The sequence below is a fragment of the Eucyclogobius newberryi genome, unplaced genomic scaffold, assembly GCF_026437365.1.
Source record: "Eucyclogobius newberryi isolate DKJ021-1_F unplaced genomic scaffold, fEucNew1.0.hap1 SCAF_2, whole genome shotgun sequence".
NCBI lineage: Eukaryota > Metazoa > Chordata > Actinopteri > Gobiiformes > Gobiidae > Eucyclogobius > Eucyclogobius newberryi.
In genome coordinates, this window is record NW_027315834.1 from 11,725,266 (window position 1) to 11,869,444 (window position 144,179).

Sequence of the window (144,179 nt, forward strand, 5' to 3'; positions counted from 1 at the left end):
GTTCAAATCCATTCAGATAAGCATCAATATAGGAGAATATGGTAGGTCTACAAATGGTAATAAAAATTATACTTTGCACTTGTGTTATTGTCATGAACGTATAGTAGTAACAGTACTTACTACTTATTAACAGGCAATACGTAACTAAAATTGTGTTCAGTAAAATGATTGGATCGTTTGTGCCGCCAGAGTCTCAGTATAAACCTGTGGGAAACACTGTTAGAAAGCAACTTTTGAAGTACTTTTAACCATTCAAAAGTGGAACATAGTGTGATATCATTATAGAAATGAAAAGCGCTCAGATACATGTGAGTAATATCAGACCTGGGTTTAAAGACACACATTTATTTTATAACACTTTGAGATAGTGATAGACACTTTATTTATTTGTTTCATTTTATCTACAGATATATTACATACTTTGTCGCAAATTATACTTTTGGTGAAGCTCAAATACAGTTTTGAGGCTAGAAAAAAATATTATACCATCCTTTGCATTAGAAAAGCTACTACTGTCATCTCCACCCAAAATTGTTGCTCCTTTTCTGTTATTAGGACTTAAAACCACATGCATTTAAATCTGATCCCAGTAAATGATTTATGGTCTACAACAAATTGCCTTCATTCTTAAGTTTGGGACACTCTGATGACACAGGGGGACTGTCCAAGCATCAGGGACACGATCACAGTCTGGTGCATACATGCATTATACGCAGCTGAGGTGACACACTGCTGGTGCTGAAGGACAGCGCCCCGGAGCCTCACCCACTCCCTCACCCACTCCAAACCTCTTAAACTTCAGCTTAAACACCCGGACTAACAGCCCTCGTCCCGCTACATGACCTCATCTCTCATTAGATTACTCTCTGTGTGCCAAAACTCCGCGCTGTGCCATCTGACGGGCTACAAACCGGTCTCCAGTCCAGTTTCGACACGGTTTCCGGCCAAAATCCTGGAACTGCGCGCTACAGGTAGGTTCAAAACGTTATTCTTTCAACTGCATCCCAAAGAATTATCCTCAAATCCCGGCGCATTACTCAGCTAAAGCGCGCGTAAAGCCATGACGCGGCACTGCATCTGTGGCAAAAACGCGTTCAGATCATTCCAAATCCATGCTCATGTTCTGTTTTTTTTTTTTTCCTTTTTTTTTTAGCACTCGTTTCCCTGTCACGCTAAACAAAGGCGGTGTCTGTCCACTGTCCACGGAAAGACGCGCACGGGACGCACGCCAAGACACCGCATCCGTCCACCACCAGCGGCACCTTCTCCTCCATCCGATCCATCCTCCTCCTCCTCCCCGCAAAACGACGAAGACATGTCTCGCTCCGGGGAAGTGGCGTCCCTCAGCCCGCCCGTGACCAGGCAGGGGCAGTTCTGCGGCGTTTTCTGCCCCGTGGACGGAGCCGGGGGAGCGGGTCTGGTCCTGGACGCGTGCCAGGGACGTGGGCGCGGCGCGGGGCGTGGGAGCGACCGGCAAACGGAGACCACGCAGCCCAGGAAGGTGGAGATCCGGGAGAGCACGGGCAAAGAAGCGCTGCAGAACCTGGACAAGAGGGTAAGCCGGGCTGTTTTCCCTGTTATGTTTGAGTTTTACTGGGCGCGCGCGCGTGGACTGACGGTGATTTATGAGTTGGACAGAAAGTTGCATCGGCCTACATTTCCCATGATGCAGCGGGATGTGATGGAGTGGATGTGCGAGGGAGGCAGAGGGAGTGGCTGCTGCTCGGCTCCATCTTTTTTTCTTTTTTTTTTGGTTGTAAAATCTGGTCCTTCTGTGTTCGGTTTCCATGGTTACGGTCCGGGTTTTTATGTGAGGAAACACCAGGCTGGTTGGTTCTGGCTGGGTTTATAAAGCTACAAACATGGGGATGGTCAGAAACTTTGGCTTTTTTAGAACTAAATAATAATTAAGATTTAAGAATATGATAAAAAAAAAAAAAATGCATGGGTTTCTGTCACATGATGCCACACATGCTATTGCTTCTCCGCTGGTAGAGTCATGACAAGGGATGATACTTTTGTTCTGAGCTTTGATCCTTATTTACAGTCTACACGTCACTGACACTTAAAAGCATCCACAACAAACTTTTGTGGACATTTGCATCTGCTCTTCCTCGTCCACAAGCCCTCGGACAAGGCCTCAAAGCTTTCAAGAGCACGGACTTTGTAATAGGCCCGTTAAAACTGTTTACAAGTATGCTAACGTTTATTAGCATAGCCACACAATAATATGTACACTAGCATTAGCCAGCTGCCAACGACCTGGAACAAACTGCTCAGCCTCAGTCTTGAGTGATCTCTGTAAGTCCCTCCTGACCACAGTAATACATAACTCATGTCACAGAAGAGGAATCCTTTGTTTTGAGACTTTTTGTTGACAGCCCACAGTGAACATGCGGCTTTTGTCCTCAAGATGGCAGTAGCAACGAGTGTGTGACGTCGTTTCGGACCGATGAATAGGTTTGAATTTATTGTCTATGTGAGAATTGTGTATTTTCAGTTTAAATAAAGTTCAAATCAGAACTATTGTCCCGGGAAGAAGGTTTTTCTCTCATAGTCAGATCTAAACCCGGACTAAGTGTTCTTGGAACCTGTTCTAGACCTTGAGCCAGGATGCTGGACCTGGTCTATAGTAGAAACAGTAGTGACCTATTGATGAAGGAATAGTCCACCGTGTACGTTTTAGGTTGACAAGTGACACACCCACTGGGACCAACAAGGTGCTGAATGGTTCAGGAATCGAACCCAGAACATTATCGGATCTCATGATGAGACTGAAAATAAACTACACTACAACTACAACTACAACTAAGATTTCTATTTGAATTCCATAACAACATTTTCTTTCTCTGCTCTAAAATATTTGCTCTAACACTAGAATCATTCAATTTGCAGGTCACTAGGCCACACTTTTCATGCAATATTCAACACTCATAAACAATTCAACATTTTCATTTTGTGGAATATTTTACCATAGGACAGAGGACTGGAAAAGCATAGTCTTTGCATAGTCTTTTATGAGAAAAGTAGGTGAAGTGAAGTCAAAATGGCAAACAAACAATATCCCGTTACATCCAATAACACCACTGTATCTATGGATTAATCATTTTGGAATAAAGAAACACAAGAAATTGAATAAATGTGTAATAGATGAGTTTATTGCCATGCTATGAAACAACAATCATAGCCTCTTCGTGGAGACAAGCTAACCTGGCTCTGAATTGAGTTCTACACAATATCAGTCTGGACAGAGTCTCGCTGATAGCAGTTAGGAAAAAGTATAACGTCATGACAAATATTTGAATATTTGATTCGGAAATTCCGGACTCTGCCAGATACTTAAAAATCTCAATATTTTGCCATATATCAAGAATTGTATCTTAAAATTGTATTATCTTAATACATATACACTGTGTTATCCATTTTAATTATGTTGACTCGAAGTCCCAAAACAAGACAAAGAAGAAAAACTTTATCTTCACCTTTTTACCTTGTGTTTTTCTTCTTTGTTACTGAAACTAAATGTCTGTACTATGTGTATATGTATGTGTATAGTACAAATGCAAATATGCACAGTACAGACTCGCGTAATAATATATATGAAAAGAAAATAACAAAAAGTCAGCTCTACTTGAAAGTATAAGTTGAAAACCACAGGTAATTTTCAACTTTTACTTCTTCATAAACTGCAAATTGACAGATGTTAAACTATGATAAACACTTTCTTTACCACTATCACACCAACCAAAGTCATAATTATAAAAACATGAGAACTTGTCATGTGCACTTTAAGGAAATCTAGACCCATTTTTCAACCTGACAATCGTGCACTTTCTTTTGCCTTTTTGAGTACTTTCCTTTCCTGACCTCATCGCCCCGTCTGCGATTGTCGTGTAAACACATTAACTATGGACCCCATCGAGGCAACGACAATTAAAGATCAATACATCCATCAGTCCTCACCGTGCTGGACACGTCTGGGCCAGATGGAGCGTCCTCGGGCTGAACACATGTCAGTCAGGGCCACAAAAGCCTTCCTTTCTACTGTTCTACCATAAGTCTACTGCACAACCGGCCTTAATCTCACTGCGGCGGCGCGTTCACTGCCCCTCGAGGGTCGTAAATCTCCGGGCGGAGGTGGAGCCGGTCCAGGGGAGTGACTTGCATTATGAGATTGTGGGAAACTAAAGTGTGGAATTTTTGGGATTGAGAAATGTACCAAACCATCATTTTTGGGGTTTACAGAAGACATATTATGTTTTTTTTTCTTACTTATTGCACTACTGCAACATGCCTAAGCAGATCATGATTTTATGTTTTGGTCATCGTAAACGGCAATAAACTTGCATAATTTCACCATACAAGAGGCAGATTGTCATCGACGTCTTTTAATTGAGTAAAAGAAACGTTACAATGTCACTAATTTTTTTTTTATTTTTTTTTTTGAACAGAACATAGAACAGAAACCAGACAGAGAGGACACATACAAACATTTTACATCCCGAAAATGTAGTCCGGCGTAATTGTCCTCCATCCATCCATTTTCTACCGCTTGTTCCCTTTTGGGGTCGTGGGTGACTGGAGCCTATCCCAGTGACTTCGGGCCTTAGGCGGGGTACACCCTGGACAGTGTGTACCCTCGCAGGGCCAACACAGAGACATAACAGACAGTTCACTCTCACATTCATTCACTAGGGCCAATTTAGAGTTACCAATTTTTACCGTCTTTGGACGGTGGGAGGAAGCCGGAGAGAACCCACGGGGAGAACATGCAAACTCCACCCAGAGAGATCATGTGATGTTGGTCTGGTCCGGGAATCGAACCCATGATCTCCTTCTTGGGAGGCAAGAGCGCTAACCGCCTTTGCCACCGTGCACCCCGGCGTAATTGTCCTATTTAGTCCAAATTCCATTTTCAAATTAAATCAGAATTTAATCTGTTCTATTTTGCAAATGTCCATAACAATTAAAAAAATAAATTAAATCGTTTTTATTAGACAGGACAGCTGAGTGTGAAATGGGGATGAGAGAGAAGGGAGGGACATGCAACAAATTGTCAGAGCTGGGATTTGAGCCTCACTCAACCACCGAGCAGCCCAGAGTCTCCATTAAAAAAAAAAAAGTACAAGAATGTGGCCCGGGATAGGGGGTAGTTGAAAACAACGATTATCTGAGTGTTTAAGCCTCAAATAGAATGAGTCGGCATCCGAGGAAACGCCCACTAATGGACCTCCTTGGGGGAAGAATGTAAAGCAGCAGCTTTGTCACCCAAATGCCAACATTAGTGCAGATACTGTGCCAAATACAGACACAAAGACGTGGAGGAGAATAAAACGGTCCAATGATGGGCCACATTTGAATAACTATCTAAGAATGCTAACGGCAGCTGTGGGCTAAAAGCTACCACGATAATGTGCTTTTATATCCACAGAAAAGTGCTTTTACTTTTCTGAAGTAAAACTGTGTCAACAACTTCCATTAAGACTCAGTTGGGACTCGACATGATTAAGTTGTTCTTAAAATACAGATAATTTATCAGGGAACGTCATAAAAGAGGGCAAACGCCAGACCACGCCTCCTGATACGATGTATGAACCAATCAAAATATAACTTTCAGTAAGCCGATATTGATGAGGGAGCACTATTATAACGCGGTTAAAAGCTCATTAAATGTAATTTTCCGTCTCCTTTAATAATGTTTGCTGTTGGCAGAACATTAAAATAGCATGTCTTTTGTCCTCATGGTCTTTACCAATGTTTTGCTAATGTGTGTCAAGGTGAAGGTGTGTCAAAAATCAGACACTAATCGATACTAAAACATCAAAACTAGAAACTAATTTGAACTAGAATCAATACAACAACAAAAACTCACATAAATAGCCCATAATTCGATCTGTCCTGAACAGTTTTAGACCTTGAGCTTCTTTAGAAGACACAATAGCATAACGAACGCACCATTATTTGTGTTGAAAATGACAGAGAAAGAGCATTTTATTTGTTTTTATTGTGGTATCAAACTCCGTACTGAGCCTGCTCCTCCGTATTGATATAAGTTTTGACAAAAGCGCAGCCTGCTTTACTCGTTCAACAAACAGTATAACACAGTATAACACCAGGCTAACATGCTAAACAATCAATACTATTTCTCAAGCTAATTTAAAATAGCACGTCTCTCTTAGTGTCAAGCTGCGGATATCATTTAAACTGACGTCCAGGTATCACGTCACGTCATCCAGTGTACCACGTCGTTTGTAGTAGAGCCTATAATCGAATAACCTGGAGTGATGGAGGAATATACTCTGTACTCTCGGTTTGCTCCTGAAGCTGCGATGGCGGTGTGAGCTCCAGTCTCATGTTTCATATCGATCCACAGCATCAGCAACACGACCCACTCTGCACCTCCGACCACACCTCTCTCCTCTGCTGCCTTTCATACAAACCAGATTAAAACACGTTACGCCGAGTCGACTGTTTAGAGCCAATGCGTCGTGTACAAATAGCAATGTTAGCTTAGATTAGCCTTTGTGGTCTCCTTATGGACATGGAGACGCACCAGAACAGACATCAGACAATCCAATCGCGGCACATTCACAAAACCAGGTACGTTCATCAACCCAGCGACTGCAGTTACGTCGCAAACGTAACCAAATCTAATACAATATCATTTTGTACGACACGAATCATATGTAGTTCGCAGTGCGAGGCGTTTACGAATTGCGCTCAATCCTTTTGTTTTTTTGAAACTTTGAAGATTTGTCACTTTCCACGGGATGCCAGCAGGGGGCGTCGAGAAGCACAGTCCAAGTGTTCAACAGGAAAGGGAAGACAAAAGGCAAGAAAAGTGCAATATTATGTTGGCATGTATTTTGTACTAGCCAGTCCAAAAGATGTGTTATACTTTACAATGATGATTAGAGGAATGTTAAGTACAGTCTATTGGCCGCAGTGTCGCGAGTTCGATTCCTTACTCCTACTATTTACTGCATATCCTCCCTGCTCTCTCACCCCCCATTTCACACTACAAAATATAAAAAAATATATATATAAAAAATTAAAAATCCAGTTTACATTACAACCACGAGTACAATAATCAGCGTGAGATTTTTGCGTTAATAACGAAGAGAGCCCTGACACTGCAGTTTGGGAATGATCACTGCTATATTTATTAATAATTCATAATTGTGTAATGTTTTATGAATACTATTTTGACTTGTCAGATCTGATCCTGCACTGTGATGACTAAATACAGGCTGTTCTGGGTTTAATTCATGACATTGATCTCTCCTTTCCTTCTCCGTAAGCAGCAGCCTAAAGAGTGAGTTATTTAATAGACCAATGTTGTGATTAAATGTAATATATTTATTCAAGTGTGTTTCAAATTTGGGTATTATTTGACCTTTTGTCCTGGACTGTTATCAGATGGTGAAGAGACAGCGGGGTGGACCACCCAAACGCAGCCAATCAGAGCACTGCTTTCGGCTGTTCCTTTCGAGGAGAAATACAATACTTCATTATTGCATGTAGACAGCAAGTCCTGCTTTTACTATATACTGTTTGGGAGAAATCACAAAATGTACAAACCCCTCATGCTTAGGGGCCTATTTTTCCCAAAACAGCTGAAAAAATTACCCTTATTTAAAACAAAGTTCCTGAACCCTCTGGAGTACAAACAATTGGCTGGAGCCTTTGTGAAGCTGAGACTCTGTAGTTTTTGGATGATGTCTGATTTACTCTAAAGTAGAAACAAGTTCTGCACAGAGGAAATCAGATTTAAAATCTGCCTAGATTTTCTTTGTTTAATATATAAATGATGTAAAGCTGGTTTCTGGAGGGATCGGCTGACAGACAGTGAAATTATCATTTGTTGGGTTTAGAGTCATTTTAGAGTATTTTTTTTATTTGTGGGTTTGAAGAACAAACTGACCCTGATGCATTAGGTTACATGATAATCGTGATTATTCAGGTCACAATATAATCCTGAGAACCAAAAACTAATGAATGTTACATTTTTAGAATCTAAATTAAGTCTTTTTAGTTCAATCTATTATCCCAAAAAAATTACGGAAATGTAAATAACTTTTACATCTGGCTATTTTTGTCATATTTAAGATTATTTTATCTTTCAGAAAGCTGGTCACAAACAAGAATGAAAGAAAATTTATGATTTCCTGGTCACGATCTCAATAATCGGAAATAATCGTGAAATCATGACGTTTTTTTCTCACAATAATCATCACATTTGATACCGTGACATCCCTAGTTCCAGCTTTATTTTCATGTGCAGCAGGGGTGTCCAAACTTTTTTCACTAAGGGCCGCATTTTGAAACTTAAACGGGGCAGAGGGCCACAAACAACTTGACAATGTCGAATTTGTTGAATGACAAAGTGAATCATTCGAAATTTCGCATTTGACGTAGTTGCGATGAGCCTCCACATCTTTAATTAGACCTAGAATATTAATATTAGGTTGGTCTAACATCAATATGCCTGAATTTGCCCAATTTCACAGTAAAAAGTACTACTTTTTGTTGTTCGGGGCCAACATAGCAGGAAGCTGGAGGACCAACAAAAATTGGTTTGAGGGCCGCATTTGGCCCCCGGGCCCTAGTTTGGACATGCCTGATGTACAGCACATCACGCGGAACTCCCTTTTAAAAGATGGGTTACAAACTGGAATAAATTAAGAAAAACTCCAACGTCCCACGCGTATTAATTCATTCACATATAAAGCACCGCAGCTTTAAGACAGCGTCATCTCCACTAATCCAAACTACTCCAGATGATCACAATAGTCCCAGAGCCGTGAATGAACCGGAGCGGCGGTAGTAACGGTAGTAACGGTAGTAACGGTAGTAACGGCGGTAGTAACGGCGGTAGCGGCGGTTGTAGCGGCGGCAGCAGGGCGAGGCTCTGCGCATGCTCCGTTGGCCTCCCTCTCCCTGCTTCTCCTCTTGTGTCTGACTCCTCTCGGCTTCTGCTGCATCGGACACCGGGGAGGCCACTGCCGCCGCTCGCCGCCACTACACAGCCCCGTACCTCGCTCCGACGTCCGGCTTTCACCCGCACATCCACGCGCCTTCACCCGGGATCTGCTTTTTCCGTCAAACCCCGCGCTGCTTTGACCTCAACAGGCTGCAGTAATCCTCTCCATCCGCCGACATGTCTGGATACCAGGGCAAGAAGAACATACCCCGCATTACCGTGAGTTTTCGCCCATTTAACCGTCATTTAGCGCTGCAAATGTTGATTCCCCGCTGCGAAAGCGTTGTTCTTTCAAAAAATGACACACGTTTTCTTTCATTTGTTGCCAATTGCCCGGCTCCAAATCACGCCACGACCCCCGTTATCTCAGCATTTATTGTAACGCAACCGGAACATTCTGGTCGTAAATTGCTGCACGCGCCGAACTTTTGGACATCGTTTTCGCACAATAACCGCTCCGCCGACGTTATTCGTACAATTCCGGTGCCGTGTCCGTTATTTGTGCGTCCTGTTTGCCGTGAGACCGGTGTCGCGGGGCAGCTTTTTGAGGGGTGTGGGCTGCTCCTGTCACTTGTCCGCGGCTCAAACCTCAAATGCGAAAAGAACGGAACATGCTAATCTCAAGGCTAGCTTTAATGCTACACTTTACGCTTTTCCGAACCAATTTATCGTGATTTCTTTGTTCGTTTCTGCCTTTGTTACCCAATTAACGTCGCTATCACATGCCTGCTAATGAGGGCTGCAAGAGTAATCGACTAATTGTGACTATTCGACGATATTAAAATAAATAAATAATCGTAATTGTTATCAAGACTCTACAGACTCTCAAACACATATATGACAAGGCGTTTTGATAACAAAGAGTGGCAATATTAAATCAAAATATGAAAAGGGAATAATTAATAATACACGTTAGTTGTGAAGATTCTCTGTCTAGAAACCTAAATTTCAACCTTTTATTTGGTTGATAATGTATTTACAAAGGATTTAATCGATTTTAAATGATTATTATTAGGTGCAGCCCCAGTACTAATCAATACAAAGTGTTGGAATCAATTTAGCGTACGGTGAAACTGGGAATTTTACATGAATATTTGCTGCAGGTGTACTGCACTGCCATTGTAATTATCATGCATTTACTAATTGTTTGTATAAAGCTGGTTCTTTGTGAATTCTTTGCTCGTTCCGACTGGTTTAAGCTGCACTTTGGTCAATGACGAGGATGTTTTTCTTTCTTCTTTATAGTTGCGTGATGGTTGGTTCTTAGTAATGGAACGACACAGCGGTTTTATTCCACTCAGCTCATCCAGGGAGAGGCAAGGGCGGACGGAACAGGGAGGAGAGCGTGGAAAGGGAGGGGGACCTAGCTGCACGTTTCTCTGCCTGAGCTGAGGGGCGGGACAGAGGATGGATGTGTGGATGTGTGCACGCCGCAGAAGAAATAAAGAGGTCACTGCCTAGAAGAGAGCGGATAATTGGGTTTGCGTGGATTAAATTGGACCAAATCGGGCTGATGGCGAAACTGGTGAACTAGCTGTGCCTAATGCTGGTCGCGCTCAGGGTTGCAGTCAGCAGAGATTTGAAAGATGCTAAAATGCTAAATTTAGCGCTCATTCACAAGTACTAGTGGTGGGAGATGTACTTTTAAAACAGGGTTAATATCGCAATTTTTGTTTTGGAGATATGCGAAAACCTGAAAAAGAGGCAGAAGCATCTAGAGTAATCTTCCAAACAAGGATATAAAGTGATGTGTCTTCCCTTTTTGCATTGCAATATTTAAACACACTCCACCAATTCATTTGGAGAAACATTTCAGAGCGTTCCTGGTGCATTGTTAAAATACCGTTGTCGAGATACTCCAAAGAAATATTATCGAGATATTCATTTTTGTCAAGACCGGGCAGTTTATCGGGTCGTTCCACTGCGCTTTCTTCTACATTTTAGCGTTGTTTTGGTTAATGAATCTCTACGAATGGTTGGCACGGCGCCCAAAAACAACAGATTCTTATCAATAACGATCACTTTTTGGCTTTTGATCCCAAGCTCAATAGGATTTTTGTTGTCGGATGAAGAAGTTGTACGGCAAGACAAAATGTTGCTAGGTTTTAGATGATGTGACAATATTTGTAGCGCTTTTCTGTTTAATTCAGATGGTTAGGCGCAAAGGAAAGTTGTTATTGTTATTACAGATTTAGCGTTAGCCACCGAACAGTGCAATCTATGGAAAACTAGGGCATTTTCAGCGACTGACAACGACTCAACGACACGTGAGTGACACCAGAGCGTCGTTAGCAGCCAGAGCTAAGCGTCGTTTATCTTTACGTTGTGATTGGCGTTGACTGCGTAATAAACATTTCTTAAATCTTTAACGTTCTGCTGGACAAACGGCGCCGTCTCTTTGTTTGTTCGCGTCAAAGAGCAGCAGGATGAGAGGATAAGATGGAGAATCGGGTGTTGCAGTGAGGTGCCATCATACAAATACATGTGTCCTCATTTAATCTGACATCCAGAGCCTTCCAGCATTTGACTCCAGACGAACGGTCAGTCAGGTCCTGTTTATCTAATGGCAGTAAATGTCACTTCATATTTATGATTGTGTAAGATATAGGTCCTGTGACTGTCTGGGGACGACAAGTGTTTTTTTTTTTTTGTGGCTTTTTCCGTCAATGACACTCTTTGATTAAAAGGAACAAATGATTCTTTGTTGTGTCCCTAAATGAGACATATGATGGGGAATAATCAAAGTGCTTGGGCGTCTGCTTCAAATGGGGTCGTGAAGGTCTTGAAAACACAGCAATATAAAGATCCTAATACTGTAAATCTTAGAGCGCCACAATTTAGACCATAACACACATTTTTGCCAGAGAAAGAAAGAGGGAAGAAGCATTAGGCACATGTTTGAGGCTGAGAATTGAACCCACAACGTCACAGTGAAGCAAAACGTATGCAATGCCCTTAACCACTGCAAGTAATCATTTTCTATCAAGCCTGAGCAAACTTCTGAACCTCAATAGATGCTAAAACACTGCAAAATCCTTAGTGCAAGGCTCAGTGAAAGAGACATTATATGCAGCTCTTTTTTCTGTAATTGGTGTGTTACAACCTAAGTCCAAGTCCTCATAGAGCATTATGTGATATACCGTATTTTCCTGACTATAATTCGCACCTTTTTTCATAGTCCAGAGCGACTTGTATGTTTTTTTCTTCTCTATTGTGCATTTTTTGGCTGGTGCGACTTACACTCCGGTGCAACTTATTGTCCGGAAAATACGGTAAATGGTTTTTAGGGTTTATAATTTATAGTTTGTAACATAGTGACTGGATAAATCGCAATGAAATCTAAATTAAGACTAGACTGCTATCACTATGTGCTTTGTAAACAACAAGAAAACCTTTCTTATTCTTGCTATCGCTGTAGTTTATACCTCCACAAACATCAAACATTGTTGTTGTGCATCAGCAGTTTAGCACATTTCAGTCTATTGTCAAACGTTGACGCTCTTGGACCAAATCTAACTATTAAAACGAAATAAATTGCAACTGTAGTCGCACTGTTTGTCAGAAAAATTGCAATTAGATCTTTTGCAGAAATTGCTCCGTGGCCCCTCCCACCCGCGCCTGCGACCTTTGGCCCGGAAATGAGAGGATTAAAGCAGTTGTAGTCCAAACACTGATTATGTCACACCTAAAAGGATTGACTCCCTATTCTTGACCTGTGCAGGAAGTGAGTGTGCTCTCAGGCCCCCGGCTGCACTCTACGCTTATTAATGTGAAAAGGCCGTCATTAAAAAAGAATTAGACTCTGGGGCTCAGGCTTTTGTTTAAATAAGACGACTATCATGTGTTCTTGTCTGTCAAATCTCAAAGCAATGACGCCATACTTAAAGTGCCTCTGACAGGTTGGACCACTCATTGAACAAAAATGCAGTCAAGATAAATATATTTTAAATTTTGCTAAAAATGATAACAAACATTTCCAAGAATTGCAAATTTGAATAGGTTCATTATTTTACTTAACCTGTTTGTACTTGATGACATCACAATAGGACATTACCAAGCAACCACAGGGCCAAAACTCATCACAATTTTTTTACTTTGACAGATAATTTTTTTTTAAAGTGACTTTATTTTGTTGAATTAATGTTTAGATCGTCAAATAAGTTGTGTAATTTATGCATACACTTGCTGGCTGGAATGAGTGTCCCTATTGTGATGTCACTTCCTGTCATTTTCTACAGTTTTCCTCCACAAATAGCTGCTCGATTGGTGTAAAACTATCATTTATATTTACAACAGGTATAACACCAAATAAAGTCAAAATTAGAAAATCATGAAAACCTGTCATAGGCACTTTAAACTTCAAAGACAGTAAGTAGATTCAAGTGTAGCGCTGTCAGACCTGCAGATGTACTGAGTTAAATAGTAGATTTATTGTAGATTCATTTTGTTCCCAAAGCAGTTGAACAAACACAAACACCTTCTTAATCAACTGATGCATGATTTTTATTACCTCACATCTGGAATCCTGTAGTATAATGAGTCATGTCAGAATAACTTTGCATGAAACTAATGATAAATACATACATAACGGCTCTTTTCACGAGAGCACGTCTGTAACTCTCTGCTGTGAGATATTCTTTATTTTGATTTATTTGAGCAAGATTTGGCTAATTCCCACATCGAACGAAGTGAAGAGCCGCACTTTTACGGCAGCCGGAACCAGCCAGGCCTTTCATGAAAAGTCTGTCATCCCAATATTACCAATGTTAATGCAAAATGTTATAAATATATAATACGTTATTCATTTTCTTTGTAAAGCCAATCCATTTATCATTTGTCAATATTGATTAATTTTGAATTACGATTAGTTTAACATCATTAAAAACTAAATTATAATAACTTTCAACTTTGACTTTAAGAACACAAGGCTCCATATCATAACAGAAACATGCAGATGACAGTGAGATGATTAGAGTCTAAATGAGACGTGGATGTGCGCAGCTGTCTTCCTGTTCCTGAATCACATCTTTCCCATAATTACCCATTTATTTGCCCATTAAGGGACGTGGTTATACATTCTCATTTGTTGTGCCAGCGTTTCAGGGCGTGGCACTGACGTCCAGTTCACAGCAGATGGACTTGAGATGCGGCTCACATTAAATATGAATGCACTATGTTAAGTCCAAGGCTGGGACTGGAGCTGTGATTCTAAGGCTGTGTTCACACTGTGTGCACACATAGCACACCGGAAACGGGACTAAACTTTTAACTAAACCTGGAACTGAACCTGGACAAATAAAAACAATGAGCCAATGTGCCTCACCGGCCAGCTCTGCGTTATGTCCACATATACTGGGAGATATAGCCATTTTAAACAACTAAACTTACCACAAACCACAGGAAATCACCCCAATATGGCAAATAACTGAATATATAAACTAATACAGTATTTAAAAACATGTTTTTGCACATTTATGTTGGACTGCCAAAATATCTTCTCTTTTGCTTTTGAGATTCAAGCAAAAGTGTTGTGCGATGCAAGTACAGTATTCATCCAAAATATAGTTGCTGTATTACTGTGTTATTGTGCAGCTGTTGAGTATAGGGGTGTGCCGAAATATCAAATTATCGCTAAATTGTGATACTGAATTTGGTAATTTTGAGACAATTTTGTTGCTTGTTTAGAGAAAAGAAACTTTTTGTTGTTGTTTTTGTGTTACTTTTAATGGCGGTTGGCAGCCAACTGAAAAGATGCGTTTACCACCACCTTCTGTAGTTGTACGTCTTCAAAGTATGTGTTTTACGCTATACCGAGCAAGAGAGAATATGACTTGTTTGTGAAGACCGTTTGACATTTTGACTGTTTTGATAATTAAAATGGTTATATTTAATTTGGAGTTTGTGCTGGTCGTCGTTTAACAAAGAAAAACGTTGTTAAAAATAGTGATATCATAGAATATCATGAGAAATATATCGATTATCGCATGTATCATGTTACAATATTGTGACATCGTATCGAGGTCTGGGTATTGCCTAGTACCTCACAATACAATACGTATCCCGATACAGGGTCCATGATACGATACGAACCCTAATACAGGGAACTTGATACGATATGTGTCCTGGTACATGGATATCCTTTAAAATCTGTGTTATAAGTTTACTAAAATTATGTTTTGATTTAGTAGCATAACAAAATGCATTGGAATTGTATGTTCACACTGTCTTCTATATCAGAATACAACTGTTTTAGGATTAAGTGACATTTTCAGCCTTGATGCACCAGCCTGTTGGTTCAGAAGTGCAGAACTCTGCAATTTCTAATGACTTCATGTTGTTTAAAAGTATCGCGATGCACATCTCATCTCTGTATCGATACACGTTGTGCCAAGAAGTATTACGATATCGATATATTGAGCACAGCCCTACCGCGTATCGTGAATCGCATCGACTCACGAGTGACCCTGTGATTCCCAGCACTACTGTTGAGTATTAACCAATAAGTGTGTATCTGATTTATTGTCTGATGATTAGTTCCACGAGCTCAAGCGTATCAGCACCAGAACAATAAAAATAGCACAAAGACAAACTATCTGACACTGAAGAGGGTTAAAAATAGTCCATTTAGTCTATTATTATTACTCTGTCCTGGAAACTGTGCTCCATCATCTGCTGAAGGAGAGAGTCTTAGTGGCTCAGGTGGTAGAGCAATCATTGAAACAACTCGAAGATTTATGGTCAAATTCCAGCTCTGATGTTACTCATTCTTTATTATTATCAAACCAAATGTTTTATTATTTCTATGGCATGGAATCATGTCTATTCACACTATTAACAAAGATATTAAGATATTCTTCATTAATACACATTTTTTATTAGATTTGTATTGTTTTGTCTGCCATGTAGTTATAATATGAGACTTGTGGATCATTATTTTATATTTTGGATATTTCAAATTGCAATTACTGATCTAAAATTACTTGATAAAAGACAAATGTGAGTTGTAGATATATATATTTGTTTTTCAAAATGGCTATGCTGAACTGAAACTGAATAAAGATCACTCAAACTTGCATGAATCACTCCAAATGCAAGTTCGAGAGGGTAAATGAGAAGGTACAGATGTCAAGATTATTAACTTATTCAATAATTGTGGTTTTTCATAATAGTAAGAAACAAAAATATAATAAATATAAATAATCCTGAAATCCCTACATGAACAAGGCAAACTTAATCACTGCTCAAAATGCAAAAATTATAGTCCAAAAGTCTGAACTCACAAAACCGCCTCCTTTTACTGACAGAAGATTGGCGTTAAACCTCTTTATTAAAGTGTTTTCTCCATCCATATAATTTTCTCCTTATTTTTCTTTATTCCTAAAAGTACAAATGCTGTGATTCTTGCTAAAAAACAGGGATACATTTGATCTAGTTGAAGACGTGCCAGTTAAAATGTTACCTGGAAACGCTGTTATTTTGTCCAAACGGGAGCAATACCCTGGAAACATGAAGTCAAACAAAACTGCTCGCCAGGTCATCGAATGTAGATTTATGCTTACGACATCGTTCTTCTTCGACCACGAGTCTGCAGTGGAGCGTCTCCGAGCCAACGCAGCCCAGGTTTCCAAATACAACCTTGAGCCGTTTCTGTGGCTGTTCTATCGTCGCTCCGCATCGTTTGTCTTTCTAAATGCGAAGAAGCTAAAGAAGAGCCATTGCTGCTTCTTTGTCGTGCTTCTCAAGTTCAACAGTTCACGCGGACGCTACTTCTGTCTTCGGGGAAGTGTAAGAATCTAGAGTCAAAAATGTATATCCTTTTGTAGGCGTTCTCGGATGTAAAATGAGTTAATTCTAGATATAATTATAGTTAAGGATGCCATGATATCGAATGTTAGTGTTACGATTATTGTGAGAAAAAACATCACGATTTAACAATTATTCACAATTATTGGGACTCTGATCAAACAACAGTAAAACCTTTCATTTTCTTTCATTTTCATAGTCTTAATATACTGTTCCTCAATTTTGACCAGCTTTACAAAATGTAACGCTCTGAAAAACAAGATGGTTAAATGTGACAAAAACAGCCAGATTTTAAAAAAAGTTCTTAACATTTATGTCTATTTTTTGGTGATATATTGAACAAAAATATATAATTTGCTTCTAAAATGATCACCATTATTATTTCTTTGTTCTTACGATTATATTGTGACCTGAATAATCATGATTATTGATAAACCGAATAATCTTGACATCCCTGTAATTCCATTACGATGGTATAAGAAATCCCACTGCGAAACACTTCAACCTTTTGCAATAAACACATCTATAATCGATAATACCTCTTTATTTTAGGATACGCTTATTCAAATCTAACTAGTTGCTAATTTGCATACATGTAAGCCGTTAATGTGATGTTAATTTATATTTATTCGTCCCTTATTACTGACTGATTCTGAGTAATCTTATTCTGCAGCAAATGAGCCATTTATTAACACTTTCTTTATTAATAAACTCATATTTACAGCCTATTAGTATGATGTTAGGAGATTCTTGTACATGAATTATGATCCCAATAAGCTTTTGGAAGGTTAAGGCTGTCGTTAAGGGCTAGCACTATATGAAATTTAGTTTTTAGGGTTCTTATGGAAATAGAAGAGCAATGTTGTTATTATAAAGAAGTGGTACATGTTAATCTTAAAAAGTATTAGTAAAAAATTTAACAAAAGACACGAGGCAATTTTTGAACTCACTACAACTTTACTTCAATCTGTGGGACTTTCCAAATATTTATCAACAGCAAGTCAAAGATCGGATATCGGGATCGACTGAAGAAACGTATCGGACTCAGATTGAATCCTCTTAAATGCGATTCAATAATAAAAAAAAAGACCAAAATAATTAGATAAATCATTTAAATCCTGTCTTGTAATCTTATATTGCGTAAACATGTTTGATCAAATGACTTCTCACGACTTCACTTTCTTACATAACATGTCTGACTCCCTTGAACATCGGAGGTATGTTATCGCTCTCCACATCTCCAGCAGAAAATCGGTCGATTCCGCTTTTCCTCTTGTTAAAACGCCGTAGTTTTGCCCGTGTTTTATTTGCCTGCAGTGGTTTTCCTGCGCGCCTGTGAGTGTGTGTGTGTGTGTGTGTGTGTGTGTGTGCGCATGCGTGCGCGTGTGCACGTTTTTGGTGCGGGCTTTCCACTTCCTATTTGTGAGCGTTCCCATGGAGCTGAGGTTGGGTTCATGTCTGGGGTCTGGCTTTGCTCCAGTACAATCAGACCACAGTGTCCAGCCTCTGCACACACACAAGCTCCACAAGCACAACACACACAAGTACACGCGTTACACAAGACCACATCCATGTCCTATATTCACTATATTACAGTAACAGTGCGGTCACCCAGGACACAACATGGACCAAATACTTAATTAGATCCAAACACTGACAATGCGCAAGAACAATAAAAAGAAAACCTTACTTGGCTACTCCTAAAAGAGCAAAGAATCAAGTTTTGTTCGTTAGCTGCTCATACTATTCCCCTGAACAAAACTGTAACCTCAAAACATTTGCTCGTTTTTAATATGACCCTTATTCAATCACATGATACTTTGGCAGTCCTGCGCTTGTAGCAACTCTTTTCTGCAAGTGTGTAGTGTTGCACTACTACTATACTACGAGTGTGAGACAAATGATCGTTGCAAATTGTTCTTATGTCTGTGGTCGGCACAGTTAAGTATTTAAGCAGAGAAGTCCTCACTTCTCACTCACACTTCGCCTCCTCTGAGTGACACTTACACTTCTCAAAGGCGTCCAGAAGGCAGTCAAGACAAGCCCAAACCTCAGCTGGCGCTTCTAGATTTTGAGGAGCAGCGGCTCTACTCAAGGCTCTTCTCGGGTGACATTAGTTCCTCACATATATCTAAGGACACGCCCAGCCCTCAGCGGACAAATGTTTGACTTTTTGTTACTCGCTTTAATACAGCTTCATATTCTCAGTAGGACTTTGTCAGATGAAACCCGCTTCTGGATCCAAACATGCTGCTCTTTGAGGTTCATGGCCTAATAAAGGACACTTGTGCAGAGATGTTGGCGTCTGCTGTGGTAATGTGCTAATGACAGCGCGGACACTCTTCTGTAGTGAAGGGCACACTTCAGGGCAGTTGTTGGAAGAGTTTGGGACTGCAGCGAGGTCAGACCCCTCCGTAACCTCAGGCTTTCCGACGACAACTGCGAAGCCTTTCCCAGGCCGCCGTGTCAGCTCCGTGGCTAATGTAACGTGTGTGTGAGCCTATCATAACTTTAAAAATAGGTCATTACAAAGGGCTGCACAGGAAATGGCTGGCTGCAGTATGTCAGGATTCTGTTCTTGCCTGGAGCTGCTGCTGTCAGCAGACTCACACTAAAACTACTTTTCATGACACAACCGTGGAACTGATCCATAAAAGGCTGGGATCACGGCCACCTTTTTATCCTGGAAAGCCCCAAAATGGTAGTGAATAGTAACAGATAAACAAAGTCTGTGAACTTTTAAAAGTACATAAAATGGATGTGGTTGGTTAACTTGGACTGTCCGTGTTAGTAATGCAACATGGACCACGTGGGGTCTTTGTGTGTGGACATAGGCCTGTCCTGATGATTACGATATCGACTCATCGTTAAATAAAGAGATAGATGAGGGCTGTAATTATGAATCAACTATAGTAAAAATAATCGTGGTCATATTTAGTTTGATAATTGTAATCATTAACAAATAAACATCAGAACTAACTAACTCGTAGTGTTGTCACAATGCTGACGTTTCAAACTCGATACCAAGGAATACACTAGATTTTAGACAATAGACTGACATTTTTTACACAAAATTATAGTCCCTTCTTTATTCAACATTGGGGTTTAGGTGTTTTTTTTTTGTATTGATACTTGCTCAGATGAGTTCGAGCTAGTGTTAGTATCTAATTTTCTATTATTTTTGACGACCCTAATGACTTGTCAGAATTTACTCTCTGCAGCTCAAACCCAATTGTACCACAGAAAATTGACAAAAAATTCCTTGTTAGTGCCAAGAAAATGCGATAACTACTGGGCCCATGAAAATACTGTTCTAGCTTTCCTTTACTCAACGATTGTAGTGCGCTCTGATGTCATGCGTGAGGCTCTGTCAGGTTACTCGAACGCACTCCCAAATCCGGTCCCGTGCAGTAGCGAGCGAGGCTGCGGAGGCCGGGGGGGGCTCGCGGTGACAGCCTGAGTTTGGATCCTCGGCAGCCATCGTCCGCCTGAACAGAGCCCCCTTTGTTTGCGGGAACGCCGAGACTTGTGACCAAACCTGCCACTCCCTCTGTGGACCCGGACCTGTCCCGACTGAGGGCAGAAACGTGGGCGTGAACTGGGGAGAAGGCAGGGGTGCAGTGGGAGACAGAACCCACCCCCTCCTTCCCTTCACTCTCTCTCTTTCCGCCTCTCTGTGAATGATTGATTACACGGCGTCAGTTCTGATAGGCGCGCGTTCCCGTCCGACTGAGGGGATTCGGGGTGAAGGAGGAGGGCGCTCTCATTGTTCCCTTAATTGAATTCAGGAAGGCCGGGTAATGTTTCAGCCGCCTGTGAAACGGACTGAGCGAAGCTGCTTATCTGTCCCAAACATGGCGGAGAAATTGGGGGCATTTCCCACGCCGGCGCTTCTCTTGTCCTGAACAAACCTCTTCTCGGGCTGAAAGTAAAATCACAATCAAGGCTGAGACTTAATCGATTAACAACAACAACAACAACAACAATTATTGAAATTATCTTCAACTAGGGATGTCACGATTTCAACAATTATAGCGAGAATAAACATTGCGACTTAACGATTATTCTTGTGTATTGACATCATGACCAAAATAAAATACTGAATTTTACTTCTTGTTTTCCTGTTTCCTTAACACATCCACGCTCCACAGTATGTTGCCTGCTTTATGAAATCAAACTTTCTGAATGATTGATTTGACATAAATGGCAAGATGGAAAAAAAAGGACTTTACATATAGGTTTACTTTTTTGAGGAAAGCCTGAGCAGAATGATTTTGCTTCTAAAATCGTCACATTTCTTTTAAGTGAACTAAATTTTTTTAAAAAAAATACCTAATTCAATTTGGAAATAGTCACTTTTCTATAAACTGATTAAAAAACAAAAACTCTTTATTCCTTTTTAAAATGTCTTGTTGAGACAATCGCTCACATTTCTACCATAGATGTTAAAAACAATGGTTAACATGATACAAATCCACTTTAGGCTTTGTCTGTCTGTTATAGTGTCTAGATGTTGTCTCTAACATTATGAAATCACCTATTTTAATCTCTAATATCCTTTTACTGTCCAAACAGAGCCATCATTGGAACAAGTCGGATCTAAACATTCCATGTAACAGAACTCATCTGTTTGTGGAAGAACGCCAGAGCAGCCATGTGCTTCTTATTATCTAAGCACACCTGCCTCTTGTATTAAAGACAATAAATATAATCAGATCAAATAAGATTACTCCATTGGTAAAAGTGCACTTTATAAAGCCTCCAGGTGTGCCTTTGAAAAATGTCCGATTCGAGTTAACAGATGGATGTAATTTAATAACTTACCAGTTAAGTGTCCTCAGCAAACTTCTGTAACAAAAAATAAGAAATAAAATAAATACCATTACTAGAGATGTCACGATATAAAATGATGTGTTACAATCATTGTGAGAAAAAAACATCAGTATTTAACGATTATTCACGATTATTGAGATTGTGACCAAACAACGAATAAAATCTTACATTTTCTTTCATTTTTGTGGTCTGACATGTGTTCCTCAGGTTTTTGACCGGTTTTATGAAATGTAACTTTCTGAAAGACAAAATAAAGTTAAATGTGACAGAAATAGCCCGATAAACAAGAGTTATTTACATTTAGGTCTATTTTCAGACGATAGATTGAACTAAAAAGACAAAATGTTGCTTTTAAAATGGTCATGATTATTATTTTTTGATTCTTACAATTATATTGTGACCTAATAATCATGCTTATTGATTAACCTAATAATCATGATGTCCCTAATCATTACCAATTTTTATAGAACACTGAATAAACAAGAAATAAACGGTAAAACAAAACAAGTCTGGAGAGAAAACAACAGACACAAATAAAACAAAAATGTTAACAATTGTCCCACTTTGCCCACAGACAGACATTATTTATTTTTAAAAACTTAAACTTGGTAATGTTCTAGTCGATGGTGTGTCGTGGGTATCTTTTCAACCAAAAAGCGTGTGCTGCAACTCACAAACGGTTGAAATACACTGTTTTTAGACGCTTCCAGGAGTGATGTGTTTCGAGCAGCTGCACACGTTACTTATGCAAACATTCTATCACATTCATTTTGATGAAGCAGCACAATAAAAACACTGTTGTAGACAGCGCAGACAAATATTAGTTGTTTATATGTTCACTACATTTGCTAAAAAGTAATAAACATCAATATCTTAAGTAGAAAAAGATTCAGTTGTCATCTGGACTTTTTTATCCAAAGAGTCATTCTCAATCTGCGCGAGGATGAGAGAAGAAACGCTTTGTTTTTTCAAATTCAGATGACTACAACTGAATCTTTTTCTCCAATGGAACTCTCCTGGACGAATGAGGGATTACACCGACATCACTATCTTATCACTTCCAGCTCTATTTTTTATGTTCACTCATTAATGTAGGCTTTGTGGCTTTTCCTTGTCAAATTGTTGTAGCCCGCGGTGTTTTTGGTGCATGTAGACTGGTCGAGTGCTTGCCCTGGTTTGTCATAGTTTTGATGTTTGGAGGCTAACAACGCTAACAGGCATTTCAATCCTGTACGTGTCTCGAGCATTGAATTTGGTTCTAAACTTGTTCACGTTTTGTTCGTTGCCTTCCAGAGCGACCGTCTTCTGATCAAAGGGGCCAAAATCGTGAACGATGACCAGTCGTTCTGCGCCGACGTTTACATGGAGGATGGAGTCATCAAGTGAGTTTCAAAACTATCAAACCAAATGATCAGAAAATCAGGCCTTTTTCCACTAATTAGAATCAAACAAATAAAATACCAATATTAAATTAACCATTTGATTTAAAACACTCTTTTTTTTAAATGAATTGATACCTGGTCTTAAAATATTTTTTGTAAAATACAATTAAATCAAAGTTGGGCACTTTTGTCGTTTTGAAAAGCTCAAAAATGAATAAATCCAGAGAGTGTGATCAAAATACAATTAACAGTATTCACATAATTTAGGACACACAAAGGACAAAAAATGGGAATTACCAAACAAAGGGCGACCACTGAAATAATACAAACAAACCTTACAAAATAAATACTTAATCCATAAATCATGATTAACATTAGCAATAATTAATTCAAATTATTCATTAAACAAATAAAGATCAAATAATCATGTTCATGTCTTAAAAATCACCCCCCAAAAAATCACCACAAATCACAAACAAAACAAATCATGTAACTAACTATTGCAATGTTAAAGATAAAATTAAAAAAAAAAGTTAATCTGTGAACTGCACAATCATTTTAAATTTGCTTTCCATGGATTTATATATCTTAATTTTGTTATCGGCAAATATAATTTGCAAGTCAAATATAGAAAATATAGGCGTAAAAAAAAAATCCATATTGGTCCATCCCTAAAATCGAATTCTTATAAACATATTTTACAACAGTCTCCTTCTCTCTCCTCAGACAAATCGGAGAAAACCTGATCGTACCCGGCGGCGTGAAGACCATCGACGCTCACGGCCGGATGCTGATGCCCGGTGGTATCGACGTGCACACGCGCTTCCAGATGCCCGACCGCGGCATGACCTCAGCCGACGACTTCTACCAGGGAACCAAGGCCTCGCTGGCAGGAGGCACCACCATGATCAGTGAGTCCACTCCCAGAGTTTGGACTAATCCTGGACTTGACCAAGACTTAACCAGCCGGGACTAAAAGCAAATGGCTGATATAACTGGTGTTGTTATTTGGTGCTAAATTGAGCCCATTTTAGTCCTGATGTGGATTTGGTTTGGTCATGTTCTAGTCTCTGTTTAGTCCTGATTTTAAGGACTCATATTATGCATTATTTGTATTGTTATTGGCCTTTAAACATGCTTTTGAAAATCTTCAGAACTTCAAAATACTATATCTACCAAAAGTATACTTTACTTAACACTCTATCTACAGGCAGCAGTGGGAATTACATTAAACAAAAGCTAGCTTGCCCAGGCATGCTACTCTAAGAATGCACTTGTAATTGAATCAAATATGATGTCAGAAATGCTCAGAACGAGTCTGGCGATGATTTATTGACTTAAAAACTGCATAGGAGACCTTTGATGTCACAAAACTGTAATATTTGAAACTGAGTGTTTTCTGAGGCTCAGAGGAGTTATTAAACAGGATTTATCAAAAGAGTTAAATCTACAAGTCAAATACAACTTCAGGTATGTTTTTGACGAGGGAAAAGGTTTGTAACTTTGTGAAAAGCTCAAGTAAATTTCGCATAATATGTATCCTTTAGAAAAAAAGTAAAGTTCATAATTATGGAAGGTCAGCGTTTTTCCAGGTATATTGGTTGAGCTCTAATCTCATGTTGATGGACTTCAGCGTTGATAAACTGTGTGTGCATCTCCAGAGAAATCCAACTACTTCACACAGTGTTGAAGGACTCTTAAGAGCTGAGTGGGTTCAAACGAGAGGATGTGAGCCAGGAGAATCTGCGATAATCACTGAGTCAGGATCCAGAGCTCGAGCCAAGAGGTGAAAGTTTTAGATCCAAACGCACCAGAGCAGAACATGCCAACGGAAACACGTGTTCTGCTGCCATTTTCTGCTCCTCAGGCTACAACACAATCACAGGCGTCACAGTTACACACTACTAAAGCGATTACCGTAACTGCAAACAGTGATCCACACAATGGACAGTGCTCTACACACACCTGTCTCTCATAGGAAGGCAGCAGAAGGTTTGGCTCTGCTGTTGTGTATTATGTGTATTTTAATAACATTTTACTAAGGGTGCACCTATACATCAGTCCAGTATTGGTACCAGCCGATATTCACGTCATTGAGTAATTTCGGTTTTAGTCCAAAAGCTCCGATATCAGTCCATGATGTTTCACCTTGATAATGTCCCTTCAGAAACAGGAAGAAAACAGCAGCTCTGTGGACAGAGGCTTCTGCTGCTTTATTCTAACAGAACAGACTGTAAACTTTCATCTTTAATCTGGGCCAAAAGACATCAGTATCGTGATAAAATGACCATATCGGTGCATCACTACATTTTAGCTTGTATTTTTTTACTTCCATGAAGTACATCATTCTCATGTACTCAACACGTACTATTCCTCAAGTTTGCAACCGGCTTTTCAAAATGTAACACTCTGAAGAACAAAATAAAGTTAAATGTGACAAAAACAGCCAGATATAAACAAATAAGTTCTAAACATTTATGTCTATTTTTTGGTTATAAATTGAACCAAAAAATTGCTTCTAAGATTGTTACGATTATATTGTGACCTGAATAATCACAATTATCGATTAACCTGATAATCTTGACATCCCTACTATTAATTATCTTGATTTAAACTCTAAAACTGCATTATTAAATTAAAATGTATAATTGAGAACTATCTAGAAGCCTTATTTCAACCTTTATTTTGTCGATAATGTATTTAAAAATCTCTTTGCACAATGGAACTAATCGCTGACGAGTCCATTTCTAAAATAGTCATTAGAAGCAGCTGTCATGACCTGGCCACGGCAACGAATTAACAAACAAACAAACTCAAAGCAACACAAACAGACTCACCGGCTCCGCGGACGTCTCGGCGATACGGGAACGTCGGCAGAAGTCGTGGGTGTGGTTGTCGAACGCTTACATCAGCACTACAAATACCGAAGCTTCCACATAAAGTTTAGATCTGGGATACTTCCTGAGAGCCGTGTGCGGGCGGCGGCATCACCACAGGGAGACCAGAAGTGCGAGTGTGAGGTCAGAGGGTGAGAGAGGGGAGAGGAAGCGCTTCTATGGACTGATTGATGCTTTCCCCTCACAGTAAAAGCATCGATCACACCATGACTCTAATGTAACCGTAGACCCAACTGTCTCTCAACACTGCATTCCTAAAAGCTTCCATGTCATTCGTCAGAGGGTTAAATGAGCTCCGCGACACAAAGGTCAGGTCATGTTTGAGTCTGGGTGTGTGTGGCCCGAGTCAGCAGCTCCTCCCTCACACTCCGGTGCACACGCTTCGTCAGGACATTGCACTGGCCGCGTCCCAGATCTCTTTCCTCTCCGCGTCGCCTTAATTCCTCGCATTTTTCTGCTGTCAGGCAAATGCCTCGTATTAAGTAGTGTCCCGAAGCTCAGGGAAGGAAACTACGGAGTTCAAGACGCACATGTAGGATAACATGAAACTTTATTTGTCTCACTTACAAGTCCAGGAACAACAGCAAACAACCAGGGACACTAAACATAGCTTCATCTTTGTTTAATGTGGCATTAAAACTATAAAAATAATTCGATTTTTTTTCGATTTTTTTCTCAGGACTACTAAAACAATTGTCAAACAAGAATGGTTTAAATTAATATCTCAAATTGTCTTACTTTATTTTTTGTGTTTCAAATTATTCTTCTCATTCTCTTGTGTGTTATGTAGTGTCCTTGAGCAAGACACTTGGCCCACTTTGCCTCCAGTGTCCAAGTATATGGCTACAATTCGGTTGTCTTCATTCAACAAACACTGTTCCATCCAAAAAACAAAAAAACAACCTCTATTATTGTTGTTTCTCAGTCTTTTGCTGAGGTTTGGTTATGTTTTATTCAAATATTTCTAATAAAACCCCATGTGATCTACTGTTCCACATTTAAATATACTTAGTAGAACTCTTGAGCTCAGAGCAGAGACGAGGGCGCCCTCTGTTGGCTGATGATGCCCATTACACAGGTTTTTTAGTGTCAAATTAAACAATAAAGTATTACATTTCAATTATAATGGTCTTACATTTGATGTGTTGAATTTGCAATTGAAACATTATATAAACTAATAATATTACAATGAAACAATATTGTATTTTTGTCTACAGCAAAAAAAAAGATAGAAAAAAGACTACTGTTCCGTTACCTGGCAACATTGGATGAATTCTGAGTCTCTCGACATATTCTACTTTTTTTCAGCTTCTTGATTTGTGTAAATCTCATTTATATTTACAACCGGTATTATTCTTCCAAATAAAGTTTAAATTATTAAAAAAAAATTGTTGGGAGAATTTGAAGTGTTTTTTGTTGCCCCCTGCTGTCCGAAGCCGGAAAAAAAGACAACTCTCCTGAGAAACCCTGCCTCTTTTTTTTATATTTGGCAATGTGACATTTTTTTGTATGTGATTATACTGTTATATTATAAGAAAAAAGCTTTGTTCTGCTTTAAATGTTACATAAACAGTATTTAAAAAGTTTTTAAAGGGTCTTAAATATCACTTGACTGAACTGGGAACCACCCCGTCACATGTGCGCTGTGCTCGTTTGCCTGTTTGCAGTGGACCACGTGGTTCCGGAGCCCGGGGCCTCGCTGCTGACGGCCTTCGAGCAGTGGAGAGAGTGGGCGGACAGTAAGTCGTGCTGTGACTACTCTCTGCACTTGGACATCACCGAGTGGCACCGGGGCCTGCAGGACGAGATGGAGACTCTGGTCAAGGATCACGGTACGACATCCGCCAAAATAAAATCTCAATATTTTGACGACATGCAGCCAATATTTTAGCACCAGGAAAATTGGTCTTAGTTAAAGTTAAAATGAGTCGCAAAAACGCTGGAATATCACTTTTATACTGATGTTTGGGGATTACACTAAACATTTCTAATCCTTTTATTTTTAATCGGCTCTTTTAGATTCAGTCATTATTATTTATTTTGATTTAATTTTATTCTATTTTTTTTATTAAGTTAATATTTTCTGTTTTATTTATTTTCTTCATAACAAATTAAAGATATGATCTGAGACATACTGTTAAGCTTACTAAAAATGAATGAAAATAAGCGGCAATTGCAATATTATCCATTTTATTTGACTACGATCATCATATTTTGATTGTTCTTAAATCAAAATGTCAGAAAATCTTTATTAATAATAAACTGTATTCTTAATATTCGAAGCCTTCAGTCGCCACATTTCAACCTTTATTTTGACAAAAGCGTTTTCAAACTCAATGTACAATAGAAATAATCATTAGACAAGTCGACAGTAAAACGAATGGATGTTTGCAGCTCTAATGTGGTTAAAAAGCATTACACTTAACAGGACGAACCATAAAACAGCTTTGTGTATGTTCTGTGACAGGCGTGAACTCCTTCCTGGTGTATCTGGTTTACAAAGATCTCTTCCAGCTCTCGGACTCTCAGGTGAACCACTTCCAACCCGTAAAAATAACCACGAGGAAAAGCCTTGACAAATGTTAACCATCGACGTTCTGTCCCAGGTGTACGAGGTGTTCAGCGTGATCCGCGACCTCGGGGCCATCGCTCAGGTCCACGCAGAGAACGGGGACATTGTTGCAGAGGTAGGACTTTCCTCAAAGCGTCTGCACATCTGTCCCACACGCCACATGGAACGTAAACGAGACCTGTTTTCAGTCAGACATGTTGACTCCAGCGTCAACTCTGTCTAAAGTTTATGTGTGAAGAACATTTATACATTTTAGTGCCGGGTCAAAGGGTCGGCGTGTGTGTCGTTTGAAAGAGGACAGACATAAACACGCACAGATTACCGTAGTGATGAAAGTCAGTATTATTATTGTTTATTAATAGATTTTTCTGCTATTCTTGTTTAATTGTTGCTTCGTGTTGTACCTTTTCAATGACAATCAGTGACAATAGCAATACACCTTTTTTAAATTCTGATTCTGATTGAGACTTGATTGGTTGAGAGGCAAAGATAGTAGGCTGTGATTGGCCGACAGCGAGGACAGTTAGGTGCAGGGCTCGGTACCAAAAAGTACCAAAAAAAGTTAAAGAACTCATTATGCAAAAGTTTGTATTGTTGTCGGCGTTTAAACAGTACTTTTGAACTTAAAATAATGTCTCTTTTTTTCTGAATTGATTCATTTTTTTAAACAAAAACACATGAAATGGAACGAGACCAGAGAACCACAGGAGATAATTTATAGATTACGCAAAATGAAAGTAAGAAAGAAGACATCTTAAGAAAATCAAACATTACTTTTTTCAGTTATAATGTCGGTCTTTGTTTGTGTCATCCATTTATTTTGTGGTCTTTTTTCATGTTGCCAGACATATACACCAAAGATATAATTTTATTGTGTCCATGGCCGGAGTTTTGAGGCCCAAATACACAGTTTTCAAATTAAGTGGGATGATGATGTTAAAAATGGTTTGCAGCGCCTTGTTTGTTTGTAATTGTTTTTTGAGGCTCACAGGGAGAGGATCTCACTAAATGGCTAACAGCTTTAAAAAAAAGAAAAAGGCAATTTAGGCCTAATAAGTGTTCTTTAAACTATTCTAAAAGTGTAAAGGTGCTTGAATCCTAGTTAGTTCCTAGTCCTAGTGTTTTGTTTTAAAATATTGTTCCTCTTTGTGTTTTGTAGGAGCAGCGCAGGATCCTGTCTCAGGGCATCACTGGACCAGAGGGACACGTGCTGAGCCGACCTGAGGAGGTGAGGCCTTTCAGGGACTCAAAAGAGCAGAATTTATGTCTTTTAGGGATGTCACAATGTCAAATGTTAGTGTTACAATTATTGTGAGAAAAAACATCACGATTTAACGATTATTCTTGATTATTGAGACTGTGACTAAACAACAGTGAAATTGTGTCATTTTCTTGAATTCTAGTGGTCTGACATGTTACTTTGTGACCGGCTTCACCAAACTGAACTTTCTGAAAGACAAAATAAAGTTAAATTTGACTAAAAGTTATTTTTTATATTGTCACAATTATTATTTATTGGTTCTTACGATTATATTGTGACCTGAATTATCACGATTATCGATTAACTGTGACATCCCTAATGTCGTTTTAAAGCATAAGAAATTGCCCAATTGTTGTTATTTTTTTGATTGTGTAGTCATTTAAATGTTACAAAATCAGTTTCATCTGTCAAAATAAAACAATAATATAAAAATACAGTATACGTTGCTATGAATTCAAACCAGAAACTAAAATCTGGAGCTGTTCTGAAGAGTTACTGCATGATTTGAAGCTTCTTCCTGTTGGACGTCCTAAGAAAACTTAACTTTGGGCCGTGTTTGAACTGAGGTTGTTGTTGTTCAGGTGGAGGCGGAGGCTGTGAACCGCTCCGTGACTGTGGCCAATCAGACCAACTGCCCTCTGTACGTGACCAAAGTGATGAGCAAGAGCGCCGCCGATGTCATCGCTCAGGCTCGCAAGAAAGGTGACGCTCCAACAGCCAACACGGGCTCGTCTATGAAGCAGAAACACTATGGATTAACTCAAAATATATATATTTAGAGCTTTTTTTTACCCCCAACAAGAAAAGACACATTATTATGCTTGAGTTGGATTGTTACCAGGCTTTAAACCGTCTCTTGAGTACTTTTATGTCGACATCTCATGCTATAGACCTTAAATAATGTATCCACTGAGAGCACTCATTACTTTATCATCAGGATTTGAGTTCCATCTACTGGCAGCAGAGCAAATTACCACAGGGGAAATAAACAAAAGCTAGCTTGCCCCCGGACATGCTAATACACGCAATCAGTTGTAACGAACGTGATTTGACAGCAGAAATACTCAGAACTAGTTTGCTGATGATTTACGGACTTGAAACAGTGTAGAGGATGTCGGAGCTGTACCGATGATGTCACACAAGAGGGACATTTGGAGAGTTTTCTGAGGTTCAGAGGGAGAGGACGTTTGAAACAGGATTCATCAAATAAGTGTGAATGAAGCAAAATACAACTCCATGTATTTTTTTGATGAGGGGAACAAAGTTATGACCCTGTTTTGCATAATATGTGTAATTTAAATATTGGTTCATTTGTAGAGAAGGGAGATGTGTCAAGAAATGTATAATATCGCAATTGTTGTTTCGAGATCGAGTAGATTCTCTATTATAAATATACATTGTCAAAAGTGCAAAATGAGCTGATAAGAAAAAAAGTACACAAAATCATGTTATACCCTCATTGGAAAGATTGTTTTTTAATCGCCTTTTTTCCCCGGCGACTTTTTAAAGCGTTTTCATTACGCGCGGCGCTCCTGCTCCAATCCCAGCACGAGTCATTTGAAAACGGCAATTGCGATATCGTCCGTTTACAGAGTTTATAGACATGAACGAGTCTGGTTTCTCACCGTAGGTACCGTGGTGTACGGAGAGCCCATCGCCGCCAGCCTGGGCACAGACGGCTCGCATTACTGGAGCAAGAACTGGGCCAAAGCTGCGTCCTTCGTCACGTCTCCGCCCCTGAGCCCGGACCCGACCACGCCCGACTATCTCAACTCACTGCTCTCCTGGTACCACACCCTTTTAATTTACAGCGATATTTAAAAAATAGGAAGTAGAACTGCGAGATTCATTGCTATCGAATCGAAAAGGCGAAGACTGTAGCTTTTGAAGTGTCAGTTCATATTTCAGTCTTTGTCAATTGTCATTGGATACTTTTGAGAATCCAATTAATAACAAGTAACAAAACATAATCAAAATCACGGCACTTACAGATCCACAGAAATGTCCCCGTCAAATAAGTCAATTTTCAAATTACAAATCCCAAATCTTATTGCAGATGTAATTTTTCTACCAAAATCACAATTTTTCACACGCTTTTGGCTTCACGAGTCATTAGATAGACGCACTTGGAATTTATTTATTATTTAATTTTTCGGACGTTATCTCAAGCTTGACAATACAGAAAATAATACAAATAAATCATGAAATGCACAGAATAGAAAGGTCTGATAGTATATTTCTCCCAGCAGCCCATAATAAACATATACTGTATAAATGTAGAGCTATAAAATAATTAAACATTCAAAACTCATGACGCACACACTTACAGCCACATTTTTCAAGTGTATATCGTAGTTTTTCTTTTTTTTTGTAAATTGGCAGAAAAAATGACACAGAAAACTCCTTTTGTTGATTTTCCGAGACCCAAATCAAAATCGACTTGATATCATGACACGGCTGTTTGGCTGCGGCCCCTAATGGCACGAGTACTCGGAGTAGCGCTGATGTGTGTTGTTGTTGTTGTTATTGTTGTGCTGCAGTGGAGACCTGCAGGTGACCGGGAGCGCACACTGTCCCTTTGACACAGCCCAGCGCGCCGTGGGCAAAGACGACTTCACCCTGATCCCACAAGGAGTCAACGGCACCGAAGAGAGGATGTCCGTCATCTGGGACAAGTGTGTGGTACGTGTGCTCCTCCCACGTGCTCCCCACGTGCTCCCCCCGTGTGCTAACAGTAAACCTAGGAAATTACCCAGCAAACACTGGGCAAAATTATATTATCACAATTTAATTAATGTTTAGTTGTTGTTTATTTTGAAACTAAACTAGTTTCTGTCCTTGAAAATGTCTCTGCCCTTTGCTTTGTTGGATAATTTAATATAAACTTCACCACTGCTCCTGCCGCCATCACATTAAAAGGAGCAGTTGGTTTTCTGGGTAGATGTAAAACCACCAAAATGCACGAAATGACATCTTTCTTTGTGGAGGACCCCCAAACCCCCCCTAATTTGAGCTGAAATATTTTTGGTGATTTTTGCATCTAAATGTAGTGTTTTTGTTTGTTGTTTGAACTTTGGGTAAAGCGTTGGACCACATCACTACTATAAAAATTGTATGTCCTGGAAATGTCCTGGGAACCTTGTTTAATGTACAGTGAACCCTCGTTTATCGCGGGGGTTACGTTCCAAAACAAACCCGCGATAGGCGAAATCCGCGAAGTAGAAACCTTAAATTTTTTTGTTATTATACAATGAAATACTCCATAAAACATTGAAGCTCACACACGCGCTCTCACCGGCCTCGCAAACTTCAATTTGGCAAGCGGTTTTACGTACGTGTACATATTAATCCATAACGTTATTGACACACAGGTAGAGAAGACGCGGAGAGACTGTTTAGCCGTTCAGAGCTTCAGAATGCAGAACACAATGCATGATGAAAATCCGCGAAGCAGCGAGACCGCGAAAAGTGAACCGCGATATAGCGAGGGATCACTTTACAGCATTTAGAGTACATTTTATTAGGGCTGACGGCAATTTAACGATTCTTTGTGATTATTAACAACCAAACCAACAACAAAATCCTAAATGTTCTTTAATACTTCTTTTCTTAACACATTTCTACTCCTCGATATGTGATCTGCTTTATGAAATCAAGCTTCCTGAATAATTCATTTGACACAAACGGCAAGATAAAAAAGCATTAGTTTGAAGAAAGGCTGAGCAGAAAGGGCTTGAATTAGATTTTTAAATTGTCACATTTCTTTTAATTGAACTAAAAAAGACTTAATTTACTTCGAAAATTGTCAATTTTCTATCAATTTAATAATTAATTTTTTTAAATCCAAAAATGTCACGATTATATATTTTTCTGTCTTTAGAATTTGATTGTGACCTAAACCTTGAATCCCTGGCTGTAGCATCTCTTTCTTGCAGCTCGTTTTTTACTTTCCCGTTAAACTGTTGTCTTGTTGTTGTTGTTGTTTGTCTTCAGGTGACGGGGAAGATGGACGAGAACCAGTTTGTTGCCGTGACGAGCACAAACGCCGCCAAGATCTTTAACCTGTATCCGAGAAAAGGCCGCATCGCCGTGGGCTCCGACGCCGACCTGGTGCTGTGGGACCCCGACGTCACCAAGATCATCTCCGCCAAGACCCACAACTCGGTAACGGCGCATTTAAACGCTCCAGCGGCTTTTGTGCTCATGTGGAACTGCACGAGATGTGAAACCACTCTAGATTCACTCCCAAGGGTTAGGTTTAGCCTATCGTTTATTATGTTAAAAGTGTTGCTCATCTGCTAAACGTCGGCCTGTTTTGTACCGTCTATCGTTCTCCATCGAGGCAGAAGTCTGTTTTCCGCTGACATGATTGATCTACATTTATCAAGTAATCTCAATAAATTGGTCGCCACTTGTATTTCTGGCACGTTTTTATGGTAATCCGTAACTTTTTTCCGACACTTTTTTGAGGCAAAAACGACTATCAGCGGCTATCAGCCAATAGCACGCCAGGAAATATTCTGGTGTCGGCTCAATCCCCGCCCACTTCAATGTTTTGAACCGTAACCAAAGATCATGTGATAATCATTTCCTCATAATTATTACCTTTAAATACAAGTCATACAAATATACAAACATAAATAATTAATGTTTGCGTTGTGAGTGAACGGCCTGTAATGTGATGAGATGAAAGTGTGATTCTAAACCCAGCAGTTCTGCGTTGTCACGGGGATCTCATCTGTAAAATCTTCCAGAGAGCCACAAATCAAATGTCTTCATTGCGAGTGCTTAAGGCGCTACGAGCTCATCTTGTACTTGGCATTCCGTCTCCACATCACGTTTCTGCTCATTTCTGCGGCGCAGCAGCCGCGTTCTTGTTTTCTGGTGATTGATGGGGAGAGTGAGTGTCCAGTTGTTTAAAGAGCTCAAACTGTCTGACCACATCCTCAGAGTGTTTGGATGTGGATTCAAACGCCTTGTATTATGCATTATTCAGCCTTTTTTACTACTTTCAGAATCAGAAAAGGTTTATTGCCATCGTCAGTGAACTAAATTCTCAGGCTCGGTCCTTACTTTGGTGATTCGGTGCAACATACAACGATGAACAATAATAAAAGCAAGATATATGAAATAAGGCATGCATTAAAGAAAAACTATTTTAATTCACTTTATTTGTGCACCCTAGCTTTTTTGTTTCCTGTATTATTATCTGCTATATCTTTATAATCTATGACACCTGGGGATAATGTTGACATTTTAATCCTGTTTGTCGCGCTCAGTGTCCTGTTCATTGTCTCGCTCAGTGTCTCGCTCAGTGTCCTGCTCAGTGTCGCGCTCAGTGTCCTGCTCAGTGTCTCATTCACTGCCCCGCCCAGTGTCCCGCTCAGTGTGTATTGCTCAGTGTCTGGTTCAGTGTCCCGCCCAGTGTCTCACTCACTGCCCCGCCCAGTGTCCCGCTCAGTGTGTATTGCTCAGTGTCTCGTTCAGTGTCCCGCCCAGTGTCCTGCTCATTGTCCCGCCCAGTGTCTCACTCACTGCCCCGCCCAGTGTCTCACTCACTGCCCCGCTCAGTGTCTCGCACGGTGGAGGGAGGGAGCAAACGTGAGTCATAAATGTGTCCAGGTCCAGACTGCACATGTGGTCTGGATGCTGACGTTGTGTTGTCTCGTCGTCACGGCAACCGCAGCAGCTGGAAACAGACCGGGACATGAGGAATTTCTTTTATCGCGAGCTTATTCACGTCTCTTCAAAGCAGCAAATGTTCTTCTTCCCACATGGAAATTTGACATCATTTTTGGTCGCGCCACAAAAACAGGACAAGATTCAATCAATGTCAACTTTATTTCTATAGCACGTTTACAACACCAGCTGCCCAAATTCATGGTGAAAACAGCACAGATAAGTACAAATATAATTACAAACACAACGGATCAAAAATGCAGTTAACCAATGCAAAGAAATGAGCGTTAAGAGCAAATTTGTTATTAAAATTAGTAATTAGCAAGTTATTAGTTGGGCACAATTCGTACAAAATGCTTTACTGACATTACAAAATACATTAAAATCACAATTCAATTTAAAAACCCCAATAAAATCTGTAAAAAATGTATTGTTTCACTTCACTAATTAATTCATTACACAAATTAGTGCTCTATGTTGTTAAATCTAGTCTAATCATTACAAACATGAACAGCGCCTCAGCTACAAACAAAGACTTGTCTCTAAAAGATCGTTTTTTAGTCTGTTTGTTGAAACTTGGCGCTGCTGTTGCTTCACTTCTCTGCACATGCTCAGTTAGAGCAAAACCTGCAACCATCCAAGATTCTCACACAGGTTTATTCAGCGTGGTTTGAGCTTTGATCCATGTGTTTGAGGCTGTGTGGTCCTCAGAGCACGTGCAGACCTCTAAAAGAAGCTGCTGTCCGCTCTGGTTCTAAAAGCTCATGTTAAGAGAGCGGAGCATGAACGGGCCTCTGAACACGGTCACAGACTGAGCAGTTGCGGGAGAAGAAGAACCAAGCTTCCCCCACAGTACTGCTCAGTGACTTGTAAAAGCCGCTAAAAGACATTGTGACTTCAGCAGCAGAAGTGAGGGCTTATTTGGATATATTTTGGATCAATTTAGTTGTGACACGCGGCAATTTTAGATTTTATTGGTCAATCACTGCTTGCCTTGATTGCCCTGACCGCACGACACTGCCAGAACGAAACACTAGTGGTTAGTTAGTTTAATTTAAGCGTCTTAACTGTTAAACAACCTTTAATAAAGTACAACATATTGATGCGTTGATTGAGGATGGGGAGAGGTGGCCCTGGCGTAGCAGTAGACGTAGATGGGTGGAGTTAGGTCTTCCAGGCTGAATTTACGCAGGCTTCATTTGTTTGATAATGATGTTAATTTGAATCCGTTTCGTGTTCCATGTTAGCAGTAGAAATAGACACACACAGACAGAGAGAGACAGAGAGACAGAGACACAGAGACAGAGAGACACAGAGACAGAGAGACAGACACAGAGAGACAGACACAGAGAGACAGACAGAGAGACAGACACAGACAGAGAGACAGAGAGAGACAGAGAGACAGACAGAGAGACAGAGAGAGACAGACAGAGACAGACACAGACAGACAGACAGACAGACAGACAGAGAGACAGAGACAGACAGACAGAGACAGACAGACAGACAGACAGAGACAGACAGACAGAGACAGACAGACAGAGACAGACAGACAGACAGAGACAGACAGAGACAGACAGAGACAGACAGACAGAGACAGACAGAGACAGACAGACAGAGACAGACAGAGACAGACAGACAGAGACAGACAGAGACAGACAGACAGAGACAGACAGAGACAGACAGAGACAGACAGAGACAGACAGAGACAGACACAGACAGACAGAGACAGACAGAGACAGACAGAGACAGACAGAGACAGACACAGACAGACAGAGACAGACACAGACAGACACAGACAGACACAGACAGACACAGACAGACACAGACAGACACAGACAGACAGACAGAGAGACAGACAGACAAAGTACTGACTGTGATTCTTGTTCCTCAGTCTGTGGAGTACAACATCTTTGAGGGCACAGAGGTGCGTGGGGGCCCCCTGGTGGTCATCAGTCAGGGCAAGATCGTCCTGGAGGAGGGAACTCTGCACGTGTCCGAGGGCTGCGGACGCTTCATCCCCCGCAAACCCTTCCCCGACTACGTGTACAAGAGGATAAAGGCTCGCAGCAGGGTACGCACCGTCTCACACTGTTGTGAGCTTTGTAAGCTCACAACATTTGAGTCTATAGTGTTTGAACCTGGAGGATCATGAGCTGAAAATCATGAAGTCTATGGTCTTCTTGTCTTACATTTATAAGTTGTTTCAGACTCAAACATTCTGTAGTGTTCTGGCATATAGTCTCTAACAATATTATTTCTATATTTGTAACAATATAAAGACCCAAAATTCCTTGTGTTAGTTTAGGAGTTCATATTTGACTCTTGTCTCAAGTGTTAAGGTTTCTAAAAACAATATCTACATTTATACAGTGTGTCAGATGAATCCAAGTTAGATACTAATATTAAATAGCAAATAGAGGAACAAAAAGTGTGCTCTATAGTAAAGACGTGACAATGCAGCAGAAACATCTCCATTGCAGCTGAAATATGAATATTGCCAGTGTGACAGTCAGACGTCATGACATGCTAACGCTGCTCCTGCCGCTGCAGTTGGCTGAGCTGAGGGGCGTGCCCAGGGGCCTGTACGACGGCCCGGTGTGTGATGTCACTGTGACTCCAAAGGTCATGACCCCCGTGTCCTCCACCAAGACGTCGCCCGCCAAACAGCCCAACCAGCCGGTGCGCAACCTCCACCAGTCCGGCTTCAGCCTGTCCGGTGAGTGTCCTCTTCCGACAGCGTCCCTTTGCAGTGGTGGAAAGTAACTAAGTACACAGGTTTAAGTATCTGTAGGTATTTAGTCAATAGAAACCTGTCCATGGGTTTTTATGGAAATGGAAACGGACTCTTGAGATTTTACATTACATAATGTTTTCAACAGGTTTAAGACTAACTAATGTGGCACAGGAAGTCCTTATTGAATCTTTGTGTTGACTACAAATAAAAAAGTAAAGTTACATATACACATTACAATACAAACATTTATTATAATTTTTTTTTAAGACCCTATTTCTCAGCTAGTTTAAGCCACAATCGTCTCCTCTTTTTAAGGGAAAACACTGCATTTAAAACCACACTCACATAATTCCTAGTAAACTGCCACGTTAAGATTTCCAGAACATTAATATCTGACATTCGTTCTCATAGAATTCAGTCCCAGAACATTGCTGGGTTTTTTCTGTTCACACTTAAGGTTTCGTCCCAGTCTTCGCCCTCGTGCTCTTAATGTGCATTTATGACGAGCCGCAGAAGTGTGCAGTGTGTCCTAGTTCTAGAATGTTTTGATCCACACGTCACCTCGGCCTTCTCTCTCTTCCACTAAGTGTGGAGCGATGTAGACTGCAGGAAAGTACATTCCCCACAATGCATTTCATTGAAATGTTTTCAAACGGTGCAGCGACTTAGCAACTTAGGCAAGAGAACAATTCGTACACAAGGCAACTCAAAGTGCTTCACACAACAGGAAAAATGCGTTAAAATCACAAAGACATGACAGAAATCACAGAACAGTTTAAAGGTCCTTTATCATGCAAAATAGACTTTTCAGAGCTTTTCACCTTCTTACAGTGCTATTGGCACCTCGTATATGTGCCCAAAGTGTTTTGATTGATTCCTGCAGTCTTTAGCTAGAGAACAGTCTCTATCATCCTGGTGAGTTTGCCGTTTCAGCCCATTCTCCAGGAAGCACTCTGTACCTGCAACAACTTTGATGTTTTATAGATGGTAAAAAGCTGCTGATAGTGGACTTATTACCCCCAGATTTCTAACTTTATTTGTAGGTTTTAGAGCGAGACTCTGGAGGTGACCACTAACACTTTCTCTTTGTTTCTGTGGGCCAAAAACGATTATTTCAGTCTTGTCTGAGTTCAGCTGGAGAAAGTTGTTTTGCATCCACAAACTGATCTGTTGGATGCAGTGACAGGGAATCCACTGGTCCATATTCACCTGCCGACAGTGAAACATCTGAGTGTCTGCATCTTTGTGATAGGTCAGCTGATATGCAGCAAAAATGTGTCCTAATGGCAGCATGTAGAGGTTGAACAGAAGGTGCACGTGGTCTTGAGACAGTTTCACAATTTCAACAAAGTACTTCCCGTCTTCCAGATAGGACCTTAACCAATTTAGGGCAGTGCCAGTGAGTCCACGATCGACAGTGTCAAAAGCAGCACTCAGATCTAACAGAATTAAGACTGAGGCTTTGCCCGTGTCAGTGTTCAGGCGGATGTCATTTGTCACCTTGACAAGAGCAGTCTCAGTGCTGTGATGAGGTCTAAAACCTGACTGAAAAACATCAAATGAGTTGTTTATTAAGAGGAAATCTGTGAGCTGTTGGTAAACAACCTTCTCAAGGACTTTGCCCCAAAATGGCAGATTAGAGATGGGCCGGTAATGACTCAGTACTGCAGCATCAAGACTGCTCTTCTTTAGGAGAGACTTTATGACCGCAGTTTTCAAAGACATTGGGAATGTTCCAGATTGAAGCGACATGTTAACTATGTGAGTGAATGGTGCTAACAAACTGTTCAGCACAGACTTTAGAAATCTGGTGGGTAACACATCAAGGCAGCATGTAGATGAACTCAGACTGGTGATGATCTCATGGACAGTTTTGGCAGTTACAGGTGCAAAGTGAGTTCGCTCTAGGTGGTTTTAGGTTTAAGGTGGTTTTATATAAATGCCTCCAGTAATGAGCTGCTTCCTTTAAATTAAATTGGAGCTTAATCATACAGTGTAACCATGGAAACCAAAGAAACTAGCAGTTGTACGGGCAATTTTCTGGCTTCCTGTTTTAATCCTGGTCATTTACCAGGGAAATGGCCTCATACAAAATACAGTGTCGCTGTTCTGGAAAAATGCAGGTAAGTTCCCAGGTCAGGCAGCGTGTGTGGACGGGGCTTAAAGAATATACTTCTACATTTATTCTGCTCAACAGAGGTCAGTAACTAGGTAAGTTTGTAAGCTTGTCTTTAGAAGTAGCTTATTCCATTTGTTATAGTTGTCCTTCACAACACTTCCTTCAAAAAAATCTGTATTTCTACAGAAAAGTAGTAATTTGCCTGAACTACTTTTACATTGGAGTAATATTTGACCAGGTGTAGCAATACTTTTTCCAGTAAAAATAACATTAGAGGACATTCTTTGAAAAGTGTTTTTCTTTATTATAAAATGAGTACATGTATATGTTCACATCTGAAACAGAATACTTTAAATGTAAAAAAAAAAAAAAAAAAAAAAAAAAGTTTTATTGCTAAATTAGACAATTTAAGGCAAATAAATAAATACATTCATGAATTGTCAGTGTTATTTAGTTGAGAAAAGGCAACACGATTGTGACAGTGAAAATCACAGTTTGTGATTCAGTCAGTTCTTGCTCGATTCTTTCCCACTTGCTCACTCCCAATATCGTACCTGAACTTGCCTCCGACCTCTCGTCTTGTCCCAGGGGCCCAGGTCGACGACAACATCCCGCGCCGCAACACGTCTCGCGTGGTGGCACCTCCAGGGGGCAGAGCTAACATCACCACCCTGGGTTAGACTGGTCCGGCGCCGAGGGGGGAACAGACGAGAGCCTAGAAGCCCAACACTAACCTCTGGACGGGACCAGAACCCAACCGCTGTGCAGACCCGTCCATCCCACGGTCTCGACCTCGAGTGCCATCTCTACGTGTTCCCGCTCTCCGCAGCCCAAGCTCCGTCTGAAAGGACACTGTTCAAAACAAAAGAAAACAAAGCGTCGGCCTCGTGATGACAAGACAAAACACCTCTTATTTGAGCACTTTTGACTGGTTTGTTTGGAGTTTTTATACACTTTTCCATGTTTGAGTTCAATGTGTTGTTCTGACAGCAGGATCAGAATGTTAACTAAAGGCATCAACTTTTTATTTTGGGAGTAGCATTTGTACATAAAGAGCAACTTTCATTTATCTCAAGGTAAAGCTTTTTTTTTATTTAACAGAAACCTCCTTTGTACTTATTTGAGCTACAGATGTTTTCACTTCCTGGATATAGTCTATGTGACAAATGCAGCAAACTACCTTCTCAGTGGTACAGAAGTAAACAAAATCTGATATTTATGGACGCAACAACTGGAGAAATTGTAGAAAAGGGAAGTTAGAAAAAGCTGTTCCAATGGAGAAAAATAACATTGGTCCTTATCTGGTCTACAAGAGAATGCTACTGCTTTGCTTCGAAGTATGGCTTTAAATGTACCTTGAATGCATGTTTTTCAAGATATTTTTGAGCAATAAAAACATCTGGAATTGAGTAAATGCCATGATGTTACAGAACGTTCTCGGCAGAGGAAAATCATCTCTTCCAAGAAAAGCCCGCGGTTTTTCCTGCGACAGAAAAGTTATAGTGCACCTAATTTCAAATGTTTGGAAATATTGACAAATTCACCAAAACTTTTCCGATCTTTTTTTTCTTCAAGTGCAGATTTGAGTCAGCTTGTGCCTCGTCCAGCTGGTTCATCAGTTTATACAGGTTTAAACACGTCCGGTACACTTGCCTTACTCACTCGCCTCTGTTCAGTTTGGTAAGAGCCAAACTTATTTATTCGTGTACATTTTTTAATTCACGTTCAGAATGTTTCCAGTCATAGCATTCCTTTTTCTCCTTTCTGCTCTTCACGTGCCTGAACCTGTAGAAGTTACTTAGCTAGTCTGTTGTTTCTAATTATTGCATTAAAGTGAAGGATTTATTATTTAAGAAAAAAAAAAAAAAAACCACAAAAAAAGGTTGAAAATAGCCAGGATTAACCGATTCAAAGGTGCCAGATTTTGCGTTCGGAACAGGCTCTGTGGGTAGAGCCTTGGTATATTGAAGTGTGTAACTTTTTAACCTGTTGACCTGCTTTAGTGTGTAACTAGGTGCATAGAAGGGCTGAGCACTATTCATTCTTTCGCTTTAAAGTACCGTAGACCGGAGCTGATGTCGCTGTTAGTGAAGTATGGGAAGTGGATACGGGACCGACATGAAAGCTTAAAAGAAACGGTCTGCTAAATTTAGCATGAAAAGATCTAATTAATGTAGATTGAATTTGCAAACTCCACAGTAGGGCTGCAGCGATTAGTAGACTATAAAACATATAAAAATTATTAACTGAACTTAATTCCACTTTTAATGTCTGTTAAAGAAAAATGTCCAAACAATACATAGTACATCAATAATACATAACATATTCTCCATCTAGAAGCCGTCCATTACCACATTTCACCCTTTAGTCGATCATTTAAAACTCTCAATCATTTTTTTCAATTAGTTAAAAAATAATTTGGATTGTACATTGCCAACTTGTCGACTACTAAATCGGTTGCAGCCCTACTCAAAAGCTGCCAATATCACTGGCCAAAAGCAGCACTAATTCACAGTCTTCTGGAATATTTCATCTGTGTAGCAACAGCAGGTCGACATGTACAGCATCTTCGAGGGGTTTGACAGACCACATTCCCTTTCCCTCAGAACTTGCCATGGTAACAATAACCTTCCATAAACCAGTCCAGAAAATGTGTTTGGAAGTGAACTTGTTTCATCAGATTTTGAATGTTCAATGCTCGCAAAATTCACTTAGAACGTTTTAAATGTGAGAAAACAGGTTTGAATTATTTTCTATTTTTGTCGCAGAATTTTTGCAGCGTACAATAAATTTTCACTGCAATTTTGTCAATTTCTAAATGAAAAAAAAATAAATCACCTTTTAAATAACCAATGCAGATGTTTTTTGTCAAATGTTTAAACTGAGAAAAATACTGCTGAAATTTAGGATGAAATCAATCATTTTTTCACGGTTAGAAATTCTGTTAGTAATTCATCAGCATTTAATATTCAAAATCTTATTACCGGTAAACAAAATGTACAGATGCAATATCCAGACTCCCATAGCTACCAAAACATGTCCCTCCGTGGTCTACGCTCCTCAATGGCTCTGAATGCTTTTCTATGCTGTTATGCTCATGATATACAAGTGAAGCGTGCGTATGGCAGGAGCTGTGTCTGTCCTTTGAACCCTGTGATGGTTTTGTCCCGACGGCTTTGGGGTTTTCTGGGGGGTATGTTTGCTCACTATGGTATAAATGTCAGATACTTTGAATGACAATGTAAAGACAAAACAAGGACTGCAACGTCATTAAAAAAAAAAAAAAAAAAGGAACAATTATTTGTGTCTTCATTACTTCCTGCTTGTATTTTTTTTTCTAAAAACGTTTTCAATTATGTTTTTCCCTGCCTTTCTATATTGGGGAATCTGAAAATTAACTTCAGTCTGACTTTACCTGAAAACTCCAAATTGACATGTGAATCCTGTGAACTAAAAACACCCCTTTGTCATGGTGCATTTGTTTGTAAAGGGCTACAAGGTGTTTAAAGGGGTTGTCTACCAACACACTTAAGAATTATATATTACACACAAATAGATGAAACCACCTAAACCAGGGGGTTGTTTGGAAGCTTCAATACATCGTTGTGGCAGTCATTGTTTTGAAATGCTAAAAAACTGCAACGAGTACTAGGCCAACATTAGGCGGCGGGGGCGTACGAGGAGCGGGGCGGGGGCGTGCGCGGGTGCTACGGAGGAGCACGGCGCCCCGTGGCCCGCACAAGGGGCGGGGCGGGCAGAGAGACGAAAAAAATCTTCAGCTTCAACCCATTTTGAGATGATCCCTTACCTTATATCCACACATTACCAGCGCTCTCCCGAAAAAGGCTATTAACAGCTAATTCATTAATGACACACCACAAAGTCTTATTTAAACAAATTTATTTACTCACAACCACTGAAACTAGAGAAAATGTAAAGTAAATTAGAATCAAATCCGTACTCTAAACAGAACGAATCACATTTTTAAAAGTTAATATTATGTCAATATGATTTGTCAAAAAGTAAATTAGCAAAATACGACAAAATAGTTTTAATTGTATAAGCCCATCATTGTCTATCTTAGCTAAAGTATCAAGAATTGAGTAATGCCAGAACGGATTGACTGGAGGATCACTGTCTGCGGTTGGTGTTATACGTAGATATTTTTAACACTTTTACACATGCACGATAAAACCTTACCAACAACAACTCTAACTAGCTATGACCATAGACCTGTTCTTACAGACAGGTTCCACTCGCAGTGCTAAAATGACTAGCCCTTCATGCTGACTGAGTTTAAGCAGATCAGAGCATCTCCAGCTGTTCCATTTTAGCATCCTCTAATGAACCTACTGGTTCTTGATGACCTCCTGGTCCCATTTCTCCAGGAGGTCCTGCAAGTTGAGGTTGAACACGTCGATACCTTTGGGACTGAGGTGCACCCCGTCTGCGCGGTAAAGCCCGGTGTTTGCCCCGCACCGGATGTTATCATGCGCCAACGACACGCCGCCTAGCTCTGTTAGCACACTGTGAATGCGCCGGTTCACGGTGGTGCGCACAAGATCCACCTCATGACTGTCATTTGAATGTCTCCAAGCGCGCCGCGGCAAGATGTGGGACCAAACCAGGAGACAGCGCGGGAAAATGCTCCTGATAGAAGCTAAATCTCTGCGCACCGCCGTCAGCAGGTCGGTGGGGCTATCGTTCAAGTCATTGCCCCCCAAGTGAACGATGAGTACGTCAGGGTTGGGCCACAGCACCTTGAGCTGGTGCAGTTGGGGAAGCAGCTGTGACCAGGTCATGCCCTGGGTGCCCCTCCACCAGAGGGTAACACGGCTGGGGTCCATGCCCAGTTGCATGCCCACCTCAGGAGACTTGGCCCGGGACTCAGCCCAGTAAATCAAGGAATGTCCACAGATCCACACATTTTTCTGCTCCACAATGACAGGCTTAGCTGAAACACAAACCAAACACAGCAAGTCAAACCACTGTAACACTGTACACTTATATTTACATTTTCAACATTTCAGACATTCCAGAATCAAGTCACATATATGAAGATGTAATTTACAGCATTATACAGTGGTATATACCATATAAACAACCCATTCTGATGATTCAGATACATAGAAACAAAAGGGGATATTAGCGTTACATATCAAAACTATCTTGAAACGATGTAGATACGAAAAAACAAAAACATTCTAAATACATTAGATGCCCTTTTCAGTCTGAATCAAAACATTAGGCTTTTCAACAGTTGTTGGATTCATCGCGGCACAAATAGAACCGACGCAAAGCAAGTTTTGTTGTGAAGATCAACTTACATCCTATTTTAATCATGTTCAACATAAACAGCTATTTTTAACAAACAAATTACTTATGTCTGGAAGTATCTTTTTTACAAACGTAAAAATGTTTAAGCAGCTTAGCTCGGTAGATACGCATAAAACATTTCCAAAACTGCTGGCCTTTAACAGGCGCTTTAAGGATCGGTGGAACAGACCTAAAAACGCAGCTAACACACTAATTGTCTTGAGTAGATTTAACAGTGACGAGAACAGAGACTACAGGTAACAGAATCCCCTTCAAGACGCACGGTCTAAACTCGGCTCACGCTCCTCATAAGTGGGAGAAAAGTCCAGCTCTTGGGGGATTTTGCGTGGACATCAAAGGCCATGACATGAAGACAAACATTTCTTGAAATATTTTTAACATTACCTACCTTTCCAGCAACGTGCCAAATTTAAACATTTGAGAATGAAAACGCGTCAATAAAAAGAACATTTTTTCTGGTTACAATGATTAAAAATGTAAAATGCTTCTTAAAGAAGCTTGCATCTTCTAAAAGGATATTTAGATATAAGGAAAAGCTCTGAACAAACCTGTGAAAAGTCTGCTGGACATTTCCACGCAGTAAGCAATTTGAATCAGAAAGCATGTTTTAAACGCAGCCTACAAGTCCTAACTGTGGCTCCTAAAGCAGTTACTGGCAAACCTTAAACTTTTTGGTTAGAAGCAAACGTCACAAACAAGCTTATGCAGTATAAATACTAACACTGTTAAATTTAGCTTTCTATACTATTCTTTACAAGGCCAAGTTTAGCACTTGACTGACGATGCCTAAGCCAAGGATACTCAAGAAGTATCTATCGATCTAATAATAGCCAAATCAAAGCTATCACTTGTGATGCTTTCCACGCATGGGTTTTGCAAATGCAATAAAGCATTTAACTACACTGTGGTTTAATATTTAGCCTGGCCAGTCAGACCATTCTCCAAAGTTTGCTCTTGGTGCTGCCATTACGAGGAATTTGATGGGCAAAAGGAGCAACCAGAGATAATTCCATTTTCTCCCAAACAAAAATACTAAAAAGTAAAGTATCTGCCAGTCTCGTAGTATCTTATTAGACACTATCAGAGACTGAACAGTGGCTCATGTTGCCATGTGCAACAGGACAAACAAGTCCCACATGAATGAGAGCCCAGACTTCAGCAATATCTACAGGAGACGAAGGAACACATTAGACTTTGTTTAATAAAACTGAGGAGTAATAAAGTCTGCTCTGAACGATACAAGTAACCAAGGCTGGCTGGCCAGGCTAATAAAAACCTTAAGCACTTTATGCATCATTAATGACCAACAGGCACAACAAGTAAAGAAAAGCAGCCAAATGCAGCACCTCCTTTACCTGCTGTGCTTCAGGTTTCTATTGGAAGCACTTCGACTCGGCGCATGGAGAAAATGAAACGTTACAGATGAGATGTAGCACTTTCCTGCGGTGACGAGAGTGATGGATCTCCTCATAGTTCTTAATGACTGGGTTTGCGAAGGCGCAGATGGACGCACAATTTAGAAGAAAGGCTTCTGGTGACGTTTACAAATCAAGCAAAGCCACGTGAAGTGTCCAAAGTAGAAAATATAAATGATTACATATACATTAATGCTAGCTACAATAACGGGCGGTCTAGCTGCAGGGCTTTTTCATTTAGCTTTGCACTTGCATTACAATATCAATACAGACAAACCAATGCGTTTAACACTGAAACTTGCTTCCCTCTGTTACTTCAAAAATAGTATATGCTGATTTATCATGAGTCTACGATTGCAGAAGCTAAAGTAGCTTGTGCATAGCGTTTGTAGCATTGCACCTTCAGCTAAGTCTGCTCACGATACAGCGAATATAAAAACATATGAAACGTAGGACTGGGTACTGATGTTTCTTTAAAGCAACAGGAAAGATTGGCTTTATCATCATTCATTATCTTTTTTGACTGCTCAGTGTTTCTCACACTTAAAGGCAAAGCAAAAGCCTTAAAACAACCTCATTAGTAACGGCTGGACTAAAAATCGATTATTTACTGACAGAGGTTTTTGGCTGTGACCTCTTAATTCAAACGCTGATAAGTGATGACTAAAGTCTATGACGGTTGTACTAGCTGCACAGCGCTGCCTGCACCCAAAGCGCACGACCCCAAACCTAAACTGAACCACTCAAAAACATGTTTACGCCATGGATTTATTCATCGTTTACGGCGTTACGTGCTTCGCAAGATGCAATAAATAAATAAACCGCTGATACGAAGCAGACCTACACCAGGAGTGGTTTGAGCGTAGCTGGAGTATAAATCAAACACAAATATATCTCGCCTTTCTTGTGAGAAACACTGCAGGAAACGGCCCTTTATTGAAAAGATGTTTTAAAATGATAAGTGTTCTCAATACCCAGCCCTAACCACAGACTTGTCAAGAATAAATGAAAAGGTTTTACTGTGATGGAGAGCTGTACCCGGCTTCTTTGTGATCTTTCCTCAAGTAAATGTACATCGATGAGGCCAACATTAGGCTCAAGACAGTTAACTAGAAAGACAATAAACGCAGACTATACTTTTTCTACAGTGCAATGAAAACAATCTGTCCCCTTACAATTTAAAGAAATCATGTATTTTAACTTTGCCAAACTTTTAAACCATCTGAAATGTGAAGATTCCACTTTTGGATAAAGGCTGTAATCAGTGTTTGCAATGTTTCTGTGCCAAATAAATGACTGACTGATCGGGATGCGCTCGTGTAAAAAGACAAATACGTTTTCACTGCACAATAGTCACTGGTAAGTAGCCATGCACCACAGCTACTGCGTCAATTGCCCGACCAACACCAAGATTAGTCAATAATTGTCACAGCCTGTTTTATTAGCGCTATATTAATCCTGACTAAACCCAGCTTGGATTTCATGAGCTTAAAGAGGCAGAAGGGAGAGGACTCCTGACAGACGTGACAATCCTCGTGCTACAGAAGCCTGTGAAACAGAGCAGTTAGTACAATTAGAGCTCCATGTAAAGTGCTTTATACCTGGGACCACAGCTGTGCCGCCCCTGTTCTTGTCCTGCGCTCTTCTCGACTCATAATACTTCTTCTTGTCCAGTTCCCTCTTGTCCAGTAACCGCTGGTTATACATCTCCAACTACAGAAACATCAACGACGGGTAAGTCTTCGTACAGGATTTTAGAGTTAAAAATGAACATTCTCACACACACGAGCTGTTAGCCAGTGGAGCCACAGCAGAAAATGTGCACAAGTAAAAGTATGTTACTAAGATGTACAATTTTGGCAACAGTACTAAGTAACTAAGTATAAATAAATCATGTGTACAAATATCCCTCAAAATGAAGTTGTTTAAACCACAGTTCACTTGAGTGTAATCAGTGTATTTGTGGATCTAAATGGAGCAGATACAGCGGCGAAACCACTCGGCTCACTCATTTCTAATGTTTAAAATTCTACACAAAAACTTCCCTCAACAAGAACGGATCTGTGTCAAACAGTGGTGGAAAGTAACCAGTGACTAAAACTCTTACATTGAAGGCGCTGTACGTGATATATACAGTTTTGAAAAATGAACAGAACTAGTTCATGCACCAGATTTGTTTTTGCATGTAATAATGTATAATCAGTGTTGCCTCCGCACAGTTATCGTGAAAGCATTTGTTTGGGTGAAAATGAGACCACAGTGCTTTGTCTGCATCCAGTTAGAGCATTATTGTATGCTAATGTATGCTAGCTTTACCTTTTTACAGCAAAAAGGTACTTTTAAACTCATCGCGGTGAATATTTAGGATGCTGGGAATGCATACAGAGCGATACATGAGGAGCGGTAAAGAGTTTAAAATTAACTTCTTCCGTTTTCACGTTTCAAACAGTAAATAACAGGTACAGCACCTTTAACTTGAGTATTTGTAATTAGCTACTTTCCACCAGAAAAAAAACGTGCATCTGGGAAGTTTTTACATTGCTCAACTTTTTCCACATTTTGTTATGTTACAGCCTTATTCCAAAATGGATTCAGTTCATTATTTGCCTCAAAATTCTACAAACTATACCTCATAATGACAACGGTAAAGAAGGTTGATGGGACTGGGAGACTGGTCAGGATCAACAGATTTTTAGCAAATTCATTAAAAACTAAAATAGCACTTGCACATAAGCTCCATCAGGTTAGATGGTGAGCGTTGGTTCAGTGCCAGTTTCAGATTTCTCCAGAGATGTTCATTTGGGTTCAAGTCTGGCCTCTGGGCCACTCAAGGACAGTCACAGAGTCGTCCTGAGTCACTCCTCTGTTAGATGAACCGTCACGCCAGTCTGAGGTCCAGAGCGCTCTAGAGGTACTTTTCATCAAGGATGTCTCTGTACTCCGCTGCATTCATCTGTCTGTTGATCCTGACCTGTTCCATCAACCTTCTTTCACATTGTCATTATGAGGTATCGTTTGTAGAATTTTGAGGCAAATAATGAACTGAATCCATTTTGGAATAAGGCTGTAATGTAACAAAATGTGAGGAAAAAGGCCACACTTACCTCAAAAACAGAGATATACATTTTAAAAATCTAAAATATTTCTAATACTTTTTGTCTCATGACAGATTACTTGAGTTGGACCGTTTAGTATGTATTTTATTCTAGTTTTATAGCACGACAATATACCATGTAATACACACATAAATACATCTGAAATTACACACCAATTTTACACAATTAAATCATGATTAGAGCAGAACAAAGTTAATCAATGAATCGCAAAAATAACAGTATTTGTCTGTACTTGTACGATATAAGTAAAATGTAATAAAAATGTGATTGAACAAATAGACTGTAGATTCATCAATTTGCAAAAATAACTTATTGACAGCCCAAATCATAATGTCCAACTCTCCTCTGCAGAGAACTACAGCGTTTCTGCAGTTTAAATACCAATATAATAAATAAAAGTAAATTAAAACATGAGATCATTGATGTCAAAAGTTTTAGAAACTTAGTTTGTAATAAATGATCATACTGACCTTAACCTTGGCCCTGAGCAATATATATGTTACAGTTTTGTACTGGAGACCTACCTTTTCCTTCTGAACATTCTTGATGTCCTCCTCACTCTCCATCGTGGCCTGGGACTCCGAAGGTAAATTGAACTGTACAGATTTGGCCGGTTTGGCCGGCGGCTGAGCCAACGTCCTGACCGTCTCGATGACCTGGAGGCAGCGAGCTACAGTGGTGGAGATTGCCGGGTCGTTGGGACTTTGGCCAGGAGCCTGAGGTGGGCAGTAGTAACTATTAGGGCCATTGATGTTCCATTTACATGTGTATTTGTATTTTAATCATGAAATATCTAATGCCAAAACTGACTGAAGCGGGAAATAAACCTTTTATGTAAAAACTCTTCCTCCCCAGCCTAATTACTGAGGACAAATTGTCTCCTCACACTTGACTAATTAGTTTGGACTGGAAATCATGTTCTTGAGTGAAAGAGCCTTACAACAATTCCTCTTTGACATTTCCGAAACATACCGGCAACACAACTAAATATTTTAAATTAAAAGGAAAACAGGATTGGGTACAATCTAAATGAAGTAGGTCAGAAGGGTTTTAGATGTGATGTCCGGACTCTAGCGACATGGTTCTTTCACATACCTGTGCAGCAGCAGGGGCTCTCTGGGTCGCTTGTCCCATAAACGACAGGGCAGAGACGAAAGTCGGAGGTCCAGGGGTCCGTTTTGGAGGGGGCCCGGGTGGGGGTCCTGGTGGGGCTTGGGCTGCAGCGCGTTTGGGTGGAGGTCCTGGAGGTGGTCCTGGAGGAGTTTTGGAGGCACAGTCCAGATGAAATGCCTGGTTGTTGGGGTTGGGAAGTGTTTTGGCAATCTGGACGTCCCAGCTGTCTGGGACCGGGGGACGTTGGTACTGGATGGGAGGGGGCCCCGGGGGTGGTCTGGGTGGCGGAGTTCCCTCACTGATGGAGCGGGTAAGACTTTGCATTTGCTGAGCTTTCTGCAAAGCTTCTAACTCCTGCTGGTCCAGGAAGCTCTCATATTCATTGACTGGCTTTTGAGAAGGTTCCGAACTTGCAGATCTGGCTGGAGACGGAGAGTGAAAACGGTCCATAGAACTGGTTCGGCTGGAGCCCGCTCGCTGAGGTTCTCGCTCCAAAGAGGCCGACTTTGGACTGGAGGCTACTATTCCAGCTTGTGATCGGAGTTTGGTCATGTCATCGGAGGTGAATTTCAGCCCAATTGTTCGCAGAAGAGTCTGGATCTTGTCATAGGGTTCGGCCTTCTCCAGCTCTTCGGTTGGTTTGGGACTTGGTGGTTTGACAGGTTTTGGTGGCGAAATGCTTCTGATGGGTTCAAAAGGTTTTGTTTGGGGCAAGCAAACGATCTTGGAGAAGCCGGTGGTGCCTTCTTTTAGTGCTCGCTCATGAGGAAGCAGGTCATCATTGGGTGGGCTGATGCGTTTGTCTGGAGTAACCTTCTTCTTGTTAAGCATGTCAAGGAACCGATCTAATGGGGGTTTTTCAACTGGGGGAGACAGCCGTTTAGGAGGTGGGCTCATTGGAGGGGGGCTCTTTTGAGTAGGCTCTTCTGGAGAAGGGGGTCTGAAGGGAGGGCCAGAGGGAGCAAGACTCTGCTGTGGTGGAGGACTGTGATCTAGAGGCGGATTGCGGTAGGAATCGTCTGGATATGGTCGGCCTGGTGGGTATTTTGAATCGTGGTAGCTACTCTCTGGCAGAGGCTCGTAAACATCGTAGCGGTCAGTGTAACGTCTGGAAGGCTCCCCATAAGGAGGCTCAAGGTAAGGCCTGTTCTTGTAGGATGGTGGTCCATAGGGGCGGCGCTCATAGTATGGATCACTGTATCGGTCTCCATAAGGATCTGCATAGCGTCGCTCTCTGTACACACTGTAGTCGCGGTCATAGTACGGGTCTCCATAAGGTTTCGAAGGAGGGTAATCTGGATGCATTGGGTTGAACTCTTTCACAGGCATAGCTAATCTGCCGTGGTCATAGTCTATGCAGGTCTTCCCTCCTTGCTCAGTTACTCGGGGCTCCACGATTCGGGGCTCCACCAGCGCCTTCTTGTATGCAATCATCTCATTAAGCTCTTCAAGTTCCCTCTTTTTCCGTGCCAACTCGTCATCCATGTGGCGCGGTGTTCTGGGACTTGGCTCCCCTCGTCGCCTGTACTCTTCCCTCTCGCGATTCTCCCTGTCGCGATTCTCCCTGTCGCGATTCTCCCTGTCGCGATTCTCCCTGTCGCGATTCTCCCTGTCGCGATTCTCCCTGTTGCGATTCTCCCTGTCGAGATTCTCCCTCTCGTGGCTGTAGGAGCTCCTTCTAGAATTGTCTTTGCTATTCTCTCGATTTCTCTCTCCGCTTCGGCTGCGACTCCTACTGGAGCTGGAGCTCCTGGAGCGTTTCTTTGAGCGGTCTCTGCTGCGGGAGCGCTTTTTGGATCTGTCCCTACTCCTGCTTCTCGAGCGTTTTTTCGGGTGTTCTCGGCTGGAGCGGTCTTTGCTGGAGCGGTCTTTGCTGGAGCTGCGCCTTTTTATTCTCCCAAACTTATCCCTCTCTGGAGTCTTGGACCGAGAGCGGCGGCGGCTGCCGCTACTGCGATTCTTGCTGTCCTGTTTTCTCAGGTTCTTTACTACAGCTTTCAGTTTGTCAACCTCTGCCTTCTTCCTCCTAAAAAGATGTACAAACATATCATGAAAAAGTTCAAGGTGCAATGAAACGTAAATTTGATAAACTCACTCTTCCTCTGAAGGCATGGACAGCTTGATGGTCATGGACTATGAAAAATAAAAATATATTATAGTGCTGTAATATTCTAGTGTTTAGCTACCATTGTCTTGTCTAAAGGTAGGTTTATGCTTGACGCGTGTGGTGTCAGGGAAAACATTTATGCGGGCGGTTCAGCGCGGAAATTAATGGGATTTCATAGCAGCTAGCGCAGATTTTTATTGTCGACACGGCATGAAACGCACGCAGACTACAAATACTGCAAACATCTTCTCCGCTATCCTTCGCATGTCCCATTTCCGCGCGGATTTTACAAACAGGAAGTATAATCAGAGCTCAAGCCTCACCTTGGCCTTGTTGGCAGTGACTCCAGACAGTTTCTTCACAGGCAGAAACATGCTTTCAGTGTAACGTTTAATCCGGATGGCTTGGTGCTGGGCTTCTAATGTGTCATGCTTTAAAAATGAATAGACGTGCACAGCGTTTAAAATTAGAACCAACCAATTGCTTCATAATGCAGCAGAATTTGACAGAACCAGTTGTGGAATCTTACCGGGACGATGCTAAATTCCACCTTCTCATTGAGCTCCAGTTTCTTCCTCTCATTGACCTCAAAATTGTGGAAGTACAGCTGCGGGCTCTGGCTGCATTTTATCATCCCATAGTCTTCAGAAAACCCAATCACAATGCCCTGTGTCAGACATATCAGACTCAGACACTAGCAACAATAGAAACAGACATTTGTCGGTTTAGAGAGACTTACATTATGTCGCTCTTCTGCAGACTCCACAAATGAATCATTGAGGAGCTCTACGTAGGCCGCTCTTTCGCATTGGTTTCTTTGCAGAGTTGCAATGTTAAAGCGAACCTTTGCACAAATACACACGTTCTAAAACACTGATCACTGCTTCACAAAATATTTGTTATTTTAGTAGAACTAGTGCAGAAAAAAAATCCCTTGTTTATTTTTTATTTACACGTATCAAATTGTGTTTGATTGTGATTTAAAAGCAAACGTCTTATTTTCTAAGGCACTTAACTTTGTCTGCCCCTTCACCTGTAAATAAAAATTCACCTCCTAAGTTCTCAATTACTCGGTCGGTTTGCAAAACCAATATATTTCCTTTATTTTTGAAGTTCATAGATGCTTTTTAAATCTCATCATCTAACATGAAAACAAAGCCATTTCACGATGGATGCATGTCAAAACTACCTCGTCTTAATCGGCAAAATAAAAAAGATAATTTCTAAACTTCGCATCACATCATTAGAACACTGGGTATACAATGAAAGAACATCTTACCTTGTCTCCGACCATCATGGTGGCCCGTGTGAGAAGGTCGCTGCGTTCAAAAGAGAGTTTCTTCTGCTTTCCGTTCAGAGTCATCACCAGCAGCCCAGCATCTGGTTTCAACTTCACATCCTCCGTTTTCTCCTCTTTTACCTCTGCTGCCTTCTTTTCATCTTTCCGATCCTTGTCTTCATTTTTCGGCACTTCGATGGGCAACTCCATTGACTCTTCCTTCTCCACCTTTATTTTTACCTGTAGATTGCAGAGTCTTTTCAGTGTTCAGCAATTTGATTTGATTCTCGGTTAAGAATTTTTATTTAAAATAGGGTTGCAACAGGTTAATAGATTAACTGTCAACTAATTTAGTAATCCTCCCCCCTATCATATCCCCCATTTCACCTTGTCCTCTCCTGTCTGATAAAGCAAATGGGCAACAAAATCTTCAAAAAACAAAATGATGCGGAAAATGGGTAAATTGTGTGTATTTGATGAAAACATTTTATCCATAAATTTGCTACATCAGGATGTTCAAACGCCTTCACTCCAGCTTCATCTGGTCAAAACTATATTTTCATCACGTGACTTACGCATGCTTAACAAATCAACTTACCAAAATATCACAAGACAAACCAATTAGCAAAATTATCGACAGTTGCAGTCCCATTTTCAAAGGCACAATTATAGATAAATTGTTTTGGTGCCAAGACTACCGTATTTTGCACACAAAAAGGCGCACCGGATTATTAAGCGCACCATCAGCTCTCTGTGTACCATGTGTACTGGTCCATACATAAAGCGCACCGGACTATAAAGCACATAAGAAACAAAACAGACGGATAAGTCAGAGTCAGTTGAGCTTTATGAAACGCGTTCAAATCCAATTCTCAGTCAAGATCACTTGTAAACACGTAAAATACAAACACAGAACACACTCTGCTACCGCTAAAAGACAAGTTAGCGTATTCACAACAACTCCCAGCCTCGTTCAGTTGCAACGCGTAAAATAGATCACAATACACTCACTTTTTCAGTTCATTCCTCGTCATCAAATCCTTCAAAAGCGCCGAAGTACATCCCGCACAGCTATGACCAGACGTCCCGATTTACCTGGGACAGCCCCGATTGTTTACGTCCGGTGTCCCGGTTTAATGTCTGCTGGGGCTCATAATGGTAAAAGCAGCCAAAGCGCCGATAGTGCTCCGTGCTAAAATCTCTTTGGTCATGTGATCCCGCATCTCGGACCCACGCGGCAGTTCAGTGATGATTCCGGCCTTTTGATTCCCACAGTTGACTAATAATTTAGCCCGTAATAATATAAGAGTTCCAATGGTCTCTTGGCAGCAGCCATCTTGGGCCAAGTTTCTTGGGGTCCTTCATTTACCGGTAGGTGTCTGCGTTGTGCCTGACTGAAAATGTTGTGTGCCGCGTGCAGGTAGACTACTGTTCCCAGAATGCTTTGCACATATGTTGTTGGGACTTCCGGTTCCGGAGTACTGTAAATATAGTCGCGCATCGGCGTCTCGTGTCCCAAATCTTCTTTATACACCGTGTACCACACAAAATATCTTCGCGGTCAGTAACACAACCAGAAATAAACCATATATTAAGCGCACCGGACTATTAAGCGCACGAATGGCTTTTGAGGACGTTAGACTTTTACGTGCGCTTTATAGAGCGGAAAATACGGTACTTGATCTTATCCTATGTGTTGTAAGAGAAAACAGGAGTGAAAACTAGAGATGCACCGATCAATCGGCCGCCGATTTAAAAAGCCGGTTTTATGCCGAATCGGCCAGAATCGGTGACCGGCCGGTCCATGTCATAATTGCCGGTTTTCGGCCGATCCAAACTGACCCGCATGCGCGGTGCGTAGCAGCTCAGCGCGCCCAGAGCAAATCAGCTAAAAACTAGCAAGACTCTTTCAGAGCGCGGCGTCCAAAGTGGCCAATTTACATTCAAAGTCTATGTAAATGCGCGTCGAACACCTCCTGCGTTTTCCGCGGTGCGATTCCTGCTTTTTCGGTGTGGAGCGCGGAGGGTGCGTTTGTGTTTTCCGCTCTAGACGCTTTGACAGGCGTAAGCTTCAAAGCGTTAAAATTGTTTGTCGCAGAAAAGTTCAGATTTGTTCAACTTTGGTGGAACACAAGAAGGACCGAGCTTGGAGGAGGATCAGAGGAGACTGGACTGTGGGGTAAGTTATTACAACTTTGAGACGATTCAAATCTACGTGTTGATAGTTGATGCGGTCAAAATAATTTGCGCTGGTTTGTGTGAATCTGCAGAAGAGTAGGGACACATGAAGGGGCCAGAAGACAGAGGACATCTGCAGAAGAGTAGGGACACGTGAAGGGGCCTGAAAAAACAGCAGCAGGGCTGTCAGAAGAGTTGTTGTTCTGCTCAACTAGTCCTCCAGCTTTGAGAGGGAGGTGCTGGCAGCGGTCTGGGACTGACCCTCCTCATGTTCCACCTGTTCCTCTCCTGCAGAGGGTCCCAGCTCATTCAAAAGGATATGTAAAATTACAAATGTATAAATTACTATGAAAATAGTTCATTTGATTTCAATCTGGAACCATTGGAGCTACATCTTCTGCAGGAGTCCCCCACTCTTCTCCAGGCCATATTAGTTAGTATATAGTTCTGTATATATATATTATTTTTATATATAGTTATTTATTTTTCTATTTTTCCAGAAAATAAATTACATTTTATATTCTAAAACGTGTGTCCTGTATACATGCACATGCACATGCATTTTTTCATATAATACTGGGTAGTTTGTGGGAAAATCAGTGGCTAGATAGAAAATCGGTATCGGAAAAAACGGTTTTGGCAGGTCCAACCTCCTTAAAAAATGGAAATCGTATCGGCCAACAATTTTGGAATCGGTGCATCTCTAGTGAAAACCATTGCGGTCATTTGCAGAATCAAGGAGTGACAAACTATGAATCAGAGAGAGAAGTTTGATCACTGAAACAAACATGACTGCATGGCTCTGATCTTTGGACACCACCCTTTCCATGCGTGTCAGGTTGTAGATTATTTCAGTCTGAATTTACCCAGCAGGTTGGATGGAGGGGCAGTACACACAGAAAACTACACCTTTACTAAATGTATTAATACCTCAACAAATGAAGCCCTTGTGCAAAGTGACTGCTATGCTAAACGAACCATGTATTTGTGAACACAATTTGACTCCAGTCCAATAGCATTTCTGAGGCCTCGTGACTAATACTAATAAAACAAGCGTGAATGAAGCTAAATACATCTCCGGGTGTGTTTTTGATGAGAATATAAAATGGGTAAAACCTCAGAGGGCTTTGTTGCTCCGTTTTGGCCTGGTTTTGAGTCGGGATCTTTGGGTTCATCTGGTTCCTCCTTGAGCTCCACTGGAGGATGTTTGCAGATGGCAATTAGAACAGTGCCATCGAAGCGGTCTTTACTAATGCTTTCATCCGGGTCGGGCCCACGCATCATGAATCCCAGAGGAGTCAACTGAACATAAGGACAAGATTAGCAAACATGTAAGGAATCATAAAAAAGTGACCAAAAATAAAAAAGTGTAAAATTGGTTGTCAAAACTCATTACAGCCGCCTATTTTGCCCTTTGCACAATAGGACATACCAGAATGGCATTGCTTTTTAAAAAACCTGTTAACACCCACCTGCTCGCCGGCGAGCATTTTCCATATCTCAAATACTCTCCTACATCATCACTTTTATTTCCGTGGTCAATACCAGCAAGCCATACATCATTTTAAAGCTTATTTTCTCAACAAAACGAATATGTCATTGATTTACATTGAATAATATGCCCCAAGAAGCAATTGCCAATAGTTTGTGAGAAAGTCTCAACTTTTACAAACGCATGTCATACCTGTTTGCTGTTTATGACGGACGAAACGGCTTTAATTCTGTACATCCTTGTGCTCAGTCTGTCCGTAAGGAATCATTGAACAACAATATCCACTTGTATTTTTCCTGAAGTTATCCGATTTCGAGATATTGTCAAGTAAACAAACTTTTCTTCATTTCTCACCGGACGAGAATGCGCTTGTTCGGCGCATGTCTCAGTCCATAACAAATTACCTGTTTGACTTATAAAATGGTGTTTGGCATCGATCTCTTCCTCAGACTGTTACCTACAGAATGAGACCATCCATTTTTCTGTCACCGGGTTTGTTCTCTACAGCCTCCGGAGGAAAAAAATGCGGCAGTTCCGACGCGCCAAGCTAACGTGTTTGTAGCCACATAGCGCCGCATGCTAGTGACGTAGCAGACTTTGACATATTATTCTAGCCAATAAAAATAGCTTTCGAAAGAGGGGCTGGACTTAGAACTTATCCACACAGAATCCTCTAATTCTCCTGCGTAAGGCTGTAAAGAGGAGAAGACGAGGAGAAGAGGGGACTAGAATTTGCGCATAACTTTTTCTGATTTTATTAGCCTTTTGAACGCGCATTTTGCGCGCATTTTGTTGCTCTCTCTTCTTTCTCACACTTATTGTGCTTTATCTCCTATATTTTGTAAATATAGTTAGTATATTTTTTCTATTTTACTGTACGATAGGGACACGCGCTGGAATAGTTTTTTAATTCAACTGTTTTTGACTTTTTTCGGCTGGATTTGAGCGTTTTTCGTTGCGTTCGTTGTGTTGTTGTGACGTGAGCTAGCTCCGAGTGAGCCCACCAGCCCACCAGCCCCCCCGCGCCCTCCGGCCGCGCTAAAGTACGGCGTGTCGTCGGTACACGTTTATGTACACGTTTATATGAAAGAGGAACTTGACGAACGATCGGGACACGCACTGGAATCGCTTTAAATTAACTTGTTTTGACTTTATTCGGCTGGATTGAGTGTTTTCGTCGTGTCGTTGCGATGTGTCTTGGCTCTGAGTCCCCCGGATCCGGCCCCGCCCCCCGGCTCCGGCTCCAGCCCCGCCCCCCGGCCGGCGGCGTACCGCGTTTCCACAAAGGAGGAACTCATGAAACTGCGGAGAACAGTCGTCTTACCCGGAGATCGTCACGTTATCCCGTCGCAATACTGACCTAACCTAATACTGATGTGCAATTCTGTCGTATGTGCAATTGCTGTTGGAATTCATGTGCAATTACTGTGAAATTCATGTGCAATCTATGTGCTGTCGTGACACATATTCATGTGCAATTACTGTCGGGATCACATGCAATGGTATTTATGTATTTGTCTATGGAGTTTTTATTTATTTATAGGAGATCTTCTACTGAAAGTGTTTTTCAGACTTCCTATAAGTGATCTGTTCTTCTGTATCTACCTCTGTATCTACCTGCGTTGCACCAATGAAATTTCCCCATGTGGGACAATAAAGGAATATCTTATATCTGTATTATTATATCAATACAACAATGAAATAAAAATAAATATATTTTTTCACCTTTATATGGGAAATTCATGGGTAAACTCCTATTTACACATTTTCACATACATTGTTTTTAGCAGTTATAATGGGTATTGGTGGCCTACAAAACATCAAAATGTATGTTTTATGATCATAGAGGAGCTAAAATTGTAATAAAGCAGTTTGGCACAGTTGGCGCATATTTGGATCACTTGTTCCGAATATACTTTTTGATACAAAAAGGTCAACAGCATCAAAATGCCTGTTCCCAGAGATCTGAAACTTTACACAGTTGTCAATAAGATAAACAGCATGTATAGTGAACAGCATATGCACACAATGAAGTATGTCTTGCTCAGGACCATTACAAATTAACAATATTCAGGCGAGACTAAAAAAGGATGTTTTGTTTATGTTTGGGCCTCTGTAGTGTAAGTTCTGAAGCCCTGACAGTGTTCATGTGCACATCTGCAGAAACTAGAAGGCCTAAGCTTTCTAATGATGCATCACACTTGCATGTGGGCTGTAAGATCCTCTTTTAATAAGCAATGCCATTTGGGTATGTCCAACCATTGTGCACAGGGCAAAAATAGGTGGGTGGTAACAGAAGATCTTACAGCCCACATGATAGTGTGATGCATCTTCACCTTGAGATGTGCATATGAACACTGTCAGGGCTTCAGAGCTTACACTACAGAGTGAACCCTGTTGAGTCCGTCAGAACCGGAATAAGGGTAAGAAATGCGTTATGAAAAGATGATTGGGAATTGCTTATTGGGGCATATTATTTCAATGCAAATCAATGATGTATTCATTTTGTTGAGAAAATAATCTTTCAAATATAGCTTGCTGTTATTGACAATGAAAATAAGAGTGATGATAAAATAGTAAGTGTAAAGTCCGGTTTTTGGTTTTCGAGTTTTAAGAACTGAGATATGTTGCATCACCAGCACCTCACCTTCTCTCGAGCAGCTGCCAACGCAGCAGCCACTTCCTCTTTTTTCTTCGTCTCGGCCTCCAAACGGATCTCCTCCTCTTCCTGCTGCTTCCTCTCTATCTCCAATTTTCGCTCCTCCATTTTCTTTCTGCGCAACTCCTCTTGCTCCTGTCGCTTCTTCTTCTCTTGCAGAAGCTGCTCAGACATCCGATTGATTCTACGGAGGCGGATAGCACGCTTCTTATTCTTTACCTGCGAGTGGAAACCAAGATTGAGCGGCAATACAAACTAGTATCAGTTCATTGTAAGCTGCATTGTGATAACACATAATTGGTGAAAGGACAGAAAGACAAACTCAACTCATTCACTCATGTTTTTCAAGACAATTGGTGCAATTAAAACTAGACTTGGTATAAAATGTACAAAATGTACCAAGTAGGATCATAATCATGCGTTAAAGCAGGGGTGTCCATTGCATCGATCGCTATCTAAGTCAATCTCGGAGGCAATGGCAGTTGATCCCAAAGCAAAGTTTATTGTCTTGCTTTAAGAGACAGTAGATGCACACCAGTCCGCACATGGAGGTCCCCACACCTCATGAACCATGAGTTACTATCAGCATGAGGAGCCTACAGTTGTTACTTTCTGAGTTTCGGCAGGAGCACACTGTGGCGCGAGCCGACAACACAAGACATGATTGGAGCCGTAGAACCAGAATCAGAATAAGGTTTATTGCCATTGTCAATGAACAAAATTCACAAAGATAGGAACTTGTTCTGGTGATTCGATGCAAAACAAACAACAAAACAATTAACAATGAATAGCTACCAGATGTACAAAAAATAAGGATAAAGCTAAAATAGGCTTGATTACGTACATACATTTACAGTTGTACAGATAAACGTATGTAGTGCAATAAGAAGTGAACAGTGCAGTGAGTGCAAAGTGATTCATGAGTCCAACAGCGGAGGAAAATAAACTGTTCTTGTGACGGGAGGTTCTGGTCCGGAAGGACCGTAGCCTCCTGCCTGAGGGGAGTCTCGAATAGTCGGCTGTGATCCGACCTGCACGTCCCAGAGCCCTGGAGACGTACAGGTCCTGCAGAGATGTAAGTCCGCGGCCGATCACCTTCTCAGCAGAGCGCACAATGCGCTGCAGTCTCTGGCTCCAGTGTACTAGGGCTGGGTATTGCCAAGACCCTCGTGATACGATACTTATCCGATAATTCCATCATTGCGATACGTATCCTGATACATTTTTGAAAAAAGGGCCTTAAAAATGTACCAAATGGGTAATGTTTTTACTCTGGATAAGAAAATGTATGAAATTTCATGTTTATCCACAAAGTTCTTATCTATAAATCCATTATACTCCAATAACTTCATACATTCAACCATCCATCCATCCATCCATTTTCTTCCGCTTCATCCGGGGGCCGGGTCGCGGGGGCAGCAGTCTAACCAGGTACTCCGACTTCCTCTCCCCAGACACTTCCTCCAACTCCTCCGGGGGATCCCGAGGCGTTCCCAGGCCAGCCGAGAGACATAGTCTCTCCAGCGTGTCCTGGGTCTTCCCCGGAGCCTCTTCCCGGTGGGACATGCCCGGAACACCTCCCCAGGGAGGCGCCCAGGAGGCATCCGGAACAGATGCCCGAGCCACCTCAACTGGCTCCTCTTGACGTGGAGGAGCAGCGGCTCTACTCCGAGCTCCCCCCGTGTGGCCGAGCTCCTCACCTTATCTCTAAGGGAGCGCCCAGCCACCCGGCGGAGGAAACTCATTTTGACCGCTTGTATCCGCGATCTTGTTCATTCGGTCATTACCCAAAGCTCATGACCATAGGTGAGGGTAGGAACGTAGACCGACCGGTAAATTGAGAGCTTTGCCTTTCGACTCAGCTCCCTCTTCACCACAACGGTCTACCACAACACCCACCCGAAGAGGGCAAGCCACCTTTTTCCGGTCGAGAACCATGGCCTCGGATTTGGAGGTGCTGATTCTCATCCCAGCCGCTTCACACTGCAAACCGTCCCAGTGCATGTTGCAGGTCCGGGTTTGATGGAGCAATCAGGACAACATCGTCTGCAAACAGCAGAGATGAGATCCTGTGGTCCCCAAACCGGACACCCTCCGAACCCTGACAGCACCTAGAAAAAGGGCAGCCCTGGCGGAGTCCAACATGCACTGGGAACTGGTCTGACTTACTGCCAGCAATGCGAACACAGCTCCTGCTCCGGTCATACAGGGACCAGACAGCCCTGAGCAAAGGGCCCCGTACCCCATACTCCCATAGCACCCCCCAAAGGACACCCCGAGGGACACGGTCGAAAGCCTTCTCCAGATCTACAAAGCACATGTGGACTGGTTGGGCAAACTCCCATGAACCCTCGAGCACCCGATGGAGGGTATAGAGCTGGTCCAGTGTTCCACGACCAGGACGGAAACCACTCTGCTCCTCCTGAATCCGCGTTCGACTATCGGTCGGATTCCCATCTCCAGTACCTTGGAATAGACCTTACCCGGGAGGCTGAGGAGTGTGATCCCTCTGTAGTTGGAACACACCCTGCGGTCCCCCTTCTTGAACAGAGGGACCACCACCCCGGTCTGCCAGTCCAGAGGCACGGTCCCCGACCGCCACGCGATGTTGCAGAGACGTGTCAGCCAAGACAGTCCTACAACATCCAGAGACTTTAGGTACTCAGGGCGGATCTCATCCACCCCCGGAGCACTACCACTGAGGAGTTTGCGAACAACCTCAGTGACTTAAGCTTGGGTGATGGGTGAGCCGGCCCCTGAGTGCCCGGTCTCCGCTTCCTCTTCGAAGACGTGACTGAGGAATTAAAGAGGTCCTCAAAGTATTCCTTCCACCGTCCGACGACATCCCCAGTCGAGGTCAGCAGGCCTCCACCCGCACCGTAAACGGTGTTGGTGAGGCACTGCTTCCCCCTCCTGAGGCGCCAGACGGTTTGCCAGAATTTCTTTGGGGCCGACTGATAGTCCTCCTCCATGGCATCCCCGAACTCCTCCCAGGCCCGGGTTTTTGCCTCTGCAACAGCACGAGCCGCGGCTCGCTTGGCCTGCCGACACCTGTCAATGACCTCAGGAGACCTACAAGCTAGAGTGGCCCGATAGGCCTCCTTCTTCAGTCTGACGGCATCACTTACTTCCGGTGTCCACCACCGGGTTCGGGGGTTGCCACCACGACAGGCACCGGAGACCTTGCGGCCACAGCTCCGAGCAGCCGCATCAACAATGGAGGTGGAGAACATGGTCCACTCGGACTCAATGTCCCCAGTCTCCCCGGGATCCCGGAGGTGCGAGTTGAATACCCTATTGACAGAGGGCTCCGCAAGACGTTCCCAACAGACCCTCACAATGCGCTTGGGTCTGCCAAGTCTGTCCAGGTTCCTCCTCCGCCAGTGGATCCAACTCACCACCAGGTGGTGATCGGTTGACAACTCTGTTCACCCGACTGTCCAAGACACGCGGCCGGAGGTCAGATGACACGACAACAAAGTCGATCATTGACCTCCGGCCTAGGATGTCTTGGTGCCATGTGCACTGATGGACACACTTATGCTTGAACATGGTGTTCGTTATGGACAATCCGTGACTAGCACAGAAGTCCAATAACTGAACACCGCTCGGGTTTAGATCGGGGAAGCCGTTCTTACCAATCACCCCTCTCCAGGTGTTACTGTCATTGCCCACGTGGGCGTTGAAGTCCCCCAGTAGAACAATGAAGTCCCCCAGTAGAACAATGGAGTCCCCCAGTAGAACAATGGAGTCCCCGGTCGGTGCACTGTCCAGTACTCCTCCCAAGGACTCCAAGAAGGCCGGGTACTCTGCACTGCTGTTCGGCCCGTAGGCCGCCACAACAGTGAGAGACCTGTCCCCCACCCGAAGGCGGAGGGACGCGACCCTCTCGTTCACTGGGGTGAACTCCCAACACGTGGCGGCTGAGCTGAGGGGCTATAAGCAAGCCCACACCAACCCGCCGCCTCCCCCCGCGGGCAAAACCAGAGAAGTGAAGCGTTCAGCCCCTCTCGAGGAGATGGGTTCCAGAGCCCAAACTGTGCGTGGAGGTGAGGCCGACTATATCTAGTCGGTATCGCTCAACCTCCCGCACAAGCTCAGGCTCTTTCCCCCCCAGCGAGGTGACGTTCCATGTCCCCAGAGTTAGTCTCTGTGCCTGGGCCATGTGGGGAAAGACCCGGCCACCAGGCGCTCGCCATCGAGCACCCATTCCAGGCCTGGCTCCAGGATGGGACCCCAGTGACGCCGATCCGGGAGACGTAAACGGCCTTGTTATTGTTGTCATCATAAGAGGCTTCTGATCTTTGTCTGACCCGTCACCTAGGACCTGTTGGGAGATCCTAACAGGGGCTTGAAGCCCCCGACAACATAGCTCCCGGGATCAGTCGGGCACTCAAACCCCTCCACCACGTTAAGGTGTCGGTCCAACCAACTGATCCAAAAAGAAATATATGGAAACATGCCAAACAATTGGCCTTGTCTGAACATGCTGCAGCAGCATCAGCTTCTGATAAGGTCCACAGCTCCCAAACAGCAGATGAAAAGTACTATTCCACCTCGTTTGAAGCCTACGGGCCAAAAAAATCTTTAAAAGTAAATAAATAAATACATTAAATTAAAAACGCGTATCGATACAGAGTCCGTGACGATATATCACCGTATCGATATTTTGAACACAACCCTACAGCGTACCACACAGTGATGGAGGAGGTGAGGATGGACTCAATAATGGCCATGTAGAACTGCACCATCATCTCCACTGTCAGATTGGCTTTCCTCAGCTGCCGCAGGAAGTACATCCTCTGCCTGGCCTTCCCGGTAAGGGAGCTGATGGTGGGCTCCCACTTGAGGTCCCGGGTGATGATGATGATGAGAAAGCGGAGGGAGTCCACAGTGAAAATGGGGGAGTCTGAGATGGTGAGGGGGGGCTTTGATTTTCCTGAAGTCCACGATCATCTCCACGGTTTTCTGGGCATTGAACTCCAGATTGTTACCGCTTCACCAGGACACCAGCCGGTCCACCTCCCTCCTGTAGACAGACTCATCCCCGTCCCAGATGAGCCTGATGAGGGTGGTGTCGTCCGCAAACTTAATTCATTTTACGGAGTCGTGGCTGGAGGTGCTGCAGTTTGTGTACAGGGAGAAGAGCAGGGGAGAAAGTACACAGCCCTGTGGAGACCGTGAGCTGATAGTCCGCGTGTCTGAGACATTCTTACTCGCACACACTGCGTCCAATCCGTCAGGAAGTCGGTGATCCACCAACAGGTGGAGTCAGGCACGTTGAGCTGGGAGAGCTTGTCCTGGAGCAGAGCAGGGAGGATAATAATAATAATAATAATAATAACTTTTATTTATATAGCGCTTTTCAGTGACCCAAAGACGCTTGTCCTGGATGGTGTTGAATGCCAAGCTGAAGTCCACAAACAGGATCCTGGCATAGGTTCCCAGGGAGTCCAGATGCTGCAGGGTGAAGTGGAGTGCCAGGTGGATGGCGTCGTCCACATACCTGTTGGTTCTGTAAGCAAACTGCAGGGGGTCCAGCAAGGTAGGAGGTGTGGGACTTGAGGTGGGAGAGGACCGGGCATTCAAATTACTTCATGACTATAGACGTCAGCGCCACAGGTCTGTAGTCATTAAGTCCAGTGATCCGGGGCTTCTTGGGGACAGGGACAATGATAAACGACTTGAAGCAGGCTGGGACCTGGCATGACTCCAGGGAGGTGTTAAAAATGCCTGTGAAGACAGGGAACAGCTCGCCTGCACAATGTCTTAAGGTGGCCGGAGTGACACCGTCTGATCCAGCAGCTTTTCGAGGGTTGGATTTCCTAAATATAGTCTGCACACATCGTGTTCCTGAACTGTGAGAGGGGTGGGAGAGTTGGGGGAGACCGGGTTTGGGTTGGCAGAGATGGCCACAGTGGGGGAGGGGGTGCAAAATCTACAGAAGGAGTTTTACAACGCTCACATGAGGGAGGAGAGAGGAGAGGGAGTCAGGCCGAGGAGCAGGAAGAGGGTTTTAGTGTAATCCTACCTGTTCACGCTGTTTCTGTCCTTCGCGACCCAAAGGAAGCAGACTTTTTCTACGTCTCAAGCCCCTCCTCTCAGCTTTACCATAGAGCATGTCTTATAATAACTAATATTATAGTTAAAAAAGAGCTATCACTTCAAGTGAGGTGATTATAAGTTCAACCTTCTAATTTAGTCTAGTTATTATTTTCAAAATAGTCATCTGTATTAATGGTCAAGTAAATTAACATATTTTCTCTTCCCCGCTTTATGTTGCACATCTATACACAATACAATATTATTAGGCACAATATAGGCCTATTATTTAGGCTTATATTGTGTTTCTATAGTGGTTTCTAAAAATAAAGCAATATAAATCTATAGGTTGATCTAAAAGTAGCTTGCGCGCTGAAAAAGTGGGGCACCCCTGAGTTAAAGAGTTGCTCTGACCTGCGTTAGCGTAAATTCCACTTCTTTGTTGACGTCATTGGCGTTGAGCTCTGTGTCACTTAAGTTCTCCTTCTTATTAAATGGAATGTTTCCATGTTCTTTCGTCGTTATGACACCCTTCCCTGCAACCAACTTTTTGACGATGCCCTGGAACATATAAAACCCACTGCAGATTTGTTCCGATGGGGAAACAACATGGTTAAAGCCATTAAAGTAAGTTTTGCATAATATAGGCTCTATAAGCGTTAATGGGAATAAGCATTAGAACAGAATGCATTTTGAATGTTTAGCATCAGTGAATAAGGGTCCGTACCCTTTCTCGCTTCTCCTTAGTGTGTGTGAAGGTGAATGGGATTTTGGGCCTGATGTTAGCCGCTCTCTTCTTGCCCTTAGTTTTATCGATGAGGAGGTTCATGAGCACTTGGTCGTGCTTCAGCAGCGTCACTCCACAATCTCTGTGGTCAAATGTCACATTGGTCTTGCTTAGACCGAGCATTGTGTGAATCTGACCAGGATAGCCCGGCATCGTGGTCTGGAAGAAAAGAAAGTCAGGAAGATGAATGTACCGTATTTTGCGCACGAAAAGGCGCACCGGATTATTAAAAGCACAATCATCTATTTGTGTACCATGTGTACTGGCTCATACACAAAGTGCATAAGATAAACAAAACAGACGGACAACATTGTTCAACATCAAAACACACTCTGCTACCGCTAAAATCAATCATCAATCAATCATCCAAATCAATTCTCAGTCAAGATCACTTGTAAACACGTAAAAAACACAGAACACACTCTGCAACCGCTAAAAGACACGTTAGCGTATTCACAACAACTCCCAGCCTCGTTCAGTTGCAACACGTAAAATACACAATACACTCACTTTTTCAGTTCATTCCTCGTCCTCAAATCCTTCAAATGCCGCGGTGTACATCCCGCATAGCTATGACCAGATGTCCTGATTTACCTGGGACAGTCCCGATTTTTTACGTCCCGTGTCCGGTTGCATTTGTCCTGGTTTTGCACAGACTTCGTCCCGTGTGTCCCGGTTTAATGTCTGCTGGGGCGCAAATGGTAAAAGCAGCCAAAGTGCCGATAGTGCTCCGTGCCAGTGTGATCCCGCATCTCGGATCCACGCGGCAGTTCAGTGATGATTCCGGCCTTCCGGCCTCTGACCACAGTTGACTGATTAGCCCGTAAGCACATTTCTTGCGATAATATAACAGATCCAATGGTCTCTTGGTAGGAGCCATCTTGGGCCAAGTTTCTTGGGGTCCTTTATTTAGCGGTAGGTGTCTGCGTTGTGCCCGACTGAAAATGTTATTTACATTTTGACAAAGCGCCGCGTGTAGCGCTAGACTACTGTTCCCAGAATGCTTTGCATACATGTTGTTGGGACTTCCAGTTCCGGAGTACTGTAAATCCAGATGTGCATCAACGTCTCGTGTCCAAAATCTTCTTTATACACCGTGTACCACACAAAACATCTTCGCGGTCAGTAAGCACAACCAGAAATAAACCATATATTAAGCGCACCGGACAATTAAGTGCACAGACGGCTTTTGAGGACGTTAAAGACTTTTACGTGCGCCTTATAGTGCGGAAAATACGGTAATTGAATAATAAAACTGCTTGCTGTTGTGGCTGATATATTATATTTTAAGTTTGTGGCCTGTGAGCCAATGCATTTCTAAGTTATCAAAAAAAAAAAAAAAAGTAAAAAAAAAAAAGTAAAACCTGTCAAATATCTCAAATTAGTCACCAGATTTTAACTTTTTATTGACAAATGACAATAAAATGATTAGTGACTACTAAAATCATTTGTCATTATTCCAATGATTTGTAACTTAAACAAGTTTGCTTATAGACCAAAGTTTGAAAAAGTCCAAAGAAAGAGTGTATTTGGATCAGTAAGTACCACACTATAAGAAAAGCAGTTGTGTTGCGTTCACTGACCGTTTGCCTGATGATGGGCTGGCTCACAACGCCCTCGTACAGCTCTGAGTCCAGTTCGAAGTTGTACAGTGGGATGTCTGCTCTCAGTTGAAGGGGCTTGTCACAAAGGTGTTCTGAACTCTCCTCTTCCTCCTCCTCCTCTTCTTCTTCATCTTCATCTACCTCTACCTCCACCTCCTCATCCACCTCTTCCTCCACCAACTCCTCCTTCTCTTCAGTGGTCATTGAACTTAGAGTGACGAGGAGAGGAGGGGCGACTCTGCAGATCCGGACGGCGCGCTTCCCTGGACGATGCTGTGGAACAAATATTACAATAGTTTAAGTTAAATGTATCACAGGTGTTACGATACCAGGGCTGTAGACTGAGAGGAACATACATTGTGCCATTAGGTTTTTTTTTTAAAGAGTGTGCTACAGGGGGCACAGGGTCAGCCCGTTTTCTGTCCCAACAGCCTGTGTCCCGCACTGGCACAGCAGCAGAGCCTAGGGAGCAGCTGCGGCTTGTACCGGCTCTTGTACCCCCCCTGCAGCACGGTCAAAACATCTGACTGCTCATTAGTCTAGTGTTGTCCCACATGGTCCCGTTTCTCTGCCCCCTTCGCTTTCAGAGCGCAGCCCCGAGCTCAGACCCCGTGTGAGGGCATGACCCATATATAAATGCAGTACAACCAAATACATTTCAAACTAAATTGTAAGTAAAGACTGATTATTTTCATGGGAACGTATTAACCTGCTTTGTATTTAACATGTCGAGAGAGTCATCCACCACAACTCGTCGTTCGGTTTAGTATTTATTAAATTTAAAGAAACGGAAATAAACAGGAAGTATTAACACTGAGCAGGTGCAGTTGTGCTTTGTCTTGATACGGATTTCAATAATACATTTTTACAATATAATGTAATTTACAACACAAACGGGTCTTATTCTAGTTCAGTTCCAATTCGAGAGATTTCTAAATCTGCTCAGGATTGTTAAAACAACTCAGTTTTACTTTGAATTGGAATGAGCCTTTCACTATAACTGTGGTTAATGTTAAAAATATATATATATTTTCCAATCCAGTCATAGTAGCATGCAGCTGTTCTTTTATTTGCACCGTCCCTACTACATAAATAAAAACATCAACAGTAGGTTTAATCAATTATTTTCTTTCAGTGAAATGCAGCAAGCATCGGCAGCACATTACTGCAAACCAGTCCTACCTCAATGACTGTGAACTCCACCTCTTGGTTTACGTCTTTTGCCGTAAATTCCACATCACCCAAGTTTTCTTTGACGTCAAATGGAATCACTCCATGAGCGTTGCACTTTATCAAACCTCCAGCTGTGTCTTTAAAGCTCAGGATCACGCCCTGGAGAACAAGAACACAAAGACAAACCCGCGCATTTAATACTTGTAAGGAAAATTACCGTATTTTCCGGACTGTAAGTTTTTCATAGTTATGGCCGGGGCGCGACTTATACTTATTTTTATACTTATACTCTGGAGCAACTTATGTGATATTATTTGTTATTTTCACACTTGCAACCACATTTCATACTCCAGTGCAACTTATATATGTTTTTTTCTTCTCCATTATGCATTTTTTGGCTGGTGCGACAAACTGGAGCCTTTACTGGCCCCCCACTGTCGCACTACACCTGCGTTTTAAACCTCCTCTGGAACACTCATCATGTTGGATTATGTTGCCCGTGTGGATTGTAAATAAACTTCTCCTGCTTAAACCATCCAGTTGGTCTCTCCAGCCCTTTACTTCCACCCTTTTTTGGACAATCTGAAAACTAAATACCAGAATTGTCATTTTTCAGTCACCACCATAATTAACCATAGTGCAAAAAACAGTAGAGTTGACAACATTTCGAAATTTAGATTATGTTGCTTTGAAAATATGTAAAAATTTGACTTTCGAGTTAGTCATTAAAAGTGAAAATGCTACAAAAGAGGTAATTTTTAAAAAAAATGTTCTGTTGCAGCCTTTCAAATACAGGTATGAGATGATTCTGCAGCTTTGTGATTCATTTTACAGGAATTTCACATTTGTCTGATAATTAAACATCAACCAATACTAGGGATAGCCACATCACTGAGTAATATCGGTATCAGCCAAAAGCACTGATATCAGTCCGCCGATATCACGCTCCAGTAATGCTGCTATATTCCAAGAGAACAGACGGTAAACTTTAAGTCAAAAGACTCTTAAAAAGACTTTTAAAAGCACCAGAAAATTAAAATTGAATGTGACAAGTTTTTCATCTAAACCAGGGGTGTCAAACTCATTTTGGGCCGCGGGCCGAATTTCGACGCTCATGCTGGGTCGCGGGCCGAACATAACGTAAAACAATAAAAATATATAAGAAATAAATAGCTTTTTTACAGCCTAGTAATAGTTGTGGAGACTGTTTCCCAAATGTGCAGCAGGTGAAAGACTGAGTCCATATTCATGCAGCAGCAGGAACATGGACTTTTGACGTGATTTCTGATGTGAAATGTTCATATCACAGACATGTTTCTGCTCAAGCTCAATATTTTCATAGTTTAAGCTGATCTTAGTGACAAATGATTCATGTAGTGACTCAAATGAGGTCATTGTGTTTGTGTTCAGTCACATTAGTGTGGACACAGTCATGTTCATACTTTATTACACTCTGACCTGTGTTTTTACCTGTGGCTCCTGATCTGCCCAGGTTTGTAGAGGTTTGGATGTTTTCCTCACAGAGCATCATCACAGAAGTTAGTTTTCTTGTTGTTAGCTCCACTTTAAGCACAGCTCTAACATCCACAAAACAGTCTTCTTTCTTTCTTCCACGTGTTTCCTAAAGCCACACGTCTCTGTCCTAGCTCAGACCTCTGCTCTGAGGTGCGTAAGTGCTGTAAAGTGCGCAAATGCTCGTCGTTACTCCTCAGCACTTCTCCCTTGCAGTACACACGGCAGTGAAAAGCCGCACGGGGGAGGAGCGGCCACCAGCGGCATTGTGGGACGTGTAGTGTTAAGCTACGTACAGACCGCCGCGGCCTAATCGCGCCCGACGCAGAATTTGAGCGCGTGTACATTTGAAAGGTTTACGCACCGGACGCGCGCTATCGACGCCCCGGCCACTGTACATGGCGCGCTTGAGCTCTCTGTGCACATGCGCAGTAGAGGTGTTGTCGCATGAGCAATGGAGTTGTTGTCAGTGTGGCCTTTCATTGTGTAAAATGGCGGATATCGAGAGTGTTGTTTTCGCGTTTTTGGTTTGTTTCTGTCTCTGTATTCCACCGTGAATACATCGTACAGCTCCATTCTCCCACAAACAGCCACAACCAATCGTTCGTCTGCCATTGTTGACGAGCAAGGAAAAAGTGGCGATTCTTGGGGAATTCCACGGGGAATACCGGAAATGCGAGGGGCAATACGTACGTACGTACGTCACTGGAGCGTCAGCTCTGATTGGCTGCTGCGGCGGCTGATACGCTTCAGCTGCCAGAGACCTCAACATATCTGAACTCGTGGCGTAAGCCGCTTTCCGGCTCATACGCGCGCTCAAAGCGTCGAGAGCGTAAAAAAACGCACCAATCGCGCCGCAAAAACAAAGAAATCGCACCGCGGCTAACGCACTACGTGCTCGACGCGCGTTTACCATAGACTTTGAATGTAAACTGGACGCTTCGGCTGCGGCGGTGTGGAACCCGCTTTAGCGCCAACAACGGTTACGGATGTACCTACAGTTCTATGAATAAAAATATATATATATATATTAATTCAAAACGTTCTGCGGGCCGGATTAAAACGTTTGGCGGGCCGGATGTTTGACACCCCTGATCTAAATGATCAGTTTTGCCATGTCTACTCCAAATAACTTTAGTATGAGAGGTTCAAAGGTGTGAAAGTGTGTGAACCGACAGAGTTAGAGGAGAGACTGTCACTGCTGCTGTTACAGGAGGAGCAGTTACAAATTAAGTCTGATGAATAACCTAAAAAAACAGGGAATCCACAAAATGAAAGTGTGAAGGCAGATTTTCCTACACTACAGAATAAACGTATTAAAGCCCAAACATAAGGCAATATAATGATGGCTCTATAATTTTTTTTCTCCCAGTCTGAATACATTCATTGCCAATATCGCTTCTCCTAATAAAGTATGTTTTGTAGCGTTTTTAGCCTTGACTGACGATTGCACTTACTGCCACTATATTATCATCTCTTGTTGATATTTTAACTCCCATTCTTATCTTGATCTTTGAAAGCCTGCGCCCTCACCTTCTCCCGCGTCTCGCCCGTGTGGATGAAGGTTTCCGGGACCTTGGGCCGGATGTTGGTGGCTCTGCATTTGTTCGTGGCAATGTCTGTGAGGCGGTTCATCAGGATTTGGTCATCCTTGAGCAGAGTGATGTTGCAGTCACTCTTCTCGAAATTCAAGCAGGTCAGGATCCTGCCGATGTACGCGTTGACCTTCCCCATGAACGGCTCCAGGGGTTTGACAACCACGCCCTCCAGGATCTCTGGGTCCACGCTCTCAGTGCCGTGGGTCGGAATCTTGATGTCGGTCGCAATTTGTTCATTCTGAAACATAAAACAGTATCTACATTTTCAGTGTCTATTAGGGTCATAATTAAGCTACTTTTTTCCCATCCTTTGAACCTTGCGGTCATTACAGCCGTGTGTCTAATTCATAGATTTACTGGCCAATGACCACCGGGGGCCCTCTAGCAGGAAGCGCAAGTGTTTGACACACTGTAGAAGAAGACATCAGTGGCCAGTGGTCACTGTCCAGAAGACACGTCGTGTTCTCTACATTTCAAGCTTCACAACGATATGTTTTACTATACCGTATTTTCCGCACTATAAGGCGCACTTAAAAGCCTTTAAGGTCCCCAAAAAACGTCCATGCGCTTTATAGTCTGGTGCGCTTTATGTATAGACTAGTACCCATGGTAGACCATTAGTTGATGGTGCGCTTTATAATCCGGTGCGCCTTTTTGTGTGCAAAATACGGTAATCAGACTCAGAGAAATTAGTCAAAGGAGGAAGTGAATCGAGACGCGGCAAAAAGCAAAGACACGTGTAGCGTGGATCCCGTGGATCACTACAGGGGACCATATTTCTGCGTAAATAACTCATGTCACAAATCAAAATGCTGTGTGTTTTATTACAATTCAACTCATCGCACTGAGAAATTAGTCTAATTAGACCCACAGTGCAGCGGACCTGTGCATCACTTCCGCGTTTATTTATGTGTAAATATCTCATATTACAACGTAAGCACTTGGGGCTTATTGACAGGTGCGGCCCGCATATGGACAATTCTTTTTACTCTGTAAATTTCGTTCCAATCAAATATTGGACAGAAATTAACAAGGCACTACAGTGCATTGTTTTTGACACTGCCCTCCCACAAAATTTTAGAACAATGTACTTGGGCCTCAGAAGTCATGCCATGGATACAAGAAATGGATACTTATGGAAAGTACTTTTAGCGGCAGGAAAAAAAGGTCATCACACAGACATCATGACACACACCTCACCAACGATAGACAAATTAATAAAATTACATTCAGACTTAATTTTGGAAATGGACAAATTTCACACAGACTTTGGACCAAATAGGACTCTTATTTTAATTTCAAAGTGCCGTGATTAAGTTTCTTTGGGTGTTTAGTGCTGCTTGTGTTATTTTTGTTTTGGTTGTCGCTCTTTGGTCGTGTTCTATGTTTTATATTCTTGAAAAACTGAAATAAAGATTAAATATATAAAATAAGCACTGTAGTAGTTATAATACAGGCTAGAGAGCATTGGTGCAGCGTTGATGCACAAATGTCATAGGAAATAATGTAAAAACAGGGCGATAAAAACGATAAGTGTTAGCATTACCATATGATATAATTATGGTCCTAATAATGCAGGGAGCTCTACCTGTGTGTTGTTGTTATTGAGTGTCTGCGTGATGTCACGCAGGCACTATATGTTCTTGTTGAAATCATAATAAAAAATTCCATTGCATACAAGTTATACCTCATTATGATCGCTTTCACAGTAGTACGTGTGCTATTACTTTTGAACAACTTTTACTTTTTGCAGGATTTTCAAAAGTATTAGTACTTTTTCCCCAGTGAAATAAATGGGGCATTATGTCTGCGTAATTCTTTAGGCTTTATTCTTTTGTGACACAGAGAGAGAGAGCGAGACGCAGACACTCTAGCAATGGCTTCAGCCGTTGCAAATTATCTAGTTATTATTATAAACATAAATGTTTAAACACTGGTTTGTATTGTATAAACTGTTGTGTGTATCACTAACCTCATATGAAGAAAACCATTGATCTTTCTTCACATTAGTTTGACTTTTTTTGGGAATTAAATTGTATTTTTTGGGATTTGCATTGCATCTTTAGTAGAATTTTCCAATAGAACAAACTGACTGGTTCAGTGTTCTCGCTGGGCTGAGGTTGAATAATGGCGGTGGGACAAACCGTGCCGCAGGCGGCGCTTGCAAAATGTACTTAAAAAAAGTAGCACGACGCTCGGCGATCTAGATTACCGTGCGAGCGCCGCGGCACTCTTCGCCAGCATGAGCAAGCGCCGCAGTCCGTAAGAACTCCGTGCGAGTTATCTTAATACCTGGCGGTATCTTTTGAGCACGGCTATGACCAACCGGAGCGTACCGCCATGCCAAAACCCCTCAGCGAGAACACTGTGGTTTATTAAATCTTTTGCCTGTGATGGTGATCTTTTTACTAAGTTAAGGTAAGGTAAGGTACTAAGGTATGGTAAGGTACTAAGGTAAGGTAAGGTACTAAGGTAAGGTACTAAGGTAAGGTACGGTAAGGTACTAAGGTAAGGTAAGGTACTAAAGGTAAGGTCGTGTCCAGTTGACCTACTTTTCAAGGTGGACATTCGGACAGCAAAAAGGCGTGAGCCCTTAATAGGGCTCTGTGTAGGAGGGAAGAGTGTCGATATTCGGACGCAACCATCGGCTCTAATAAAGTCCTGGTTTATGGTTCGTTTGGCTGTAGTTACTGGGTCCAATGCACATGAGAAAAACTGGCACAGAGTTCGACCTTTTCTCTGTGGAAAAAATGATTTCACTTTTTTCTGCTGGCAAACGCCTCAGAAAGTGGTGCCATTTTTCCCACTTCAAAAGGTGCATTTGTTGTCAGTTGAAAATACTTTTAGCTATGAGATGAATATGACAAGTGTGTGAAGCCAATCCAAAACAAATGGTGATAAAGTTCAACATTTGTGCAACAGAAATTTGGCGATTTCTTTCAAAAACTGAATGTCCCGTACAGTTACAATTCATATGAGATTATGATATTAAAATCTATGACGTTTTTTTTTTTATATCCAATGATTAAAAGAATCATTAATTTGTAAGAATTTAAAATAATTATTTGACATTTGATTAGTTTGTGCTTTTAAGACACAGGAGCTGATTAATATTAAGCGTACAATCTGCATTGTATTAAATCAATACTGGTCCAAAATGAATATCTGCGCAGCGTTTTGTAAAAGCTCTCCTTCCTGTAGCAATTTTATACAATTTCAGTCGTTTCAGAGGCTCCATAGTGACGATCAGTGGGAGGGGCTTGACAAACTGACCCAGCTTTTCGTGTTTATGCAAGTGTGTGATACTTTATGTTCCAGTGTAAGAAAATGATTTGGAGAAAACAGAAGTGGTGGGCATTATATATTGAAATGTAGATATTGTGAACGTGTTTTTGAAGATATACTTGCTATTCGATTTTGCTCATCGTTTATAGTGAAAAATATTCCACAAAAATATGAGTGACGTTGTAAACTTATAAGTATATACCGTGACATTTCTGCACTTGTGCTTAATTTTACAGATATTTTACATTTGTCTGATCATTAAACCTCAACTAAAAAGTTTAAAATCATGTAACTGTTGGACAGCATGATGATTTTGTGAAATTAAACAGTTCTAGGTGTAGAGTGGACAGTTTATTTTGTTTCCAGGTGGAAGGTTGCTGAGAGCACAAACTGAACCCAAAATTTGAAATATATTATTTTAAAGGAGTTAAAGGAGTGCCTGTCGCGTCCGTTTCAAATCAGCCAAGACAACAGGTTCACCCAAGAGTGCTCTGATTGCAAAACTAGAGGGAAATCAGGAGCTGCAGATGGAAATTAGCTATTTAGCAACAATCTGGTGTCTTTTACGAGCTTAATGTCTCTGTACATTGTCTCTTCAAATAAAGACTAAACTCAACTTAAAAAAAGGCTCTGGATAGAACAATTTCAAATATCGTGGTGGGAATTTTGACTTGTTCGGCCGCAGTATTGAATACAACAAAATAGTGCTGAAAACTAAAGATACTTACACTTTCATGAACAACCGTGAAGTGAACGCAAACTCCTTTGACCAAGGATTTGGGATTCCCAAAAAACGATGAGAAGGAAAATGTGAACTTCTCCTTGTCGCGGTCTCTCTCGATGTGTCCGAACGATACCTTTAAAGTTGAAGACAATCAAATCAGAAATCAAATCCAGCAACAGAAGATTAAAGTGCATGAAACAGGTTAGACTTCACATTTCACTATATTATTATATTGTAGGGAACTATGCCAAATCTACTTTTCAAAAACAAGCCTTAAAGGTGTTTTAAAAGGACAAATATTCAGAGGTCTCGCTACGTAACTTCAAATAAATCAAAATGGCCGGCCATCTGTTCTGACATGGGGAGAAAATAATCCAAGCCTTGAAATAATTATTTTTACGTCCCTGTCAACATGACAGGTACCGATCATTTGGTACCTGTCATGGCTAATTCTGAATCGGTCACAAGGAAAGGAAAACAGTAAATGAACTTTTATTAACATGTCTCGTTATCATTTACATGCTGAGAAATAGATTTTCAAAGTTAGGGGCCAGGGGGGCCCCCTACCTAAAAAAGTTAGGGGCCCCCCAGCAATTTCAGGGGCCCACAAGGGGCATGTAAAACAATTTAAAGTACTTTTATCTGTTATTTGATATGAAGAGCACAAATACTGAATTCCTATAAACCAGAGATCATGATCTTTAATACTGTTTAATTTAATACAATAATGTTTCTTATATACAAAATAAATACTGTTTACAGCATTTGACACAAGGAGATCTTGTGGAATATATAAAATCACAGTCTACAAAATACTAACATATATAGATTGCCCCGATGCTAACAACTCCAAAGGGGGCGGGGCCCTTGGATACTTCCACATTGACATTGTCCCTAATGTGTAAAATTACAGCTTTTGTTGCAAACAACTTTAAAAAGACTGAATTGCGAACTGAGGAGAGATTGACGCCCGCCAACCTCGATATCACTTGTGGCGCAAAATTAGAGCGGGCATTTCCGAGTACAACCGAACGCAACCGAGCGCAGCGGGCAATCAGATGCCCGCTTTCATCGACATTAGATCACGGACACCGCTCGGCCAATGAGAAGAGAGAAGACTGCGAAGTGGCATGTCTGTCAAAACGAAACTTAAGCGATGGAAATGCCCGCGCACATGCGCTCCGCTGCCTTCCTCCGCTGTATAACTACAGCAATAATCGTGGTCTGTAGTACAGCGCGCCCGAGTTTGTGCAGAGGAATCGCTTTGGGCATGTTCACCGCGCTGTTTTTGCCTATTAAAAATATATATTACGGCGAAAAATTTGCGTCGGTCATTATGTCCGGAGCATTGATTTTGGAGTCGGTCAAAACTGATTTTTGCGCCGGTCATTGACCGTGTCCGGCCCGTTAGTTCGAGGCTTGTAATCCATCCCTAAAACCCGGCACGGGTGCCACCGTGGCTAGTGCGGGGTGCGTGGGGCAAATGCGGAGCGCGGGGCAAATGCGGTGCGTGGGGCAAATGCGGAGCGCGGGGCTAAGGCGGTGCGCGGGGCTAAGGCGGTGCGCGGGGCTAAGGCGGAGCGCGGGGCTAAGGCGGAGCGCGGGGCAAATGCGGAGCGCGGGGCAAAGGCGGTGCGCGGGGCTAAGGCGGTGCGCGCGCGGGGCTAAGGCGGAGCGCGCGCGGGGCTAAGGCGGAGCGCGCGCGGGGCTAAGGCGGTGCGCGGGGCTAAGGCGGTGCGCGGGGCAAAGGCGGTGCGCGGGGCAAAGGCGGTGCGCGGGGCAAAGGCGGTGCGCGGGGCAAAGGCGGTGCGCGCGCTCCTGAGACAATCTCAATTTCAGATTGTGAGTGGGAGAATAAAGACCAAGTCAAGGAATTCCCTGTCAACAAAGATGCTGGATAACCTGATGCTCCTGCCTAACCCTGGTGATCTTGACTATGAGGCTGCAGAGCTCAGATTAAGGATTTTCTCTTTTATAGCAGTGCTGCTAAACAATCCGTACATTTTTTCTAATTGGTATAGCAATTTGATAATTGCATTGCAAAACACGAAAGTGACTAACAAATCAATATAGTCCATTGATGTAACAATATTATTTATTTCAAATGTATTTGTAAACAGTCAGAAAAAACACTTTTAAACATTTTTTCCAAAATAAAAAACAGAAAACTTGCAAATAAAATTTGTTGAACAAATTAACACCAAGTCAGATGGCCTTATTTACAACTTTCTTCCATATCATCATCAATCAGATGACTATTAGCTGGAGTTTCATTTACATATTAATTAATTGTCTTTACAATTACAAAAAATATGTATTAGCTTCTGATGGAAAAATAAAGTTGCTGTGGTGTCCATCATGGTGTATTTATTGTGTTATTCAAATTGTACCGCTCTATTTGACGTTCCAGCTATAAAACGTTTCCGTTTTGCTATTTGATGTTTTGACGTTTTCCTAAAAGCACTCGTCTAGGCTCCAGCTGCACATTTGATGACGGTCCCTAAGTACTCGTCTCGGCTCCGGCTGCACATTCGGAGTAGTGTAATTCACTGCGCCCAAAATATGCATCTGATTTTTAAGAACGCGAGTATTTTGGCTGTGAATGATCTGCAAAGACTTCTGCGTTTAGGAGCTATTGACCTCGGAAGTCCGAATCTGTGAATATGACGCTAACTTTACCACACGGGCTCCTCCCGCTTTCAGACGCGCGATCTGAGACAGCAGCGGGACTTGTCATGACAACACAGCGTCCTACATGTGTCATGCCGTTGTTGGCAATTGATTGACGAGTGATCAGTACTTTTAGGCGTTTTGGTTTTACAATTGAACACACATTTTTGTATCGCAAAAGGTGCGATACAAACACTTTTTTCTGACGAATGCATCGCATTTGAGAGAAATTGCATCGCATTTTGCGATGCCATACCGCTTATTCTGAACCCTGACATCATATGTAAAGCAAAAGGAAGAAGATGCGACAGCGTCACAGATTCAGCAGCAGGTGTAATAACAGGTCAATTGCGGCGCGGCGAAGGCCGATCATCACCGCTTCAGGCTATTATTTTTATTTACTATTATTATATTACTATCGTTTTTGTTTACTCTTTGGTCATGTTTATGTTTCTATTTTTCAAAAAACTGATTAGAATTTTTTTTGAAGAAAATGCACATCCTAGCTTAACGGTGCTTGTGATTTTACAGTAAATCTTCCCTCTGTATGAACTAATTTTGTAATTTTAGGAAATGATTGTTTTTGAAATGGTAACATTATTGTGTATTTTACTGAGCTACTGTTATATAATAATGATTTGTAATGCGGTGTAATTGTAAGATTAATGTATTTGTACATGGTCCCAAACAAAAAGCTTAACTAAAGACTAAATTAAAACTGCAGACGTGTAACGTCTAACGAGTTCTCGCATATTAGTGTCAGCTGAGCTTTTGTCTGGAGTAACTTTACCCCTCACTTTTTAATTATTTAATTCAAATGGGTAAAAGGACACGAAATGCTGCCATTTTAACTTACAGCGTTACGAGAGGTGAGCAATTCAGAAAGTTAATTCCGGTTTTCCTTATGTTTGTATGTATGTCACTCTAATGTTTTTTTTGATAGACATTACGACAGAGACACAGAGACACAGAGACACAGAGACACAGAGACAGACACACACACACACACACACAGGCTATTTCTTTGGACTGGCTGTGTGTAATAGTTGTTTAACTTAGTCATAATTTTACTTAATAATATCGTTTTCAATTTTTACATTTTAATATCGTCCCCTGCCAAGTAAGAACTAGTGGAAAGCAAAATAGACTGAAGATCATGTTCTAATAGTTTAAATGTGCCATGGCTCTTACCCCAACAAAAGTGATTGTTCCTATGGACCGGCCAGGAACAGGTCTGTGAAGAAAGAAAATGACTAAATCACAATCATATCACACTAAAAGTATTATATTGTAGAAATGACTTTTAACGTTGACATTTATGTTGTTTAAGAAAGTACAAAACTGTTGAATCAAGTTTGTGCTGAAGGTGGCTGACTTACTTGTCGAGTTCACGTTTCACCAGCAGGCCTCTGTGTTTGATGACTGTCTTGGCTTTTGTGACCTTAATTCTTTTTTTAATTTTGGTTTTGGTCACTAGTTCTGTTCCCGGGGGCACAGGTCCAATGGGCTCAGGGGCTACTTCAGCAGGCCTTGTTTGGCAGGCCGTGGGGGCAGAGAGCAGGGCTTTAATCTGCAGCAAGAAAAGGATAATTCAGAATAAAAATCAAGTACACGCCAAAGAAAGGCAAAATAAATGTGTCATGTGACTGACCCAAATGGGCTTTTCTGTTTCGGTTTCAGAACTCTGCATCGATACAAAGGTAAAATGTGTTATGAGTCAATCAAAATGGAAAGCATTGTGTAAAATTGAAGAGGGCCTCACCGCTGCATTCCAGCCTCCTGGAGGGTACGTCGGGAAGCAAAAGGGTGGGGGACAGTCAGGAGGAGGAGCTACTGGGGGAAGAACCCCAGGAGGAGGAATTACAGGAGGCAGCCCGATGCCTGGAGGAGGTAAACCTGGAGGAGGGGCCCCCATTGGAAGAGCACCCATTGGAGGGGCACACATCGGAGGGGCACCCATCGGAGGGGCACCCATCGGAGGGGCACCCATCGGAGGGATTACTGGATGAGGTAAACCCGGTGCAGGCACCCCGGGAGGAGGCGGGCCCATGGGCCCATCTGGGGCCCATGGGCCTGGGGGCATGTCCCAGGGTCCGGGAGGACCTGGTGGTCCTAGAGGACCTGCACCCGGTGGTCCTGGTGGTCCCCAGGCATCTCGAGCCCTGCACTCTTCGTACCAGCGTCGCCATTCTTCCTCCCTCCTCCATTCCTCAGGGCCCCAGTCTCGAGGAGGGCAGTCATCAGGGTGAGGACCCCATCCTGGGAGACCTCTCTGGCCCCAGTAATCAGGTGGTGGAGGTCCACGTGACCCCCAGCCGCCGCCAGGAGGGCCCCAGCCTCTGCCAGGGCCCCAGTCTGAGTGAGGAGGCCCCCAGCCTGGGTGAGGCGGGCCCCAGTCAGGCCCCATGGGAGGCCCTCGGGGATCCATCACAGAGACACCCTACTTGAGGCTAAAGCTGCAGAGAAGAGCAACAAGAAGTGAATATAGACTCTATAGACAATCTTTACATTGTTTACAACGTCAGTAGTGGTCTTAAATGTCATTCACAAACACATAATGTTGCATTGTAACTCAGTGAACACATCTATGTAGCTCAAACCCTTGCTCAATAACCAATTATAACAAGAGAAGATGATAAACACGTTTACCAGTATGTGCACCAACATAGACCGTAGACCATAGTCTACGTGAAGCACTTTGTCTTTGATTCCGCCAGAAGAGTTACAAGTCCAGCTTTTCTCCAGCCCAAACCTAAACTCGCTCCTTGTTAATGTTGTGGAAGTCCAGTGAGTTCAACTCGGTTGAACGGATAGAAAATGTCTTGGCACAAAGCTAACAAAGCTAACCGCGGCTAACGCATGTTAAAACAATAACCAGATATCTCTGAATAAACAAACCACAAACGCTGTTTCCGCTATGCTAACGCTCACGTTGGTTGCACACATATCAACAAGGATTCAATTTAGTTAAAATGTAGGCTGCGCTCAAACTGTTGTAACTAAAGCTAAAGCTAAATGTGCAGAAGGCACAGCAACAGACATGGACGAGCCACAGCCGCTACAGCGCCTCCTGTCGGCGGCTTTGACCACTGCGTTTCTGCGAGGAACCACCATGGGAACCACATTCAGAGTTCAAACCGATAATATAATACATCCATGGTTCAAACACAGACTTAACATTGAGGTACTCCTTATTTTATTTTATTTTATTTTATTTTATTTTATTTTATATTATACTATATTGTATTATACTATTGTAATGTATTTTATTTTACTGTACAATATAATATAATAAAATATAATTTAATGATTATATTATATTTTAATACACTGTACTGTATTGTATTATGTAGCCAATTATTAGACTAAATATTATATATATACGTAATGAACTTGTAAAACAAACACACTTTGTTTTCCATTGTTATCTAAGCGTACATATCAAATAGGTATGTATGAATATTGCCCAATGAATGTAGTCTTTCTCTGTTTATTCATATCAACAGAATCAGGTTGATTTGGGTGAATCAGAATGACTGGGTGCCACAGTCATTCCGCTTCACCCTTCTGTCCAGAAGGTGGCGGTAAAGCACTGCATAAGTTGTGACAAAATGTGCACTTCGCTACAACATTTCCTTCCTTTCTTGGAGTGTCCCTGATCTTTGTTCTGTCCGTTATTTTGCTGCAGATTAAACAACCTGAAGTCAAGTAGGCCTTATTGGTCAAGTAACTTAATTCAAAGAGTTTGGCTAAATGGCGTGGCGTCTGCCGCATTCTATTGGCAGCAACCTCCATCGGTCACTCAATATTTAGTGCAAGTTCAATTTTTCAATTCCTTCTTGTCTTACGGTCTGTGGTTTCTTTACTGTGAAATAAAGGCAAACCAATGAACTACCAATATACATAATTAAAAAAAAAAACATTGAGGATTCTATATTAAATCATGGTTAAAAACTGACAATTCAGTTATGTAAATTGATTCATCAGATCATTTAAAAAAAAAAAGTCTGTAAATCACATTGTATGATTTTTAGATAGTATTAAATATTATTAAATATTGCTGCCAATAAGCAGGAATTGTGTCTCTCAAAGACCTGTCTGCAACTTATTCATCTAATTTAGTAGCACCTGTTTGAGTTCGTTAGCTGCATAAAGACTCCTGTCCACCCCACAATCAGTCAGACGGATGGGGTGGAGTGCCGAGTGGGATGGTCAGAGCCATGCAGCCAGAGCCGTCTAGCTCGGAGTCACTAAGCGAGCCAGAAAATGAAACGCAAGATGAAATTAGCGGAGTGAGAAATAAAAGGAAAAAAGAAAGTGGCTCAAACGAATCAGAGCACGAGGAGTCGTTTACAGTTGGCATGGTTGCTGTGACTATATACGACAGCATATTTAAGGATCCACATGTTGTTGGGAGGTTTGTTGAGGAAAAGCTAGACAGGGTGTGAGAGCTTTTCGAGTTTTTTACTGCTTTCAGGAAAACCAAAGAAGAAAGGTGTAGTGTGCCAGGGGATATTGACGAGGAGGATTTTCTTTTTGTTCCTGGGGTGTGTGGTGCTCAGAAACTGACTCGGATTGTGGCAGAAGAACCAGAAGAGAGTACATCATTGTGCATAATCTTTGAGGGGGATTTACCAGAAAAAGTATTCCTAGATTATGTTTGTTACAGGACGTTCTCTAGAGGCCCCCCTAGGTGCTTCTCCTGCCAGGAGTATGGACATGTAGCTGCAGTGTGGAAAGCAGTGCGAAAGTGTGGAAGCTGTGGAGGATCTGAGTGTAAAACTGGACAGCGTGTGAGTGAAGACATGGACCCCAAATGTCTGCATTGCTCTTGAGGGCATCGGACTGGAGCTCGGGAGTGCCCGAGACAGAAGGGAAGAGGAAATTAAAAGGGTGAGAACGGAGAATCGTGTTTCTTATGCAGAAGCTGTTAAAACTGTAACGAAGCAAACGTAAGCAAAGCAAACAAACAACAAAGCAAACTGAAACACAGCCTGCTTCACGATTTGTAGTGATAGAGAAGCAGAGTTTCCTAGCTTTTATAGCGATTGTGATTGTGAACATTTCTGTGGAGCTGAAATATCCATCTGAACGGGTCAAGGTGATATTGGATGCTGCAAAAAAAAAGATTAGGTGAAGGGGATGTGACCGGGGAAGAATTGGAGAGGATTGTACCGGAGGGATTTGTTTAGAGCAGTGGATGAAGGGGGAATTAGGGAAGAGTAGGGTCTTTGGGTGCACATTACATTTTAAATCACTGTGAATACAAAGCAAAAAGAAGTAATACAAGTTCTATATGGTGGTGGTAATGCACATTTTAAATATTTGCCAACCGTCATAAAACCCCACTAGAAGTAGAAGAAAAAGAACAGTTAGTCAGACTCCAGCTTCTACCTTGCCTGACCTGCCACTACGCTGTCATGGTTAAATCATGCATCACACAGAAGGTTCCCCTGCTTAAGTCTGCATATGTCCTGGCCCGTCTGAAGTTTGCCAATGTCCATCTGTGTGATCCAGAGGAGTCATGGGAGGAAGTCGTGTGGTCAGATGAGATCAAAAGAGAACTATTTGATATAAACTCCACTCGACATGTTTGGAGGAAGAAGAAGTACATCCCGAGAACACATCCTTAATGTGAAGCATGGGGGTGGAAACATCACGCTTTGGGGTGCTTTACTGCACAGGGGACAGGACGACTGCACTGTATTAAGGAGAGGATGAATGGGGCCATGTAAGATTTTGAGCAACAACCACCTTCTCTCAGTCAGACCATTGAAGATGATCATGGCTGGGTCTTCCAACATGACAATGACCCAAAGCGCACAGCCAGAATAACCAAGGAGTGGTTCTGTAAGAAGCATAGGTTCTGGAGTGGCTGTTGCTCAGTGACAGATCTAGAAAAGATGGAGGAGTGGGCCAAATCCCAGCTGAAGTGTGTGCAAACACTGGGTTGTGTGTATCACGAAGTACTTTAAAACTCATTGTGGTGAATAATTAGGATGCTGGGAATGCATTAGGAAAATGAGCGATACATGTGGAGCTGTAAAGAGTTCCATGGATAAAATGCAAAACAAAGGAACTAACACATAATAGAACACAAAAAAATGTGGACAAGACAACAATGGACCAACGAAGGACAAGGCGAAACGTGGGGCTTAAATACACTAGAAGACACAACTGCTATGACACATTAGGGCAATCAAGAAACACGACGTGAAACTGAAAAAAACAACAACAAGCAAACAGACATGTCAAGTTAAAACACAAAGACATGAACATGTTAAAAACACCAAAAACAAAAACACATCAAGAAACAGAAAACAAAGAAACAAAACCGGATCCATGACACACCAGTGACACGTACCACATTTTGAGAAACATTGTATCTAAATATTTCTTATTTTGCTGCTTTTATGATACAACGTATGATACATTTACGGTACAGGCCATTTAAACCATTTAAATTAACACTAATTAAAACGTAGGCAACGGTAAAACTTGAGTGACTCTGTTGAACTGACAACATCCAGACAGCCCAAGGTCTGGACCAGAGTTTGTGGGAGCAGTCATCTATACTCTGTCTCCATGACGACGTAAGTGTCCTGCTGCAGACTGCGCTTGGATGGATTGCGACTTGTATTCAACAGCTTCAGCAGAGTGTTATTCACTTCACAAACCTGTCCTCGTGCCTTTCACGCACTGAAATGAAAAGAAATGAAAAGCGATGCACTCACAGTTCACCCACTTGAATGAACCAATTGATGTGTGTATGCATGTCGGGCTGGAACCTATTCTGTACTCTTCTCCTTTAAACTATATCTTATGATTATTTATCTTTTATCTGTTTGTCTTGATGTGATTGTGATTTTAGAACATCTTTTATTTTGTGTACAAACTGCGCTCTACAAGTAAACTGGTCTCGCTGTGCCCTGCTTTTTGAGTTGGGGCTTTGCACACTTTCCCATTGGTAGCTCATATGTCGCTAATGGAAGAGTGTGTAGAATTTATATTTCAGATTTCCAGATTGTCCCCAGAAATTAGGTAAACATATTATCTGGTGACAACTGTAATGCTGATTTATTCTTAATTACCAAAACATTAGACGAAACAAAGTTGTTGATGTTGTACTTTGGTTCTCGACCCGTCTCTCCAGTCTTTTCTTATGTTACCAGTTTAAGTTGAAATCCTATGTGTTGAAACTTCTGCATGGAGGGAAGAATGTGACCCGTTGTCAAGGTGCCCACTACTCACAGGGAGGGGCTGAATGCTGGAGAAATTGTGGTTGTCAGGAGGCTCACCATTATCATGTGTTCTGGGATGGTCCTGTTGCACATAAATAATAATAATAATAATAATAACTTTTATTTATATAGCGCTTTTCAGTGACCCAAAGACGCTGAACATATATAAAAAAGGGGGGGTATTTACAGACAGGGGGGGACAACACGTACAATACACATTAATATACAGATAAAATGAACAAGACAGAAGAAGTAGAGAGAAAAAGATGGGGATGTAACAGGGGGTAGAAGAGTAGGCAATGGGGTAGAGGAGGCTAGGGGTAGGGGAGGTCATAGGCTTGGGTGAAGAGGTATGTTTTTAGGCGGGATTTGAATGTTGTGAGTGAGGGAGAGTGGCGGACAGGTTGGGGGAGGGAGTTCCAGAGTCGGGGTGCTGTTCGGGAGAATGCTCTGTCGCCAAAAGTAAAATGTAGGATGGAAATGAACAAGGCACTGCAGACTGTTTTTGACACTGCCATCCCACTCAATTTCAGAACTATGTATTTAGGCCTCAAAACTCCTGCCATTAAAGGTCCCATAACATGCATAATCGACTTCAGAGCTTTTAACCTTCTTACATTGCTATTTGTGCTTCATATATGTACCCAGAGTGTTTTTTTGATTGATTCCCGCAGTGTTTACAGACTATCTCCTTTCCTCGAATCTCCAAACTGACGGGCGGTGGGGCAAGACCGCGTCATAAGGGCAAGCACGCGTCACCATCCCCCCTCTCCACCCCCCCTCCCCCGCCCCTCCCGCCTGCCGCCTCCCGCCCTCTTCCCCCCGGCTCCACGCTGCTGTCTCCCCACAAGCCCATTCCGGAGTTTTTCTGCTTCGATTTACGCCGAAACACGGCTCAAAGAGGCCCAAAACTTCATTAATGATATTGCACTCTTTACTATTATCACAATGGTGAAGGTTGATGTGGCAGTTGCGGGAAAATAAACGGAGAAAAGTTCTATCCGATACCGAAAAACCAGGAAATAAGAGCGCGATGGACATAAGACTTTTATATATATACATATATATATATCTATATATATATATATATAGATATATCTGTTCTGCGCACGCTGTAGAATAAACACCAGATTTATTTAGTCTCAAAGTAGTGTTGATCTGAAGTTCTATCGTTTCTCACTCAGTCGCGCAGCAGGAGCGGCGCATCGCGGAGCTGACAGCTGTGGGACTACGTCACGGGTGGGCGGGGCACACACGCGCTCTCTGAGACTACGTCACGGGTTGGGCGGGGCACACACGCGCTCTGAGACTATGTCACGGGTTGGGCGGGGGAGCCAGATCGCTCTTCGCAAGGGTGGGGGCGAATATCAAACCAAGCCGTTTGCATTCCCGGGTTGGTGAGGGGGTCCAAGGTCTAGGTGATATTTCTTAACTATTATGTTAAGGTTGTTGCACAACCCTTATTATTATCAATTATACACTTAGGACAAACTATGAAACGTGAAAAAAAAAGCATGTTATGGCAAATTTAATGGATACCTTTGGAACATACTTCAGACTTCATAATTTTTTTTTGTCTTGTGATTTTCTTTGTCTTTTTCCCTTCTCTCTTTTCTTTCATTTTGAATAAAAAATGAAATGATAATATTTTTTTTTTTTAAAACCTCTGCGTCTTCTCTACCATCTGAAAGCTCACACTCTAAAGCCCAGCACCTGCACCAATAATTGACATAAGATCAAATAAGATAAGATAAAAGTGGGAGAAAATGTTTTAAGATCCTGAGATTGAGGAAAAACTAAATATGGATTGCACATTAAACAGAGTGAAATAAACAGCCCCAGTCACAACAAAACGTTTTAATCATTGTTTAAATATTTTTTATGCTTTTTCTTTTACACACAATTTGACTTTGACAAAAGATTTTATTTTCATGCAGAAAAATATCAAGTATTTTATTCCAAACACAATTCATTTTACCGTCATCGTTGGCAAATGTCCTTTATTTTAAGGTTTGTCTTCATTTTTTGTTATAAGAGGCACAGCAAGTAGGCTCCTGCCATCTGATGAGAGGGTAATGGCTTTAAATCTTGCCCAAAGCACAAACTTAGTTTCATGAAAATAGTGAAGAATCACTATTTTCTACTCCAGTCAAAGTATATATATATATATATATATATATATATATATATATATATATATATATATATATATATATATATATATATATATATATATATATATATATATAAAAAGAATAATCATAACAACACTAAAAATGTCAAAAACAAAAAAATATTTTCCAGATACCGCCAAAATATGCCACACAATTCATTGTAATTCTTTCAACACGTAAAGGTTTAGCTTTATTCTGTGGCTTACTTCAGAGTCCAAAAATATAAAACAACACATTTTGTCCTGTGGCTTTGTACCGAAGGCAGTTTTCAGCATGAAAAGATCAGAATTGGTCTAATAAAAGTGGACTTTGAAAACTTGGAGGAGCACTTCTGGATTTCAGTTTCATATAAAAACTTTAACAGAGCATGTTAAGACGGCCTTACCAAACGGGACAACCATAACATCTAACCTTAACAGTTCTACTCTCTGTTGTTGTTGTTGTTGTTGTTGTTGTTGTATTTGGCGTGTGCGCATCTTCTGTTTAGGATGTCACTTTATGATTGACAGTTAAAGAATTTGTTGTATTTGATAGAATTAGTTTTATATGATAGAACATGACACATATACACTTTGTCTCTGTGCCACAAAAAAGTATATATATATATATATATATATATATATATATATAAAATATTAAATGCAGCTTCACATTACTCCCAATTTATCACCAGAGTCCAAGGCAATTATTACACTCAGCAAACTATAATACTGTACATGAACCCTGGAACTATGATGGCAACAAGGCGTGTTTTAAACTGCACTTAAACCACTCACTTCATCTGATCGGAGCAGATATATCGTCCCTTAATTGAGTGTCCAACTTTTATCGCGGCGACAAGCAGGTGGCGAAGGAACACAGGGCATCTTTAATTATAGCTCATAATTTCATTCGTTCATAATGTCATTGTGCAGTAATCTGTTAGACGGCCTCTCCAGCTGCACCGATGGAAAGCCTCAGAACCTTGGCCGGCCCAGAGCTCTCCCTCGCCCCTGGAGTCTGTCCTCTGGAAAAGCACCAGGCCTTGAGCAGGACTTTACTCCGTGACTGAGTGTGTTCTGTCCCTCCACCGTCACAGCAGCAGCAGCAGCAGCAGCAGCAGCAGCAGAGCGAGGGCGAGGCGTCCGAGCTCTCCAGGGTCGGCGCGGCAGCAGGGAGGGACAGGGCTTGGGTGGTGGTGGCCGCGGGGATGGAGGTCTGGGGCCCCGTGCGGAAACAGCGCCCCCTCAGGACGTGCTGGAAGGCGCGGTTGAACTCCTTGCTGAAGCAGGGGTAAATGATGGGGTTGATGCAGCTGTTGAAGTAGCCCAGCCAGAAGGTGATCTTGAAGAAGGTGTCGGAGGGTTTGCAGGAGGGGAAGATGGAGCCTGCATCAACAAAGGAGGCGAGGTATTAGAATAAAGTTTAGGTAGTTAAGTGTCCCAGAGTGAAGGTCACATTTGGGGCTTGTTTGGTTTTATTTACATTTACTTTAATATTTAAAGTATTACTGGATTAGTTAGCAGGTAGGTAGGTCGGATTTTTTTTATTTTAAAAAATGGGAATTCTAAAACCCTCGCACAGGTTTTTCAGACAGTTTTCTTTTCTCAGAAGTGAGCGCTTCGCATTGAAGTGGCCTTATTGGTATGCAGATATTGAATAAAAGTGTTCTCTTCATCTATACTAGTCCTACCACAGGAAAAGAGCCATTAGCAGACAACAACAGAGCATTGCCCGCTCTGTTGTTGTCTGCGCGGCGCAGACCACGGTGCAGTGCCCCCCACGGTCCGCGCCGTGGTCCGCGCTGTTGCCCTGCGCGCGTGTTCGTTGAGCTGTAGATCCTCTCGTCCCAAAAAGTTTTCCAAAGCACCGTTGTTTGTAAGTGCCCAGCCATACTTTGGAGTCTCGTTGACCAAATGGATCACTTGCAAATAGGCATTTCCAGCAGTAGTTGGAACTTTGAATGTGGCGAACGAACCCATGACAGGCGCCAGTGTCGGAAAATATCTTCACACGTCGCACTATTTTTCTTATTGTCACTACATTGATGTGAGCACTTTTCGACCGTCACGCAAAATATCTTCACCGCTGCTACCCCGGGCGTGCCTGTCACCACGGCCATGGCAGCCAGTGGGTCGGTACTAGATCATACACTCCTAACTGATTCTGACTTCCGTGAGTTAGGAGTGTATGATCTAGTGCTGACCCAGCCGATCTGCACGCTGATCAAATATAAGCATCTGCGCAAACATGGATGCGCCCATAGGTAAAACAAAACCTGCGGTTCAAAAGTGCGGCGATTTTCATATCTTACGATCCCCACAGATTATTTTTTTCCCGCTCACTGCAATAAAATGTTTAAGGTCGGGTTTTGAAAATCAGGTCGGTCGGTTACCGGAAACACATATTTATTTATTGGCCTAACTGACCATAATTGTACTTTATTAGTTAGTTGATCCTACTATCATGCCATTACTGAGCTCTAGTATAAAGTCATTTATACATCGGTGACCGCACCTCTCGGTTAGTGGCCACATGCTTTATCACTGAGCCACTGCACATAATTCAAATTTTGTTTAGTTATTACATATCATTAAATTTTGGTAAGGAACACAAAAAGTGTTATATTATATTATATTGTAATAATATTATAACTTTTGTTAATGTGGTTTTACAGGACAGTGTCAAAGAACTGAGAATGTAATCATTTCAAATGTGGCTAAAAACAAACAAAGTTGAGATCTTGGCATCAGAAATCTAAGCTCTGAAATGATCTGAATGAGTTTTGTGAAGGTCTATAGACTTTTTCACCATGTTCCAATTCAGCTCTTCCTGGATTACCACCTAATGATGTCAGGAATGTGCTGTATTTATCATGTGTGAATGAGCTTCAGTTTGCCTTTTCTGTGGAAAAAACTGCAGAAACCTGTTTTTAAAAGGTACAAGGTGTAACTTTTCTGGTCAAGATGTTAAGGTCAAGGTCAAGCTTTATTTATACAGCACATACACTACAGCAGGGGTCCCCAACCACCGGGCCGGGGACCGGTACCGGTCCGCAACGCGTTTGCTACCGGGCCGTACAAAATAATCTATCAGTGACAGCATCTTCTCTGACGTAACTTTGGTCTGTCCCTCATGACACGCTAATAAGCTCGTCTGTGGATATATAATGAAAAGCCTTATAGGAAATTTCCAATGAAATCCATTAAATATAATGGCAAGTATATTATATCTCTGCTCTTGTCCTGCGTGATAACATAACTGACACGTGCATTATACATGATACGTCATCGCGGACGCGTCGCATCAAACACGCTGCTCAAAAGTCGACCCACAAGCTCGCGAAAATGAGTGAAAAACAAAAGTCTTTGGAGACCATTTTTGCAAAGGGGAAAAGGCCAAGTGAGGACCAGACGAGGCGTCATCGAGGATTTTGGAGGACACGTCTCCTGGGCCAGAATTCTGCAACTGCTACGCGATCACCTGTTTTTACTTTTACAAGAGTCTGAGTGCTGCTTCCTGTGCCGTGACGGCAACAAGACAAAATTGCGGAGCGAACTGTGATTAAACACACTGCAGGTGTCATTGTCTCCCATCACTCTAAGATGGGATCATCTCATTGCACAGAAACACGCGCAGGGCCCCCACTGATTCAGCCTGTGGTGAGTTGTAATTTTTATGCACTTATTTTTTCCATATTTATGTGATGAGCTTCCACCAGTCAGAAGAACAGTGAGGACATGTGTAACTGTACGTTATGTTACTCCAATTCGGATCTTTTGGTATGGTACACTTAATAATGTACAAACGCGTCTTTTGAGAACATTTCGCCTTCCGAGCTGCCTAAGCCCCGCCCACTTCCGCGCAAGTTAACCTGACCGCGACATAACCTGACACACCGGTCCATGAAAATAAAACCTACATCATTCCGGTCCGTGGTGCAAAAAAGGTTGGTTAGACACATTTAAATACTTACTTCCTGCTTTTGCAACTGTTTTCAGCTTCTGAGCTAAAAAAAAAGAAAAAAGAATAAGCTTATTTTCATCGCTGTATTATGCTTCTCCAATTTGAGAGAACTGTCAATCATTACTCCAAGGTCTCTCAAAAGGTATCTGTTCAATCAAAGAAGACCAGAAAGATTATTTTCAAGACACTAGCCAGACTCACCAAACACTGAAGATGTCATTGCTTTGCCTATTTTCCACTATATGGCGTTAAAGTTGTCTATCTCGCATTTATTCAATTACAGGAGTTTATACTGTACCTTGAAAGACATTCTAGTTTTTATGTTGTCTTGAAGGTCAGAAAACCCTACAGCTAAGCATTTTTAACATGTTCCATTACCTACAAGAGTATATTTCAAGATGTGGCCAACCTTGCAGAATCCTCTGACCTGTAGTATATATCTCTGTGGCACATGCTGCTCTCAGTGCTTAGTAAGCGTGTGTGGCTTTGTCAGACCCACAAGACACCAAAGAACCTCCCTGTTCAGAAAAAAAATCGAATTATTCTTCAACCTTTCAAGATCCGAGTTGTGAATGTCCGTCTCAGTTCAAATGCATACGTATGGAACACCCACGGGTTTCTTGGGAGCACCCTAGGGTAATTGGCCATTGTGGCCTCGTGCTTGTTATCTATAATAGGTTTTCATATATAGCAGCAGAAGTGGCATCAGGGCTGTTCGTCTCACAGTGCAAACCAATAGGTCCCGATGTGTGCTTTTATTTGTTCTGTTTAGCTGCACATAATTGAATGCCTCAGTTTTGTGGTTGTGGGGGAGCGAGGGATGCGTGGCAGTGAGGTCCCGATTTATTGTGTTGGACGGAAGAAGTGGACTGTGATAGTCTTAAAGGACAATTATTATACATTGCTTGGATTGTTATTGGCCTTAAAACATGCTCTTAAGTACGAAAAACTAAATTACTTCATGTTACTTAGGCATTTTCCATGCCAAAGATTTGGGCTCGATCTACTGGATGCAAAGGGAGTTACATAGGTGCGTTTAACAACAGCCTCCCGCATGCTAATGTAGGCACAGAGTTGTGATGATCATAACTTGATGGCAGAAATGCTCAGAATGAGTCTTATGATCTGTTCAAACACACAACACATCACATCTCAGAGCTTGACATATGACGTCACAAATCTGTGTTTTTGAGGCTCAGAGGGGAGAGGACTTTCTAAACAGGATTCATCACAAAAGCATGAATGTAGCGAAATACAACTTAGGGTATGTTTTCGATGATGAAACATTGCTATGGTGCAGCCCTGTGGTCAAGTGGTTAAATCACACATATGCCAGGCTCCAAGTGCAGCGTTATAACAGGGTCAATTTGGTCCTTTAAATCTGCATAAATTTACAGTGCCTTTCAATAACAATTTTGAGACAAATGAGTCAATATGGTAGCTACTGCGTGGATGTCCAAACAAGGAACCCGGGGCTAAATGTGGCCCTCAGATCAATTTTGTTGGGCCTCAAGCGTCCTGATGAAATGCCTCAGACTGCCAGACTGCCTGTACAGTAGTACTTTTTACTGCATTCAGGAAAATGTACCGTCATAAGCTTCGTAACAAACATTTTGGTTTAAAACAGACCCAACTTTAAGGTTCAGAGTATGATAAAAAGTGTTCGTATGATCAAACCTCTGCTACTGCTAATTATTTACTGTTTTAATCACCAGTTTGCACTCTGTTTTGTCTGTAGTTTAATATGTGGCTCTTTTTAAAAATCAAATATTGCAGTAAAAATATCTGTGGCATCATATTGTGGTAAAAATATAATCAATAAATAAAATGAAAATATATAAGATAATAATAATAATGTATTCATTTGTGATTGTTTTATGTTGCACTGAATCACCAAGACAAGTTCCTACGTTTGTGAATTCTGTTCATTGACAATTGGCGATGAACCTTTTCTGATTCCAATTCTGATTCTAATATTATATCAAATAAAATAAAATCAATAATGAATTGCACATTTTAGGCTTTGTGAATAGGATGTTTTCTGTCTGTAAAATGACATGTATTAAAATGTTTCATCTCATAAAACCCCTCAATCTTGACACTGTGTTTGAAACTACTGCACTTGTTATCTTAGAATACAAATAGTGCACTGTGAAATGACACAAACACAGCTTTCACTTGAAATTACAATAAATTTGTGGAGCAGTGTAGTGGAATAATGTCATGTCACGGTTTAAGAGTTAGAAGCATCTGAACATTTAACCTGATGACTCTTATCTGGGTAAAAAGCATTAGGTGTCTGCCATAAATATACAAGGTTTCAGATGCTTTTTTATGAGTTTGTACGAAGACAACTTTGTGAGATAACAAATAATCTGGATGCCCCGGTATTCTGTATTTTTTCCATGCTGGTTTTAACTGGTTTTGGTCTTACTTGCCCCCCTTTTTTCTTATCTTTATAAAGCTGTGCTCTTCCTTGTTCTGGGGTGAGACTTGGGAGGGACAGACTGCTGTGTGGGGACAGTGATTTCTGCTGTTCGCACTAGAAATAAACATTCACCTTTGAGTACGACAACTTAGTTCTATTTCGCCTTATGTCTCTGTCCCCGTTAGTCTCCACAGCAGCAGTGACAACAGTCGTTCTGTGGTGCGGCTTCCTTCAACACCGGGCCCTGAATGTGTCATGTAATAGCAGCAATCAGACTATTATTACTCATAAAGCCACAGCACAGAGGGTAAAAATACTGAAGTGTGATTGGCCGGCACTGAGAGGAAGTTGTTATCTACAAAAGTAACTACAACCATTACTTCAACAATCAATGTCTTTTTCTTTTAGAGTACTACACTCAGAAAACACACAGCCTTACCTAAACAACCAGGGGAGTCTTGAATTCAGTTCCTTTATGTAACCAATTTAAACAACATTTCTCATCTTAAATTGTAATTTTTTGTATTTGTTTCATTTGATTGGGCAGTTTTATATTCTCGTTACATTGTACATACATAAACATCACATATAAAGTACAGAGCACAAAAGAAGGAGTCTGAAGCGATTGCTTGTGCGCCTGCTCCCAGTTTCATATTTACAGCTGCAAGACACAAGAAACTAATTAATCACTTTTACAGACATTTAACCTTCACTCCTCATTTGGCAATTTTATTGATTGTTACTCTCCCACGCACACAGCCGTGTTTGCCTGTTCATGGACATGCACTTGTTATTTATTGCGTTGCAGAGAATATTTAAGCAGATTCTGGGGGTCTGAAACTCTTGATCATCCAACATATATAATCATGATTCATTGGAAATGTATGTTTTATAGCTTAAAATCCCATATTATGCTATTTTTCCCATTTTGTAGGGCATAGTTGATAATAATAAGTGTTGTGCAACACCCATAACATTATAGTTATAAAATATCACCCATATATTGGACCCCGCTCCCCTTCCCAGAAATGCAGACGGCTTAGTTTGAGTAGCTTTTGAAGCTAACTGTGCCTAAATAGCCACGGTTCCTCTCTCGTTCCTCACTCATCCGAGGGGAAGGATAGAGACTATTCTCTAGCTAAAGACTGCAGGAATCAATCAAATGATTTTTTAAAATTTGCATGATATAGGCCCTTTAAAGGCGCACTATGTAACCTTTCTGGTTGGGGTCCTTGTGTTGACTATTTTCCAGAGTATGGTGTAAAACTTGTCTATCTTGCATTATTCAATTATTTAGTTGACCATCTTTACACTCAAAGACCGTCAAAGATGAGAAAAAAAGGGAAAAGCCAGTATGAACAGGTGAGTTTTAAGCCGGGATTTGAAGTTCTTTAATGAGTCAGAGTTCCTGATGGGTCGGTCCCCCAAAGTCTGATGCGTTGTCAGACGCTACACTGCATGAATGTGTTGCCCAATCCCGGTCAAAACTTTTCCTCGTCCCATCCTGAACTTGGGATTCGTAGAAAAATTCACTCTCGTCCCCAGGAGCTTGTGCCGGCCGATCTGAGGCGGAGAGTGTGCTGATGGAGGTCGGTGAGTAAGGGAGGGCCCAGGTTATGGAGGGAGGAGAACCTTGTATTGGATATGGCATTGCACAGGAAGCCAGTGGAAGCCAAAGCTAAACATATAATCCTTAGAAAATAAAAATGAAGGCACACAAAGTCTAAAATGACGGTCCAAAGTCGGTCAAACCCATCCATGGCCACCTCCCCGCCGTCAGAAGTAGTCCAAAGATATCCACACACTGCGTCCACGGCAGGAGCTCCGAGGCCCAAACACACCTACCTATATTACGTATCAATTTGCAATATTTACTATTTATAGATTATAGAGTTTGAGACGTCGAATGTGATGCTCAGAACGAGTTTGCAGATGATTTATGAATTTAAGAACAACGCATGGAACAATGTGAGAACATCGCTAAAAGTTCAAAGTCAATTTAGCGTTTAGTATGTGTCCTTTAATACAGTTATTTGCATGTACGGAACATATAAAGTATTAACATCTCCATGGAGACAAGCAGGTGGTGGACCCTTACATTGTGCTCCTTCAAAAGAATGTTAGCACAAGAAATGGCTCGTTCAGTTTCAATCACAGTGTGTGGTCTTCAGAGTGTGAAGCATGTTAATGTAGGCTAAAACAATAGCTGTTAATGTTGAAGTTGGTCAATTGTGGCAGATGGATTTTAAGTGCTGAATAATGAATCGTCTGAGGTGTATGATTTATAATGCGAATATGCAGAAGTACTAAATGCAAGAATGAAGCAAAAGCAAAAAGTTTTCAAAATGATGAAATGGTTAGGTTTTGTTTGAGGAGAGCCTGGCAATACTTCCAGTAAAAAACGTCAGTAATGTGTGACCAATGAATTGACTATGATGATAAAAAGAGACAAACAGGCAGATTCAGCATACGCATTATTTTGTTGGTCTAACGCCACTGTACGCAATTGTAAATGTACGCTTTTTTATTGTTATATGTTTAGCATTTGGCCCTCTGTACACCAGGCTATGGACAAAAGGTGAAAAATAAATAAATAAAATGAAAATTAAATTAAATAAACCACAAACCCTCAAACACACCATGTTCTGCGAGAGAGAAAAGTTTTTATCACCAACAAACAGCATGAATTGTTATCTCAGTCCTATCAAAGGTTTGACCACAATCTTCTATACAGCCATATGCCACACAGCATGACAAGACTGCAGTGGCAATCAGCAGCACAAAAAGAAAATGAAACGGAAATACACCTGCTGGGTCTTATGTACCATGCGGCATCACCATTATAAACACAGTGAGGCTTCTATTACTGACAACAACAGAAAAGAACACATACAAACTTTTGTAATGTCTATTAATTTGCCTGCTATTACAATATTAAACAAAGTGGCTGTACCCAATACATTATACAGTATTAAAGTAAAATTAGTTTTGTACCATTTTTACAACTATTAAATACAGTGAAAATTCAAGAGTGTGACAGCCCTGGAGAAGAAACAGCTTAAAATGAACTAGTTCTGTTCTGTTTAGAAGCCCTTTATTATGATTATAAAGACAAGGCTAGTAACGTTGCCCGGATTGGCGTCATTGGGCCCCACTCTGAAGCCAAGCCAGGTGTTGGTCTTTCCCCACGGCCGTCCTCCCGTGTACCCACCACCCGCGGGAGGATCTGTAAGGGGCCGGTGCGGAGAGATCTGGGCGGCAGTCGATGGTTGGGGCCTCGACTACCAGACTCAAAAACTGGCTCTGGGGACATGGAACATCAACTCGCTGAAGGTAAAAAGCCCGAACTTGTGGGGGAGGTCGAGTGGTATATATGTAGTCTACCACCTCCCCCTCCTCACCTCCACACAGTTTGAGCTCTGGAACCCATCTCCTCGAGAGGGGCGTGACGCTCCACTTCTCTGGTGTTGCCTGCAGGGAGAGGCGGCTGGTGTGGTGTGTAGAGACTCCCCAGTGAACAAGAGGCTCTGGTAAGGTCTATTCCAGGGTAATGGAGCGGAGAATCCGACCAATCGTTGAACCTCGGGTTCACGAGGAGCAGTGTGGATTTTTTCCTGGCTGTGGAACACTGGACTAGCTATATACTCTCCATTGGCTTTCGACCGTGTCCCACGTGGTGTCCTTTAGGGGTTGTATGGGGTCCCGGGGCTTTGCTCAGTCTGGTCCCTGTGTGACCGGAGCAGGAGCTGTTTTCGCATTGCTGGTGGTAAATCAGACCTGTTCCCAGGACATGTTGGGCTCCGTCAGGTCTGCCCTTTGTTCAGAATTGTGCTCTACAAATAAACTTGTCTTGCCTCTTGCATAATTATTAGAATTAATCCTTTTTCTCCTATGTGAGCAGGCTAATATTATATTGTAGGGACATAATTCTCAAGCTACAACCAGACTGAAATAAATGCATAGATTTTGTTTGTTTTGTTTGTTTGAATACTTAAGTGGTGCTGTAGCACCAGTCCATCAGAAGGGGGCGCTGTAGTGAATGTGATCCACTGCTGTGTTAGAGCTCTGAAGGAAATCAGAAATTGTGTCTGCCTGTTCTACATGTTTTTTTTGTTTTACTTTTCTAATGCTGAGCAGTGTACTGGACACAATAATTTAGTACAGACTATTCTCATAAAAATAATTAAACATTTGCTAGCCACCAATAAAAGTGACGGTTGTGTGGCAGAACTGGGTTGTGAAAAAATAAAAATTGTTTCCATGAAGATGACATAGATTTGCCAGGAATGGCCCGTGACATTCAACATTTCTTTCTTTCTTTTTTAAAAGGTGTTTTTGTTGTAAGATCCATCCAGTCATCTCTCCTGTCGGCCCCAGCTCCAGAAAGTCTCCGATTATGTCATTTCAAAATGCCACGTGAAATCCTTTGAGGAAGAAATGCTGGGTTTGGGTCAGACTGGGGTCGCTCTGTGAGGAAATCCCAAGAATGTGACTGTATTTGGGCTCCTGAATGCTTTGCCGTTTAGAGCCTGCCGCTAGGAAAACCTGCAGGAGCTATAAGATTTCACAAGGAAACTCAGTCTGAAACATGGATTTAAAGTTAGTTTTAGTGAAGTGACTCGGTGGTGAGTTGATGGAATATAGTCTGAAAAATAAAGTCTAAAGAATAAAGTCTTAAGTCTAAGACGTACAACTACATTAGGTGGCGGTAATGCAACACTTGGATACCAACCGCCATAAAACACCAAAGAATAAGAAGAAGTGAGGGTGGAAGGTCTGTTCACTAACACAAAGGTTGGTAGTTTGATACCCACAACCCCCAGAGGGCCATAAGTCTGAATTTACTTTCTATGAATAAAATATATTTAGTGTATATGGTAACTTCATCCACCCCCATACACACCCAATGATCTGTTCTTCATGATCCTTTTTAGGGATTGCAATGAGGGATTACCCTGAGTAAATACGTTTTTGGCCATAGGCTTATAAGACAGGAGAGTGAAGCAAATAATGGGGGAGAAGAGCAGGGAAGCCATTCAGCATAATTGATCTCATGCGGTTAAAGCTGATCACATAAAGCCAGTTACATGTGGTGCTGCACCGTTCTGTTATTCTTCAGAGGTGATTCATAAAGGATTGGTCTGTGCCATGAAGACATTTTTGCACACATGGAAAAACAAACAAAAACAAATCAAATGCTCCCTGAAACTCAGCTCCATAGTAACGGGGCTTTGTTGTGAGGATTTTTACGGTGACGTACTGTAAAGGGCTATAGGTACAAATCAGATGCAGTTTTCAATCCGGACTTGTTTGTTTAACAGTTTGAAAATAATAGTATACGATCAATAGCCCACAAAAGTTGCGTTTTTCTAAGAATGGTCTGTGCACCGTTCCATGCTGCTACTTCTACTACACGTCGCCTGTGCATGAATCCTCTTCTGCATGAATCCTCTTCTGCATGAATCCCCTTCTGCATGAATCCTCTTCTGCATGAATCCCCTTCTGCATGAAACCTCTTCTGCATGAATCCTCTTCTGCATGAATCCTCTTCTGCATGAATCCTCTTCTGCATGAATCCCCTTCTGCATGAATCCTCTTCTGCATGAATCCTCTTCTGCATGAATCCTCTTCTGCATGAATCCTCTTCTGCATGAATCCCCTTCTGCATGAATCCTCTTCTGCATGAATCCTCTTCTGCATGAATCCCCTTCTGCATGAATCCCCTTCTGCATGAATCCTCTTCTGCATGAATCCTCTTCTGCATGAATCCTCTTCTGCATGAATCCTCTTCTGCATGAATCCCCTTCTGCATGAATCCTCTTCTGCATGAATCCTCTTCTGCATGAATCCTCTTCTGCATGAATCCCCTTCTGCATGAATCCTCTTCTGCATGAATCCTCTTCTGCATGAATCCTCTTCTGCATGAATCCCCTTCTGCATGAATCCTCTTCTGCATGAATCCCCTTCTGCATGAATCCTCTTCTGCATGAATCCCCTTCTGCATGAATCCTCTTCTGCATGAATCCTCTTCTGCATGAATCCTCTTCTGCATGAATCCTCTTCTGCATGAATCCCCTTCTGCATGAATCCTCTTCTGCATGAATCCTCTTCTGCATGAATCCCCTTCTGCATGAATCCTCTTCTGCATGAATCCTCTTCTGCATGAATCCTCTTCTGCATGAATCCTCTTCTGCATGAATCCCCTTCTGCATGAATCCTCTTCTGCATGAATCCTCTTCTGCATGAATCCTCTTCTGCATGAATCCCCTTCTGCATGAATCCTCTTCTGCATGAATCCTCTTCTGCATGAATCCCTTTCTGCATGAATCCTCTTCTGCATGAATCCTCTTCTGCATGAATCCTCTTCTGCATGAATCCTCTTCTGCATGAATCCTCTTCTGCATGAATCCCTTTCTGCATGAATCCCCTTCTGTCTATCCTTGGTGCTAAAATAATAAATATTTATAGATACTGACTATCACAAGAAAGATGTGACCTTTTAAATCCCCTGAAAAATAATCCTGTCTCTAAACCAGGTTATAGATTGTATTGTAAAGTTTATTGCCTTGAGCAAACAAAACATTGTTCTTATGATGAGTTTAGAGAACTATGGAAAATCTCTACAATCCATTATGTATATATTCACTTCTTGGTTGTTACTTTTGCCACAACCGTCCTGCGGGAGGAAACAAACAAGTGATTTATATTGAAACATTCACTCAGCAGTGGAGGCTGACGTGTCTTTCACAACAGAAGTGTGAAATGTGAAGGGTTTGAAACTGCCAAACAGTCTCCTTTACTTATTCCCTTCAGCATAAGTGATCTCATGCGGTTGAAGCTGGCCACACAAAGCCTGGTGCATGTGGTGCTGCACCGTTCTGTTCTGTCACCTTTACTTATTCCATGTCTTTCTGTCATAATACAATACTACCACACTTTCATAACGAGGCAAAGACCCCTGGCTTCAGGACACGTCACTCACAGCAGTTACACTTGTGAAGATGAAGAACCGAAACATGAAATAGGTCAACACCTCAACACAGCTCAAGTGGACTGCCGGAGGAATTTAAGAGATATCTACTGCATAAATTTGGTTGAGTAATTAACTCTCAGTGGATGACGAATTGTGGTTCTTCACATTCATTTTCCACACACTTCAAAATAAGTTTCAAGATACAACTTTGTCTGAACAATTAAGGGCAAAGAATAACCAGAATGTGATTATAATCAATGGACAAATACTGTGAAACATCCAACATATCCAAAATGTAAATACAGTTTCTAAAGTTATGAAATTTCCCCGTGTGGGACAATAAAGGAATATCTTATCTTAGGAATATCTTATCTTAATGAAGTAGTTTAAGAAAGATTTCAAATACATTTCTTACATTGTTATACAATATTTTTTTTCTATCTATTATTTTTTAAGAAAAAAATTATAATAAATAATAAAAATTGAATTGAATTAAATGAATTTAAATTAAATGAATGACAAGGGGGAATGACTAAAACCAGAGCTTTGTGCACTGTTGTGCTTTATAGTAGAAACATTTATAGTCCTAGTGCCACTGGTGATTTCAATGGAATGCTGCTACTTCAAAAGCAGAATAATTTGGACAATTAATTTAGTCAGATTATGCGATGCCGTCACAAAACCACTATTGTTTGTTTCAGTCGAACAGAATGAATGCCAGAATTCTCTTTATCCAAAGGTTATCAAAAGGACTCTATTAAGTTTCATTGAGTCGTGATCTTTAGGGTTCCTTTATGTCTACCAGTTAATGCCGCTAATAGGCTGCACTTTCACAGCTGAGATTGTATCTGCACCGCTGTAGACCTTTCATTTCCTAAAGGTAAGGATGGAGACTGGACTTCAAAGTGCCTATGTAACAGACCGAACTGTCACTCACACAACTTTCTTAAATGTTTTTGACATAATATTTGCCTCAGATGTGATTAGATGATAAGTTTGTGCTTACTTTATTTAAAAGGATGTTATGTTCCGTTCATGGCAGTTGAAAGTGTAAAAAACAACTCTTCAGCAATGGAGGGCTTGAGGAATATAAAGATGTTTCTATGAGCGAAAGCACGCAGAGATGTGTAGTTCTCAATTACTATAATTTACTTTAATCATAACTTTGTTAGGCGATATTAACAAAAAATATGTATTCAATATATTTATGTTTCATTATTGTGATAACGATATTCAGCGATATTTTAACAATGCATCAGGAATGTGTTCAAATGTGTCTGAAAATGTCTTGATTGAGGTTCAAGTTTCTCACAAATCGTGAATGATCAGAACATTTGCCACAAAAGTGCAGAGATTTCACTTTATACTTACAATGTCTCTTTTTGAGGTCCTTTTTAACCATTTTAAGTATAGTCAATATACTCCATATTCTAATTGTGTATATCTAAAAACAAAAACTATAATAATATCACTTTTTTTAATATAGAGCCCACCTCTTTTTGAGTAATATATTGTATAACAGCCTCCTACTTGAGTAAAACTTTTGGTTCCTTGTCCCATTTGAAGTAAATCTACAATATTTAAGGACTTTTGTGATCTTTTGTTTGTTTAGTTATTTCTCATTTTTGTCTTTTGAAAATACCACATTTTGTGCATTATTTCTAATTCATTTTGTACAAGTTTTGTTCTCACAGTTAGTCTGGCTTGAGGAATAGTTTCTCCAAATACTTTTTTATTTGAGTAATGTTTTTTTTTGTGACTTGATTTGGCTACTTTACCCACCATAAGAAGTTACTTGATATCTATCGAGGTGTTGCCATGTTCTTAGTCAAAACTATCATTTTTTTGCACTCATAACAGAACTGTGCCTGTACAGCCAAAAGTAACAAATGACTCGGGTTAGATTATCGTGTTTCATGCTTTCAAGTTCTAAAGTTCTCCAAACAAAACTGAATTTAGAGAAATACTTTTATAACTCTGCAACAATTTCATCAAACATGTGTCAACCGTCTGTTTCAAACGTCTTCTTTGTATGTTACAAGTCACAACATTTATGGTAGTTTATTATTAAATAACAATTACAATTACGTTCATATTAAAGCTGTTTATTATCATTATCTACAGTGGGTAACAATAATGTGACCTATAACCTGTATGATTTAGTTGAAAACAAAAGTGTGCACACCCTCAAACTAATACTTTGTTGAAGCACCTTTTGATTTTATAACAGCGCTCAGTCTTTTTGGACGGAGTCTATAAGCAGGGCACATCTAGACTTGGCAATATTTGCACACTCTTCTTTGCAGAAACGCTTCAAGTTTGTCAGATTGCGAGGGCATCTCCTGAGCACAGCTCTCTTCAGATCACCTCACAGATTTTCAATCAGATACAGGTCAGGGCTTTGGCTGGGCCATTCCAAAACTTTAATCTTCTTCTGGTGAAGCCATTCTTTAGTCGATTTGTATGTATGCTTCTCGACAGAAGTCTGAATGTTTTGTGCCAACATTGCCTGGTATTTGGAACTGTTCATAATTCCCTCCACCTTGACTAAAGCCCCAGCTCCAGCTGAAGAAAAACAGATGATGCTGCCACCACCATGAGTCACTGTGGATTTGGTGGTCTTTTGGTGATGTGCAGTGTTGTTTTTGCACCAAACATACCTTTTGGAGTTATGGCCAAAAAGTTCAGACCACAACACATTTCCCCACATGCTATTGGGAGACTTCAAATGTGAGCCTGGCTCGGATGTTTTTCTTTGTAAGAAAAGGCTTTGGTCTTGCCACTCTAGCCCACAGAAGATTGTTACAGAAGATTGTTGTCACATGCACTACACAGCTAGCACTTGCCAGAAATTCTCGCAGCACTTTTAATGTTGCTATAGGCCTTTAATGGGGGTTAATAAGAGACAGTTTAAATTATGGCAGTGTGTATTGACTCCTATTTAACATGCGTTTGAATGTGATTGGTCGATTCTGAACACAACCACATCCCCAGTTATAAGACATATTTTTACTCTCCCGTCTACAATAATCAAATGTTTTTTTTCCCCAACTGAATCATACAGGTTATAGGTCACATTAAAAGGTGGAAATAGTTCTGAAATTATTTATCTTGATCTCCTGTTTTTTACATCACAAAACCTGGCATTTTAACAGAGATGTGTAGACTTTTTATACCCACTGTATAAACATATCGTCATTGTATGCAAACGCCATACGCCCTAAACACACTGCAAACCACAGCGTTTACGCGCCACAGTGAAAATAACCACACAAACAGGCTTGTATTTAGCATCTGTGCAGGCTGAGCACGGCAAACGCAAGGTCTTTCTGAAATTGGGCTCCTTCAAACGATCCATAACTGCCCCAGAAATGTGTGGCGCTGATGGTAACTGCAAAATATAACAACAATCACAACAACTAGGCACGTCTGGAACGAATTGAACGCCACGGTCTGAATGCACCATAAGATGTTAGCACTGGATGTACGTTGTGTTTAATCTTTAATATTTGTTTTTCATTAAATGTGTCCCATATTATATTTAGGACCAACTGTACATAGCACCACATTTATTAACAGAACAGCAGCTTGAAGTGCCCTCTAGAGGTCGGACAACTCATTGAACTAAAATGCAGTTAAGATAAATATATTTGTAATTTTGTAATTGATGACGTCACAGTAGGAAAATCCCCAGCAAAAACTCATCTAATGTCACAGATTGTTTTATTTGACAAATAAAAATATATGAGAGCGACTTTATTTTGTTGAATTAACGTTTAGAGATTCAAAAATGTTTATTTTAATTCTGCATAAACTTTGACTGGAACGAGTGTCCCAAGTGTGATGTCACTTTCTTTCATTTTCTACAGATTTTTCAACGTATTCTCCACAAATACCTGATGACTTGGTGTAAAACCATAATTAATATGTACAATAGGTATAAATAAAAAGCTGTCATACACATTTTAAACCTATTTAAATAGTGGAGAAATTAAAAAGAAAAAATTTGACTTTTGTGTTTAATTTTTAAATTCTCAAGACATTATTATGTTTACAGCTTTTTTCTCGAGAAATATAATAGTCCATGCAACACAAAAATCTATAAATTGTACATAAAAACATTAGTGGTGCATAACATTCCCACCAGTTTTATCTTAAGTTTCCTTTTAACGCTGACAATAAATATGCTTCAAATTTTGTAAAGAGTAGAATTAGTGGCAAGCATTTACGCCAGATTTGTACATTTCAGTCTTCATTATCAGTCTTCATTTTATATGCATACGAATGTGAACTTGTATTAGATTTGCATGAACTTTAATTTATTCTATGCATTTCGGTCTCTAATTGCTTTTGTCCGCACGAGAGTGTCTGTCACCGAACCGCGAGCTGCTGCCGGAGTCAGATTGTAGACAGTTTACCATTCTGGAAACGAAGCCAATCCAAAGTTTCTCTTGTCTTTGGACTTGTTTGGGTACTTCAGAGCCACTAATTTGTACTTTTTGCTATTTCAAAAGCAATTCCCGTAGATGCGCGGCGTAAAAATCACATTGAAAATAATGTAATTTCTTGTAAATCTCTGTAATTATGGCTGGTGTTGAGTGCGCAGTAATGGCCCTCTGAAATTACCCATCACAGTTTCAATTTGAAGAACAAAAGTGCAAGATTAATTTATTCGTAAACTGAAAAGAGTTCATCTTGTGGTGCAGTAGAGTTTAGCTCTTACCCAACAAACAGAGGGTCAGTGATTCCAGTCGCACACTTTTGTTCTCCTTGTGTTTTTGCCAAATCCATCTCCGGAAGTGAGCTGCCAAAATGTACTTTTTTTTGTGTTTTTTGTGTGTGTTTTTGTTGTCATTGTTATTGTTATTTTGTTTTTGTGCTGGGTGAAAAATCATGTAAACTCAATCATCTCAAATCGAAACCAAAAAAAACTAAATATGCTCAAAGAAATGTAGCAATGCTTCTAATTAAAATCTGTAAATACAAAGTAGTGGTACAAGAGTAAAAATGGTTTGGTTCTCCTCAATAAGATTAATTGTTTGGATTCTAGATCAGTGTTTATCAAACTGTGATAGTTCTGAAATTTGAGTTTTTGTTTTATTTGGAGACAAGTCTATTCATTGTTTTGTCCTCATTTTGGTTATTCCTTATTTATATTGAATTTATCCATGTTTTGTCTCATTTTAAACTGGTTCTGGTCTCATTTCAGACCTGGTTGATGATATAGTCCGGGTTTAGATCGGGTGCTACTCGTGAAGCCAAATATTATCTTAGCTGGTACTTGGTATGAGACGTTTGAGAACCATTGATCTAGATAATCTCTGGAAGCAGCACACGAATGGCTGCAAAGTACTTTGAAAACTACACAATTTTACTAAATGTAGTGTCCAGGGGTCTCTTTTATGGCGCACAGGTAGGTACAAAAATGGATGGAGAAATTAGGATTGTGATGTATAAAAATATAACATGAATATATGCAGTCTGGGCCCAAAGCTCTGTAAACTTTGCACAAGTTTAGATATTCATTTCATTTCAAATATGAGCTGGAATCAAATGTGATCTCAAAGAGGAGAGATTGAGAGTTTGTGTTTTGTCCTCACTTACTTACTTACACGTTTAGTTAGATTTCCATGGAAAGTTTTATATGAAAATGTTCAGTGACATAATCATGTTGTAAGCTGATACATACACATAGACGTGTACAGTGCATAAAACTGAAAATGAAAAGTGTTGATACTGCAAAAAGACAGAAGTACTGGGCTTTGATCTTTACAGCCGCGACACAGAAAAGCAGAGACAACTTGCCACAACAAACTTTTGTGGACATTTTCATCTGCTCTTCCTCGTCCACAAGCCTCTGCACCGGACAAGCTCTCAAAGCTTTCAAGAGCACAATCCTAAAATATAACACCAGGACAGTTGGAAATCAGGCTTCTTAAAACTGTCTACAAGTAAGCTAACGTTTATTAGCATAGCCTTGCAATGATATGTAAACTAGCATCAACCAGCTGATAACTACCTGAAACAAACAGCTCAGGAGTGATTTCTCTAAGTCCAACTGGTCCCTCCTGAACACAGTAATACATTTCTGGACAAACAAGGTATTTGGGGAAGTTACAGAAGAGGAATCCTTTGTTTTGAGACTTTTAGTTGACAGCCCACAGTGCAGCATGTGGCTTTCGTCCTCAAGATGGCAGTAGCAACAAAATGTGTCATATCAATTTGGATCCACGAATTCTTTTTAGTGAAATCAGGTCCAAAAACACACAACTATCCAAATAAACAACATTAAACCTGGTTTGATAGGTTTTCCTACTTTACATTAAAAATGCTATCTATCACAATTGTTATTTTGAGGGTTCCAACCTGACAAGCTTGAGATCTACTGCTGTATGCAATGGGGCAATGTTTGAACCAGACACCTTCCAGTTTGAGGCCAAAGTTTCATTAAAATAATTCAATGAAAAAAAATAACATTAATATTAATAATCCTACACTGCAAATACCCATGACAAATATGTGGGCATTGTATTTAAATCCGTCGTCCGACTAGATATAGTCGGCCTCACCTCCACGCACAGTTTGGGCTCTGGAACCCATCTCCTCGAGAGGGGCTGGACGCTCCACTTCTCTGGTGTTGCCCGCGGGGAGAGGTGGCGGGCTGGTGTGGGCTTGCTGATAGCCCCTCAGCTCAGCCGCCACGTGTTGGAGTTTACCCCGGTGAACGAGAGGGTCGCGTCCCTCCGCCTTCGGGTGGGGGACAGGTCTCTCACTGTTGTGGCGGCCTACGGGCCGAACAGCAGTGCAGAGTACCCGGCCTTCTTGGAGTCCTTGGGAGGGGTACTGGACAGTGCACCGACCGGGGACTCCGTTGTTCTACTGGGGGACTTCAACGCCCACGTGGGCAATGACAGTGACACCTGGAGAGGGGTGATCGGGAAGAACGGCTTCCCCGATCTGAACCCGAGCGGTGTTCAGTTATTGGACTTCTGTGCTAGCCACGGATTGTCCATAACGAACACCATGTTCAAGCACAAGGGTGTCCATCAGTGCACGTGGCACCAGGACACCCTAGGCCGGAGGTCAATGATCGACTTAGTTGTCGTGTCATCAGACCTCCGGCCGCGTGTCTTGGACACTCGGGTGAAGAGAGGGGCAGAGTTGTCAACCGATCACCACCTGGTGGTGAGTTGAATCCGCTGGCGGAGGAGGAAGCCGGACAGACTTGGCAGACCCAAGCGCATTGTGAGGGTCTGTTGGGAACGTCTAGTGGAGCCCTCTGTCAGTAGGGTATTCAACTCGCACCTCCGGGAGAGCTTCTCCCATGTCCCGGGGGAGGCTGGGGACATTGAGTCCGAGTGGACCATGTTCTCCGCCTCCATTGTTGATGCGGCTGCTCGGAGCTGTGGTCGCAAGGTCTCCGGTGCCTGTCGTGGCGGCAACCCCCGAACCCGGTGGTGGACACCGGAAGTAAGGGATGCCGTCAGACTAAAGAAGGAGGCCTATCAGGCCACTCTGGCTTGTAGGTCTCCGGAGGTCATCGACGGGTATCGGCAGGCCAAGCGAGCCGCGGCTCGTGCTGTCGCAGAGGCAAAAACCCGGGCCTGGGAGGAGTTTGGGGAGGCCATGGAGGAGGACTATCGGTCGGCACCAAAGAAATTCTGGCAAACCGTCCGGCGCCTCAGGAAGGGGAAGCAGTGTCTCACAAACACCGTTTACGGTGCGGGTGGAGGCCTGCTGACCTCGACTGGGGATGTCGTCGGACGGTGGAAGGAATACTTTGAGGATCTCCTTAATCCCTCAGTCACGTCTTCTGAAGAGGAAGTAGAGACCGGGGACTCGGAGGCTGGCTCATCCATCACCCAAGCTGAAGTCACTGAGGTTGTCCGCAAACTCCTCGGTGGCAGGGCTCCGGGGGTGGATGAGATCCGCCCTGAGTACCTAAAGTATCTGGATGTTGTAGGACTGTCTTGGTTGACACGTCTCTGCAACATCGCGTGGCGTTCGGGGACCGTGCCTCTGGACTGGCAGACCGGGGTGGTGGTCCCTCTGTTCAAGAAGGGGGACCGGAGGGTGTGTTCCAACTACAGAGGGATCACACTCCTCAGCCTCCCGGGTAAGGTCTATTCCAAGGTACTGGAGAGGAGAATCCGACCGATAGTCGAACCTCGGATTCAGGAGGAGCAGAGTGGTTTTCGTCCCGGTCGTGGAACACTGGACCAGCTCTATACCCTCCATCGGGTGCTCGAGGGTTCATGGGAGTTTGCCCAACCAGTCCACATGTGCTTTGTGGATCTGGAGAAGGCTTTTGACCGTGTCCCTCGGGGTGTCCTTTGGGGGGTGCTCCGGGAGTACGGGGTCCGGGGCCCTTTGCTCAGGGCTGTCCGGTCCCTGTATGACCGGAGCAGGAGCTGTGTTCGCATTGCCGGCAGTAAGTCAGACCTGTTCCCAGTGCATGTTGGACTCCGCCAGGGCTGCCCTGTGTCACCGGTTCTGTTCATAATTTTTATGGACAGAATTTCTAGGCGCAGTCAGGGGTCGGAGGGTGTCCGGTTTGGGGACCACAGGATCTCATCTCTGCTGTTTGCAGACGATGTTGTCCTGATGGCTCCATCAAACCCGGACCTGCAACATGCACTGGGACGGTTTGCAGCCGAGTGTGAAGCGGCTGGGATGAGAATCAGCACCTCCAAATCCGAGGCCATGGTTCTCGACCGGAAAAAGGTGGCTTGCCCTCTCCAGGTGGGTGGGGTGTCCTTGCCCCAAGTGGAGGAGTTCAAGTATCTCGGGGTCTTGTTCACGAGTGAGGGAAGGATGGAGCGTGAGATCGACAGGCGGATCGGTGCAGCGGCTGCAGTGATGCAGTCGCTGCATCGGACCGTTGTGGTAAAGAGGGAGCTGAGCCGAAAGGCAAAGCTCTCTATTTACCGGTCGGTCTACGTTCCTACCCTCACCTATGGTCATGAGCTTTGGGTAGTGACCGAAAGAACAAGATCGCGGATACAAGCGGTCGAAATGAGTTTCCTCCGCCAGGTGGCTGGGCGCTCCCTTAGAGATAAGGTGAGGAGCTCGGCCACACGGGGGGAGCTCGGAGTAGAGCCGCTGCTCCTCCACGTCGAGAGGAGCCAGCTGAGGTGGCTCGGGCATCTGTTCCGGATGCCTCCTGGGCGCCTCCCTCGGGAGGTGTTTCAGGCATGTCCCACCGGGAAGAGGCCCCGGGGAAGACCCAGGACACGCTGGAGAGACTATGTCTCTCGGCTGGCCTGGGAACGCCTCGGGATCCCCCCGGAGGAGTTAGAGGAAGTGTCTGGGGAGAAGGAAGTCTGGGAGTCCCTGCTCAGACTGCTGCCCCCGCGACCCGGCCCCGGATAAAGCGGCAGAAGATGGATGGATGGATGGATGTATTTAAATCCATATTAATTTGACACTGTTTCTGTGAACCTTGTCTTTTGTCCAATTTTTATCTATAAAGTCAGCTCCAGCACACCTTTGTCTAGTTTGTCTCTGATAAAAAACTTATCGTTCAAAGCAAACAAACGCGCGTCCTTCATAAAATCCAGTATCTTTTCATAGGTGTATCTCAGTCTATATCAGCGTAGGAGAAACTCAATTTTATAAAAAAAATACTGAAAGAGCCCATGGTAAAAACTGCATCTAAAAGTTTGATGTAATCCTTGTGTGAACCTCCCGAACTATAGAAACACAGCAACTTTTATCTTCTTTCAAAGCTGAGGCACCTTATTTTCCGCCATATCTCAGTCAAAGCACTGCTTTTGGCTCTTACTTCTGTGTTCACGAGAGATCAAATACTTTATTATTACATGTCACGTATATGTCACAATGCGCTGTTTTTATTCTCTGGGGGGGGGGGGACATACTCATTTACAAGTTGGTACCCAGCTTTAAACATAAAATTGAATGTTGCTCTATTCCCCCGAGATGATACGCTCTTTTGGTGATATTGACAAAGTCACTCCTCCTCTTGCTGAGCCTGTAACTTGACCTTGTGGCATCACTTGCTTGTCTCTAGGAGATAATGCCATACTGAGGAACATCCCAAGTAAAGTGATAACATCTCCATGGAGATAAACCGCTCCAACAGAGAAGTTACACAGTGACAATGCAATGTAAAGATTACATCAAACTTCAAAAGCATGATCTAGGCCAGGGCTATTCAACTTCATTTTCCAGAGGACCAGGTGTTTCTGTGGGCCAAGGCCTATGGGCCGGAGGTGCACAACACGCCACTCTAACATCATTTTGGGTCACACAAAATATACCCAACATTGTATCAATATCTGATTTTTATTGATATTTATAGATTTTTATGAGAAAAAACATACAAAATTTCAAAATTGCCCATCCAGTTCTAAACCGGAATTAAACTATGACTTGACAAGTACCAACCAGGTCTGAACCAGGACTAACCTGGAAAGGACTAAATCAAACCAACTAAAAATCAAACCAGGTCTAAACTAGTGCTAACCCAGACTTTAATTTTTGTTGTTGTTGTTTTTCAATACCTGGAAGATGGGTTGTGGGCCGGATTAAATTGCTTGGAGGGCATGTTTAGGCCCCTGGGCCTTATGTTGAATAGCCCTGATCTAGGCACTTATGATATTTATTTGTCCTTTATCCTTTAAACAAAATGGAATGCAATTTTAAACACACTCATTTATTAAATCTAAACTTGGTGTCTTAGTTCAAGACATTCTAAAACTATCCAGACATTTCTGGTAAACATTTGAGCTCATGTCTCAATTTTCTCCTTTGCCAACACCAGGCCTCAATCTAGTTTGCCTTCAGATTACTGTCACTATCAGTTAAAACATTCTCATCACAACAATTACAGCAATTATATAGGGACTTCGGACAAATTGAGTTTTTAATCACTTTGTCTCATTAGATAAACAATTCAAATTTCTCCTCAGCAAACTAGTTTAAACAGCTACATTATAATTGAGAGCACAAGGGAAAAATCTGTTCAGAAAATGTATCCCAAGTAATACATTTGGCTGCAATTTTTCCAGTTTTCATTCCTTGGTCTTCTTTTGTTAATTCCTGTTTCTGTTACGGGCCACAGCTTTGGGCCTTTGGCAGGGTTCACAGTGGACAATGGCCAGTTTGTTGCAGGGCTACAACAGGACAGACACATAGACCTACGCAAACAGACAATCATCCACTGCCACTATCGTTACGGTTGGATTTTATTATGACTGACATGATGTTAAACCTGCAACGTGCCACAAAGTCAGAAACATTACAAATACAACCCATGTTATTGTAAAACTTAACAAATCACCCAAAGTATTGCATGAAACCAATTTATTTTACATTATATGCTGTATCCGTGGATTTCAAATAGTTCAACTTAAAATTGTATTTGTTTAAATATCAGACATCAGACATATCCACCTAAGCAAAGGCATTAAATAATAATAAGAAGCTTAATTATCATAATCCAATGGTATTAAGAAAAATGGTTACTACTAATAATAATGCCCTGGTTGTGTGTGTGTGTGTGTGTGTGTGTGTGTGTGTGTGTGTGTGTGTGTGACGCAACAGCGAGGATTTTAAAGTCTTGCTCGAAGATGCTTCAAATTCAAATCATGCACAGGATGCACAATCAACATCAGGATGACCGTTGAAAGTAAATTTTGTGGTTATTATGTTCAGAATCTTCAGATAGGCTTTTTCTTTAGTTGTACTCTTCATAGGTTTATTTCACGGCCGTTTGCACTTCCAACCGATAACACACCCACTGGACAAAAAACTTGTCACGGGTGTGTGAAGGTCTGTAACTCCCTTCCAAAGAGTATTACCAACACTGCCAATATCAATTTAAATAGACCAGATTAGACCATGGCTAATGGGATCCAAATACACAAACAAACTCAGGGTGATGAGCTATTACTGTGGTCATATTGCCCTGGGGGCGAGACACAAGGCTGCCAATCTGTGCCACCACAAATCGCTCTTTATCATTTGTACCAGCAACGTGGATTAACGTGCTTATGGCAGATGCTTTTCTAATCATTATGTTTTATGTTTATGTTATTGTTGAGCTAGTACAAAGTAAAGTCAAATAATCAATTATTATAATTTAACTTCAGTCAATTTGCAGTTTGTGAAGAAAATGTAAAAAATAAAAGTTGAAAATGAAAGGAATCTCTCTGTGATGTCATCAATAAGCGACATTCCAACGACAATTTACATGTTACAATTTTCCAACAAGCTGTGTCTGAATGTCCACACTCGCCCTATTCAGCGGACTTTATAGCACACTTAATCACGGAATGATTCGGACAGTCAGCGCGGTTACCCCCCACGAGACCAAAGGTTCGCTAGTCCGAAGGTTCACTGGTCCGAAAGTTCACTGGTCCGAAGGTTCACTGGTCCAAAAGTTCCTCAAAGGCTAAAGTGAAGGTGCAGACGGCATCGGGATGTAGTCAGTTTGTAAAATGCGCACGAAGCACGAAGACACGCACTGGGGCTCGTCACAACGTTGTGTACCAGCTGCTCACAGGAGGCACCACAAGTTGTACTGTGTATGTAAAAATGACAAGGGAACATCTCAAATCCTCCGCTTTTCTGCCCTCATTTGATCATAAGTATAGTAATGATATATGTATATGTAGAAATGCATGATCCGATCACCGTAGGATTGGTAGTCAAAAAGGAAATTCAGCTGGCCAAGACGGGAGTGTCTACAGAGCCACGGCGCGCGGCCGAAACTGCTGGGCTATTTGAGTTAATTCATTCATTAATAATACGATAAGGAGCTCAGGCTATGCACAGAAACAAGTCGGTTATGGAAAATACGTGAGTTTAATCATAAAAAGTGCATCAACACTAGAAAAGTCCAAAAAGCAGTGTGTGGGGCAAAGGGAGGCGAGGAGAGCCCGCTGCACGGAGACACAGCTTTGGTGAGGAGAGCCGCGAGTAGAGCCCGCTGCACAGACTCACACCTTCGGACTCGTGAACCTTCGGACTAATGAACCTTCGGACTTGTAAACCTTAAAATTTCGGTGAAATTTTTGAAATTTCGGTGAAATTTTTGAAATTTTTGAAATTTCGGTGAAATTTCGGACTCGTGAACCTTCGGACTAATAAACCTTCGGACATGTGAACCTTAAAATTTCGGAATTTTCGGACTCGTGAACCTTCGGACCAGTAAACCTTCGGACTCGTGGGCAGCCACCGTCAGCGCGCTGCTTTTTCCTCTATGCAGATAATCTTACTGGCTTCTGGGCAAAATTATGTTGTGTATGTTATGTATAAATATTGGTCAAATCCATCTGACACACATATTTACAAGATTTATTCAACATGGATTGCACAATTAACATCAAACCAATTGGATTATTCAACTTTTTGCCTGCGATTGTGATCTTTTTGCAGCTCAAGCTAAGGTTAGCGGCTAACACTAGCAACTTTACAACTGTTTATTTTCGAGTGGTTTTTGGGTCAAAAGTGCTTTCAAACAGCTTGTCATCTGCTTTCATTCACTAGTGTTAAAGGCTTGTTGTTGTTTGCTGCTGTTTTTCCAACTCTCGCAATGCATTGTGGTCCAGATTGACTTTGAGTGCACTACTTTTTCACCTGCTTTTTCACACTACAAAATTATGTGGCCCCTACTTAGTGTCCAAAGTAGGGAATAGTGTGGATATTCAGACGCAGCCACAGTTTAATCTAAATTTTACAAAATAAAGGTGAAAAAAGGAGATGTTATTTGTCATTGTTAAATCAAATCTATTGTGTATTTTATATGCATTGCCTCTACTGTCACATCTTTTGCTTATGTCAAACCAGGAAGTCACATTTTAAACGTCACCAAAATTGTCAAACTGTGGAAAAAAACACGACTATGTATTAATTTTTTTAGTAAAAGCATAAACATATAATGTATGGGTCGGTGCAGAGACTTTCCTTTGAAGTGAATATCCAAATCCAAAAATGCATCATCCAAGAATGATTTGCTTCCTCTGAGACTCAGTGCTAACTAGTCTACTCTTTAATACCCTTATTGGCTTGATAACCTTTACCAACATAAAGAAAGATTACATGATCAGTATTTTTTTGACTCGATACACAATATTTGTATCACTACTTTATGTCATGGTATAGAAATGGTACATACCTATGGGCAACACCAGGAAGAATGGCAGCCAGCAGAGGACGAAGCATCCCACGACAATCCCAAGAGTCTTAGCTGCTTTCTCCTCGCTGGAAAACTTCAGCATCTTCAGCACGGCGAAGGAGGCGCGCTTATGCCTTACGCTGTCCTGTCTGTCCACGTGCCCCGCGTTTCCTCGATGTATCCTCAACGTCACTCCTTCTGCATCCTCACCTTTGCTGCCTTTCCTCAAACTCTTTGTCTCCCGAGTCGCTACGCTGTACACTCTGCAGTACATGACCAGGATTATCGCCAAAGGTATGTAGAACGAACCAAGAGCCGAGAACAAGGCGTATCCGGGCTCTTCCGTGATCTGACAAACCGTTTCGTCTTCTGGTTGCGGTTGCTTCCATCCAAAAAGTGGACCAACGGAAATAGCCGCGGAAAGTCCCCACAGGCAAGCCACCGCGGCCAGGCATCGTCTCCCGGTGGCTATGGTCGGGTAACGTAAAGGGTAGCTCACGGCAAGATAGCGGTCGATTGAGATGACGCACAAGCTAAGTATTGACGCGGTGCAACACAGAACGTCCAACGCTGCCCACACGCTGCAAAATGTTCGCCCGAACACCCAACGTCCCAAAGCTTCGGAAGCGGCGGAAAACGGCATGACGGCAGAGCTGAGGAGAAGGTCTGCGGCGGCGAGGTTGACAATGAAGTAGTGCGTCACGGAGCGCCAGTGGTGGTGGAACAAAACGGACAATATGACCAGCATGTTACCAAGGACGCCAAAAATAAAAAACACTACCATGACAATCCCCATAATCACAGTTTTGCTGACGTCAACCTCGGGGTAAAATGACACGGTGCAGTTGGAACAAAGGGTGCTCATGTTGGGACCATTAGCAACCATTTTTTAATGTTAGCATCTCGGGGCTACGCTCTACGTTCCCTTCACTTAAAAAAGTATTTATCAACCATTAACCTTGCTTTATTTCTTTTAAGTTACCGTGACTCCATGTACTTTGCTTTATAACAACATTAGTTAGAGGTATTAATGATAATAACCTACTTTTAAAACTAGCTATAGTTTAGCTAACAAACGAGCTGCCGTTAAACTTTGCTATGACTCATAGGTATAAGATGTCACATTATACAATTTTTTTCTGTGGGTATTGGCTATGTAGCTGGAAATGCAGATAAAAGAGATAGAGCCTACCTCTTTTTGCATATGTTTGTAAGCAGTACACTTTAAGTAACTAGGTAGTTGTTGAAGTTATGGTAAATACTAGCAGTTAATAGTAGCTAGCTATCAATATTAAGCTTTATATTTGTAACTTTCAATCCATTTTCCAATTGTTTCTTCTGTGAGTTGTCTCTTGAGAGAAAACGTGTATGCAGGATTCACTTTTGTAGTCTGAAACAATGCCCGGAAGATTTGATTAAAAGTTATTTTGTATATGTTTATTTGTATTTTTGAGAAAGGGTTAAAATACTTCATATTCTGGTGCAGCCATCTTTGCATCAATCCAAAAAAAAATCTTCATTTAAGTTTAATTTATTTTATCCTGACTTGACGCGGAAGGAAAATATGTCTTGCCATCCGTACGTTTCGGGCACTGAGCTAACACTTTTTCCTCCAACAAATTAATATCAGCCACAATCATGAAATATTTTAAAATTCCAGACCATCCACTACTTCTTATCAATATTACTCCCTACGATAACGTCCGCGCTCCACCTTGTCCGTAGACAACAGTGCCATCAGTTCAGCGCTCTACTTTCCAATGGATCAGATGTGATTTTTTGGCTAAATGCTACAGCGGCAAAAAGAAAACTGTTTGTCAGATTGGGCCCAGTATGGTTCCGTGGTAATGGCAGCTATTGTGGCGTGGAGACATTCACGGAGGAGGTTTTATTCCTTAGACACCTGAAAAACAAGAAAGAAGGGGAATTCAGTCCAAAGTTTGAACACGTACTCACATGAGGAGTGACAGTAATTGTGCTCATTAGTGCTAAAATGCGGTTGCTGTAAAATGTCCCCCGCCAAAATAGCATTGTTAGTCACTAATAGAGTCCAGTTTAGGAAGATGAAATGTTGTGAGTGATTCTAAATATCACCCACTTTCTGTCATTTTTTAAAACTCTTAACACGTTCTGGAACACATTCACATATGCGCAAATGATGTATAAGGCTCCAGAGGTCAATTACAATTAGAGCACCTGTCAACAAGCTAAAAATGTAACTGATTACTCGGCTGTGAGTTGAAGCACATTGTGATAAGTTACTGGTCAGAGAAGAAGCGAGCCCACTCACATTAAGAATATGATGATTGATGAATGATTTCTATTGTATTTTTTTGCAATAATAAGCAAAGCACCAATTTGTAAGCATCATTCGGCTACTCTAACAATGTAAACTTCCTCAACAATGTCCAGACCAATGCAGACATGTGCCATTAATGCTCGTTCTTATTGATATTATGAAGCAAGACAATGGCATTGTGGCATTCTCACTTCATCTACCCATGGCTTGCTACTCACTACTTGTGATTTTAATGCGTTTTTTTTCTTGTTGTGTGAAGCACTTTGACTTGCCTTGTGTACGAATTGCCTTGCCTTCACTCAGGTTGCTAGACTATCATCCAAGAGCATCTGAAAATTCACCATAAAAATGACTGTTTTCTAACTTAGAAAATCGGAAGTTTTTCCATTTTCAATCAAAAACATATCATTTTCTGTTCGGTTTTCATATTGAGAGATGGAAAACGGTTGTTATTTAATTCCGCTCTTCAAACGTCTTCCCTGTGGAGTGGCCCTGAAAGCCCCGTGGCAAGTGCCCAGTGAGGCCTACCACTTCCTGTGGCCAGAGCCAAAGCCGCGGCAGGTGAGGGTCTCTGGGCACCGTGAGCTGTGGATATCTTTATCTGTGGTCTGTTTACCTTTTTTAAACCATGTCTGTTGCAGAACGGTGATCACTGCCCGAGGATGCTGTACAGAACACTGCACTGCCTCTCTGTGTCAGCGGGGCTGGAGCTCACCGACTTCTACTCTGTGGCTGATTCGCTGTTGAGAGCGAGTGTTAGTGGGTCATTTGCTCTGACTGGACCAGCTGCCATGCGTGCTATCCACATGGCTACTGGGATTATTCTAAAATTAACACATTTTACATGGAAAATGGCTGAAGGTGAATATTTTTCACCTCCAACAGCTCTTAAACATTTTCACAATTCTGCTAACAACAAATATGGAATAATGGAATATTATTATGAAAATAATCAGACCATTTTGCACTCGGAAAAAATTGATAAATATTGTGCATTTGTATAATTAACATGCTCTTTAGTACCGTTAGTTTGGCATCCCATTTTTTGGATCTCTGCTGTTTTGAATTAGATTTTAAATTCTCCACCTGACTTACAAAGCCATAAATGACATGGCCCCATTCAACCTCAAAGATGTACCATATCATCCAAACAGAGCTCTTCGCTCTCAAAATGCTGGCCTTCTGGTGGTCCCAAGAGTCTCTAAAAGCACAGTAGGAGGTAGAGCCTTTAGCTACCAAGCTCCTGTGTCATGGAATCTGCTCCTGTCCATGTTAAAGATGCTGACACAGTCTCTTCATTTAAGACCAGGCTTAAAAACGTTCCTTTGAAATAGTTTATGGTCAGGCCAGTTAGGAACAGAAATATAAAGCTACATTGGAGCAACTATGCTGGGGGAAGCATGGCAGCTTGAGCAATATCTTCTGCTTCTGACTACTTCTCCTATCAACAATATTTAATATTTAATTCAACTTGTAATCTGTTCATTGCTTTCTCTTCTTCCACTTCCCCGTGGGGAGTGGAACAGGCACATCGATGACCTGTGGATCCAGATGCTCCTCAACTGCCTGGAGAAACGGTCTCTACTCCATATGGATGGTTCTTCATCTGACTGGAAGATCTTTCTACTTTTTCCCAAGGAGGTTTTGTAGTTTTCCTGGCCGAGAAGGAGAGTCTGTGGACAAGGGACCATGGGACATTTGACAAAGGACACGGGATGCTGGGACATTACCAAGTCCTTAAGAACACTGTTTAATCTGTTCTCACTGTTGCCCTTCAAGGCAACTGCTGTTGTGATTTCGAGTGTTACAAAAATAAATTGAATTGAATTTAAATTGTTTCCCCCTGCACTAACTGAGTTTTGGCACAATCTACTCGCTGCAGAGGGAATTATGCACAGTGTATGATACAATTTTTTTCAACGCATGTTTCAAGCTGGCCTCTCATTTCTGGGTCTCAGCACACAGTCGTACTGATCATGATTAGATGGGAGAAATTCACATGATGAGTCTGGCAATGATTTATGGACTTGAAAACAGAAAATTCTCAGAGCCACGTCACAGATCTAGAAAACCTCAGTTATCGAGTAAATTCAGAAGTGTTTTTGACGGTCGGAGGGGAGAGGACTTCCTAACCAGGATTCATCAAACTAAAGTGAATGACACTAAATGCTAATCTAGGTGTGTTTTTGAGGGAACAATGTCAGAAAATCACATTTGCATAATATTTGTCCTTTAATGTAAATCTCCAAAAAGGGAAGATACTATAAACCAGGGGTGTCAAACATCCGGATCCGGCCCGCCAGACGTTATAATCCGGCCCGCCAGACGTTATAATCCGGCCCGCCAGACGTTATAATCCGGCCTGCCAAACATTTTGAATTCATATTAAATAAAAAAAAAAAATAGACATATGTATATTTTTTGGTTCATAGAACCGTAGTTACATCCGTAACCGTTTTTAGCACTAAAACTACACGTCCCACAATGCCGCTGGTGGCCGCCCCTCCCTACGCGGCCCTTCACTGCCGTGTGCACACTTTACAGCACTTACGCACCTCAGAGCAGAGAAAGAAGACTGTTTTGTGGATGTTAGAGTTGTGCTAAAAGTGGAGCTAACAACAAGAAAACTAAGTTCTGTGATGATGCTCTGTGAGGAAAACATCCAAACCTCTACAAACCTGGACAGATCAGGAGCCACAGGTAAAAACACAGGTCAGAGTGTAATTAAGTATGAACATGACTGTGTCCACACTAATGTGACTGTGAACACAAACACAATGACCTTATTTGAGTCACTACATGAATCATTTGTCACTAAGATCAGCTTAAACTATGAAAATAGCTCATATTGAGTTTGAGCAGAAACACGTCTGTAGATTTCACATGATCATAAATCACATCAAAAGTCTATGTTCCTGTTCCTGCTGCTGCATGAATATGGACTCAGTCTTTCAACTGCTGCACATTTGTGCAACAGTCTCCACAACTATTACTAGGCTGTGAAAAAAAGCTATTTATTTCTTATATTTTTTATTGTTTTATGTTTTATGTTATGTTCGGCCCGCGACCCAATATGAGTTTGACACCCCTGCTATAAACTAACCATACAAGTGCCAAAATATTACTTTTCACTCTTCTTCAAAAGATAATAATAATAATAATAATAATATAATAATAATATTTGGCCCATGATTTGACAAAAGAGTTTGGTTTGATGGAACACTGTGGCTCAAGCACTTATTCTATATTTTCAAGGCAAGAGGCGTAACTTAACCTCCTTAATTAAACGCTCCACGTGTGTTTGTATTTAGTGGTGAGTCAGTTCAGGTGAACAGATAACTACAGATAACTACGCAGACGTGGAAATATTACTTAGTACATTTAAAAGGTTTTTTAGATCTTGAGGAGTTTATTTTATATTGTAATTGTATATTGTAACACAATATTTTTCAATTCCAAATACCTATTTAACAATATTTAACAATAGATTAAATGTTTATCTCTGTAGATCAACTCTGAAGTTGTGATGCACATAAACTGAAGCAGTTGGTGAAATTACACTTGTTTTTCTTAATACATTTCAGTTTATGAGAACAAACGTGTTTGCAATTTCTTTTAATTGATCCAGTAATTGCTTCAAAAACAGCGTAGGCTATATAAAGCTATTTATTTCTTATTTTTTTTTATTGTTTTATGTTTTACGTTATGTTCGGCCCGCGACCCAGCCTGAGCGTCCAAATTCGGCCCGCGGCCCAATATGAGTTTGACACCCCTGCTATAAACTACCCATACAAGTGCCAAAATATTACTTTACACTCTTCTTCAAAAGATACAATGCAAGTTTATTTATTTTATTTATATGATATATGTTTTTTGCATCTTAAAAAAAAACAAGACCTTTTTTGATATTAATTGGAAGACAATATTTTCTACCTCTAATGGAAAGATGGGATGCAGAGGAAATAAACACACAATAAAGTATACATCATTGAAGAATTAACACATTTGTAGATATTATGTGTGCACGTAGGTGTCTGGATATAAAAATAAATATAAGCTAAATAATTTATGATAAAAAACCAATCAGTACGTTTTATGAACACAGGTGGTTTGCTGACTCTTGCCCTCTCATTACTGCTGCAACAGACACAGATTACGCCTCACTGAACTGACAATTTCCTTTTCATCACAAAACCATTACCACGTTGGCCTGTTTTATGCTTTCGCAAAAAATAAACACCTGATTATTTATGTCCCATTAGAGATTCCATTTAATCAGGTCCAATGTTTAAAGAGAATTAAGCAAAGGGCAAAAACAGAAGGCAAACTGTGTAGGATTATTCATACACGTCGAAATAATGAACTTGCTTTAGAGGAAAAACCACTTTAGTTGACAAATGTGCTGCATGCAAAATACATTCAATTACAATAACAATATAAGCCCTGCAATTAACTGGCCACTGTAAAGCAGCAAGGCCACTGTTTAGAATAAGTTGTTTATAAATCCCAGCCAGAGTAAGCAATGCCAACAATATAAATCAAACTTAGACCAAATAAACATGTTACTAACTGGTAAAGTCATTTTGTTTTAATTTTGACGTACTTGAATGGGGAAACAAAATGGTTGTTGTTGGCCCCAGAGGTGGATAGTACAGAGTTATGCATTTACAAGAGAAATAGTTATTTTCAGAGTACTTCATTTCAGAGACATAATATTTGTCCTTCCTCCTGCGACAAAAGGTTTAAATTGACAGCAATAAATGATCCAAACATTTGTGTGTTTCTTAAAACCTTTTGGAATTTTTGGGTCTATTCTTCAGAAATACAAAAAAAACCTGATCATAACTGGGATATTATTAAGCCCATATGACAGGTTCTAATGTTTTTGCGATTATGATGTTGTTTGTGAGATAGTCCCTGTGGTGAATAATTATTTTAGCTTTTATCTGTCAAGTTGGAGTTTGTGAAGAAAATTTGACAATGGAAAGATGAAAATTACACACTACAGTACTTTCTGTTATTTTTTCTTATTTTTATGAAACACACATTTAAGACATCACATGAAATTAGGCACACAACTATAAAAGAGATGATTACTGTAATAAATGTAACTGTTTCATGATATCAATTAATTTAGTAGCTTCATTATTTTAGAGATTGAGCAAATGTTTTAAATTCAATAGTTAATATTTTTGAAAAGAGGTTCGTTATCGGATCATTTAGATTTGCGTAGGTAACATCTCCCAAGTAAAATAAATAAGTTAACTCATTTGTCCATTATTTATGATGAAGTTTGTGATTATGTTTGAGCAATCCAAGTGAATTCTTACTGTGGTTTTCTGCAGGATTAATGTTTCTAGTTTGGACCTTTTGAATATTTACGTTCATAAATTGATGAAAAATTGTTTCTTCACAGCTGTTACAGAATGTAGTCATGCTGAGTTCTAAACACAATACCGCCACCTCTGATGTCATCAAAAAGCGCCATTCCATCAAAAATGCAGAGAAACTAAACTCAAGTGCTGTAACTGTGGGGGAGAGCATAGCTCTGCCTACGGAGGATGCGTGTTCAGCAAGAGGGCTGCGGAGGTGCAAAAAGTTAGAGCCTCTCAAGGCATATCCTACGCGGATGCGGTCAAGAAGGTGTCTGGTAGTCAGGTGACGGTGGATGCAGTGGGGGCTGCCAGTGCTGCTGGTGTCCTAGGCGACAGGGGAGGGGGCAGCGTTGCCCGCAGCCAGGGGGAGGTCCCCACTGGGATGCCCGTGAGTGTGGCTTCCACGGGCAGAGGCCCTGTGGGTGCGGAGGATGTACTGGTTGTGAAGAGGAAAGATTTCTTCCTCTTTATAGTGGAAGTGATTAACTGTACTGGGCAAACCAAGAAGAGATCCGAAAAGACTAAGATCATCGCTAAGGCTGCAGGGAAGTACTTTGGAGCTGGGGGCCCCGAGTGGACGGAGATAGAGGATGCGCTGCGGGAGGGCGCCCTGCCCCATTCTGGCAGTGGGAGTGGGGGGGCTCCCGATGCGCCGTCAGGTTCCGGGGGCTCATAATGGCGGTGGTTGTCTTGCAATGGAATGCGCGCAGTCTTCGTGCTAATGGCCAGGAATTTAAGCATTTTGTCTCTACCTTGTTGAACAAGCCTCACGTTATGTGCGTGCAGGAGACTTGGTTACGACCTAGGTGGGGTTTTGGGATACAAGGGTATGTGTGTGTTAGGAATGATAGGGAGCAGGGTAGAGGCGGAGGTGTGGCTGTGTTTGTCCGAGATGACCTAAATTACGTTGTTGTCAGTGTGAGTAAAGCGCCGGAGGCCCTGGCGGTGAGGGTCTGGCTGGGTGGTGAAGCTGTTACTGTGGTTAACCTTTATAATCCGTGTGGTGAGTTAACGCTAGAGTCCTTACATAGTATCGGTAAGGATGTTCGGGGAAAGGCCGTGTGGTGTGGGGATTTTATTGCGCATAGCGCTTTGTGGGGCGGTAGTGGTACCGATAGGTATGGGCAGGTGGTAGAGGGTTTTATCAATCAAAGGGAGTTGGTTTGTCTGAATGATGGGGGTGGGACCCGCTATGATATGGGGACCGGTGCGGAAAGTGCAATAGATCTTACACTTGTGTCCAAGGAGTTAGCTGGTGTTTGTAGTTGGGAGGTTCTTGGTAATCTTTCTTTTGGTAGCGATCACTATCTAGTCCGCACCGTGATTGGCTTTGGGAGCTGTGTGGTCAGGGGGACGAGGATCCAGAGGTGGCAGTTGGCAAGGGCGAACTGGGGGGCTTTCCTGAGGAAAGCTGATGATGGTTCTAGGGTTCTGCAGGAAGGAGGATTGACTCAGGTGGATGATCTCAATAGTGCAATTGTCTCGCTCATCACGCAGTCAGCGGTAGGCAGGATTCCTAAGAGTGGTGGTAGTGGACATAGGAAGCGGGTGCCGTGGTGGACTGAAGCATGTGGTCATGCTGTTAGGGCGAGAAATGCGGCGTTTCGCCGGCTAAGGGTTGCCCACACTGAGGGTGCCCTCATTGACTACAAGAGGGCCCGCGCTGTTGTGCGGAAAACTGTGAGAACGGCCAAGAGTGCCTATTGGAGGCGGTATTGTTCCAAAATTGGGAGAGAAACGCGTCTCGGGGATGTTTGGGGGATGATTAAGCGGATGCATGGGGTTGAGCGCCGTCATGGGACCCCGGTCCTAATACTGAATGGTGTTGAAGCAGTCAGCGACGTTGACAAAGCTGAACTGTTGGCCAGCACCTTTGTGTCGGTGCACAGCTCTGACAATCTCTCACCTGCGGAAAGGCACTACAGGGAGAGTACTTTGGCCCAGAATTCTGAGCTGATTGGGCACCAGCCTTCGACTCAAGATGACCTTGACCTTCCGTTTAGTTTGTTTGAGCTAAGGAGAGCACTTTCTAAGGCGAAACAGACAGCCCCGGGTAAAGATGAGGTGTGCTATGACATGCTCTCTCATTTGACTGATGACACGCTTGGGCTAGTCCTGGGTCTTTTCAACCGTGTTTGGGATTCAGGTTGTGTTCCATCTGCGTGGAAACAGTCTACGGTGGTGCCGGTTCTGAAGCCGGGTAGGCCAGCGTCTGACCCTTCAAGTTATAGGCCGATTGCCTTGACGTCGCAGCTCGGGAAAACGATGGAGCGCATGGTTACCGAGCGGTTGGATTACTTCTTGGAGAGTCAGGGTTTGCTTCCCGCGCACCAGAGTGGTTTCCGTAGGGGCAGGAACACCATGGATTCCGTGTTGTGTTTGGAATCTGATATCCAGCTGGCCAGGGCTCAGAAAGAAAAGGTTATTGCGGTGCTCTTTGATGTGGAGAAGGCGTACGATATGGTTTGGAAGGATGGGCTCCTCATTAAGCTGCGGAAGTGTGGTGTGAAGGGTAAACTGTTTAACTGGGTCCGGAGCTTTCTGTCTGGCCGGCGTATCCAAACCAGAGTGGGCGCTGCTTACTCTGGGGTCTATGGGGTGGAGAATGGGATCCCGCAGGGGAGTGTGTGTAGCCCTATCTTGTTCAATGTTATGATTAAGGACATCTTTGACGACGTGGATGGGTCTGTTGGGAGGAGCCTTTATGCTGACGATGGCGCTCTATGGGTGAGAGGGAGGAATCTCCGGTTTTACGAGGCGAAACTGCAAAGGGCAATACAGCAGGTGGAGCAGTGGACCCTGAAGTGGGGGTTTAAACTGTCCGTACGGAAGTCTCAAGTGATCTGTTTCTTCAATGGACATAGGGACATCTCCCTTCGACTGCATGGGCAGGTGCTCGAACAGGTCAGGGAGGTGAGGTTCTTGGGGGTCACCTTTGACGAGAGGCTTAGTTGGCGTCGGCACATTGATGAGGTCAGTGGTAAATGCAAAAGGGTGAATAACTTGCTTCGTTGTCTATCCGGCCAGGACTGGGGGGCCAGCAGAAGGTCGCTCCTGGGTATTTATCGGGCCGTCATGAGGGCGGCTATTGATTATGGCTGTATAGCCTACATGTCTGCGGCTGAGACTAACTTAAAGAAGCTTGATGTGGAGCAAGCCCAGGCCTTGCGCATCTGCTGTAGGGCTTTTAGGACCTCCCCTGTCTCGGCGCTGCAGGTTGAGTTGGGGGAATTGCCGTTACGGCTCCGGAGGCTAGAACTTCTGTTGGCTTACTGGGTGAATGTGCAAGGTCATACGAGCTCTCACCCGGTGAGGGACTTTCTCAGGGTTGATGGGGGGCAGAGTGAGGCTGGCGGTATGATTTTCAGCCAGGTAGGAAATGCGAAGGCGCGGCTTGCGGGGGTTGGTGATCTGCGTGTGAGCCCGTCGGTGGCTTTGTCTGCTATAGCTCCGTGGAAGTTTGTCCCGGCTCCTGTTGATGTTAGCTTGCATGGCAAGCTTAGAGGAGTCGCTGGGAGGGCACCGCAGTTTGCCGTTCAAGCGCTCATCGATAAGCACTCAGGTGATGTGTTTATTTATACCGACGGGTCTAGGGATCCTGAGAGTGGGCGTACTGGCGCCGCTTATTTTGTGCCTGACCTGGGGCTAGCGGTCAAGAAGAGGTTGACAGATCGCCTTTCTGTTTTCACGTCGGAACTTATAGCGATACGGTTGGCGTTGGAATGGGCGGAATCTGCTTTGCAGTGTTGCGGCATTGTGGTGGCCTCTGAAAGCCTTTCTGCATTGCAAAGCATTAAATCTGGGAAATCGGATTGCAGACAGGATGTGTTGAATGGCATCTTCTGTCTGATGCTCTCCCTGTCCAGGAAGGATGTGAGGGTTTCCTTCATTTGGGTCCCTGCGCATGTGGGGGTGGATGGTAACGAAATGGCTGATGCACTGGCTAAACGTTCCCTTCGGCGGCCATCAATTGATGTGGCGGTTGAGTTAAGCAAATCTGAAATCAAGCCTGTTATCAAGAGTCATGTGGTCGGCCTTTGGCAGGAATTTTGGAGCCACTGTGTTACTGGACGGCATCTCTATCACATACAGGGTAGTGTGGGTCCTTGCGGGTCTATGGGCAGGAACGCGTGGGAGGAAAGGGCCTTCGCCCGCATGAGGATTGGCCATTCTGGACTCAATTGGTCACTGAGTAGGATAGGCAAACATCCGACCGGTCTGTGTGGTCACTGTCGGTGCCAGAGACTGTCGAGCATGTGCTGATTTGCTGTGAGGCTTATGATAGGGAAAGGGCCGGGTTGGCCTTGTGGTTTCGGAATAATGGGCGGGAGTTCAATCTGCGGAACGTTCTGGCGATCCAGTCACAGGGTTTGTGTCAGGCTGTGGTTGCTTACTTATGTAGCACAGGGCTGGGTAAACGTTTATAGAGGTGGGGGGTGTTGGAGACTGAGCCGAGGATGAGGAGCAAGAGGATGTTCTAACGCGCTTGGACTTCATGGGCCTAGAAACGCCAAAGTGATGGAAGAAGGACTTCTAAAGGATAAAACGACAAAGACGTCCCATGACCTCATGGGCTTTGTAAAACAACAAAGACGTCCCATGATCTCATGGGCTTTGTACTTCCAAAGCACCGAACGTCAAAGAGGGCGAGGAAGGTGAAGAAGAGTCTCCCTGGAATAAAGCCGGTTGGTCTCTGACACAACAACTATTCTAGTCACAAAAACACATCATGACCTCATGGGCTTTGTAACGCCAAAGCGATGGGAGGAGTACTTTTACGGACTACGACAGAGTCTGAGGACTACGAAACGTCTGAGGAATAAAGTCTGGCGGTAATGCAACACTCGGATGCCAACCGCCATAAAACAACAACAACAACAACAACAACAACAACAATTTACACCTTTAAACAAAGGTGTCAAATCATAACTATTGTATCACTTAAACGGGCTTGGCCTATGTTTACAATCTGGTTGCTTAGTAACATTTATTGAATTACTACCTCCACCAATGTCATATTTACTTGCCCTGTCAAACCAGGAAGTGACATTATAAATGTCACAAAACTTGCCAAATTGGAGGAAAACAGGCAAAATATTTGGCTATAATCTCATTACCTTTGTTTTACTGAAAAGCGTTCTGTTTTAAAAGGTTTTTACACTTGACGTCAGAAGTAGTATAAGACCACAAATTATGGTTATTATAGAAACCAGTGCATCAAGCCTTTTCTTTATTATCAATTTATTTATTTTTTTATATTGAGACAACTCTACTCTGTATTTTGGTGCAGTGTTTTTCTACGCTCAAATATGCTCCTGGTGTTTAGAAGAGGGTGCAGAGACGGATGAGTTAGGCCGACAGTCATTGGGATGCGGTGCGCTCTGGTGAGCCTGTGGTTTAGTATCTCCCCTACGGCTGCTCCGGTTCTTGCTCAGCACTCCGTGACACAGCTCCAGGAGGACAGTTTATTAGCGACTGACAGCTGCTCCCAGATCTGTCACAATACCTGATAAATGCACAGAACAAACCAACTATATATACAAGCTGGAGAGGCTAAGTGTGCAATGAAGGGGAGCTGGGGGAGGATGAGGATTTGAGAACTACATTATAGTTTTTTCAAGCTTTCTGAATCCCTCTGAAGACTAGAGCCACAACTCGACTGGCCTTGGTCCCTCAGACCAGTTTGTTTTGGAGTGGTTTGGAATAGTACGCTTGATGGTGGAATGTGTCTCCATGAGCAGCTGACATCTTCCAAACATAACAAATGTTTTCTTGATAAATCAAATATGAATTGTACCTAAATTGTACTTTTACTTCAAAAGACCAATATCAGCAATTTATAAAACAAAGTAAATTAAGTCATTCTTTCTAAAGTTTGTGAAGTGGCTAAAAGCTAGAGTAAACAAGAAAATACTTCTTGTTTATCATCACCTGTTTTGAATTTGTTTTACTTCTCTGCAGATAATTATGAAATGCATTGAGTGTGGATAATGTTCGATGCATTTCAACAAGACCAATATAATATGTTTGGTCTTGTTGCAAATGTTGTGCATCATAAATAGGAAACAGCGGATGCTGGCAACCTCTAATTTTTTACGCCCCCAGGACTACAAGACAGTGTTAGTCTGGAGCCCAGGGAAAGGTGGTGAGCAGCCACTCTTGTGAGAGCAAGAGAGCGTGCAATGGACATGCTCCTATTTATAGTGTATGATCAGCCATGCTACAAAACAAGTCCAGAACACAATGATGATAATAATGGCAAAGGGAAAAGGTGCAGAACCTAACATGGGGGCTCAATCGGGATCTGCTCCTGCTTAAACTATGACTCTCCCCAAAAGCCCCTGCGTCTCCTCACTGCATAATGGTACAGTGCGGTAAACACATCTGAAACTGGGTGTCCGTATATGGGGCCCCGGCTGGACACCCACCTGGAACACCATAAAGAGCTAAAAGGGAAGGGGAATGAAAGTGCTGCAGGGCTTGTTCCAATTGTGCCACCTATGGGCCCAGAAGCTGGCCGTGCCCCTTGTGTCCACTCTGGATGTGACAGAGGAGGTAGAGGAGGAGCGTGGAGGCCCTGCAGGAGAGCTGCACGGACCAGGCGAGTAAAGGACTTGATAAGAGAGAAAAAGAACCTGGAGCATAAAATTCTATATTGAGAAGTCAATATTGTAAGTTTATGAAATGCCAGAGGAGAGTGACCAGGGGCCCTTCCTCAATCTCCCAGTGCACCGTGTCGGTGTAATCCCTCATTTGTCCAGGAGTGTTCCATTGTAGAGTACTCTTTCCAGAGTAGGGTACAAATCTGAGTTCCCAGACTTAATTCACAGATTGAGAATGACTCTTGGATGTTTTGTTTTTCTGAGTCCAGATGACTTCCATAAAATATTTTTCTACAACACTCCCAGTGCACCGATTTCAGGGGAGACCAGAAGCTTTTTGCCACTGCCACCCGGTCAGTCCACCATTCCAGGGCCCTCCCCTCAGGAGTCCAGCACCAGCATGAGGATGAAACAAACACCTCTTTCTCCCAGAGGGTGTAGAGGGGAGAAAAGGATACGGCAAAATGGAGGAGAAGAGATATGCAGAGAGCTCGTACTCGGAGATTGAGCTTGTTCTAGTTCGAGATCTCCATCTCCTCTGACCCGGAGAGTCAGGACAGAGGAGACAAAAAGGGAGGCTGTTCATCTGCCTCCCAGGGGGAAGCAGGGACGAGACATTGGAAAAGTCGGACTCGAAGGGTGGGATAGCCCCATCTTTGGTCGCAATGATCTCGCTCTCACCAGGAGGGAAAGGACAGTTAGGTTGAGGAAGACAATAACAACAACGAACATCAGGAAGTAAAGTATTAGTCAGGAGGTAAAGTATTAGTCTTCAATTTGTTGTGTATGGCTTTGATAAACCTTGCACTCACCATGTATGATTTGCCGGGGGTGTAAGCCAACGAGTGTTGCAGTGAAGTGTTAGTGGGGCTTCAGTGCACCTCGTGTTTTGATAGGAGTGTAAGGGGAGGCCTTATGCTGGTAGACTCAGGGTTAGAGAAGCAGGCCTTCTGGCTTAAAATAATTTATACATTCGTTGACGTTGAAATAGATGCTCTGTGGAAGGGATTATATAAGTAAGTCCTGGCAGGACGAGAGGGAGCTCTTGGAGGCGTGGAGGCTCTACACTTTAGTGAGGCTCTCAAGCTCATGCCCCTCAACCCTGACTTGCTCACCCCGGGAAGCATGCTCAGTGGGGCGATGAAGGAGGCTGAGCTGGACAAAAAGGGTCAGGTATTGGATGGTAAAGATCTAAGTGGAAGTACATTAGTGGTGTGGTAAGTATTTTAACAGGCATCTTGTCAGGCTTTGGGGAAGCATCTTGGGCCAATTGGGGAGCATGACAGGTAAGTACAATTTTAATGTAGTAGCACAGGGGGGTTGGCTATCACCTGTACCTTGAATCTCTTGTAGCCCCGGAGTGCTCAGATGCCCTGCTTCAGAACACAAATGGTCACTTACATTCCCCTCATGCACCATCGCAACCATCCAGGCTCACATATATAATTGGTAAACCTCACAAAGTATGAGTCAGTTTGACTTCAAATTCAGACAGAATTGTTTTTACAGATAAGCTGGTCGCCCGAGACCGTAGAGTGTGTGACCAGCCACACCACAAAACATGCCCAATACACAATATCACACAGGCCAGCCAAGTGGAAATAGCAGTGCCAGGCTGTGTCCAGAGCTCATACCCAGTTGAATTGTTGGTAAATAAACAACACATTTATATCATTTTGAGGTTATTCCCCTTGAGCGTTCTCATTTGTATGGTTTAAAAAAAGAATATTCAATCAAAAGTCTAGTTTAATTTCCTGCTTGTAATAACTCTTTGTTGGTAAGTACCCGACAGGCTGCTGCTTTTTTGGTCTATTATTTGTGCTAAATGATTATATTGCTTGAATGCGCTTACATTCTTGGTAATATTGTTTCTGTGTGTATTTAATATGTTATCTTAAAATAACAGTTTCTTTAAATCAAAGGATTCTTTTAAAGTATGAAAAACTTGACATTTTGATTTTCTTTAAATAAATAATACACAACCAGAATATAAAATATAGCCGCAAGCGGCAATGATCGGCCCTCGCCACGCCGCCGCCACACCGCCGCCACGCCGCAAGAGGAGGGGGCGCTAACGCGCCCCAATTGTCCTTTTATTACGCCTACTGCTGAATCTGTGACGCTGTCACATCTTCTCCCCTTTGTTTTACCATCAAAAAGCTATTTTATTTTGAATTCTTGGCAAAATGTGCGGCTTTGCCGCACAGACACCGTGACTCTTTGAATGAAAATGTGGATAACTTTTGATGGTCCTGAAGATGAGTCTCACCAAATTTCAGGTTAATAGGGCTGACGCCCTGAGGGGGAGGAGTTTGTGAAAGTCTAAAGCGTAAACATGTTCTGGCGATTTCCCCATTGGAATAACATGAAAGGTTTCGGTCATCGTTACGGCAACGCCATAACAATTATGACATGGGTCTCATTGACTTTTTTGATGGGGATGCTAAAATTGAGTTGTGTGTCAAATTTCATATAATTTCGCAAAACTAAACATTTAACCTCCATATAAAATCTGTAGGGGGCGCTGTGGCGCCAAATGAATTTATTTCACTTCAAGTAGGTTTAGGGTAAAGAGTTTAACAACTGATTCTAATTTGACGCAATTCGGACTTTATCTGCGCAAACGGCAGAAATTTTAAATATGGGAGATTTCTGAAATTCTAGCTACAGTTTGCGGCTTCGCCGCACAGAGACCGTGAGAGGAATCAATGTAATTTGGATAACTTTTGATGTCCCACTCCTCAGTAGCATTTTCACCAAATTTCAGCTTTTTAGGGCCAACGCCCTGGGAGGAGTTCGTAAAAGTACGACGTTTGGAAAAACTCCGAAGTCATGTTTAGCCATTTTTGAAGCAATATGGCCGACATTTGGTTGGGCGGACGGCGTTGCCGTAATAATATTTTTTACTTCTCTTGTCACCATCTACCTCTGCGCCAAATTTCATGATTCTACGATCAGATTTTTTTTGGGTCATTTCCCATCTCTCAATGCATTTTTGGTACATTTGGGGGCGCTGACGCGCCAATTTTTTTTATTTTAGAAAAGGGAAATAGCCAGAATGTAGAGAGGCACGATTTTTAGAGGTGTGAACATTTTTGTGACTTTTCGTCAATGTTCACTGGGTGAAAAATAGGGGGGTTGGTCCCGAGAAGAAGAAGAAGAAGAAGAAGAAGAAGAAAGAATAATATTCCGATGCGAAAACAATGTTTCCCATTTTTCAAATGTCATAAACTATACATTTTCGGAAAGCGCTCGCGCTTTCCTACCTCATGGTGTGGGTCCCTGGTCACTGACGGGTACTTTCGTTAATTTTGAGTGGGCTCCGCCCACTTTGTGTTTTTGGCCCTCTATACAGTAATAATGTTCATTTTTTGCATTACATGCTTATATGCACGGAACATGCAAGAGATGGGGAACGTATTCGTGAGGTACTTAGCGCAAATGAGTGCTTTATATGGGGATGACGACCGCTTCGCGGTCGTCATCTCAATGTAAAGTGCTCGTTTAGTGCGCACTTTTGCACGGGCTTCGCCCGTTTACAACGGTAATGTTCCATTTTCCTACTACTAATTAGTATGCACGGGGCGTGCATGAGTGAAGGAGTGCGTTAGTGAGTGTTTGGAAGTGGGCGAGCGCTTCGCGCTCGATTTCGTGCGCACTACGTGCGCACTTTCGCAGCCGTGCTTCGCACGGCCTTACGAGATTAATAGGCCTCTCGCCAGCTTGTGGCGCTCGGGCCTAAAAACACACCGCAGTGTCCACCTTAAACATGTGACACACTACAGTATTTAACTATTTCTTAAAACCCCCTAAGAAGAAAAGACTAAACAATCCTGCAGGAAAAAGACCACACAGTTTAATACAATACAAAATAAAAGGCGTGCTAACAAAGCTAGCGTGTAATAGCTGGTGAAGAATGGAAACTTAAAAGTGCATCTCAAAATCTGACGTTAGGAGGGAAATCTGAATAATGTATCACAATATTTTGTCAAACTGCGCACTATTCATACATAGGGAAATGCTCGCTGCTGCGGTTGACACTTTGCCCACCATCATCATGTGTTTTGAGAATGTCCAATTTTTTTAGAAATATTGAGATGCGTAAAGCCATGCAGATTGTTTTCAGCATTGCTATTCCCCCATCTGACAATGTTGAAAACTGAATTTTCAAACCAGGCAAGACATTAGGGCAAGAGTAGAATGCATAAAAAGGACATTTATTCACAAAAAATAGCTAAATTATACAAGGAACAAAATAATTCAGCATGCCTAGAACTTAACTGAAAAAACACGTAACTGGTGCCGCCTCTCTGCACACGGCCTTCTCTCCAAAGGCTGGTTCACAGTCCTCTGTTAAGCCAGAGTCACACAGACCTGAACCATTAGAGCTTCTGCAGAGCTTATCAGGGGTCAGGCAGATCATGTTTCATTTATCTTTTTATTAGCACAATAGCACATTCAGCTCACGCGCAAACATTTCTGTACATCTCAGCAGTTTTAAGCTGAATTTGATACGTCTTCACTATAGTCCGTATGGGTCAACAAATCACAGCCCTCACCTCAACGACCACCTGATTTAAGCACTCCAGACTGCGACTGGCATGTTCACTTGAGTGAATAGCACTGCTCTCGGAGTGAAAGCTCCTTTACGTCGATAAGTGGCAGTGTGAAAATGGCATCACTACTTTTGCTTATTTTTTCTAAAAAATGCTTCCAACTGGATTAAAAGCTATGTTTTGTGTCAATGAACTGCAGAGGAACATACGAGAAGGACATACGGGAAGGATGACAACAGTGTAGTTTAACTTTAACTTCCCGAGAGGTCCCTTTCCCGTGTTTGTGTACTCCCTTCTTTGTGTTTGTGATTCCGTCTGCCAAATGATCCTGAAGTGTGTCACTGTCACTGTGTTGTCTGTTGAGCGGCCCTTAGGGTCGTTTCCACGCCCAGTTCCACACAGCACCACTGAGTCGGGCCCACACATGCAGAGCCGTGCAGAACCAGGGAGGGACTAAAGCAAAAGGTGCATGTGTAACTTTTGGTAAAGGGTCCATCTACTGCTTGTCTCCATGGAGATGTCATCACAATGCCTAGAATGTTCCAATCCATGTTTATTTTAATTTTTTGCCAACACAAAGTCTTCAAAGTGACACAATTTTAATAAATATTTAAAGTGCAAAAGAAAAAAATATGGGGTTCCCGAAGAAAAACAAGAAAATGTTAAAAATCTACTTTAAAATACCAATGCGATGAGGATAAAATGGGTGTATTATGTTCTCTCTTGGTGCTGGTTAAAAGACGTGCTGCAAAATTTCTGACTAACACCAGTGTACAAAACATCACAGTAATCAAGAGGTGTAGCGATAAAAGCATGGATCACCCACTTCAGATCACTAAAAGATAAAACCGAATGTATTTTCACCTGTTAAATACAAATGTTAAGAATTTGTCTATTTTCTTTATCTCAACAATCAAATCAAATCCTGCCCAAACCATTGTGGAATCTCATGCCACTTTCGTCCCATCCAGCAGAAAAGACTGCTTTTGTGGGCGTGCTTTTGTTGTGAAATGCCCTTTACTCGCCTCATATCCTTTGATCGGCGCAGACAATATCCGCAGATGTCTGACGACCTCTGGGAGATGAAACAAAATATGGAAATGGAAGGCAAACCTGGTAAAAAAAAAAAAAAAAAAAAAAAAAACTGTCTGCACTCGTCTTTGGGCTGGTGCATAATCAGTTTAGCGTGTCGGATCGATTAGAGACACCACCCTGTTTTGAGTTTTTTTAGTCCACCTGCGACTTTACAGGCGTGAAACAAAGACATGTAGGATTTCTGTTCTATTTTTCACTATTTATTCTTATTTTTCAACTATAATATCAGCACTTCTGTTGTTTTGGCACTTACGGTTGAGATTGAATTCCAAAATGTCCAATGTTCCTGCACAACAAAGTCAACAATGCACCGATTCTCTGGGCGGCTTGAAACTAATATAAAATAAAATATAACCACGAGAAAGAAGATTACAACGGATAGCGGCGCCCGGGGCAACTTCCGGAATAAGGCGGACGATACGATCTGGTAGATAAACCAAATATGACGTGGTATTTATTTCCGTGTTTTTGTTTCAAGGCGCAACTGGTGAAAAAAAAAAGTTTTCTTTCCGTGTCACTTCCTCAATATGAGCTAGCAAAGCCCACCGTGTGATGTCAGAAATATGAAAATGAAAATCAAAACCAACCTGTTGTTAAAATGTTAAAAACGTTATGGCCATTTTGTTGAAGATGTTGTTGATGTAGCTGTCAATTTGTTTTACACGTTTGAGAACATTCCAGGTTAAACTTCCTTTTTCCTGTGTTATTTTGAGTACTTTGGCCCATTTAAAATATATAGTATTTAGTTTTGAAATGTCATTGGCAATGGTGATAGATGTTATCTCTCTGAAACCCATGGATACAAGCTAAATTAAGCTAAGCTAAATCATCTGGACGGAGGAAGAAAAATAGTCGTAATAATCTATCCAAACTAGTAAGAAAATGCTAAAATCTAAATAATTAGTTCAATTTAGTTTAACTTTGTAGATATTGCTTGTTTACAGTGTCGATTCTGGTTTAGTCCTTTAACAAAATGTGTTTATTTTTGTTTTAATGTTAGAAAAAACATGTGTAAAGGGCATCATTCTACAAATATTCTACGGTTTCCCTAACACAGCCTTACGATAGATGCATAATTTATACCACATAACATACAGTACTTAGTTGAAATGAATAGTCCACTCTTCAGTTCATATGTGCTTCATGTTTCATTCATGTTTTTGTGCCGTGTGGAACGAGTGATCCGCGGCGGTGAACAAACAAACAATCGAACCAAACGCGCTCTTCAGCTTCACCGGAACACAATCAGTCCTGCATATCCTGCTTGTGCGCGCATGATTGACTCCTGCACATCGCACCTTACTGCTGTTTGTGTCCATACAAAGTAAAAGTACAGCGGAGAAAAACAACAGCCACAGGAGCATGGGGATTTTTGTTTGATTTATTTCACGGTCATATCTATGTGGTACGTGGGTAAAGTCAACAATAGCGGTGTATTTTGACCTGAGTAGCCTTTTTATTTTATTTTAAAAGCTTCACATTCAAGGTTTTTATTTCTTTCTTCACATTTTTGGTCTCCTGCTGTTCTTGTGCTGTTCAAAGTTCTCCAAAAAATTAAAAAAATCAATATAAATTGCGAGCTGCACCTGATTTTTACAGTTTTGAAAAGTGAAAAACAGAAGCAGTTCCTTTTAAAGTTTTTACAGCCGTCCACAAGCATTCACCGGCATTTTAAATATTCACAGGCTGGTGAATATTTAAAGGCCACGGCTTGTTGTTGCTCTTTGATAAGCGCCATCACTCTGATCAACTTTTGTAATGTTTTAAAACCGACTTCACGTGACACACATTTTAATCTGTGAGCAATATAAAAGGGCTCGGCGTTGAAACAGTTTAGACACACAGACTCTGACACAGAAGTAGCTTTGACGTCTCTGGTGTCGACTCTTCTAAATATGCAGCTTTGCACACATTACCTGTCGCTGTAGCTCCAAGTGTAAATTCCGGGTTTCTGCGAAGCTAAAAGGTCCGTCCCCCTGGAGATAATGCAGCACCACTATATTAAGACTAATTACATATTTAATAGGCTATTCGTCTTCATTTCCTGCATGGATATATTAAGGACGAGGGCAGCTTACATATTCAAACCTCAAGAACGCAAGCATTGTAACCATCGATACGGCCTCAGGCAACAATGAACACATATATGTATAGTAAAATATATATTAATGATAAGAAAATTAAAAAATGGTCGTACTGCAGTTAATATAATAGGCTCCTCCCCTCAGTGGGACTTAATAACATCAGCCTGCCAAAGGACGACAGGAGGAAATTAGCATATCTTGTTAAGATTAATGTACATTGTGCACTGTCCCTGTCTCAATGAATAAATTACTAAATAAACTAAACTAAAAGCAGTGCCATGTGCCAAAAATGTCTTTAAAAAGGAAGTCATTCTGGCTAACATCTTAGTACAAGCTACAGCACAATACAACTAAAGCCAAGATCAATTCAATTAAACTGATAAGACTAATTGCCTTTTTGCCGTCCAAATCTGGGTTTTGTATTAATATTCATAAACTTTTTGCTACTATAAAGAATTGTCAGTATTTTCTCTCTACCCGAGCTTGAACCGAAACTACTTGTACATGCAGAGAACCTAATATACAAACAATGTATTTCAATCGCTTATAATGTTTTTGTGTTCTGAGTTTTGATCGCTTTTGATATCTCAGTCAGTATCGATACATCAATATTTGGACACGATTGGCCATGATGAATATGGAGGAGAAAAAGACTTTGTGGCTTGACCTTTAAATGTTTATTATTTTACCAAGTTCTGCATTAAATCAACGGCCCCGTCAAACTACACTCGGTTGATCACTCTAAACCTGACCTCCGGGCAGTCAAAATTATTTATTGACACGGTAATAAAGTTATAAATGATATTGCGCCTGACAAGCATCTCCAAGTGCCTTACACGAGAGCATATTTTAATGATGAGCTGCCTCCGGGCAAACTGACAGAGTTGTGCCTGCCGTTCTGCATCGATCACAAAAGCAAACGACACACTCACAAGGGTACGAGGGGCGAAGCGTCTTGCTCAATGACGACATTACTCACAGCTGGTGATGGGAATTGAACCACATCTGTTTGAAATGTCTGTCCACATTCACACAGCCAAGATCTGTGTCTACAACAGTGGTTTTTAATCAATTATAAAACGAAAAAGTATAAATCAGTGAAATTTGGTCCGATAGCACAACATTACATCAATTTGTTTTTCTTTGAGATTCCCAAGTAAGTTGCTTAGTTACTAACCCCTGAAAATAAAATCTCTGGAAATTAAACCACAGATCTTTCAGAGCGTAGGCAAACATTGATGATTAATTGACTAATTGTATTGACTATAAAGAAAATAATTGTAATGGTTCTCTCTGTACTGCAGACTCTGAAACACATAAAAAAAAAAAAAACGTGTATTATATTTATTGCAAGGACAGCCAGCCGTATTATTATATAAAAATATTTCAGATTTAATTAATGCACTTTATTCATAAATATTCTCTATCTAGAAGTCTTCAATCACCATATTTCAACCTTTATTTGCTGATTAAGTATTTAAAAAGTCCACTAAGGTACAATAGAAATAATTGTCAACCAATTAAAAAATGATTGCTGACTAGTGCACTGATAAATTAATTAGTTACAGCCCTCCATCACAACTGATGATCTGCCGGGAATTGAACCAGGGTTAAACCTTTTAGTTCTTTGAAAGGCAAACAAACGTCTCTACAAACTGAGCTTTTACCGCTCTTTTTGTAACTATTTCCCCCCCAAGTTTTTCATTAAAACATAAAACACAAAAGCATAGACAAATGTGTTTTATTTTTGTTGTTCTATTTTCTGTATCTCCATTATAATCTCCGTCCCGCCCTTGATTGTAGCTTTGTGTTTGTGTCATCCATTTTTTTTGTGATGGCCTTTTTTCCTGCTGCCAAAAGTATGCTCCAAAGAAATCCATTGATTGTGTCCATGGCAGGAGTTTTAAGGCCCAAATACATAGTTCTGAAATCACATGCAATGTCAAATATAGTCTGTAGCTGTTTAGTCTCTGGCAAGAGGACAGTCCCAAAACACATGGAGATGATGAGCCTCGCGGCAACCACCGTTTCTCCAACAGTCAGCCTTTCCTTGTGAATAATGTGCACAAACATGTCACATTTTTCAACAGAATTAATTCCAAACGTGTGATTTTAAGTGTCTTAACTAAGGACGTACTTGTTTTTGGTAATTGAACCACCAACTGTTCCGTTAGTTGGCAAACATCTTTACCTCTGCCACCACAGTGCAGTATTTTGGCGTTCTATTAAGTTAACACCAGGACATTTCTTCTTGCCTTTTAATAGCTCCAAGCCAATGCAGAAATATTTGCATACGGAAAGCTTTTAAATAAAAAAATAAAGCCTGTTAGCGTTGCCATAGCCTAATGCCATGTAAGCTGGTTTTCTTGAGAGATCAAACAGTCAGGGATCTATGTGGACAGTTTGTTCTTGTGGATAAGAAGCAGACATGCACTTACTATCCCGCCTCGTCTCCTTGCTCATTCCCAAAGTATGGAAATGTGTTAGCATAAGCCGCGGGATTAGCCTAGCGCATCAACACCAGCCAATCTCTGCTCGGCTATCTGAGCCAGTGGAATCCTGTGGAAAGTCTGGGCTGTATATCAAAGAAAGTACCGATAGTGTAGTGGTAATACTTAAGTCCACTGTTTTGCTATTTTCCTGGTTTAGACAGCAAAAAAACAAATCCTGGATTCTCTTGCTTGGTCCTTGGTTAACCTGGATTAGTCTGGATTTGGTGTAGTTCAGGTTCATCCAGGCCTAGAATTTATCAGGTAAACGTCAACTTAATTGTTCCAGAGGAAAAAAGTTGAGAATCAATTCGAAGGGACATTTTGAGGAATAATAAGTTTTATAATCATTTTCTGTGCCAGTAGCATTAGCAGAATTCACAAACATTATGAACTTGCTTTGGTGATTCAATGATAAAACAACCTGTATAAAGTCAAAAAGAAAAGCAATTAAAATCTGCTATAGGATCAAAATAAAAATAGGCTTACTATGTACACTACACTACTCTACTCTCTACTCTACTTTCAACTCTGTACCTAATATGTGTTGCAACACTGGAATTTCCCCATTGTGGGACAAATAAAGGTTATCCTAGCTTACTCTATACTCTCATCTCTACTCTACTCTCCACTCTACAATATACACCAGTGGTCCTCAAACTTTTTGACTAGAGGGCCGTATTGGGTTCTAAAATTTGGCTGAGGGGCGGGGCCAGGAAAATATGGTGTGTTTGTGTGAACTAATGAATTACTATAAATTACACGCAAGATTTGACCTGTAACTTCTAACAAAGCAACAAATGCAAGGCTCAATGTACAAATTGTTTTCCAAATGCATTAAATCATGATTAATTATCTACTGTCTTCTACTGTCCACAAGAGTCTTCTACTGTCCACAGGAGTCTTCTACTGTCCACAAGAGTCTTCTACTGTCCACAAGAGTCTTCTACTGTCCACAGGAGTCTTCTACTGTCCACAAGAGTCTTCTACTGTCCACAAGAGTCTTCTACTGTCCACAAGAGTCTTCTACTGTCCACAGGAGTCTTCTACTGTCCACAAGAGTCTTCTACTGTCCACAAGAGTCTTCTACTGTCCACAGGAGTCTTCTACTGTCCACAGGAGTCTTCTACTGTCCACAAGAGTCTTCTACTGTCCACAAGAGTCTTCTACTGTCCACAGGAGTCCTCTACTGTCCACAAGAGTCTTCTACTGTCCACAGGAGTCTTCTACTGTCCACAAGAGTCTTCTACTGTCCACAAGAGTCTTCTACTGTCCACAAGAGTCTTCTACTGTCCACAGGAGTCTTCTACTGTCCACAAGAGTCTTCTACTGTCCACAAGAGTCTTCTACTGTCCACAGGAGTCTTCTACTGTCCACAAGAGTCTTCTACTGTCCACAAGAGTCTTCTACTGTCCACAGGAGTCTTCTACTGTCCACAGGAGTCTTCTACTGTCCACAGGAGTCTTCTACTGTCCACAGGAGTCTTCTACTGTCCACAAGAGTCTTCTACTGTCCACAAGAGTCTTCTACTGTCCACAAGAGTCTTCTACTGTCCACAGGAGTCCTCTACTGTCCACAAGAGTCTTCTACTGTCCACAGGAGTGTTCTACTGTCCACAAGAGTCTTCTACTGTCCACAGGAATCTTCTACTGTCCACAAGAGTCTTCTACTGTCCACAAGAGTCTTCTACTGTCCACAAGAGTCTTCTACTGTCCACAGGAGTCTTCTACTGTCCACAAGAGTCTTCTACTGTCCACAGGAGTCTTCTACTGTCCACAAGAGTCTTCTACTGTCCACAGGAATCTTCTACTGTCCACAAGAGTCTTCTTCAGTGTCAAACACTTGCGCTTCCTGCTTGATTGCCCCCGGTGGCTGTTTGTGGTGAATTTTATTTTATAAATAGAAAATAGATTTTCTTGTGCGCGCACTAAGTGCGAGCAGTGCGCTATGTGCGAGCAGTGCGCTATGTGCGAGCAGTGCGCTATGTGCGAGCAGTGCGCTATGTGCGAGCAGTGAGCAGTGCACTATGTGCGAGCAGTGCCATCTATTGGGGAAATGTGGGCATTACAGGCGAAAGGTCAAATGAACGGCCAGCTACAATATCGTGAGTTTGAATCCCGACACCCGACATTTGCCGCATGTCCTCCTTTCTCTCTCATTCCATCTACTGTCTAATAAAGCCTACGGCAAAATATATATATATATATATATATATATATATATATATATATATATTTTTTTTTTTTTTTTTTTTTTTTTTTAATATAACTTGGACAAGCTGGGCGGGCCGGATTGAAAGGCTGTGGCCCGCGGGCCGTAGTTTGGGGACCACTGATATACACTCTACTACAATCTACTCTCTACTCTCTACTGCTCTATTCTACTCTATTCTACTCACCTCGTTTGTAGCATTTCCACCAGCCC

The 144,179-nt window shown here is 41.9% G+C and overlaps 3 protein-coding genes across 4 annotated transcripts; 1 reads left to right on the forward strand and 2 right to left on the reverse strand.

Annotated features, from left to right (window-relative positions):
• The first annotated feature begins 1,303 nt into the window (after positions 1–1,303).
• dpysl2b (dihydropyrimidinase like 2b) lies at positions 1,304–42,112 on the forward strand. 2 transcript variants are annotated; one of them, XM_072453475.1, is made up of 14 exons: positions 1,304–1,555; positions 22,913–23,001; positions 23,728–23,912; positions 27,566–27,730; positions 28,366–28,427; positions 28,505–28,585; positions 29,630–29,698; positions 30,313–30,433; positions 31,362–31,518; positions 32,272–32,413; positions 33,725–33,895; positions 37,302–37,481; positions 37,961–38,126; positions 40,852–42,112. In XM_072453475.1, the coding sequence occupies exons 1-14, from the start codon at positions 1,316–1,318 to the stop codon at positions 40,941–40,943; spliced, it is 1,920 nt and encodes a 639-aa protein (XP_072309576.1). In that variant the 5' UTR covers positions 1,304–1,315; the 3' UTR covers positions 40,944–42,112. The 2 variants fall into 2 exon arrangements, with proteins under 2 accessions (XP_072309576.1, XP_072309577.1); XM_072453476.1 differs by lacking the exon at positions 1,304–1,555 and adding an exon at positions 8,959–9,202.
• A 2,438-nt stretch (positions 42,113–44,550) lies between these two features.
• LOC140367133 (uncharacterized) lies at positions 44,551–82,798 on the reverse strand. Its single transcript, XM_072453479.1, has 21 exons — positions 82,117–82,798; positions 82,006–82,038; positions 81,734–81,924; positions 81,546–81,588; positions 77,689–77,817; positions 73,611–73,913; positions 70,575–70,724; positions 69,372–69,665; positions 67,729–67,947; positions 67,416–67,562; positions 60,948–61,178; positions 57,925–58,110; positions 54,631–54,870; positions 54,091–54,195; positions 53,881–54,018; positions 53,675–53,782; positions 53,340–53,377; positions 51,227–53,270; positions 50,656–50,847; positions 48,617–48,728; positions 44,551–45,217 (listed from the first exon to the last, which is right to left on the reverse strand). Exons 1-21 carry the CDS (start codon positions 82,780–82,782, stop codon positions 44,613–44,615), a joined length of 6,174 nt encoding a protein of 2,057 aa, XP_072309580.1. The 5' UTR covers positions 82,783–82,798; the 3' UTR covers positions 44,551–44,612.
• Positions 82,799–90,602: 7,804 nt separating this feature from the next.
• On the reverse strand, positions 90,603–118,295 carry adra1ab (adrenoceptor alpha 1Ab). The gene is made up of 2 exons (XM_072454866.1): positions 117,256–118,295; positions 90,603–91,136 (listed from the first exon to the last, which is right to left on the reverse strand). The coding sequence occupies exons 1-2, from the start codon at positions 118,139–118,141 to the stop codon at positions 90,691–90,693; spliced, it is 1,332 nt and encodes a 443-aa protein (XP_072310967.1). The 5' UTR covers positions 118,142–118,295; the 3' UTR covers positions 90,603–90,690.
• Between the last annotated feature and the right edge of the window lie 25,884 nt (positions 118,296–144,179).

Coding starts and splice junctions, on each gene's coding strand:
- dpysl2b (XM_072453475.1), top strand. CDS start 1,316: ATGTCTCGCTCCGGGGAAGTGGCGTCCCTCAGCCCGCCCGTGACCAGG. Junction 28,428..28,504: donor TCCAGCTCTCGGACTCTCAG/GTGAACCACTTC, acceptor GTTCTGTCCCAG/GTGTACGAGGTGTTCAGCGT. Junction 32,414..33,724: donor TCATCTGGGACAAGTGTGTG/GTACGTGTGCTC, acceptor GTTTGTCTTCAG/GTGACGGGGAAGATGGACGA.
- LOC140367133 (XM_072453479.1), bottom strand. CDS start 82,782: ATGGATCCCCGAGGGCCTCCCATGGGGCCTGACTGGGGCCCGCCTCAC. Junction 50,848..51,226: donor GAGCCCCTGCTGCTGCACAG/GTATGTGAAAGA, acceptor TGCCCACCTCAG/GCTCCTGGCCAAAGTCCCAA. Junction 45,218..48,616: donor CGGCACAGCTGTGGTCCCAG/GTATAAAGCACT, acceptor TTTGTGTTTCAG/CTAAGCCTGTCATTGTGGAG.
- adra1ab (XM_072454866.1), bottom strand. CDS start 118,141: ATGGTTGCTAATGGTCCCAACATGAGCACCCTTTGTTCCAACTGCACC. Junction 91,137..117,255: donor CTTCCTGGTGTTGCCCATAG/GTATGTACCATT, acceptor TTGTTGATGCAG/GCTCCATCTTCCCCTCCTGC.